At 48.8% G+C, this 144,179-nt stretch overlaps 1 protein-coding gene across 5 annotated transcripts; it reads right to left on the reverse strand.

Annotated features, from left to right (window-relative positions):
- Positions 1-402: 402 nt before the first annotated feature.
- Positions 403-121,570, reverse strand: TMCC1 (transmembrane and coiled-coil domain family 1). 5 transcript variants are annotated; one of them, XM_088450239.1, is made up of 6 exons: positions 121,444-121,570; positions 92,584-93,336; positions 13,149-13,409; positions 8,205-8,890; positions 2,918-3,053; positions 403-2,121 (listed from the first exon to the last, which is right to left on the reverse strand). In XM_088450239.1, exons 2-6 carry the CDS (start codon positions 93,103-93,105, stop codon positions 1,813-1,815), a joined length of 1,914 nt encoding a protein of 637 aa, XP_088306365.1. In that variant the 5' UTR covers positions 93,106-93,336; positions 121,444-121,570; the 3' UTR covers positions 403-1,812. The 5 variants fall into 5 exon arrangements, with proteins under 5 accessions (XP_088306365.1, XP_088306366.1, XP_088306367.1 ...); XM_088450240.1 differs by lacking the exon at positions 121,444-121,570 and adding an exon at positions 118,280-118,367; XM_088450241.1 differs by lacking the exons at positions 92,584-93,336; positions 121,444-121,570 and adding an exon at positions 116,731-116,799.
- Between the last annotated feature and the right edge of the window lie 22,609 nt (positions 121,571-144,179).

Genomic DNA, 144,179 nt, shown 5'->3' on the forward strand with positions numbered 1-144,179 from the left:
TAGGCACCACAGGAGAGAGGTTAGGGTTAGGCACTAAGGGGGGAGGGTTAGGTTTAGGCACTTATCAGGAGGATTAGGGTGCAGGGTAGGGAGGATATCATACCAATTCAGTCTAATGTGTATCCAGCTTTACCCCCTATCTCCCCCTTATGACTCCGCCTTCTCTAAGAATGGAAGCTCCTCCTTCTTCTTGCTTCATCCCTCCCCCTAGGATCTGTAACTCAGCCAATAGGTATGTACAGTAACTATGCCTACACTTGTAATTATGTTGATTTACCCTGTCTGTATCTTATACTACGTACAGCACTGCAGAAGCCTGGGGCACCTTATAAATAAATACTAATAGAAGTAGTAATAATAATATTGTGTAAGACACAGGGGTCTAAAAATAAGCAAACACTATTTTCCTTTAAAAACATTACTTTTATTCAATGAGTCCTCCCTCCTCTCGCTCCAAATAATATTAATTAAAATATTAAACAATTTATAACAAAGCCTCCGTACAGGACAGGAGGGGAATACTTACAGCGACGACACTGTACCATATGAGTGCTGCTTTCACACCCACCCCACCTCCCCCTACGCCCCCCTGGCGGCAGCAGCACGAGCATGTCTTGTAAAAGTGCGTCCAACTGTTATTCACGCATTTCTCTGACAGAGGGAGCTGGAAGGTGCGGTAGGACCCTCTGGCAAACAATGGCTGAACTGTAACCGCAGCAAAAAAAAAAAAAAAAAAAAATCATAATAATTCAAGAAACCACAAAAAAACTCCAATACTGCTCTCACATTTGTTTTGTTTTATACAAGGGATGAGGAAGGCAGATGTCACGTTAGAGAAGTGACATCCCGAGCAGCAAAGAGGTTGACTTGAATAATTTTCGGAGTCACTCGTTCTCCCCCAATACCCATGGTTCCCCACATCAGTCACCCCTCTCCTCACTCCTCCGTGGAGTTATATATAAAAAAGAAAGACCACCTACTGTATCAAGGAATGTGCGGCTGGAGGGGGCCTGCAACGCATTAAATAGCAGATTGATGCGCAACAGGCTCTGCTCCAGCAAAAGACAAGGGGTAGAAGGGAGAGGCGACGGAGAGAGTGTGGGGGGGCTGACGCCCACAGATTCAGTGTAAAGGCAGTTTGGATTCCCCTTTAACCCATTTGCCACCTATTGACCTCTTAAGCATCTGTAATGCAAGGTGCTGAAATGCCCCCTTCCCCGAGGAACAGAAGCAATAAGGCACTTGGTTGATGTTTTCTGGGTCAGGAGGGTGGCTGAAGCAGGTCGGAGTGCCTTACGCTACAACGCATAGTCCAGGCTCCAGGTAACTCCCAGCATGCCTTGCTGCACAGAGCTGTCCCTTGATACAGGCCCTGAAGGCACAGAGACTGGGGATATAGGGAACGGGCGTAGGGAAAAGAACGTATTGCAGCAGTTGTCCTTCAGGGAGAATCCCAAAATAAACACGAAAAAAAAAAAAGTCCAAAATTCTTTCATACAATGTAAACCGTACACTCTCGCATCCCCCCGCCATGCACCCCAGTAACTGCAAGTTCCAATGGGGGCAACTTACTCATATTGGGGGTGGGGTGGTGCAAAATGCCCAGCGTGACCCTCCTGGATTTTAAGGCGTCAGGAGGGTAGGGCACCGTGAATTGGCAGTTACCTAACTGAAACATGGCCTCAAACAGGAACTGTTTCGTACCTGTCCCCAGAAACGGCAATACCCCCCCCCCCCCCCCCACGGCACGAGCCTGATGGGCTCTCCCGTTGTCTCAATCCGTACCCCTGACTAAGGTAAGAGGGAGTCCAGTTATCTTGGGGGTGAGAGCAGTCGCTCCAGGTATCCAGAGAAAGAATCAGAGTGTTTATAGAGAAGTGCGACCACCAGGACTAGGAGCAGCGTCCCCAACGTCCGGCCGCGGGTCTTCAGTAAGGGGACCACGCAGTTAGCCACGGTGGACACAAACACCAGCACCACCGCCATGACAGCCAGCAGGATGTTGATGAGTTTGCCCAGCAGGTTTCTGGCCGTTGCGTTTTCCAGACCCTCCAGCTGCACCACCTGCTGTTGCTGGAGTTCCATTTTGGAGATCCTGGTCTGACAGGCCTCTAGCGCCTCCTGCAGGAGAGACACGGGACAATGGTCAAAGACAGGTTACATTTCACACATATTACTCATGTATGACCTACACTCGCTACAAAGTGACCAACAAAGTTTTTTTTTTTGTTTTCCATTTTCTTTTAAAAAGGCGCTTATTTAATCCGCCTGGAATTTCAACCAATATCGATTTTATAAAAAAATATGATCAGCCACTTCCCCCATGCCTGGTGATGGCAACATAAAAATATGTGGTTACGCAATTCTATAGGACATAAACAAGGAGGTAACTAGTATTCATTCTAGCACCTTGCACTTGTCACAACCCGTGCAGTTCCTCTTTCCTGCCTGGGGGTGTCTGCTCTGGTGCTTCTAGCACTCTCAGCTGATGCAACAAAACTGGTGAGATGCAGACCAGAGTGCGCTAGAAGCAGCAGAGCAGAGAGCGGCACCCCAGGTAGGAAAGAGGAAATGCAGGGGGTTGTGGAAGGTGCAGGGTGCTAGAATGAACACTAGGGTGGTAAATTTACTAAGATGGGAGTTCTATTACAGAGTGATGTTGCCCATAGCAAACCAATCAGATTCCAGGTATTATCTTCTAGAAGGTGCTAGATAAATGAGAAGTAGAATCTGATCAGTTGCTATGGGCAACATCACTTCTTAAACAGAATTCCCATCTTAGTAAATTTACCCCTAGGTACTGTTTATTCCCAGCTAATGGGCAGGGGGAACACACACAATCAGCAGTTCCTTTTACACGTAGTATTGGTTTTATTAATGTCTTGCGCCAGTCTAGCGGTTCCCCGCGTGCTCTCACCTGGATATCCCGCGCTCTCTCGTAGGACTGATACGCGATCTTCTCCTCCATACTGGCCAGCTCCTGCTTTAGGTTAAGGATCTCATTCTGATGAAGCTCTGTCAGATCATTAAGTTGCTCCTCCAGTCTCTCGCACCTGAGGGGGGTGGGGAGAGCAAATGTTATTACAGAACAGGAGACGTTTGCAGGCTTTAGACTCAGAACTCTCAGTGAGGGGCACGTATGGTGTACTATAGACAAAAGGTGCTGTAACTCCTAGCAACCGGATACTTGCTTCATGTTGTGAACGCTGCTAGAAAAGCACCAGAACACGATGGCTTGTTCTGGGTGACAGCAGGGCACCAGTACTGAATAGCTGGGAGAAAAAGCTGTAATCGTGTGGAGGGGGATTTTGTACTATGCACAGCAGACTTCCTGCCAGTAATCCCACAGGACGACACTGCAGCCTAATTACTGCTCTATATATTCATTCCCAGATTGTCTCCTTCAGTTCATTCTCCCTCCAAACCTTGATGCAACAATGCAAATTTAGCCCACACTGTTATGCCCCATTTGACCAGCAGGTGGCGCTCCATAACCACATGCCTGCAGCAGAGACCATTAAAAATAAATGCTGATCACACTGATGGATCCGGCTATTGATCATGCTCAGTTCTGGGCTAGGGGTCTACATTGGAAATGCAAAGTGTATTATTACAGAAATGAATGCGCCTTTTAGTTTTCTAGGAGTAGCTTGAAAAAGTTTACGCCGATTAGGGATTCTGCCATTACCTTTACATAGCAAACATTTACCATGACACACAGACACAAATAAGGTGACACCTGGCTCTGTACACAGAGCAGCCAGTACAGGGGATTTCCACGTTACCGAATACATGGACCAGAGTGTGACTACGCGTCTCGCTGTGCGGCACCTGCACGCGCCAGGCAGTATAGTTACACAGTCTGACCGATCCCGGCATTAAGGCCGGGCAGAGAACAGCTGCACGGTCTACACCAGGGCTTGACAAATTTTTCTAAAATCTAGGAGCCAGGATGAAGTGTAGGAGCCAGATCACTGTCCCCCCCAAAAAAATTACAGGAGTGAGTGAGGAGCACAGCTCTGTGTTATACACACTATACTAGCCCACAAAATGGTCACAGTTGAATGGATACAGTAACATGGAGGCCCCCTCACTGCTCTGCACAGCTCCCCTGCTCCACCCCCCACCCTCCAGTAATAACGGACCACATTTCACATAAATAATGGTGCCAGAAAGTACAACAGAACCCCCCCTCCCCTCGTGGTCACACCACTATCCCTCTGATGCCGCTCCACAATCCCTGGCCACGCATAGACCCTATTACCGGGGAGCTCTGTGCTGCCGGAGATAGGAGACAGACAGCCGGGACGTACAGGAGGATCAGCGTAGAGTGGGACAGACAGCAGGGATCAGAGCAGGCCAGGATGGAGAGGAGTCGTCAGTGCAGGCCGGGACGGACACAGGCGCAGCAGTCACCGCAGGCGACACTCAGCACATGCACTCCTTCCTGTGCATGATATGAAAGCCGCAATACTATAGGCACGAATCTCCGCGGGGGCTGATGAGGATCTGCTTCCTCCCTCACTGCAAAATATAGTAGCCATGGCGACCTGGCCCCTGGGACTTGTCAAGCCCTGGTCTACACAATATTTTTCTTGGGGGGGGGGGACAAAAAATATGTAATTACAGCAGCATTAACACACATGGGGGCATATGTATCAAAGCTTGATGTGAGATATATATCACCAACCAATCAGCTCCAAACTACCATTTCTTAAACACAGCCTGCAAAATGTAAGTTAGAAGCTGATTGGTTGGTGATATATATCTCACAATTTTCACTCACATCAAGCTCTGATACATATGCCCCATAGTGTGCGGCCACCAGCGGAGGTAACCAGTGGGGGGGAAGAGAGAGAGAAAAGAAGTCGCACACAAAAACACACCCAAAAAGCCAGACAACACCGGGTGCAACTGCTAGTGTTCAATATAACACTATATTGGGCAGCACAGATGGTGTAATGGTTAGCATTACTGCCTCACAGCACTGAGGTCGTGGGTTCGATACCCACTACGGCCCTAACTGTGTGGAGTTTATATATTCTCCCTGTGCTTGCGTGTGTTTCCTCTGGGTGATCCGGGTTTCCTCCCACACTCCAAAAATATACTTGTGGGTTAATTGACTCCCACGCAGTGAGGATGGGGGGGGGGGGGGTTGAAAGTGTTGAAGCTGGAGTCCGTTTTGAATTTAGCGAGTGGGGACCCCCTGTGGTCTACAGAGGAAGCGACGTATTAGAAGAGGACAAATGGTAGATAGGTGGAACAGTCTCCCGGCAGGCACCGAGGATCAAACAGGGTCTGAGGTTCTTAGTAATAAATATCTGAACAGGAGACGGGTGTGTGACAAGAGACAGAAATTATGGAACAGTAACAATGGGATTAATCACAACTACGGAGCAGACTATACAGCCTAATGACACACATACACTATACAGCCCAATGACACACATACACTATACAGCCCAATGACACACATACACTATACAGCCCAATGACACACATACACTATACAGCCCAATGACACACATACACTATACAGCCCAATGACACACATACACTATACAGCCCAATGACACACATACACTATACAGCCCAATGACACACATACACTATACAGCCCAATGACACACATACACTATACAGCCCAATGACACACATACACTATACACCCAATGACACACATACACTATACAGCCCAATGACACACATACACTATACAGCCCAATGACACACATACACTATACAGCCCAATGACACACATACACTATACAGCCCAATGACACAAATACACTATACAGCCCAATGACACAAATACACTATACAGCCCAATGACACAAATACACTATACAGCCCAATGACACACACACACTATACAGCCCAATGACACACACACACTATACAGCCCAATGACACACACACACTATACAGCCCAATGACACACATACACTATACAGCCCAATGACACACATACACTATACAGCCCAATGACACACATACACTATACACCCAATGACACACATACACTATACAGCCCAATGACACACATACACTATACAGCCCAATGACACAAATACACTATACAGCCCAATGACACAAATACACTATACAGCCCAATGACACAAATACACTATACAGCCCAATGACACACACACACACTATACAGCCCAATGACACACACACACTATACAGCCCAATGACACACACACACTATACAGCCCAATGACACACATACACTATACAGCCTAATGACACACATACACTATACACCCTAATGACACACACACACTATACAGCCTAATGACACACACACACTATACAGCCTAATGACACAAATACACTATACAGCCTAATGACACACATACACTATACAGCCTAATGCCACACATACACTATACAGCCCAATGACACACATACACTATACAGCCTAATGACACAAATACACTATACAGCCTAATGACACAAATCCACGCAGTCTGTGGCATCAGCTGAGTGTGCTAGAAGTACCAGAGCAGAGAGCGACACACCAGGCAGGAAAGAGGAACTGCACGGGTTGGGACCGGTGCAGGGTGCTAGAATGAACACTATAGACGCATAGACTTCGTGCACATTACATGTAGAGCGGTCACTTACATGCAGCGCAAGCAGCCATTTGCAGGCTGAACGATAATCGGGACTCCGTGGCATCACTGCGACACCGGGAGATTTGTCAGAATACAAATAAAGTTGGCTATATGGTCTATCTATATATAGGGGTGCACCTGGCTATCATATAGGGGTGTACCAGGCACCATGATCGTCCAGCATCAAACGTCTTACATGGCCGTGCCGATAACATTTGTATTAGCGGGATCACGCTAACGCACAGCTACGCTCACACCAACCTGTTTAACCTCAGAACTTTTGATTCGTGTTTGTTACTATCTCATGTACGCTTCTCAATGCATCGAGGCTCCGCAAGCGCACGGAAACGCTCCTATATGCAATATAAGTAATAACGCAAATGGGTGAACAATGATCTGGTGTCAGATAATCAACATATGTTTTGCAAGCAATAAAAACACCAGTGGTGTAGTGGTTAGTATTACTACCTCCCTGAAGTCAGGAGTTCAATTCCCAACCAGAGCCCTATCTGTGTAGAGTTTGTATGTTCTGTCTGTGCTTGAATGTATTCCTTTGGGTGTTCCAATTTGCCCCCACACTCCAAAAACATACTGGTAGGTTACCTGGATCGTGATAAATGTAATCCTTGTGTATTGTATGTTATGGAATGTAGACCGTAAGCTCCAGTGGGGGCAGGGACTGAGATCAATGGCAAATATTCTCTGAACAGCAAAGCGTAATATGTAAGTGCTATATAAATAATAATTCCCCTCTTCGCATCATGTCACTGCCCCTGTCACCAGCCCTGTCTCACTAACACATCACTCATACCCTGATATACTCTGTGCTGCTGGGGGACCCTGCTCCTCCCACTATATAACTCTGTGACTTCCTGCTGCCTCCATTCCCCTCCTCACATCATGTCACTGCCCCTGTCACATGCAGCCCTGTCCTCACTAACACATCACTCATCTCCTGATATACTCTGTGCTGCTGGGGGACCCTGCTCCTTCCTCTGTATAACCCTCAGTATGTGACTTCCTGCTGCCTCCATTCCCCTCCTCACATCATGTCACTGCCCCTGTCACATACAGCCCTGTCCTAATACATCACTCATCCCCTGATATACTCTGTGCTGCTGGGGGGACCCTGCTCCTCCCACTATATAACTCTCAGCCTGTGGCTTCCTGCTGCCTCCATTCCCCTCCTCACATCATGACACTGCCTCTGTCACATGCAGCCCTGTCCTCACTAACACATTACTCATCTCCTGATATACTCTGTGCTGCTGGGGATCCTGCTCCTCCCACTATATAACTCTCAGCCTGTGGCTTCCTGCTGCCTCCATTCCCCTCCTCACATCATGTCACTGTCTGTCACATGCACCATTATTGCCACCAATATAATCATACAAATGGACAGGTCACTGCTACCAGAAAGATCAGAACTGACCTGATGCTGTGACTTTCTGATGATCTGATTGGCTACAGGTTGTTCCATCCCCGACAGACACCCCAAGCCTCATGCTGTGACTTTCTGATGATCTGATTGGCTACAGGTTGTTCCATCCCCGACAGACACCCCCAGGCTGCATCATATCTCACCTGTACCTCTCCTCCTGCAGTGACTGGAGAATGAAGGAATAGTCACTCTGATACCGAGTCCTCAGTCCTTCTAATGAGTCTTCCAGTTGATTCTGGGCGTCCCGCATTTCCTGGAGCTCATGAATCACCATTTCGAACCCCATCAGTCCTTGCATGTCCAAGGTATTTGTTCTTGAGCTTCCACCCCCACCGCCGGCTGGCCCCCCACTGGTGCTATTCGCTCCCAGTGACCCAGATGTCGCGCTGGAACAGTCTTCCTCACTTCCATATCTAGGACTGGCCTGGAGCATATTGAGGAGACCCTTCCCATGTGTTCCATCCTCTCCTTGTGTGGAAGACAGACCTGAGGGATCATCCAGGGATGAAATATTGTCACTGCTACCAAAGCGGTTCCGTAACAAGGACGCAATCTCCCGGGGCTTGGACACTACTGCCCCCGCTGCCGAGTGAGTGGCCTGGGAGAAACTGGACAACCCTCCCCTAACGCTGCCCACCACCCCCTCGCTGAAACCAGTCACTCGAGCCCCAACGTCCTTCAGGCCCTGGTGCATGTCCCGTAAGACATCCTTGGGTTGTCGTGCGATTCCGTTCTGTTCCACTTCGCGCAGCTTGCGGTGATAGTGCTCCAACTTCTTCTGCAGCTGAAGGATGTTCTGCGAAGACTTCTGGTTCTTCTTTTCAAACACCTGAAGAACAGAGGAAGGCAATGTGGTTAGTGCTAGGAGCTACGCAGGCCGCCGTCCCCCGTGCTAGGAGCTACGCAGGCCGCCGTCCCCCGTGTGCTAGGAGCTACGCAGGTCGCCGTCCCCCGTGCTAGGAGCTACGCAGGCCGCCGTCCCCCGTGTGCTAGGAGCTACGCAGGCCGCCAACCCGTGTGCTAGAAAAACGAAGGCCGCCGTCCCCCGTGCTAGGAGCTACGCAGGCCGCCGTCCCCCGTGCTAGGAGCTACGCAGGCCGCCGTCCCCCGTGCTAGGAGCTACGCAGGCCGCCGTCCCCCGTGCTAGGAGCTACGCAGGCCGCCGTCCCCCGTGTGCTAGGAGCTACGCAGGCCGCCGTCCCCCGTGTGCTAGGAGCTACGCAGGTCGCCGTCCCCCGTGTGCTAGGAGCTACGCAGGCCGCCGTCCCCCGTGCTAGGAGCTACGCAGGCCGCCGTCCCCCGTGCTAGGAGCTACGCAGGCCGCCGTCCCCCGTGCTAGGAGCTACGCAGGCCGCCGTCCCCCGTGCTAGGAGCTACGCAGGCCGCCGTCCCCCGTGTGCTAGGAGCTACGCAGGCCGCCGTCCCCCGTGCTAGGAGCTACGCAGGCCGCCGTCCCCCGTGCTAGGAGCTACGCAGGCCGCCGTCCCCCGTGCTAGGAGCTACGCAGGCCGCCGTCCCCCGTGCTAGAAGCTACGCAGGCCGCCGTCCCCCGTGCTAGGAGCTACGCAGGCCACCAACCCGTGTGCTAGAAAAACGAAGGCCGCCGTCCCCCGTGTGCTAGGAGCTACGCAGGCCGCCAACCCGTGTGCTAGAAAAACGAAGGCCGCCGTCCCCCGTGCTAGGAGCTACGCAGGCCGCCGTCCCCCGTGCTAGGAGCTACGCAGGCCGCCGTCCCCCGTGCTAGAAGCTACGCAGGCCGCCGTCCCCCGTGCTAGAAGCTACGCAGGCCGCCGTCCCCCGTGCTAGGAGCTACGCAGGCCACCAACCCGTGTGCTAGAAAAACGAAGGCCGCCGTCCCCCGTGTGCTAGGAGCTACGCAGGCCGCCAACCCGTGTGCTAGAAAAACGAAGGCCGCCATCCCCCGTGCTAGGAGCTACGCAGGCAGCCGTCCCCCGTGCTAGGAGCTACGCAGGCCGCCGTCCCCCGTGCTAGGAGCTACGCAGGCCGCCGTCCCCCGTGTGCTAGGAGCTACGCAGGCCGCCAACCCGTGTGCTAGAAAAACGAAGGCCGCCGTCCCCCGTGCTAGGAGCTACGCAGGCCGCCGTCCCCCGTGCTAGGAGCTACGCAGGCCGCCGTCCCCCGTGCTAGGAGCTACGCAGGCCGCCGTCCCCCGTGTGCTAGGAGCTACGCAGGCCGCCGTCCCCCGTGTGCTAGGAGCTACGCAGGCCGCCGTCCCCCGTGTGCTAGGAGCTACGCAGGCCGCCGTCCCCCGTGTGCTAGGAGCTACGCAGGCCGCCGTCCCCCGTGCTAGGAGCTACGCAGGCCGCCGTCCCCCGTGCTAGGAGCTATGCAGGCCGCCGTCCCCCGTGCTAGGAGCTATGCAGGCCGCCGTCCCCCGTGCTAGGAGTCTACGCAGGCCGCCAACCCGTGTGCTAGAAAAACGAAGGCCGCCATCCCCCGTGCTAGGAGCTACGCAGGCCGCCGCCCCCCGTGTGCTAGAAAAACGCAGGCCGCCGTCCCCCGTGCTAGGAGCTACGCAGTCCGCCGCCCCCCGTGCTAGGAGCTACGTAGTCCGCCAACCTGTGTGCTAGAAAAACGCAAGGTGCCACCACCCGTGCTAGGAGCTACGCAGAACACCAGGACCCGTGCTTGGAGATACGCAGTGTGCCACGCAGAACGATAACCATGCCTAAAGCTATGCAGTCTGCCATCTCCCGTGCTAGGAACTACGCAGTCCGCCATAACCCGTGCTAGGAGCTACGCAGTCCACCATCGGAATCGGTATGATTTACCGCCGGACCCCTGGCCAGCGGTTCAAATCCCGACAGCAGCAGCCCCGATCTTCCCTACGTAAGTATTCACTTACCGATTCTACCCCCTAACCCTCCCTTAGGGTGCCTAAACCTAACCCTCCCCCCCAGTGCCTAACTCTAATCCCCTCTTCCCCACCATCTAAACCTAAGTCCCCCAGGGGGTGCCTAACCCACCCTCCCTCCCGATAGCCTAACCATAAGTCCCCCCCGGGTGCCCTAAACCTCCCCCCCCCCCCAGCGGCTGTCCACGCTCAGCATCACTTCGATCGGGATGTCGGGCGTCGGTCTCCCGGCGTCAGTAAAATGACAGGAGTCTAGATTTAGACGCCTGTCATTTAACCCTCACCGGGATTAAGCAGTCGGGAAGCCGGCTGTCGGGATTAGGTCTGCCGGCTTCCCGGCTGCATACCCCGCCATCACCCGTGCTAGGAGCTACGCAGTCCGCCATCACCCGTGCTAGAGCCACGCAGTCTAATTTTCATGGGATAGACGAGGACCATATCCGTCTTGCAAGTAAACAATTTTTATTACCACATTCAGCATCAGACATATGACGTCGGTGTACTCTTACTGCAAACATTTGCTGAGGATTTAGTTTTAGGGGTTGGGTATAGGATGCCAGCGCTTGTGATCCAGACGGTCAGAGTCCCGACTCCGGCATCGAGACAGGGTTAGGATACTGACACCTGTCGGTAGGTATCATTAACCTTCCTCCCCGCACCCTATACCTAGCCCCTCCACCCCCTAGTGCCTAAGCCTAACCCTCCCACTAACCCGAATACTTACTGCCGGGATGTCGGCGTCGGGATTCGGGCTGGTTTCGGGAATCCAGCGCCAGCATTGTGAGCACCTGCATCCCGGCTGTCTGTATTTCAACTACCTCCCATTTTTAGGGGCAGAAAAACTAACTCAGCTCCGACCGACCAAACCAAGAATCGAGCCCCCACCAGAAAAAGAGTAAGCTGTCTCACAGCCGTTGGGGCTTTTTAAGTCTGTCTCACAGCCGTTGGGGCTTTTTAAGTCTGTCTCACAGCCGTTGGGGCTTTTTAAGTCTGTCTCACAGCCGTTGGGGCTTTTTAAGTCTGTCTCACAGCCGTTGGGGCTTTTTAAGTCTGTCTCACAGCCGTTGGGGCTTTTTAAGTCTGTCTCACAGCCGTTGGGGCTTTTTAAGTCTGTCTCACAGCCGTTGGGGCTTTTTAAGTCTGTCTCACAACTGTTGGGCTTTTTCTGTCTGTCTCACAGCCGTTGGGGCTTTTTAAGTCTGTCTCACAGCCGTTGGGGCTTTTTAAGTCTGTCTCACAGCCGTTGGGGCTTTTTAAGTCTGTACCACAGCCGTTGGGGCTTTTTCTGTCTGTACCACAGCCGTTGGGGCTTTTTCTGTCTGTACCACAGCCGTTGGGGCTTTTTAAGTCTGTACCACAGCCGTTGGGGCTTTTTAAGTCTATACCACAGCCGTTGGGGCTTTTTAAGTCTGTACCACAGCCGTTGGGGCTTTTTAAGTCTGTACCACAGCCGTTGGGGCTTTTTAAGTCTGTACCACAGCCGTTGGGGCTTTTTAAGTCTGTACCACAGCCGTTGGGGCTTTTTAAGTCTGTACCACAGCCGTTGGGGCTTTTTAAGTCTGTACCACAGCCGTTGGGGCTTTTTAAGTCTGTACCACAGCCGTTGGGGCTTTTTAAGTCTGTACCACAGCCGTTGGGGCTTTTCTGTCTGTACCACAGCCGTTGGGGCTTTTTCTGTCTGTACCACAGCCGTTGGGGCTTTTTCTGTCTGTACCACAGCCGTTGGGGCTTTTTCTGTCTGTACCACAGCCGTTGGGGCTTTTTCTATTCTGTCCCACAGCCGTTGGGGCTTTTCTGTCTGTACCACAGCCGTTGGGGCTTTTTCTATTCTGTCCCACAGCCGTTGGGGTTTTCTGTCTGTCCCCCCAGAGGTTGGGGCTTTTTCTGTCTGTCCCACATCATTTGGGCCACTATAGGGGGGTCACAGGATCACAGGGAATTAGCACAAGCACTGTGTCCCAAAAAAATAACATTCAGGCATAATTAATTCCGTCACGAGTCCCCGGACGCTCAGCTCCTTCTCCCACTGTCCTACACTGCACTACAGTTTATCACACGCCTGCCACATATATGTTGGTGCAGCATTTCCGAGTGGTATATGTCAGCGCAGTTTGTTTGGAAAACACAAGTTACAGGGTGAAACGAATCACAGAATCACCTGTGACTGGTGACACCTGAACAGGCTGCAGCTTCCCCCCATCAGACCTCTCACCTGCTTGATACGAGCCCCCTGCTGCCTGTCCGCGTTGTTCGCCAGCTTCAGATATTCGGCCACGTTGTCGTCCCTGGCTGTTTGCTCGATCTTTATTTGCTCGGTCAGCTTGAGAATCTTCTGTTGCAGATGCAGGATGGCCGCCTTGGTTCTCTGCGGGTCAAGCGTTCCCTCCCCTGTGTCTGCGGCCAGCATGCCGTCTGCCCCCGAGGACACCATGCTGGATGCCTGAGAGAGACTGCCCCCTTCCAACCGATCGATCTGTAAGAGACCAAGCAAAATCGCCGTACATTACACACGTGGAACACTGGAGTCTGCTCATTAATGTTTACATGGTAAGAGCTGGGCTCATTTCTGGTGTGTAAAGCCCAGCGCGCAATATTAACAGCACCGCCGATATGCACAAATGCAAGCTTCCCATGCGAATAGAACTACAAGCCCCAGCAAACGCTGCCAGCTTGGGGCAGCAAGGCCATGCTGGGGCTTGTAGTTACACAGCTTGTTCCCTACCTCTGCCGGAGATCATGAGGTTCTTAGAATCTCCGGATACTTCAGCTCTAGTAAAGCTTAGAGAATGAATACTGTAATTAGCAGAGGAAAATTAGCTATTTAAAGCCATCGTCCCCTCCCTCCTGTACATGCAGCTGTCAGTCATTTGGGAACCAAGGGAGATTCCATGGCAGAGACAAGTCACCGGCCCCATTCACAGTGCTCCAGGAGAGACAGGGTTAATTGTCCTTAAAACAGCACAGTAATTGCATTAGGGAAGGGTGGGATTTTCTTGTCACAGCTGCCCCCTCCCCTCCACCCATCAGAGAGTAATCCCTAAATCCTTGCAGTGGTCAGTGGTCAGGAGGTTGCGGAATGGATTAGAGGTACCAGGCCTCCCGTCCCTGCCAAACAATGAGCCATTCTTTATGTTCAGAAGAGGCCCTGTGTGAGCCCCCAAAACAGCGGGCCCCGAGAGAGAAGGGGGCTCGCTGTACTTCCAATTAGCTGTTCACCTGCTGCTCATCTGACACTTTGGCCCGTATTCAATTGCCGGTGAAAAGTCCCGGACTTTTCGCATGCTGGAGTTTTTGCCGTCATTGCCACTTTTGCCTCCGGAAAAGTATCACGCTCGCCTCTGCGATTCGCCCTATTCAATTGCAAAGAACGCGTCCCGGCGAAACGGAGATTGGCGAAAAGTACTGTCAGATTTGGGGAAATCAGCCTGATACCCCCCAAAAGATGCACTGACATGGGGGATCACTATGGGTACCCCCGAATAGCCCTGCTGGAGATATTTGGGTTGCTTAAATACTCTCAATTGGTGCTATTTAGCGCCTTTGCACAAGTGGAGAAGAATCGCATTTAGCAGTTTTTACGGCAAAAATAACTAGTCCCAGAAATTTGGGGTACATGAAAATGGGTGCAAGCATAGTTGAAAATCGCTAAAGTGCGTTTAAAAGGAAAAAAAAAGCACCTTCAGCAAACACCTGATATCAAGTAAACACCGGCGGCATACTTGGGGGACCCCCTGGAGTTGATTTTGCTAGTTTTTAAGTTTGTACCCCAACTTTGGTCTTTTCGCCCCCAAAACAAAGGTACTTTTTTGGGGTAATAAAAGAAATACTTTACAACTTTTGACGCAGTTTACCTTTGGGGGACTGTCCCAAGGCTGCAGGGATGTTCCTGTAACTTTGCACCCCAAACCCCCAATTCTGCACTTTTTCCTGCCTCCTTTCAGAGGGGAATCTTGTCCGCTGGTTTCAAGGCGCAGATTATTCGCACCTATGGAAACCGTTTGCAATTGAATGTGGGGGAAAGTTCTCGCCCGGTGAATCAATATGTCCCATTGTCCCTGCCCTAGCTGTAACCACAGCAATCACACACATATTATATATATATATATATATATATATATACACACACACACACTATTACAGTATCTCCTGTTAGTGTCCACGTCTCCGCACTGCAGACTGTCTCCCATGGCAATGGTCCATTACAGACAGCAGATAGGATATCGGTGGCTCCAGCATCATTTCATGCTGTAGAGGATGTAACCTGTCCCCGAGCCAGGGTATTAGTGCAGACACAGCCAACATCCAGGTAAGGTCTGGGTCAAAGGTTTAGTTCTGGCAGTACACAGGGGGCTGTCTCAGGTCACCGGATGCTTTCTGTTCTGCTTCACACGGAACAGTACAACTCTCTGTATCAGCAAATTGTACATTTCAAAATTCCCTAAACATTGCAAAATTGTATCCTGAGATGGTGCATAGTACAAACATTAGTGCAACCATAAAGCACAGATAGCCATCCACAGTGTGCAACCCCAGCACACCGCATACAGGCTCACTGCATACAGACTACAATCCATGGGGGTACAATCACTGCATACAGCCTACAGTCCATGGGGGTACAATCACTGCATACAGCCTACAGTCCATGGGGGTACAATCACTGCATACAGCCTACAGTCCATGGGGGTACAATCACTGCATACAGACTACAATCCATGGGGGTACAATCACTGCATACAACCTACAGTCCATGGGGGTACAATCACTGCATACAGACTACAATCCATGGGGGTACAATCACTGCATACAGCCTACAGTCCATGGGGGTACAATCACTGCATTCACTGTAGTCCATGGGGTTACAATCACAGCATACAGACTACAGTCCATGGGGGTACAATCACTGCATACAGACTACAATCCATATGGGTACAATCACTGCATACAGACTACAGTCCATATGGGTACAATCACTGCATTCACACTGTAGTCCATGGGGGTACAATCACTGCATACAGACTATAGTCCATGGGGGTGCAATCACTGCATACAGCCTACAGTCCATGGGGGTACAATCACTGCATTCACACTGTAGTCCATGGGGGTACAATCACTGCATACAGCCTACAATCCATGGGGGTACAATCACTGCATACAGCCTACATTCCATGGGGGTACAATCACTGCATACAGACTACAATCCATGGGGGTACAATCACTGCATACAGCCTACAGTCCATGGGGGTACAATCACTGCATACAGACTACAGTCCATGGGGGTACAATCACTGCATACAGACTACAGTCCATGGGGGTACAATCACTGCATACAAAGCAGTGTCCCTGGGCACATTTGCCACATACAGACCAGTGTCCCTGGGCACATTTGCCACATACAGATCACTGTCCCTGGGCACAATTGCAGCAAACAGATACTAGTCCACGGGTACAATAACAGCATACAGACCACAGTCCCTGGGTACAATAAAAGCATACAGACCCAAGTCCCTGGGTACAACAACAGCATACAGACCACAGTCCCTGGGCACAATAACAGCATACAGACCACAGTCCCTGGGTACAACAACAGCATACAGACCACAGTCCCTGGGTACAACAACAGCATACAGACCACAGTCCCTGGGCACAATAACAGCACACAGACCACAGTCCCTGGGTACAATAACAGCATACAGACCACAGTCCCTGGGTACAATAACAGCATACAGACCACAGTCCCTGGGCACAACAACAGCATACAGACCACAGTCCCTGGGTACAATAACAGCATACAGACCACAGTTCCTGGGTACAATCACTGCATAGAGCCCACAGTCCCTGGGTACAATAACAGCATACAGACCACAGTCCCTGGGTACAATAACAGCATACAGACAATAGTCCCTGGGTACGATAACAGCATACAGACCACAGTCCCTGGGTACAATAACAGCATACAGACAATAGTCCCTGGGTACAATAACAGCATACAGACCACAGTCCCTGGGTACAATAACAGCATACAGACCACAGTCCCTGGGTACAATCACTGCATACAGACCACAGTCCCTGGGTACAATCACTGCATAGAGCCCACAGTCCCTGGGTACAATAACAGCATACAGACCACAGTTCCTGGGTACAATCACTGCATAGAGCCTACAGTCCCTGGGCACAACCACAGCATACAGACCACAGTCCCTGGGTACAATAACAGCATACAGACCACAGTCCCTGGGTACAACAACAGCATACAGACCACAGTCCCTGGGCACAACCACAGCAAACATAATACAGCCTCTGGTGTCCAATCAACCAAGGTGTCTACTTCTTGCCCATCCCCTGGCCCTTCTCTCACCTCCTGCTTGTGCAGTCTCAGTATTTTCTCCCAGTGCATCCCTCCCCTCTCCCGACTGCTACATGCCTGGGCACCCAGCTGCTTCTGAGCCTGGGAGAGGTGTCTCACCACCTGAAACTGTCAATCAGGGGATGAGCTCCCAGCCCCTCCCCAGTAGGCAGAACAGCCCAGGGGAGGAGGACGACTAACCCTTCCCTCGCCAGGGACAGAGACACAGTCCTACATAAACCAATTCAAGAACTTTAATAAAGCTGTTAATCGTGTATGTGCATCTTCTATTTACACAGGAGTCACGTTATCCAACAATAATAAAATGTAACCAGTGAGCATGTGGTGTGTGTCACGAATGCCGGTCACACTTCTCTCATGTATACATCGGGTTTAAGAGCTTGCACTCAGACTACTTGTGTAAAGCACGCATTCAGTTACCTAGAATTATCATCATAAAAGGCTTTGATGCATAATGAGCATAAATGACAAAAATAAAAGTTCATTCAAAAATAACGTGTTTCCACACGTGTGCCCGGTGTACAAGTCATCATCGTGTAGAGTACGCGCACCCTCCACTCTCACAGGCATAAGTACACACAATTGCTTTTCTGCACGTGCCGCATTTGCGTGAACGCCTTTATTTGAACATTGCCAAAGTGAGAAAGCACCTTCCAGTCCCTGTACCACCCCTCTGGTCCTAAGGTATGACAGGTGCAAAATATATGTGCTGGTCTGCGTAGCCGCATACGCGTGCAATCGCTTTATGATATTGCGCTGAACGGAATTGTGCAAAATTATGCTACGTCCACTGGCGTAATAGACGCTGTGCATTAGCCGCAAAGTCCCATGTGCTTAACCCAGTTACACAATGTATACGTGTTCCCGGTATACAGCATAACATGACTATAACCCAGTTACAAAATGTATACGTGTTCCCGGTATACAGCATAACATGACCATAACCCAGTTACACAATGTATACGTGTTCCCGGTATACAGCATAACATGACTATAACCCAGTTATACAATGTATACGTGTTCCCGGTATACCGCATAACATGACCATAACCCAGTTATACAATGTATACGTGTTCCCGGTATACAGCGTAACATGACCATAACCCAGTTACACAATGTATACGTGTTCCCGGTATACAGCGTAACATGACTATAACCCAGTTATACAATGTATACGTGTTCCCGGTATACAGCATAACATGACTATAACCCAGTTATACAATGTATACGTGTTCCCGGTATACAGCATAACATGACCATAACCCAGTTATACAATGTATACGTGTTCCCGGTATACCGCATAACATGAGTATAACCCAGTTACACAATGTATACGTGTTCCCGGTATACAGCATAACATGACCATAACCCAGTTATACAATGTATACGTGTTCCCGGTATACCGCATAACATGACTATAACCCAGTTATATACAATGTATACGTGTTCCCGGTATACAGCATAACATGACCATAACCCAGTTATACAATGTATACGTGTTCCCGGTATACCGCATAACATGACTATAACCCAGTTATATACAATGTATACGTGTTCCCGGTATACAGCATAACATGACTATAACCCAGTTACACAATGTATACGTGTTCCCGGTATACAGCATAACATGACTATAACCCAGTTATACAATGTATACGTGTTCCCGGTATACAGCATAACATGACTATAACCCAGTTATACAATGTATACGTGTTCCCGGTATACAGCATAACATGACTATAACACAGTTATACAATGTATACGTGTTCCCGGTATACAGCATAACATGACTATAACCCAGTTATACAATGTATACGTGTTCCCGGTATACAGCGTAACATGACTATAACCCAGTTATATACAATGTATACGTGTTCCCGGTATACAGCATAACATGACTATAACCCAGTTATACAATGTATACGTGTTCCCGGTATACAGCATAACATGACTATAACCCAGTTATACAATGCATACGTGTTCCCGGTATACAGCGTAACATGACTATAACCCAGTTATATACAATGTATACGTGTTCCCGGTATACAGCGTAACATGACTATAACCCAGTTATATACAATGTATACGTGTTCCCGGTATACAGCATAACATGACTATAACCCAGTTATACAATGTATACGTGTTCCCGGTATACAGCATAACACGAATATAACCCAGTTACACAATGTATCAGGGGGTGATGGGTGAGCAGTGGGATTACAGTGTTAGACTGGGCAGGAACAATGCCTTCTCCTGTTATAAGGTAACATCCCATCCCCTCCAATGTATAATCCAGGCACACAATGCATAGGAGGAGCCTGTTTGTGGGGTGGGGGGAATAATTCCTGGGTGGGGGGGGGGGGGGGTAAATCCTATTATATAATGTGCACAGAGGTTGTGTTACATCTCAGGTTTGGGTTAGCACCAGGCTCAGGCCCCTCATGTGGCTGAAGTGGGTCAGAGGTTAGTGCGTCCTCTCCCCATTATCTGTAATAAAGAGTTTATTTTCATGTCTGCATAGCGAGATACATTCTTGTGCGTCTGCCAGCCCGCGGTCCGTCTTGTGTAACAGGCTTCGACGGACATCGCCAATTGTGTCCCTAACAAGAAAAAAACCCCTCTGTTTCCAAAAGCAGGCTGATCGCTGCTGCAATCGCATTCCAACCAGAATGCCTTGCAAGAATAACCAGCGTGACCGATGGGCAGCTAATTACATGCCAATCCTGACTCAGAGACGGAAAGACCAAGTTTTGGCTGGAAGAAACCCCCTCTCCTCCCCTTTCCGAGAACAGCTGGTGACAGTGAGACCACAGCTGCCGGGTACCACTTGGGCGACAGCCGCGGGGGTATCAGTGAGTGACGGCCCTGCCTCACGCTGCGGGCATCTTCCCGGGGCCCCCCTGAAAGGAGGATTGTGAAGGTCATGAGATTTCAAAATCGGGATGAAGTTGCTCATACTTAATACAGCCCTCAGTCAGCGTACGTGACTATTCATTCCAGGCGTTCCATTAAATCCCAGACACATTACTCCCAACCTCATTATAATCCTGGAATTTAAAGCGTCTATAGGGACAATTTTACTGGAATAACTGTACGAGGCCCCATAAACAGCTAAATTACGTATTCACCGACAAAACACACACATGCAAATGAGCCCAATATGCCTTCCAAGGAAGTTTGGTAAATAGAATAAATAAAAAGTGCTCTTCACCACCGTTTTCACAATCCTTCGTTATTTTAGCCATGTTTCTGTATATAAATGGAAGATTCACAGGATAGCACAGGGCAATTAAAAGCAATGTGAATTCTGTAGCATATTTTAGGCAGTTTCCCTACTTTTTAATCTAATCTGGATGCTGGGAAATAGAAGCTAAATGCGGCCCCCCATGCGATTACAACTTGGGCTCGGGGAACCCGATCCTCTCTACAGCTGCTGAGGATACTTTGCGGCAGATGTACTAAGCTCTGGAAAGTGATGAACTACCAGCCAATCAGCTCCTAATTGTCATGTTACAGGCTGTGTTTGATCAACTGCCAGCCATTCAGCTCCTAACTGTCATTTTTCACTCTCCAGCTTACCTCTCTCCAGAGCATAGTACATCTACCCCTATAGATCTTTGCAGGTTTTAGCTGATGCTGAGACTTGTAGTCCCACAGCTGGGGGGGGGCAGGGGGCACCCCTACTTCACTACCCCCAATTGCCTGGGCAGCACAGATTTACACTGCAGCACTAGTCCGCAAATACTTCATTACGAGGAACCATCTGTGAAATAATAATTTCTCATCTGCCGAAGAGGCGAAGGGTTAAGATCTGGCCCGAGATGAGAGGGTTACAGAAACTCTCATGACATCAGCCTGAGAGTGATAGAGACAGCTCATGTTTATGGCATGAAACTCTGGGAGGGACTATGGGTCACAGCTGACACAGACAAGGAAGTGACTGTATCCTCCCCCGAATGATGCTTGTGAGCCCCAGGCAGTCCCAGGTGTAAACATCCTGGAAGAAAGCCATTCATCCAATGCCTCCTAATACACCTGCACAGACACCAACCCCCCTCTCCCATAATACACCTGTGCAGCTCACCTGCAGACATCTCACCCCAATACACAGGCACCAACCCCCCTCTCCTATAATACACCTGTACAACTCACCTGCAGACATTTCACCCCAATACACAGACACCAACCCCCCTCTCCCATAATACACCTGTACAGCTCACCTGCAGACATTTCACCCCAATACACAGGCACCAACCCCTCTCTCCCATAATACACCTGTACAACTCACCTGCAGACATCTCACCCCAATACACAGGCACCAACCCCCCTCTCCCATAATACACCTGTACAGCTCACCTGCAGACATTTCACCCCAATACACAGGCACCAACCCCTCTCTCCCATAATACACCTGTACAACTCACCTGCAGACATTTCACCCCAATACACAGACACCAACCTCCCTCTCCCATAATACACCTGTACAGCTCACCTGCAGACATCTCACCCCAATACACAGGCACCAACCCCCCTCTCCCATAATACACCTGTACAGCTCACCTGCAGACATCTCACCCCAATACACAGACACCAACCCCCCTCTCCCATAATACACCTGTACAGCTCACCTGCAGACATCTCACCCCAATACACAGGCACCAACCCCCCTCTCCCATAATACACCTGTACAGCTCACCTGCAGACATCTCACCCCAATACACAGGCACCAACCCCCCTCTCCCATAATACACCTGTACAGCTCACCTGCAGACATCTCTCCCCCAATACACAGGCACCAACCCCCCTCTCCCATAATACACCTGTACAGCTCACCTGCAGACATCTCAGACAGTATTACAGCTCACCTGCAGACATCTCAGACAGTATTACAGCTCACCTGCAGACATCTCAGACAGTATTACAGCTCACCTGCAGACATCTCAGACAGTATTACAGCTCACCTGCAGACATCTCAGACAGTATTACAGCTCACCTGCAGACATCTCAGACAGTATTACAGCTCACCTGCAGACATCTCAGACAGTATTACAGCTCACCTGCAGACATCTCAGACAGTATTACAGCTCACCTGCAGACATCTCAGACAGTATTACAGCTCACCTGCAGACATCTCAGACAGTATTACAGCTCACCTGCAGACATCTCAGACAGTATTACAGCTCACCTGCAGACATCTCAGACAGTATTACAGCTCACCTGCAGACATCTCAGACAGTATTAGAGCTTACCTGCAGACATCTCAGACAGTATTAGAGCTTACCTGCAGACATCTCAGACAGTATTACAGCTCACCTGCAGACATCTCAGACAGTATTACAGCTCACCTGCAGACATCTCAGACAGTATTACAGCTCACCTGCAGACATCTCAGACAGTATTACAGCTCACCTGCAGACATCTCAGACAGTATTACAGCTCACCTGCAGATGTCAGCCCTGAATACACAGATATTATCTCACACCTCGTCCCTCCCCCCAATAACAGCACAAGGACCTCTGCTAATGCCCAGACCTCAAACATAAATGTCTTTTGCTTTTAAATCACAGATATGAAGAAGCTTCATATAACACACATACAGCTGTGAAACTGCACCCAGCACGGAGCTCTGCACAACCACATGTCCCAGCAAGCTCCGCTGTAGTTCTTATGCAAAGTACAGAATATGCTGGAACCTGTTGCTCAGCTAGTAAGTAGACTTACCGAGTAGTAGCTGTGTTCCAAACTAGTTACTGGGATTATCTGCTTCTTATGGTATTTAAGAGTGACTGACAGTAATGAATAAAAAAATATTATATATATATATATATATATATATATATATACATACATACATACATACACACACACACACACACACACGTTAAAAATATAATTTCTGTGCTTGGGCTTTTCGCCTTGCGCTGGACTCGGTGGGGGCAGCTACAATGATATTACAAATTGGAGGAGTATATTTATTCCAAAAGGCCCACAGTGAGATCCCATTAATTCCTAATCACCTCGTCTTACATCAGCCATAAATCACTGCACACAATAGGAGTAAATATCAGGTTACCGGCCAGGTGCAGATATCGGAGAGCTGCAGGGACATTGAAAACATGTTGTGGCCCTTTTACAGAGGTGACATCATCTAGACCTCCTTACAGAGGTATAGGATCCCTGGTTACTTTACATGGACCTGTACAGGGGTATAGGATCCCTGGTTACTTTACATGGACCTGTACAGGGGTTTAGGATCCCTGGTTACTTTACATGGACCTGTACAGGGGTATAGGGTCCCTGGTTACATTACATGGACCTGTACAGGGGTATAGGATCCCTGGTTACTTCACATGGACCTGTACAGGGGTATAGAATCCCTGGTTACTTCACATGGACCTGTACAGGGGTATAGAATCCCTGGTTACTTCACATGGACCTGTACAGGGATATAGGGTCCCCGGTTACATTACATGGACCTGTACAGGGGTATAGGATCCCTGGTTACTTTACATGGACCTGTACAGGGGTATAGGATCCCTGGTTACTTCACATGGACCTGTACAGAGGTATAGGATCCCTGGTTACTTTACATGGACCTGTACAGGGATATAGGGTCCCCGGTTACATTACATGGACCTGTACAGGGGTATAGGGTGCCCAGTTACATTACATGGACCTGTACAGGGTCCCCGGTAACATTACATGGACCTGTACATGGATATAGGGTCCCCGGTTACATTAAATGGACCTGTAGTACATGGATATAGGGTCCCCGGTTACATTACATGGACCTGTACATGGATATAGGGTCCCCGGTAACATTACATGGACCTGTACATGGATATAGGGTCCCTGGTTACATTACATGGACCTGTACATGGATATAGGGTCCCTGGTTACATTACATGGACCTGTACAGGGGTATAGGATTCCCTGTTACATTACATGGATCTGTACAGAGGTATAGGATCCCTGGTTACATTACATGGACCTGTACAGGGGTATAGGATCCCTGGTTACTTTACATGGACCTGTACAGGGGTATAGGATCCCTGGTTACATTACATGGACCTGTAGTACATGGATATAGGGTCCCCGGTAACATTACATGGACCTGTACATGGATATATGGTCCCCAGTAACATTACATGGACCTGTACATGGATATAGGGTCCCTGGTTACATTACATGGACCTGTACAGGGATATAGGATTCCCTGTTACATTACATGGACCTGTACAGAGGTATAGGACCCCCGGTTACATTACATGAAGCTTTATACAGCCAGATATGAATAAGCTACAAGCGCCATCACCAGCGACCTCTACGCTGTGAGAAAGGCTTATTGTGGGCTGATTAATATTCATGAGGATGTAGCCTGGCTGACTGGGATCAGGTGACATCACTGAGTCATGATGTCATACCTGCCTACTTTTGAAAAAGCATTTCACGGAGATGGTGAAAGCAGCACCTATAAGCGCGGCGGTAAGATCTATTTGTTGATGAAAACACACCGATACGTTTCAGGGCTTGCTCATATATTGTGTGTTACAAGGGGATCTATATAAGTGGCCAGCCGAAATCTTATATGAAAATGTACGTAGCCATGGGGATCATTGTGCCTTATAACCAATGCATGGAAATGCCACTGATAATCCTATTTGAATGTATATATCTCTGATTTCTAATTTTTCCAAGTATATAACAGCTTCATAATGGCAGTAAGCTGCAATCAGGAAGATTGCTGCTACTTCAGGGAGTCAGGGAGATTGCTGCTATTTCAGGGAGTCTCCTTGACATTCAAGGAGAGTCGGCAAACATGCATGATGTGCCTCATGCCTCAGTGAGGACGATACTTACCAGTGAACGGGTAGGTAGTCTATGGGACTGGCCCTTATATGGCTGCCTCTCCTGTGTGTCAGCGACATGTGGGCTTTGATAAAATGAGAGAGTAAAAAGTCTCTCTCTAAACCAAAGTGGAAACCGAAAGGTTAATGAGATGCACACGCATGTAATCTCATGCATGACAAGCACGGGAATGTAAACACGGGGAGGAGAGATGGATGCGCACTCGCTGACAAGATAGACCTCTGGGACTCTGTGTAGGGCGAGTGGATTTCGAATGGTGAAAAAAATTAAATCCAAAAAACATTTAAAGAAACAGCCAAATCATGTGACATTTACATGGATGTCAGTCTCTGCAGTTACATAGGAGGCGACGTCTCACACATGCCTGGTTTGTATTACCTTCATGGTAAAATATCGGCAATAGCGGTCAGTTCTCATCCACTCGGGGTCTACCAGCACATTTAGTGTCTGCGTCCTCTCCCGGCTCCCACTCCATTCTATTCTCACTCCTTTCCTGACCGGGCCACGCGCCCAGTGGCATCACACATACCCCTTACCACTAGGCCATGCCCTCTAGATATTGTATCGTGAGATGATTATCATGTTCCATATAAAAGGCAGCAGGGAGTCATAAGGGGGTTTTGGAGAAGAGAAGTGAAACAAATGCATCTCTACTGAATGACAAGCAAACTTGCCAGCACTGTCAGTCCTGTTATAGGTTTATACCTAGACTAAAAAAGTAATGTCCTATAACAGGATAAGATAACTGCAAGAATAAAACAGCAAATACAGGGTTGGAGCCTTCGTAAAATGGGCACTGTAACAGGTTCTTAAAAAAATCCATCGTGGATAGACTCAATTCAAATCGATGAGCGCAAAGTGCTAGAAACGCCACCAACATCGCACATTTTACCTTGCACCCCACATAGGTGCCGGAAAAATGTGCGATTTTGTCGTTAATTTCGGAAATATGGCAGACGCACATCCCCGAGAACTGGATCTGGAGGCTGTCAGGTATGATAGGACCGACGACCCCTATGTCAGACAGACAACCAGTCTAAGAGTATCTGAGAAACTTTGCCCCTGGCACAGGAAATCCTGCATCAGTTTCAGATGCATTCAAGCACTGAAACCAGGATACATTCACTACCTCAGGCTGGGTCTCTAGCACACGCACTGTAAGGGAACCAGGAGAACATATACCCGCTACCTCAGGCTGGGTCACTGTAAGGGAACCAGGATAACATATACCCGCTACCTCAGGCTGGGTCTCTAGCACACGCACTGTAAGGGAACCAGGAGAACATATACCCGCTACCTCAGGCTGGGTCTCTAGCACACGCACTGTAAGGGAACCAGGAGAACATATACCCGCTACCTCAGGCTGGGTCTCTAGCACACGCACTGTAAGGGAACCAGGAGAACATATACCCGCTACCTCAGGCTGGGTCACTGTAAGGGAACCAGGATAACATATACCCGCTACCTCAGGCTGGGTCTCTAGCACACGCACTGTAAGGGAACCAGGAGAACATATACCCGCTACCTCAGGCTGGGTCTCTAGCACACGCACTGTAAGGGAACCAGGAGAACATATACCCGCTACCTCAGGCTGGGTCTCTAGCACACGCACTGTAAGGGAACCAGGAGAAAATATACCCGATACCTCAGGCTGGGTCTCTAGCACACGCACTGTAAGGGAACCAGGAGAAAATATACCCGATACCTCAGGCTGGGTCTCTAGCACACGCACTGTAATGGAACCAGGATAACATATACCCGCTACCTCAGGCTGGGTCTCTAGCACACGCACTGTAAGGGAACCAGGATAACATATACCCGCTACCTCAGGCTGGGTCACTGTAAGGGAACCAGGATAACATATACCCGCTACCTCAGGCTGGGTCTCTAGCACACCCGCTGTAAGGGAACCAGAATAACATATACCCGCTACCTCAGGCTGGGTCTCTAGCACACGCACTGTAAGGGAACCAGGATAACATATACCCGCTACCTCAGGCTGGGTCTCTAGCACACGAACTGTAAGGGAACCAGGAGAACATATACCCGCTACCTCAGGCTAGGTCTCTAGCACACACACTGTAAGGGAACCAGGAGAACATATACCCGCTACCTCAGGCTGGGTCTCTAGCACACGTACTGTAAGGGAACCAGGAGAACATATACCGGCTACCTCAGGCTGGGTCTCTAGCACACGTACTGTAAGGGAACCAGGATAACATATACCCGCTACCTCAGGCTGGGTCTCTAGCACACGCACTGTAAGGGAACCAGGATAACATATACCCGCTACCTCAGGCTGGGTCACTGTAAGGGAACCAGGATAACATATACCCGCTACCTCAGGCTGGGTCTCTAGCACACCCGCTGTAAGGGAACCAGAATAACATATACCCGCTACCTCAGGCTGGGTCTCTAGCACACGCACTGTAAGGGAACCAGGATAACATATACCCGCTACCTCAGGCTGGGTCTCTAGCACACGAACTGTAAGGGAACCAGGAGAACATATACCCGCTACCTCAGGCTAGGTCTCTAGCACACACACTGTAAGGGAACCAGGAGAACATATACCCGCTACCTCAGGCTGGGTCTCTAGCACACGTACTGTAAGGGAACCAGGAGAACATATACCGGCTACCTCAGGCTGGGTCTCTAGCACACGTACTGTAAGGGAACCAGGATAACATATACCCGCTACCTCAGGCTGGGTCTCTACCACACGCGCTGTAAGGGAACCAGGAGAACATATACCCGCTACCTCAGGCTAGGTCTCTACCACACGCGCTGTAAGGGAACCAGGAGAACATATACCCGCTACCTCAGGCTGGGTCTCTAGCACACGCACTGTAAGGGAACCAGGATAATATATACCCGCTACCTCAGGCTGGGTCTCTAGCACACGCACTGTAAGGGAACCAGGATAACATATACCCGCTACCTCAGGCTGGTCTCTAGCACACGCACTGTAAGGGAACCAGGAGAACATATACCCGCTACCTCAGGCTGGGTCTCTAGCACACGCACTGTAAGGGAACCAGGATACACTCACTACCTCAGGCTGGGTCTCTAGCACACGCACTGTAAGGGAACCAGGATAACATATACCCGCTACCTCAGGCTGGGTCTCTAGCACACGCGCTGTAAGGGAACCAGGATAACATATACCCGCTACCTCAGGCTGGGTCTCTAGCACACGCACTGTAAGGGAACCAGGATGACATATACCCGCTACCTCAGGCTGCGTCTCTAGCACACGCACTGTAAGGGAACCAGGATAACATATACCCGCTACCTCAGGCTGGGTCTCTAGCACACGCGCTGTAAGGGAACCAGGATAACATATACCCGCTACCTCAGGCTGGGTCTCTAGCACACCCACTGTAAGGGAACCAGGATAACATATATCCGCTACCTCAGGCTGGGTCTCTAGCACACGTGCTGTAAGGGAACCAGGATAACATATACCCGCTACCTCAGGCTGGGTCTCTAGCACACGCACTGTAAGGGAACCAGGATAACATATACCCGCTACCTCAGGCTGGGTCTCTAGCACACGCGCTGTAAGGGAACCGGATAACATATACCCGCTACCTCAGGCTGGGTCTCTAGCACACGCACTGTAAGGGAACCAGGATGACATATACCCGCTACCTCAGGCTGGGTCTCTAGCACACGCACTGTAAGGGAACCAGGATAACATATACCCGCTACCTCAGGCTGGGTCTCTAGCACACCCGCTGTAAGGAAACCAGGATAACATATACCCGCTACCTCAGGCTGGGTCTCTAGCACACCCGCTGTAAGGGAACCAGGATAACATATACCCGCTACCTCAGGCTGGGTCCCTAGCACACCCGCTGTAAGGGAACCAGGATAACATATACCCGCTACCTCAGGCTGGGTCTCTAGCACACGCACTGTAAGGGAACCAGGATAACATATACCCGCTACCTCAGGCTGGGTCTCTAGCACACGCACTGTAAGGGAACCAGGATAACATATACCCGCTACCTCAGGCTGGGTCTCTAGCACACCCGCTGTAAGGGAACCAGGATAACATATACCCGCTACCTCAGGCTGGGTCTCTAGCACACGCGCTGTAAGGGAACCAGGATAACATATACCCGCTACCTCAGGCTGGGTCTCTAGCACACGTACTGTAAGGGAACCAGGATAACATATACCGGCTACCTCAGGCTGGGTCTGTAGCACACGCACTGTAAGTGAACCAGGATAACATATACCCGCTACCTCAGGCTGGGTCTCTAGCACACACACTGTAAGGGAACCAGGAGAACATATACCCGCTACCTCAGGCTGGGTCTCTAGCACACGCACTGTAAGGGAACCAGGAAAACATATACCCGCTACCTCAGGCTGGGGTCTCTAGTACACGCACTGTAAGGGAACCAGGATAACATATACCCGCTACCTCAGGCTGGGTCTCTAGCACACGCACTGTAAGGGAACCAGGATAACATATACCCGCTACCTCAGGCTGGGTCACTGTAAGGGAACCAGGATAACATATACCCGCTACCTCAGGCTGGGTCTCTAGCACACCCGCTGTAAGGGAACCAGGATAACATATACCCGCTACCTCAGGCTGGGTCTCTAGCACACGCACTGTAAGGGAACCAGGATAACATATACCCGCTACCTCAGGCTGGGTCTCTAGCACACACACTGTAAGGGAACCAGGAGAACATATACCCGCTACCTCAGGCTGGGTCTCTAGCACACGCACTGTAAGGGAACCAGGAGAACATATACCCGCTACCTCAGGCTGGGTCTCTAGCACACGTACTGTAAGGGAACCAGGAGAACATATACCGGCTACCTCAGGCTGGGTCTCTAGCACACGTACTGTAAGGGAACCAGGATAACATATACCCGCTACCTCAGGCTGGGTCTCTACCACAAGCGCTGTAAGGGAACCAGGAGAACATATACCCGCTACCTCAGGCTGGGTCTCTTCCACACGCGCTGTAAGGGAACCAGGAGAACATATACCCGCTACCTCAGGCTGGGTCTCTAGCACACGCACTGTAAGGGAACCAGGATACACTCACTACCTCAGGCTGGGTCTCTAGCACACGCACTGTAAGGGAACCAGGATACACTCACTACCTCAGGCTGGGTCTCTAGCACACGCACTGTAAGGGAACCGGGATAACATATACCCGCTACTTCAGGCTGGGTCTCTAGCACACACACTGTAAAGGAACCAGGATAACATATACCCGCTACCTCAGGCTGGGTCTCTAGCACACGCACTGTAAGGGAACCAGGATAACATATACCCGCTACCTCAGGCTGGGTCTCTAGCACACGCGCTGTAAGGGAACCAGGATAACATATACCCGCTACCTCAGGCTGGGTCTCTAGCACACCCGCTGTAAGGGAACCAGGATAACACATATCTGCTACCTCAGGCTGGGTCTCTAGCACACGCACTGTAAGGGAACCAGGATGACATATACCCGCTACCTCAGGCTGCGTCTCTAGCACACGCACTGTAAGGGAACCAGGATAACATATACCCACTACCTCAGGCTGGGTCTCTAGCACACACACTGTAAGGGAACCAGGATAACATATACCCGCTACCTCAGGCTGGGTCTCTAGCACACGCACTGTAAGGGAACCAGGATAACATATACCCGCTACCTCAGGCTGGGTCTCTAGCACACGCACTGTAAGGGAACCAGGATAACATATACCCGCTACCTCAGGCTGGGTCTCTAGCACACGCGCTGTAAGGGAACCAGATAACATATACCCGCTACCTCAGGCTGGGTCTCTAGCACACGCACTGTAAGGGAACCAGGATGACATATACCCGCTACCTCAGGCTGGGTCTCTAGCACACCCGCTGTAAGGAAACCAGGATAACATATACCCGCTACCTCAGGCTGGGTCTCTAGCACACCCGCTGTAAGGGAACCAGGATAACATATACCCGCTACCTCAGGCTGGGTCCCTAGCACACCCGCTGTAAGGGAACCAGGATAACATATACCCGCTACCTCAGGCTGGGTCTCTAGCACACGCACTGTAAGGGAACCAGGATAACATATACCCGCTACCTCAGGCTGGGTCACTGTAAGGGAACCAGGATAACATATACCCGCTACCTCAGGCTGGGTCTCTAGCACACCCGCTGTAAGGGAACCAGAATAACATATACCCGCTACCTCAGGCTGGGTCTCTAGCACACGCACTGTAAGGGAACCAGGATAACATATACCCGCTACCTCAGGCTGGGTCTCTAGCACACGAACTGTAAGGGAACCAGGAGAACATATACCCGCTACCTCAGGCTAGGTCTCTAGCACACACACTGTAAGGGAACCAGGAGAACATATACCCGCTACCTCAGGCTGGGTCTCTAGCACACGTACTGTAAGGGAACCAGGAGAACATATACCGGCTACCTCAGGCTGGGTCTCTAGCACACGTACTGTAAGGGAACCAGGATAACATATACCCGCTACCTCAGGCTGGGTCTCTAGCACACGCACTGTAAGGGAACCAGGATAACATATACCCGCTACCTCAGGCTGGGTCACTGTAAGGGAACCAGGATAACATATACCCGCTACCTCAGGCTGGGTCTCTAGCACACCCGCTGTAAGGGAACCAGAATAACATATACCCGCTACCTCAGGCTGGGTCTCTAGCACACGCACTGTAAGGGAACCAGGATAACATATACCCGCTACCTCAGGCTGGGTCTCTAGCACACGAACTGTAAGGGAACCAGGAGAACATATACCCGCTACCTCAGGCTAGGTCTCTAGCACACACACTGTAAGGGAACCAGGAGAACATATACCCGCTACCTCAGGCTGGGTCTCTAGCACACGTACTGTAAGGGAACCAGGAGAACATATACCGGCTACCTCAGGCTGGGTCTCTAGCACACGTACTGTAAGGGAACCAGGATAACATATACCCGCTACCTCAGGCTGGGTCTCTACCACACGCGCTGTAAGGGAACCAGGAGAACATATACCCGCTACCTCAGGCTAGGTCTCTACCACACGCGCTGTAAGGGAACCAGGAGAACATATACCCGCTACCTCAGGCTGGGTCTCTAGCACACGCACTGTAAGGGAACCAGGATAATATATACCCGCTACCTCAGGCTGGGTCTCTAGCACACGCACTGTAAGGGAACCAGGATAACATATACCCGCTACCTCAGGCTGGTCTCTAGCACACGCACTGTAAGGGAACCAGGAGAACATATACCCGCTACCTCAGGCTGGGTCTCTAGCACACGCACTGTAAGGGAACCAGGATACACTCACTACCTCAGGCTGGGTCTCTAGCACACGCACTGTAAGGGAACCAGGATACACTCACTACCTCAGGCTGGGTCTCTAGCACACGCACTGTAAGGGAACCAGGATAACATATACCCGCTACCTCAGGCTGGGTCTCTAGCACACGCACTGTAAGGGAACCAGGATAACATATACCCGCTACCTCAGGCTGGGTCTCTAGCACACGCGCTGTAAGGGAACCAGGATAACATATACCCGCTACCTCAGGCTGGGTCTCTAGCACACCCACTGTAAGGGAACCAGGATAACATATATCCGCTACCTCAGGCTGGGTCTCTAGCACACGTGCTGTAAGGGAACCAGGATAACATATACCCGCTACCTCAGGCTGGGTCTCTAGCACACGCACTGTAAGGGAACCAGGATAACATATACCCGCTACCTCAGGCTGGGTCTCTAGCACACGCGCTGTAAGGGAACCGGATAACATATACCCGCTACCTCAGGCTGGGTCTCTAGCACACGCACTGTAAGGGAACCAGGATGACATATACCCGCTACCTCAGGCTGGGTCTCTAGCACACGCACTGTAAGGGAACCAGGATAACATATACCCGCTACCTCAGGCTGGGTCTCTAGCACACCCGCTGTAAGGGAACCAGGATAACATATACCCGCTACCTCAGGCTGGGTCTCTAGCACACGCGCTGTAAGGGAACCAGGATAACATATACCCGCTACCTCAGGCTGGGTCTCTAGCACACGTACTGTAAGGGAACCAGGATAACATATACCGGCTACCTCAGGCTGGGTCTCTAGCACACGCACTGTAAGGGAACCAGGATAACATATACCCGCTACCTCAGGCTGGGTCTCTAGCACACACACTGTAAGGGAACCAGGAGAACATATACCCGCTACCTCAGGCTGGGTCTCTAGCACACGCACTGTAAGGGAACCAGGAAAACATATACCCGCTACCTCAGGCTGGGGTCTCTAGTACACGCGCTGTAAGGGAACCAGGATAACATATACCCGCTACCTCAGGCTGGGTCTCTAGCACACGCACTGTAAGGGAACCAGGATAACATATACCCGCTACCTCAGGCTGGGTCACTGTAAGGGAACCAGGATAACATATACCCGCTACCTCAGGCTGGGTCTCTAGCACACCCGCTGTAAGGGAACCAGGATAACATATACCCGCTACCTCAGGCTGGGTCTCTAGCACACGCACTGTAAGGGAACCAGGATAACATATACCCGCTACCTCAGGCTGGGTCTCTAGCACACACACTGTAAGGGAACCAGGAGAACATATACCCGCTACCTCAGGCTGGGTCTCTAGCACACGCACTGTAAGGGAACCAGGAGAACATATACCCGCTACCTCAGGCTGGGTCTCTAGCACACGTACTGTAAGGGAACCAGGAGAACATATACCGGCTACCTCAGGCTGGGTCTCTAGCACACGTACTGTAAGGGAACCAGGATAACATATACCCGCTACCTCAGGCTGGGTCTCTACCACAAGCGCTGTAAGGGAACCAGGAGAACATATACCCGCTACCTCAGGCTGGGTCTCTTCCACACGCGCTGTAAGGGAACCAGGAGAACATATACCCGCTACCTCAGGCTGGGTCTCTAGCACACGCACTGTAAGGGAACCAGGATAATATATACCCGCTACTTCAGGCTGGGTCTCTAGCACACACACTGTAAGGGAACCAGGATAACATATACCCGCTACCTCAGGCTGGGTCTCTAGCACACGCACTGTAAGGGAACCAGGATACACTCACTACCTCAGGCTGGGTCTCTAGCACACGCACTGTAAGGGAACCAGGATACACTCACTACCTCAGGCTGGGTCTCTAGCACACGCACTGTAAGGGAACCGGGATAACATATACCCGCTACTTCAGGCTGGGTCTCTAGCACACACACTGTAAAGGAACCAGGATAACATATACCCGCTACCTCAGGCTGGGTCTCTAGCACACGCACTGTAAGGGAACCAGGATAACATATACCCGCTACCTCAGGCTGGGTCTCTAGCACACGCGCTGTAAGGGAACCAGGATAACATATACCCGCTACCTCAGGCTGGGTCTCTAGCACACCCGCTGTAAGGGAACCAGGATAACACATATCTGCTACCTCAGGCTGGGTCTCTAGCACACGCACTGTAAGGGAACCAGGATGACATATACCCGCTACCTCAGGCTGCGTCTCTAGCACACGCACTGTAAGGGAACCAGGATAACATATACCCACTACCTCAGGCTGGGTCTCTAGCACACACACTGTAAGGGAACCAGGATAACATATACCCGCTACCTCAGGCTGGGTCTCTAGCACACGCACTGTAAGGGAACCAGGATAACATATACCCGCTACCTCAGGCTGGGTCTCTAGCACACGCACTGTAAGGGAACCAGGATAACATATACCCGCTACCTCAGGCTGGGTCTCTAGCACACGCGCTGTAAGGGAACCAGGATAACATATACCCGCTACCTCAGGCTGGGTCTCTAGCACACACACTGTAAGGGAACCAGGATAACATATACCGGCTACCTCAGGCTGGGTCTCTAGCACACGCGCTGTAAGGGAACCAGATAACATATACCCGCTACCTCAGGCTGGGTCTCTAGCACACGCACTGTAAGGGAACCAGGATGACATATACCCGCTACCTCAGGCTGGGTCTCTAGCACACCCGCTGTAAGGAAACCAGGATAACATATACCCGCTACCTCAGGCTGGGTCTCTAGCACACCCGCTGTAAGGGAACCAGGATAACATATACCCGCTACCTCAGGCTGGGTCCCTAGCACACCCGCTGTAAGGGAACCAGGATAACATATACCCGCTACCTCAGGCTGGGACTCTAGCACACACACTGTAAGGGAACCAGGATAACATATACCCGCTACCTCAGGCTGGGTCTCTAGCACACGCGCTGTAAGGGAACCAGGATAACATATACCCGCTACCTCAGGCTGGGTCTCTAGCACACGCGCTGTAAGGGAACCAGGATAACATATACCGGCTACCTCAGGCTGGGTCTCTAGCACACGCGCTGTAAGGGAACCAGGATAACATATACCCGCTACCTCAGGCTGGGTCTCTAGCACACGTACTGTAAGGGAACCAGGATAACATATACCGGCTACCTCAGGCTGGGTCTCTAGCACACGCACTGTAAGGGAACCAGGATAACATATACCCGCTACCTCAGGCTGGGGCTCTAGCACACGTATTGTAAGGGAACCAGGAGAACATATACCCGCTACCTCAGGCTGGGGCTCTAGCACACACCCTGTAAGGGAACCAGGATACTCCCTACCTAAGGCCGAGTCTCTAGCACAATTACTGACAGCGGACAGTACGAGCGGTCTGAGAGCGGCGACAGAGACCGGACCCCACACCTGGCCAATGTATGAGGGGCCGCAGACCGTACACCCAGCTGCACTACTAAGAGAAATCTACAGCAATACAGATCTTATTAGTATAGAATAAAAGTCCCTGGTCTGTGATATAGAGAAGTTATTATCACTTGTAGAAACGCGAGATGGGATGAGCAGGAGCCTGCGGCTACACAAAGCCCCAATATACTCTATACATCCGCCCAGGACAATGGGTGGAATGGAGGAGCCTAAAAATATAAACCGGAGACATGGTCCCTGGGGAGAAAACATGACATCTACAGCTGTAATGGGCATATTCATCTCTCACACCCACCAGGGACAGTCACAAATAAGTGTTATGCAAAACCATCAACACTTGTCTCCTATCCTGATCACAGGGAGATGGTCTGGGGCTCTGCAAAGAAAGAGTATACAGCAGCCTCTAAACCAGACACCTCTATATAATTATACCCTATATATTGCTGGGCCATACCAGCCTCATAGAGGTACGAGGCTGCTGCTGAGTTCCCAAAGTCTACCATACTATAATGAATGGCTCCTAACGATTATTCTGCATGCTCTTTAATTATTTGTTGAGCGAAAAAGCTCTTCTTCCCCGATACCGTCACGGGCTGCGGCCGGTTACCTGCAGACGTCACAACCTGTAAATGCGGCTGACACGTTATGTGACGGAATGTGCGCTGCAAGGTGACGATTACTAGACTGGCAGCTATAAATAAATAGTATTTTAGGAATACTCCTGTATAACACGCTCTCCCCGGAATATTTATGTGGCGAGATGACGCTGAATGAGAGCGGGTGCGGCCTCTACTAACCATAACATACAGACAGGTCTGACGAGACTGATCAGTAATACTCAGCGCCTACTGTACATGATAATACAGAGCCGCTGTATAAACAGACAGCCCTCCCTGCCGATTACTTTCTGCTTCACATTTTAATATCTCCCTCCCCCCCCCCACACATAAAAATGTTACCATAGAAACATTAATGAAAGACATTGTCTAGAATCACAATACTCTGTTGTAGGGGAAAGCAAACTGTTCAGTGTCTCCTTCAATGTCGGTATGGCTTGGATTACTCAGATGTTGCTCCCTGTTATTGCCATATTACTGTGAAAGCCCATTCCACAATCCGATTCACTGAGTAAACGGTGTGCAGCCATGCATGCTATACCAGACATACCCGATCCAGTGCCAGTACACTCATTACATCAGACTCCTAATTGCAATAAAACATCATGTATATTATTATTCCAGCACGGTACTGCAGGCTAACAGAGATTATGGCAGCTGGCGTTCAGCAAAGGGCAAGTTTATATAAAACCCCCAAAATGTACCTGTTCTGGACACACATAGAAGGATCCACACACGAAAACGGTCAAACCAAAAGGATATCCAGCCGTAAGCTCTGGAGGCGACCAGCCAGATCTCATCTACCAACAAGCGCCTTTGACCTAAATCATCATCAGGCAGGTGGTAAGCTTTGGGACCACAGGTCGCGATATTGGGCTAATCGCTGGTACTGCCGGGTTTGGGCAGCATTTTGCATATATCAACCAATACTTCTTATTTGGTATTTTAAAATATAGGTTAATTTTTAACTCTCCAGATCCACCGTGATGACAGCCGAACGCCCTCTGATGTGACCCGCTGCGGACAATACAAATAGTGTTAATTCAAGCACCTTGCACCTGTCACACCCCCTGCAGTTCTTCTTTCCTGCCTGGGGTGGTCTGCTCTGGTGCTTCTAGCACCCTCTGGTCTGTATCTCAGCAATTTGTTGCGTCAGCTGAGTGCGCTAGAAGCACCAGAGAGCGAAACCTCAGGTAGGAAAGAGGAACTGCACGGGTTGGGACAGGTGCAGGGTGCTACAATGAACACTAACAAACTAGACTAACACAGACCTCTGGTAAATACCTGCCCTATAAATGTATAAACCCGGCAGGCAGAGTCACGGAGAATGTAATGCACCACTGTTAGCTATAGGGTCAGATGCCCAATCCAAATGACGCTACAGCCTGAAAGATGCCTTATTACAGCTGTATACCCAGATGACCTGCCTAAGTACGGTGGCTCCAGCATTCAGTGTTTGCATATATAAGAACGTTGGTGCTTAGGCAAAAACATCCTGACACTTTTAAATGATGAAACATTGCAGTAAATTAGATGATCAGCGCTGCTAACGTACAACCTTGTGCCAAGCAGAAGCCATTAGGTTTCTAATCAAAATCACTAAGAACTAGCGACATCACTGAGGCATGAGGCACTAGGTGTCTCTCTCAGTGAATTGGTAGGCTACACGGTCATGGATATTGTGCCTGTCTGTAGGGGATGGGGACACTCTGTAAATGCATGATGGATGTGAGCAAACATGGACTGGCCAGTAACAAAGCAATCTTTGTGACCTTGGGGAAACACAGACCTAGGCTGCACTTTCATTATCAATGTGAGACTCCATGACTGTATCTGGTCATTCATCAGGGAGAGATTAGCGATGAGGATGGGGCTGTTTAGGGGCAGGGGCGGCCATCTGAATGGCCACTTTTGGATAACCCCCTTTTCTCTCAACCGATTCACCACCCAAAGGTGCCGACATTTACAATAATAAACCCAACGCTGCGTGTATCGGCGGTCGCCATCTGTGACTTTATGCAAATGTTGCTACAAAGCTCTTCCCTGGTGCACATCCGAGGAGCGAGACGCCCACTTTCAGCGCAGATGATGACATACGCACCAGCCCTATTCGCAGTTTCTCTGTCTGTGTATGGCCTCCGATGTGAGCTGGGAACCTATATACGCAGCGAGTTTCACCGACACGCCTGCGGCATTCCCATAACACATCCATAAGATGGACAGTCTGCGTGCGTGCGCTGAGACATCTCCCTGTCACCGCAGCACCAAACATGACCTCCGGCTCCCCTGGGACACTCAGCTCCCCGTTTCCATCAGCTGATGTTGGAGCCCTGCACACGGCGCAGATCTGTAGAGAAGGTAACACAGAACGGAGCCAGCACCCGGCTGGACAGTCCCAGAGCTGAAAAGTAGCGTCTGTAACCCTGAACGAGCAAACAGAACAAGGCCTGCGCCACTGATCCATGTTGTATGGTAGAAATAGATTTACCAGAAACCACTTGTCTGAAAATTGAATTATCCCTTGATTTACTATTGCCATTAACTGGGCTAAATCAACTGATGTTAAGGGCGTTTTAAAAACATTGATCCAGCGCAATACGCTAATATTACATTTAGTGCGAAGCTCGACAGAGTCATGTACGAGGGTCAGGGTGTCATTAATGCCTAGTAATAAGGATATATGACCACAAGTCATCTTGTCCTTTGTTTCCCAACTGCAATCTCCCGGCCCCAGTTTATTATTTGACGATAAAGGTATTTTTATGTCCATTAAAAAAAAAAAAAAACACACCACAACTAGGTTACTGCAACTGGAAAACTAGTGCGAAAAGCAGAAACCATTAAATTCACTGAGAAAAGGAGCCAAGTATGGAGCTATACATTGATCGACTCCACAAATGGCGGCCTCCTCTGTGCGCGACATGTACGCTGCACTCTACCCCCTGCTAAGGCACCATGTATTATTCATGGACATTATAGTGTTCATTCTAGCACCCTGCGCCTGTCACAACCTGTGCAGTTCCTCTACCCTGCCTGTGGATCGCTCTCTGCTCTGGTGCTTCTAGCACTCTGGTCTGTATCTCGGCACTTTGTTGCACCAGCTGTGTGCTAGAAGCACCAGAGCAGAGAGCGATCCATAGGCAGGTAAAGAGGAACTGCACAGGTTGGGACAGGTGCAGGGTGCGAGAATGAACGCCAGACACATATATAACTCCGATCCCAGCGAGTCTAACCTGAGTGTAATGTGACGTGGGGGATGCAGGAGGCGGATAGTCCTGGGGGAATTCTGCCTATAATGAGAATAATGTCTCAGTCACACAATGTAGGGGGTCACAGCTGGTTCCTGCAGCAATGTCCTGGCTGGAACTCCCAGTATATCCTTTACATTCTGGGAGTCAGGTTACAGACACCAGCCTGGCGTAATGACCCCCATCATAAATCTGTAAAGTTGTGTAAAGGTTTTAGGGTCAGCTATTGTGTAACGACCAAGCCCCAGCACGCCTTCACAGCCTTTCACTGCCAGGGCTTGCTGAGACTTGTAGTTTCATTCAGAGACGCAGGCTACTGCCCTTGGTCTGCATGGCAACAACAGCAATTTATTACTCCAGTGACCTGTTCCAACCTCAACACTCGACGCTTCCTTACAGACGCCGTACTGCGCCTATTGGAAGTCATACCGCGTGGAACCGAATGGTTTACTTGCACTGGAAACATGAATAACCAAATCACCAAAAGTACTTCTGTACATGTCACACAATCCTAGCCGTCTGTGCGCGCCTCTGTATAGACAGCTTTACAGCACGTGTTATGCTGAATATATACTGTGCATAATAATACCAGAATAATATAACACACTAACACACATCAGTTATTCTCACACCCCAGGAAATCACAAGTTTTCACAAACAAGACAGACCCCAAGAATAAAATTCACTGGCTTACCATACCGAGGCCCGTATTCAATTAACGTTGAAAAGTCGGTATCTGCAAAATCGCGGATGACGTTTCTGCCTGGCGAAATGACTTTTTGCCCTATTCAATAGCAAAGACTTTTCGCATACGCGGAGAGTCCATGCAATGTAATAGGCGAAAAAGTTTTGCCTCTGAATAGCTGGCGGAAAAAAAGTGCAGAATTGCGGTTTTGGGGTGCAAAGGTGCGGAACCCAATGTGCACACTTGGGACAGGCCCCCAAAGGATAACTACATAAAATATGAATAAAAACACCCCAAAAAATTATTTATAAATGGGGGCGAAAAAGTACAAAGTGGGGGTACACACATAAAAAGTAGCAAAATAGGCTTTTGGGGGGTCTGCAAGTATGGGTGTGGTGTTTTTTTTGTTTGCAGGTGCTTGGTGAAGGTGTGTTTTTGCAATACTTAAAACTTGACTTTAGCGAATTTAAACCATGCTTGTACCCATTTTCAAGTACCCCAAATGTGACAGGAATACTTATTTTCTCGCAAAAATACTGCTTTATGCCATTCTTCACAACTTGTGCAAAGACGCCAATTAGAAGCAATTAAGTACCCCAAAATAGCTTCTGTAGGGCTAGTCGGGAACAACTACATTGATCCCCAATGTTAGTGCATCTGTTGGGGGATGTCAGGCTGATTTACCCATCTTTAACAGCACTTTTCGCCTGTTTGAGTTTAGCCGGGACGCGTTTTCGCGTCCTTTGGAATTGGATACGGCGAATAGCGGGGGGCGCGCAGGATAACTTTCCGCGGCCAAAACACGTAATGTAGGCGAAAAGTCAGGCATGCGGAAAAGTATCGCGGGTGCGAAACGAATTAAATACGGGCCTGAGTGACACACACACACACACAATTAGGCTCAGCCAGTGGTTATGATGATGCAGTTACAGCATAGTGCCAGAAGATGGCACCACAGAGCTATGATACGACAACATTTCTCATTGGGATCCAGTAGCGACTGGGTTAACTCATTATTCCCCCCTTGAAGCTTCGACCTTTCTTGTAAGGAATTAGTGTGCTATAACTCAATAAATGAACTACTGTACAACGGATCACACCACATCTCTTACAAGCTGCAGGTGCAGAGGCAAGCAAATTAGAAATAAAATGCAAATATTCTTCACAACTACACATAACACACTGGTGCTGTTGGGGTGCCGGGGAAGATTCTCCATGCGATCTCTGCCATGCTCTGTATGAGACCCCCACTGCCCGCTGCAGGAAGAATGTGACAAACAACATGGCAGAATGAGGATTTATATCTTCATGGAATAAAATTGGAATAAAGCGTCATTTATATGGCAGTTTCCTCTATCATATATACTTTATACACACAGAAATAACGGACTCTCCAATGTGGATGTTACCTGGAGTACGTTCATATGCTGAAAATCTCTTCTACAACCGAACCGGTCACCTAAATCGGAGGGAGGGCAGCCATCTTGCAGGCTAAAGGTCAATATCAGTGGTTGAATGTACTGGCCGCACTCGCAATGGTCACATACGTGGGATCTTCTGGGATTTTGGCACTGTATTACGTTAGGGGTACACAGGCGAGTCTCAGTCTTTACAATAGAAAAAAAAAATCAGATTAATAGTTACTAATAGATGACACAATGGGTTTGATTTTGTGAGGAAAACCCCCTTCATCTGTAGGTTACAGTTTTCAGTCAGCCATCTCCGCCCCGAATGGGCCATTATTCGCTCAGCCAATGAAACTCCACAGAGAACTGCACCAAATCAGACAAGGTGATTCAAGGAGAACTCGTGACAGATTAAAAACAATGGAAACATTGGGTTATAGACCCCATACACCAGCGACGGATTGCCGCCATGCCGCGATCCCCCACATGCCGGGGTCGTCGGATCGGTGAAATCCAACATGTTTGCAAATCTGTGAAATTTAACATGGATAATTTCACTGATCCTCTGATCGGAGAACATCAATGGGCGCCGGTCGGCATTTCTGACCAGCGTTTACGATCCCATTGCAGGATCGGATAACACATCCGTGGCGTATATATGGGCCTTTACACAATGAACAATCTCTTTTTACAGAGATGAATCACTTGATAGAGCAATAATAACAATCACCTGTGTGACGGAGACCTTATAGCTGCTGGCCCAGAGCCAGGGATTGGAGGACGGATTTATCAGCGTGTGTCCCCACTGCTCAGATCCGTGAACGCAGACACGGGAGTGGCCACGCCAAGGTGGGGGGTGTAAACCACGTACCTGGGAGCAGGTCTACTGCTTGTCAAATGGGACTGCAGCGAGTGGAGGCGGGGTCTGTTGGGAGACAGTTGGGATGTATGTAACAGTAATTGATAACGACCAATGTGGGGGTGGGGCTTACCACAGCAGGTAATTAATTATTCAGGACTGATCACAGTAATTCAGTCCGGTTAATTACTTTTAAGCGAATCGCGGTGTCTGTACGGCAAGTGTAAGACACTTCCAACATTTCTAGGTAACAGCTTCCCAAGTAAGAATATATTGGTTCAGCCCACAAAATGGCCGCCTCAACTGAGGGGCTCAGATGTACACACGCGTGAGGTCACTGGCCCCTGGTGGAGGCATTGGCTGGCTGCAGATACTGGTACCTCAGGGAGTACCTCTGTGAGGTCATTACCCTAATGAATATTCACAGGGCTCCCTCCTGAAGACTTCTGACCGGTTCCCCTATAGTTTGCTGTGACCCATCTCCACTATGGGGGAGATGTATCAAATAAACGATAGTTAGAAGCTTGATTGCTATGTGCTACTTGTCCACTCTATAGTCGCTATGATACATCTCCCACACTGTAAAATACCTCCCAAATTTTGGGATCTTCAAAGCAAAGCAAGACCCCTGTACATGCCAAAGATGCACGCTCCCAAAAAGGAGGAGGTGTGGCTTAGTTCCCACTTGAGCTCCTTTCATGATGTCATTTCAGGGAGGTGATCACATGTCACGCTGCCGTTTTACATACGCTGGGATCCATTCTACGGCACCGTAAACAGAGTAAAACAGCGGCGGTGACAGTGTGTTCCCCAACCTCCTGCTAGTGGGATAGTCCATGAAAAGAGGGCCCGGTACAACAGTTTCATAAGCAGGTGTAATGCGGAGCCCTCTGCACCACAGACATCAGTAAGCACCACAGACGGCACATGGATCACAGTGTAATGCGGAGCCCTCTGCACCACAGACATCAGTAAGCACCACAGACGGCACATGGAACACAGTGTAATGCGGAGCCCTCTGCACCACAATCATCAGTAAGCACCACAGACGGCACATGGATCACAGTGTAATGCGGAGCCCTATGCACCACAGACATCAGTAAGCACCACAGACGGCACATGGATCACAGTGTAATGCGGAGCCCTCTGCACCACAGACGGCACATGGATCAGTGTAATGCGGAGCCCTCTGCACCACATTCATCAGTAAGCACCACAGACGGCACATGGATCACAGTGTAATGCGGAGCCCTCTGCACCACAATCATCAGTAAGCACCACAGACGGCACATGGATCACAGTGTAATGCGGAGCCCTCTGCACCACAGACATCAGTAAGCACCACAGACGGCACATGGATCACAGTGTAATGCGGAGCCCTCTGCACCACAGACATCAGTAAGCACCACAGACGGCACATGGAACACAGTGTAATGCGGAGCCCTCTGCACCACAATCATCAGTAAGCACCACAGACGGCACATGGATCACAGTGTAATGCGGAGCCCTATGCACCACAGACGGCACATGGATCAGTGTAATGCGGAGCCCTCTGCACCACATTCATCAGTAAGCACCACAGACGGCACATGGATCACAGTGTAATGCGGAGCCCTCTGCACCACAATCATCAGTAAGCACCACAGACGGCACATGGATCACAGTGTAATGCGGAGCCCTCTGCACCACAGACATCAGTAAGCACCACAGACGGCACATGGATCACAGTGTAATGCGGAGCCCTCTGCACCACAGACATCAGTAAGCACCACAGACGGCACATGGAACACAGTGTAATGCGGAGCCCTCTGCACCACAATCATCAGTAAGCACCACAGACGGCACATGGATCACAGTGTAATGCGGAGCCCTATGCACCACAGACATCAGTAAGCACCACAGATGGCACATGGATCACAGTGTAATGCGGAGCCCTCTGCACCACAGACATCAGTAAGCACCACAGACGGCACATGGATCAGTGTAATGCGGAGCCCTCTGCACCACATTCATCAGTAAGAACCACAGACGGCACATGGATCACAGTGTAATGCGGAGCCCTCTGCACCACAATCATCAGTAAGCACCACAGACGGCACATGGATCACAGTGTAATGCGGAGCCCTCTGCACCACAGACATCAGTAAGCACCACAGACGGCACATGGATCACAGTGTAATGCGGAGCCCTCTGCACCACAGACATCAGTAAGCACCACAGACGGCACATGGATCACAGTGTAATGCGGAGCCCTCTGCACCACAGACATCAGTAAGCACCACAGACGGCACATGGATCACAGTGTAATGCGGAGCCCTCTGCACCACAGACATCAGTAAGCACCACAGACGGCACATGGATCAGTGTAATGCGGAGCCCTCTGCACCACAATCATCAGTAAGCACCACAGACGGCACATGGATCACAGTGTAATGCGGAGCCCTGTGCACCACAGACATCAGTAAGCACCACAGACGGCACATGGATCACAGTGTAATGCGGAGCCCTGTGCGCCACAATCATCAGTAAGCACCACAGACGGCACATGGATCACAGTGTAATGCGGAGCCCTGTGCACCCCACACGGCACATGGATCACAGTGTAATGCGGAGCCCTGTGCACCCCAGACGGCACATGGATCACAGTGTAATGCGGAGCCCTGTGCACCCCAGACGGCACATGGATCACAGTGTAATGCGGAGCCCTGTGCACCACAGACGGCACATGGATCACAGTGTAATGCGGAGCCCTCTGCACCCCAGACATCAGTAAGCACCACAGACGGCACATGGAACACAGTGTAATGCGGAGCCCTGTGCACCACAGACATCAGTAAGCACCACAGACGGCACATGGATCACAGTGTAATGCGGAGCCCTGTGCGCCACAATCATCAGTAAGCACCACAGACGGCACATGGATCACAGTGTAATGCGGAGCCCTGTGCACCCCAGACGGCACATGGATCACAGTGTAATGCGGAGCCCTCTGCACCCCAGACGGCACATGGATCACAGTGTAATGCGGAGCCCTGTGCACCACAGACGGCACATGGATCACAGTGTAATGCGGAGCCCTGTGCGCCACAATCATCAGTAAGCACCACAGACGGCACATGGATCACAGTGTAATGCGGAGCCCTGTGCACCCCACACGGCACATGGATCACAGTGTAATGCGGAGCCCTGTGCACCCCAGACGGCACATGGATCACAGTGTAATGCGGAGCCCTGTGCACCCCAGACGGCACATGGATCACAGTGTAATGCGGAGCCCTGTGCACCACAGACGGCACATGGATCACAGTGTAATGCGGAGCCCTCTGCACCCCAGACATCAGTAAGCACCACAGACGGCACATGGAACACAGTGTAATGCGGAGCCCTGTGCACCACAGACATCAGTAAGCACCACAGACGGCACATGGATCACAGTGTAATGCGGAGCCCTGTGCGCCACAATCATCAGTAAGCACCACAGACGGCACATGGAACACAGTGTAATGCGGAGCCCTGTGCACCACAGACATCAGTAAGCACCACAGACGGCACATGGATCACAGTGTAATGCGGAGCCCTCTGCACCCCAGACGGCACATGGATCACAGTGTAATGCGGAGCCCTGTGCACCACAGACGGCACATGGATCACAGTGTAATGCGGAGCCCTGTGCACCCCAGACGGCACATGGATCACAGTGTAATGCGGAGCCCTCTGCACCCCAGACGGCACATGGATCACAGTGTAATGCGGAGCCCTGTGCACCACAGACGGCACATGGATCACAGTGTAATATACTGCGCCTGCCCTTCCTGTCACTTCCGTGGCTCATTTAACCTCAGTAGGAAGTGAGCGGCTTGTGGCAGGAAACTGCTCTGTATACATGTCAGCTCAGCAGTATACATACAATAAGTAGCGCTGCTGTATATACACGTTTCATTGATGGGCGTGTAGGCTAGCCCGCCTGGTCCTATGCCACAAAGCAGCTTCTCTAGCACAAATTGCCGGAAGTGTTAATGCTGAGCGCAGAGCTGCTGGCATGGAGAGTTGTGACCCCAACACAATATTATCTGCAATAAAATGGGAAACCCCTGAGACTCGGGAAGGTGCCTCCTGGCGTATCCTTCTCCCCGGCTACCACAGGCCACAGCACATAAAGCCGATTTACATTTAATAATCATTCTTTTTATTATGTCATTCAATAAAGGAGATTAGATAACTCCTGACTAGGGAGTGTAGGGACGTCACAGTGCTACGAGAGACATTGGTGGTTTATGCTTATTCCACACGATGGAAAAACCCATCTAACCCAGACCCAACGCTCGTACTGCCCAATCCACTGTCATGGGACAATGAGACGATGCTCACTGATTGGGCCTGTTCGCTGGCAAATGAGGAGTCGCCACGGCTGGCGGAATTAGGGTGTGTGCCAACATTCACCAATTACCAGGCCTCTGTCACCAAGGAAACTACAGTCTATCACTTCAGCGCCTCATGAATATTGGGCACCTCTAATATGGTCACTAGATCCTAAAGCAGGGACACCAGGGGGTATATATTGGCTTCACAGCAATTTATAGGCGCCAGGGGTAAATGCTTAACATACATCTATTAGGTATGCCATGGGAATTACATATGAACCATTTATATACTAAGTGTAAACTAAATACATTAGCCCTAATACAATGCACTCTTTTTAGGCATAATCTCCTACAACTTCTTAACATTAGTGTATCATGAAAAATAGTGACATAGATCAGGGCTCGACAAATCCCGGGCGCCAGGACGCCATGGCGACTAAGATTTTAGTCCTGGCGACCGGGAATTCCAAGCCACCGGGAAGCTCCTACCAGTTGACCGCTGAAATGTTAACGGCGAACGCCCAACTCCCCGCCGTGGCAGCTGGAGCTCACTCCTGAGCTCCGACGTATGGCTCCCTCCACGGGCATTATGGGAGAGACGTCATGACGTCACTCCTATAGTTCCGAAGAGCGGCAGGCGGCACTATTGCAGGGAGCTTACTACTGGGGGCACTATTACAGGGGGCTTACTACTGGGGGCACTATTACAGGGGGCACTATTACAGGGGGCTTACTATTGGGGGCACTATTACAGGGGGCACTATTACAGGGGGCCTACTACTGGGGGCACTATTACAGGGAGCTTACTACTGGGGGCACTATTACAGGGAGCTTACTACTGGGGGCTCTATTACAGGGGGCTTACTACTGGGGGAACTATTACAAGGGGCTTACTACTGGGGGCACTATTACAAGGGGCTTACTACTGGGGGCACTATTACAGGGGGCTTACTACTGGGGGAGCTATTACAGAGGGCCTTCTACTGGGGGCTTACTACTGGGGGCACTATTACAGGGGGCTTACTACTTTGGGCACTATTACAGGGGGCTTACTACTGGGGGCACTATTACAGGGGGCTCACTACTGGGGCACTATTACATGGGGCTCACTACCGGGGGCACTATTACAAGGGGCTCACTACTGGGGGCACTATTACAGGGGGCTCACTACTGGGGGCACTATTACAGGGGGCTCACTACTGGGGGCACTATTACAGGGGGCTCACTACTGGGGGCACTATTACAAGGGGCTTACTACTGGGGGCACTATTACAGGGGGCTTACTACTGGGGGCACTATTACAGGGGGGCTTACTACTGGGGGCACTATTACAGGGGGGCTTACTACTGGGGGCACTATTAGAGGGGGGCTTACTACTGGGGGCACTATTAGAGGGGGCACTATTACAAGGGGCTTACTACTGGGGGCACTATTACAGAGGCTCACTACCGGGGGCAGTATTACAAGGGGCTTACTACTGGGGGCACTATTACAGGGGGCTCACTACCGGGGGCACTATTACAAGGGGCTTACTACTGGGGGCACTATTACAAGGGGCTTACTACTGGGGGCGCTATTACAGGGGGCTTACTATTGGGGGCACTTTTACAAGGGGTTTACCACTGGGGGCGCTATTACAGGGGGCTTACTACTAGGTTGAGGGGCACTGAAAGAGCATGTACGGTGGCCTATACAAGCTTTCATATATTTTGGTAATGGACGATGGTCTGGATCCTAAACTTTTAAGATGGCTCCTAGATTGTACAAAAATTTGTCGAGCCCTGATATAGATGTGTCCGCACACATTAATGGTGCAGCCCCTCCCGGCACGCCAGGTCCCGTGTGACTCTGCTTGCACCGTATGTCTTTTTCGTTTCTTACAGACACCTCCGGCTGTATTTGAATTTTCGATGGACGGAATTGCAGAACGGCTTGTGTGCGGCTCTGCAATTCTGTCCACCTCTGAATAAAACCCTGAGACGCACCACGAGACTGCGCAGATTAATATGATACGAGACACTTGTATATCGGTTTACGACTGAGCCTGAATCTGTCTAAGTGCTACGATGCAACGGCCACGGCTTTTTTACCACGCCAAGTTCCGGTGTGCTATATTTACAGACTCAGTCGCACACAGGTATACAAGTGTCACATATCACATTAATCAGCGCAGTCTCCTGAAGAAGAAGTTTGTCGCAACAGATTGCAACTTCTAGACGCATTTTCCGGGGACTTGCACAGGACCCGGCGGCTCTCCCACGCGGCATGGCTTACGAGGACCCATCTGCAGGTTATAAAGGTTGGGTAGCGCAGTCCTATTAAAGAGATCGGTCAAACTCTCTGGCGGAGAGGAGTTAGCAGCAAAGTGACTGTACAAGGTTAGTACATACAGAACAGCTGTTGGTGTTATCATCCCATCTGAATGGAAACATCCTGTGAGGTCCATGCCCCCAGCTTCACAAGCAATAACCCCGTCCTCCCTACAGCCCCTGTATATGGAATTATAACACAGACAGACACTTGTGCTCCTGCCCGGCAGCGGTGGTGTCTGTTCCTGCATAAAACAAGCAGCTTCTAACCATCGTGAAGAGTCCGGTTACAGCGGATTGCGATGATTCATGGGAAGCGCATTTAATAATAACAGAAGCTGGATACGGCACAGATCTCCTCTGACCGCTTAAACGTTTTCTGAGCAGTTACAGAATATTTCTGGAAAAGTATCAGCCCGGTGCTGATATACGGAGCAGACTGGCCGATAAATGGGTAATATATAACATATCACAGTGATGGTCACCACTGCCAGTTACCTCGGCTCAGAGGAGAGAAGCCGGTCAACGATGACCGTGCATGTTCCAGCCACAGGCAGAGAATGCATGCCGGCTGACGCTTACAAGAACTACAAGTCCCAGAACTACAAGTACAAGACTGACAGCCTATGGAGCGCAATGCAGCCAGGATAGGCTCCCTGCAGTCTATTAATAGGCTTAACGATAAGAAGTTTGCAAAAACGTGAAGAAAAAACTCCCCCCCACAGAGAGAAACTAATCTCCGCTATAATAGAAGTTCCTATAACTTCTATAGTTCTGTAGAAGTTCCTATAACTTCTACAGAACTATTGTGACAAATATCTGTTCTATGAAACAAATAAAAAGCTGAACTGCGCCGGACACCAGTGTTGTGGGCACGGTTATTCACAACAGCAGAAAAAGTAATAAACAATTGTGCTGCTGACGTAGAGCTGGACGTATTTTACACCACAAACGCAGAGGTAAAAAAAAAAAAAAGACAAAATTTGCACAGCAAGAAACATTCAGCTGCTCTGCAAGGGTCATATGTACGTCACTCATACACCAGGAGAGAGCAGTAGTATATGCGCCTGGGTTACACCAGGAGAGAACAGTAGTATATGTGCCTGGGTTACACCAGGAGAGAGCAGTAGTATATGTGCCTGGGTTACACCAGTAGAGAACAGTAGTATATGTGCCTGGGTTACACCAGGAGAGAACAGTAGTATATGTGCCTGGGTTACACCAGGAGAGAACAGTAGTATATGTGCCTGGGTTACACCAGGAGAGAACAGTAGTATATGTGCCTGGGTTACACCAGGAGAGAACAGTAGTGTATGTGCCTGGGTTACACCAGGAGAGAACAGTAGTATATGTGCCTGGGTTACTCCAGGAGAGAACAGTACTATATGCGCCTGGGTTACACCGGGAGAGAACAGTAGAACATGCAGCTATACACCCATGTCCGTGAGATTCTGTGATTTCTCTTTACGTGACCCTTTGCATGTCATGTCAAAACTAAATCTTTTTGTGTTGAGTCAGGAGAGAAAACTACTAATGTCGTCTACAAGGCGATCTTATAAGACCTTGGTTAAAAATGACTATCGCCTCAAAATCAAAATTGCTCCCGTGAGAAGCCGGGACGAGTCGCTAGAATTGAATAAGCCCCATGTGACAATTGTCAAACAAGGGGCATAATAATGGCATCGGTTGGAGCCTGCAAAATGTTTTGAAGCTTCCTAATAACTTCTGTATGACAGCGGCAGTTGAGGGGGCAGAGGTGGCATAACACCCAGACGTTACATTCTCTGCACTCACTAATTGCAGAATATTTCACATCCAACACCCACGTGCGATATCTCCCAGCAACAAAATATGTTGTGGCCTGAAAATTGCTGAGCTTCCAAAATGAAATTACTCTGCAGTCACCGGGCAGGCGTTTACACATCCCAGTACAGCTATACCAGTCACACTGCCATTATACACATCCCAGTACAGCTATACCAGTCACACTGCCATTATACACATCCCAGTACAGCTACACCAGTCACACTGCCATTATACACATCCCAGTACAGCTACACCAGTCACACTGACATTATACACATCCCAGTACAGCTATACCAGTCACACTGACATTATACACATCCCAGTACAGCTATACCAGTCACACTGACATTATACACATCCCAGTACAGCTATACCAGTCACACTGACATTATACACATCCCAGTACAGCTACACCAGTCACACTGACATTATACACATCCCAGTACAGCTATACCAGTCACACTGACATTATACACATCCCAGTACAGCTATACCAGTCACACTGACATTGGGCCTGATTCAGAGCCGGACGCAATTAGCGCTCGCTCGTCCAGAAAATAGGGGTGGCTATTCAAATGAACCTTTCGCTCCTTGCGGTCTGTTCACGCCTCTAGGTCTGAACGAGCGAACAAAACTTGCGGTCGCTTTTTGAAAAAAAATACGCCCCCTGGCCGCTCGCATCCTACGTCATGTCCACTAATTATTAGATTAATCGAGTACATCGACCAGGGTATGAACTGCTCGCTATTCTTGTGGTTGGTTTTTGCTACCACAATTTTGCGAGCAGTTCTGGCTATAAAATAACCCAGTGACGTGGTCAATGACGCTGCTGTTTTAATTATGCACACCCTTAAAACGCCCGTTTTGACCTTTAAGCACGCCTGCGTTCTGATCTCCACTCCCCGTTTTCAAGCACCTTCCCCTGTTACCACCCACATACGCCTCCTCCTGTCACTCAAATTATCAGGCATTCGCTATTTTGCGAGCACATGAATTTCGACCGCACTGACTGGTTCGAACATGCGTATAACGATCCGTATGCATGCGCAGTAGGGCAAACATCGCTCGGAGCGAACGAGCAGTCGCTTACGAGCGGCTCTGAATCAGGCCCATTATACACATCCCAGTACAGCTATACCAGTCACACTGCCATTATACGCATCCCAGTACAGCTATACCAGTCACACTGACATTATACACATCCCAGTACAGCTACACCAGTCACACTGACATTATACACATCCCAGTACAGCTACACCAGTCACACTGACATTATACACATCCCAGTACAGCTACACCAGTCACACTGACATTATACACATCCCAGTACAGCTACACCAGTCACACTGACATTATACACATCCCAGTACAGCTATACCAGTGAACCACCCCCACTACATTATGAATAAATAGAATGAATACAAATGTTCATGCATTACATATTTGCCGATCATTAATAACTGGTTTTCCCCTAGTATTCTTTTTAATACAATTACATATTTATTGCATGGAAAACACCTTCATGTTACTACGAAGTCCATAAAGAATCCTGTTCTTTGTATTTTTAACACACAGAAAGAACTTATCAGGTAAACAATAAATAATACATAAATACAAATGACCTTAAAGTAAAGTTACACTGAAGTCAAGATCTATAAAAATGGCAGAACTGCAGAGATCTGGGATAACAGATGTGACGGTGGTGAGGGGGGGGGGGGGGGGGGGCAGATTTTCATGAAGCAGTGCAGACATCCTGTCACCGTTATCCCACCTCAGGCTGCTCCTGAAACATCAGCTGTGGTTAGCATAGTGGTCAGCATTGCCACTTCACAGCACTGAGGTCATCAGTTCACATCCCAGTCTTGGCCAATTTTGGGTTTGAGTTTGTATGTTCTCTCCATTGTTGGCAAGGGTCACTCCCCACACCTCAAACAACATTCTGTTCAGTTGATTAGCTTCTGCGAAAATGTGTGGCAGGGAATATAGATCGTAAGCTCTGCTGGTTGCAGGGACTGATGTGGATGACTGAAATAAGTGCTGGGTAATATGTGCAGCTACACTATATAAATAACATAATAATTACATTTAGTTTTCTCTCAATTGTACATAAAAGAAACACAATAATAAATGTTATTTCAATTTTATGGAAACTTTTCCCTATACAACTGTGTGTGTGTTATTACAGTAAGCCAGGGGTGCTCAACATACGGTCCTCCAGCTGTCGTGGAACTACACATCCCAGGATGCCCTACTACAATTGTAGCATTACCTAATAGCAAAAAATTTGGCAGGGCATGCTGGAATGTGTAGTTCCACAACAGCTGGAGGGCCGCAAGTTGAGCACCCCTGCAGTAAGCCATCTTGTGTTGTTAATGTACTTAGCACGTACTAGGTTAGGAAACTAACACACCGGCTCCGCTAGAGCTGCAACTTCTAACAGTAGCCGGCAGATCATGCTGGGATTTGTAGTTCGACGATAGATAGCAACAGATTGTAAACCCAGGGCCTGATTCAGACCCGGACGCTATTTGCGGCCGCTCGCTCTCAAAAAGGGGCGGGATATTTAAATTGAGCGCTCGCTCTTTGCGGTGTGATGACGCCTCTATGTCTGTGCGAGCGTCCACTAAATGCGCTCGCTATTTTTTCAAGACGCCCCTTTGCCGTTCGCAAATCACGTCATCTCCTGTTTTTATTAGATTAATCGGGAACATCGAACGGCATCTGAACTGCTCGCAGCGCTTGAGGTAGGAATTACTTCCCGTAATCACTGCGAGCAGTTCAGGCTAAAAGACAACCAAGTGACGTGATCGATGACGCTCCGCTGCTAATTATGCACTCCCATTAAACGCCGTTTTGACCGTTGGGCACGCCTGCGTTCGGATCTCCACTACCACGTTTTCAAGCACCTTCCCCTGTTACCACCCACAAACGGCACATTCGGCCACTCAAAATAGCAGCCCCTCTGTTTTTTTACGAGCGCACGATTTCCGACCGCAATGACTGGTTTGCGCACGCGCATTGCGATCCTTACGCATGCGCAGTTGTGCGACCATCGCTCAGAGCGAGCGTGCGGACGCTTACGAACGGGTCTGAATCAGGCCCCCAGTGTGTACCATACTGCAATTCTAAAAGATTAGTATGTTGGAGAAATTCATTATTTCAGAATACTGCATTTTGCCTCCATGTCCTCTAGAAGAGCAGGACAGCCCAGACTGTGTGTAAAGGTAATAATTATTCTAGCAGGATATAGTAAGTAGCAGCAGGATATCCAGGCTAGTAATCTCATTTCCCCCCATGTGCAGACAGCTCTGCATTGTCCTCTGCCCCTGTGCTCCCGTAAATGGGGTCACATACGGTTTCTGCTGAGAACGTGAGTGCGTGGCCGGTGTACAGGCGAGCGCGCTGCGGATCATGCATTCTGGAACGTGTTATGAAATCACCCCAGGAGGGAGCAGCTGACCAGTCACATGAGCTCAGAGCCGGCTCTATAAACACTGCTGTGCCCGCTGCTGCCTCTGCGAGAACACAAGGGGTCACTTCCCCAAAATCTGCTTTCCTGTCACAGGTCAGCTCAATCTCCTCAGGCTCCTGCAAACCACAGATGTCTGGGGGGCACTGACTGCCTCCAACCTCCCTAAGGGGCATATTGCCCAGCCGAGTCCTTTGCATGCCCAGAGACGGCAGTTTTCATTCGCAGCCTCCATCTTTGGGGCATCGCCAATACAAATATAAAAGTTTTGCCCGTTGGAAATAAATCGGAGGCAGCTTTTTTCCCTCATTCCCTGCAGTGTGTTCATCGCCGGGCATGTCCCCCTCTCCTGACACCCATGTGCCCATGAATCAGCGGACTGAATCCTAATATGAATACAACAGAGCGCTAAGATAAACACTGTGCGTTCTGGGACAAAGCTGGAAAAGTCTGACCCAGTGAATAATTTCTCAGCCCGCTCATCACTTATATAATATAATTAGTCAGCAAACAACAACACATGGCGATTACAGCGGTAAAAGTAGGATTTTGACCTGTTCTATACGCTCATAAACCTGCCTTTATCTTAATTGCTTACATAAAAATCACAGATAAGCAGGAGACGGCTACTTGCCATTCCCTGCTGGAATCATCCCGGCTTACATAGGTTTTGGAACTTTAGCTTAGTCCAGGAAGACTCAGCTTTTGTGCCAGAGGCGCTTTGGTGATGGGGGGGGGGGGGGTTTACAGTGACTCCAAAATATCCTCTTCAAGGAGGGAACAGGTGTACCACAGGAGGATTTAGTGATAAGAACCTGCAGGTGTGGGGACCTGGAGATAAGGCCGCTGGGGGAGGGATGGGCGTCTGTGCTCCTCACCAGACACAACGCTCCAATATTGGGACTCTTGGCTGTTCTGTTCCTGTGTTTGCACAGCTGGTCCCCAAACCGGTTTTTACTCTCCAACATATTACTGCTATATACAGGGTGTGGGTGCACAAAATGCTTGTGTCAAGTTAGACAATTACTGTTTTAGCCTGAACCATCATTGGCCAAAACCACAAGGGCACAAACATTCCAGAACACTGACCGCTGGGCACTACCTGAAGTCAAAGTCGCAGGAGAGTAAAAATAACAAGCAGCAACTTTAGTCATGTCCGGCAGCCTGTGGTGCAATGGGGTTGGGTACGGAATGCCGGCAGTCAGAATCCTGACAGGCTTAGGATACCAACACCTGTCAGTCAGTATCCAAACCCTCCCCCTCCCTGCTGCTTACACCTTAGCCTCCCCCCCAGTGCCTAAAGCTAACTTGATTCCTAGTGCCTATCCCTAGTACTTACCGGCACTGTGATCCCGATAGTCGGGACCGTTAGGGTGCCTTAAGGACCGAGGTTGGGAACCTATGCCCTTTTGCAGACCTGGCCAACCTGTGGCTGTCATGCCCTCCCACTGATCAGCTGATAAAGTATGATGGGACTTGTAGTTTCACAACAGCTGGAGAGCCACAGGTTGGCCAGGCCTGCCCTATTGTATGACTAGATATAAACAATTAATAGGGGTACCCCCTGACTACTGCAGAATGAATGCACTTTCCCCAGTCCTGGTGGAAAGCTGTTGGTTGGAGGAGTTCCCTCACTCCAGGTGTTCCCGAAATAGAAAGAGTGCATCATCTCCTAGGCATGGTCATTACAGTCACTGCGAGGAGCACAGAGAGTGCGTCATCTCATAGGCATGGTCATTACAGTCACTGCGAGGAGCACAGAGAGTGCGTCATCTCATAGGCATGGTCATTACAGTCACTGCGAGGATCACAGAGAGAGTGCGTCTTCTCATGGGCAAGGTCATTACAGTTACTGCGAGGAGCACAGAGAGAGTGCGTCATCTCGTAGGCATGGTCATTACAGTCACTGCGAGGATCACAGAGAGAGTGCGTCATCTCGTAGGCATGGTCATTACAGTCACTGCGAGGAGCACAGAGAGAGTGCGTCATCTCATAGGCATGTCATTACAGTCACTGCGAGGAGCACAGAGAGTGCGTCTTCTCATAGGCATGGTCATTACAGTCACTGCGAGGAGCACAGAGAGAGTGCGTCATCTCATAGGCATGGTCATAACAGTCACTGCGAGGAGCACAGAGTGTGCATCATCTCGTAGGCATGGTCATTACAGTCACTGCGAGGAGCACAGAGAGTGCGTCATCTCATAGGTATGGTCATTACAGTCACTGCGAGGAGCAATGAGAGAGTGCGTCATCTCGTAGGCATGGTCATTACAGTCACTGCGAGGAGCACAGAGAGAGTGCACCATCTCATAGGCATGGTCATAACAGTCACTGAGAGGAGCACAGAGAGAGTGCATCATCTCGTAGGCATGGTCATTACAGTCACTGCGAGAAGCACAGAGAGAGTGCATCATCTCGTAGGCATGGTCATTACAGTCACTGCGAGAAGCGCAGAGAGAGTGCATCATCTCGTGGGCATGGTCATTACAGTCACTGCGAGGAGCACAGAGAGTGCATCATCTCGTAGGCATGGTCATTACAGTCACTGCGAGGAGCACAGAGAGAGTGCATCATCTCGTAGGCATGGTCATTACATTCACTGCGAGGAGCACAGAGAGTGCGTCATCTCGTAGGCATGGTCATTACAGTCACTGCGAGGAGCACAGAGAGAGTGCATCATCTCGTAGGCATGGTCATTACAGTCACTGCGAGGAGCACAGAGAGAGTGCACCATCTCATGGGCATGGTCATTACAGTCACTGCGAGGAGCACAAAGAGAGTGCACCATCTCATAGGCATGGTCATTACAGTCACTGCGAGGAGCACAGAGAGAGTGCGTCTTCTTATAGGCATGGTCATTACAGTCACTGCGAGGAGCACAGAGAGAGTGCTTCATCTCATAGGCATGGTCATTACAGTCACTGCGAGGAGCACAGAGAGAGTGCGTCATCTCGTAGGCATGGTCATTACAGTCACTTCGAGGAGCACAGAGAGAGTGCGTCATCTCGTAGGCATGGTCATTACAGTCACTTCGAGGAGCACAGAGAGAGTGCGTCTTCTCATAGGCATGGTCATTACAGTCACTGCGAGGAGCACAGAGAGAGTGCGTCATCTCGTAGTCATGGTCATTACATTCACTGCGAGGAGCACAGAGAGAGTGCGTCATCTCGTAGGCATGGTCATTACAGTCACTGCGAGGAGCACAGAGAGAGTGCGTCATCTCGTAGTCATGGTCATTACATTCACTGCAAGGAGCACAGAGAGAGTGCGTCATCTCATAGGCATGGTCATTACAGTCACTGCGAGGAGCACAGAGAGAGTGCATCATCTCATAGGCATGGTCATTACAGTCACTGCGAGGAGCACAGAGAGTGCGTCATCTCATAGGCATGGTCATTACAGTCACTGCGAGGAGCACAGAGAGAGTGCATCATCTCATAGGCATGGTCATTACAGTCACTGCGAGGAGCACAGAGAGTGCGTCATCTCGTAGTCATGGTCATTACAGTCACTGCGAGGAGCACAGAGAGAGTGTACCATCTCGTAGGCATGGTCATTACAGTCACTGCGAGGAGCATAGAGAGAGTGCACCATCTCATAGGCATGGTCATTACAGTCACTGCGAGGAGCACAGAGAGAGAGTGCACCATCTCGTAGGCATGGTCATTACAGTCACTGCGAGGAGCACAGAGAGAGTGCATCATCTCGTGGGCATGGTCATTACAGTCACTGCGAGGAGCACAGAGAGAGTGCACCATCTCGTAGGCATGGTCATTACATTCACTGCGAGGAGCACAGAGAGAGTGCGTCATCTCATAGGCATGGTCATTACAGTCACTGCGAGGAGCACAGAGAGAGTGCATCATCTCATAGGCATGGTCATTACAGTCACTGCGAGGAGCACAGAGAGTGCGTCATCTCGTAGTCATGGTCATTACAGTCACTGCGAGGAGCACAGAGAGAGTGTACCATCTCGTAGGCATGGTCATTACAGTCACTGCGAGGAGCATAGAGAGAGTGCACCATCTCATAGGCATGGTCATTACAGTCACTGCGAGGAGCACAGAGAGAGAGTGCACCATCTCGTAGGCATGGTCATTACAGTCACTGCGAGGAGCACAGAGAGAGTGCATCATCTCGTGGGCATGGTCATTACAGTCACTGCGAGGAGCACAGAGAGAGTGCACCATCTCATAGGCATGGTCATTACAGTCACTGCGAGGAGCAATGAGAGAGTGCGTCATCTCGTAGGTATGGTCATTACAGTCACTGCGAGGAGCAATGAGAGAGTGCGTCATCTCGTAGGCATGGTCATTACAGTCACTGCGAGGAGCACAGAGAGAGTGCACCATCTCGTAGGCATGGTCAGTACAGTCACTGCGAGGAGCACAGAGAGAGTGCACCATCTCGTAGGCATGGTCATTACAGTCACTGTGAGGAGCACAGAGAGTGCGTCATCTCATAGGCATGGTCATTACAGTCACTGCGAGGAGCACAGAGAGAGTGCGTCATCTCGTAGGCATGATCATTACAGTCACTGTGAGGAGCACAGAGAGTGCGTCATCTCATAGGCATGGTCATTACAGTCACTGCGAGGAGCACAGAGAGAGTGTACCATCTCGTAGGCATGGTCATTACAGTCACTGTGAGGAGCACAGAGAGTGCGTCATCTCATAGGCATGGTCATTACAGTCACTGCGAGGAGCACAGAGAGAGTGCATCATCTCATAGGCATGGTCATTACAGTCACTGCGAGGAGCACAGAGAGAGTGCATCATCTCGTAGGCATGGTCATTACAGTCACTGCGAGGAGCACAGAGAGAGTGCGTCATCTCGTAGGCATGGTCATTACAGTCACTGTGAGGAGCACAGAGAGTGCGTCATCTCGTAGGCATGGTCATTACAGTCACTGCGAGGAGCACTGCTGAGCAATGTAACAGGCAGGGTGGGCATTTTAAAAGTGCTTAAGTATAAAACCTTTATCCGGAAAAAAATCCCCAAAGTCCCAACAATTCCAAGTGAGGGATCTGACACCTGTGTAACGAAATACCCCAGACACTAATAAGGACAGAAGATATAGAAGATGATTTGATTTTGGGGGAGACATTTCCTTGCGCACATTAGACTTCCTACCAGTATGCCTAAATACACTGCAGGGTACTCACAGAAGCCTTACCAGGTGGATAACAGAGGACAATAGCTTGTGGTGAGGTGACGTCTGTCATAATATTGGTGCTCTTATATATAATATTACATGATGCCATTCACATGGGACTGAGATTTCAGTTAATCTCTTCTACACTTTGCGGCACATTACTTCGCAGCAGGGACCCTTTGGCACGGCTCTCAGCGGGGGCGCGGCCAGCTTGTTGCATTGCTTCTCTGTGCCACAGACACACACCAGGACTAATATTTATTCTGAAGCCCTGCCAGCGTATAAACCTCAGGCACGCCAGCCTCGTAAATCCATAGCATAACAATGACTGCCATCCTGTTACTGCAGATAAGGATCGGGCGGCCGTCCATGCCCTGGCCCCGAGCAGGCATCACATGCAAATCACTTGCTTCTGGCAGTTTAGCTTACGGAGATACAGATCAATCCAGACCCGTCAGATGCCCACGGACGAGGCGGGTATTCTGTGGTCTGAAGCAATGTCCGTGAGATTGCAGCAAATGAGCAGAAACTAAAGGACATCTCTAAAGCAGAAGGCACCAACTCTCTGCACGCTGTCCCTTCCAACCAATCACAACCTACACTAGCAGCTTCTACGCAGCCACCCCACGCGCACGGTAATAATCTGAGGATGCCCCACGCTGGCATTTCATGTACTTACTGTATGTACGAGAGTCCGTCGCTAATCTGTATGCGGCTAAAATGCAAAAAAAGATGCAAATTTAGGAAAGCAGAAATCGCTTCTCGTGGCGGAGTGACCGAGTCATGTCTAGCATCTCACGCCGTAAGGAGCGAAACCGCCAGGTGAATGGCGACGCATCTGTAGGCTTAGCTTGTGCCATCCATTCTCAGAACTAGTATTATCGTGTAGGGTTGAAAATTCAAGCAGGTATCAGAATTGGGTTTTAGCAGGAGCTGTGCTGGACTATTATCCCCACCTTACTATACTATTCCCATAAGAACTTCCAAATAATTGTTTGCACAGTTTAAATATGAAAAGTTGTATTTGCATTACAAGGCACCGTAGTCTGATTTATACAGTCACTTTACCACTGGTGCATTCTAAGAAGAGATAATTGGTGCCTAATACAGGCTGGAACAAGGTGCGCTGAAGCACTGTCCTTCCAGTAAAAGATTTGTACAAGTAGACACTTCCCCTGTGCCCCTGGTACCTTCCTGTGGGCTGTGCGGACCACTTGGTGACCTCGGCGCCACATGACATTGCAACTGTGGTTCACTGAATGGTCTGAAGGTGGCGCTGGCAGAGGTTCTGGCCCTATTAGTCTGCTCATGCACCTTTTCCATAGGGGATGTAGTCAAAGGGTACACAATGTGGCCCAGTTACAATGTCGACAAATACAGTGCCGACATTGTCAGAATGTCGACATGTGAAATAGTGTTCATCATAGCACGCTGCACCTGTCACAGCCCATGCAGTGCCTCTATTCCTGCCTGGGGTCTTGCTCTCTACTCTGGTGCTTCTAGCACACTCAGCTAATGCAACAAAGTGCTGAGATACAGACCAGAGTGTGCTAGAGGCACCAGAGCACAGAGCGACACTCCAGGCAGGAAAGAGGAACTGCAGGGGGGTGACAGGTGCAGGGTGCTAGAAATGAAGACTATGATATGTCGGCATTGCCAGAATGTCGACATTAGGGTTAGGCTGCGGGGAAGGGTGTTTGTGCTAGGCACTAGGGGGAGAGTTAGCAGGGTCGGAGGTCTGACCCAGAAGTCACAGTCAAATGTCTGCTGGGATCCGGATGACGCTGCTGCAGCCATCAGAAGCAGGTAAGTCACCGCTGGGCCGCCAGGGACGATATGTCAACAGTCTAACAAGTCAACAACTTAGCACTTTCTTCATGATTTATGTCGACATTCCCAACCCTTCCATAGGGATCAATGGGCCTGATTCAGAGCCAAACGCTCTGACCAGAGCGCTCGCTCTGAATCAGTGCCCTCCTCCATGAAAATGGAGCGGCCTCCTGGCCGCTCGCATAGCTGTGGGTGACCACCCACAGCATATGTAAGCGTCCATGATGCATCGGGCTTGCGACGGAGACCCTGCGGTAGGGTCTCGCTGCCGCACGCCCTGGAGTGGTTTTGGCTCAATCAGAGCCAAAATCACTCCCACTGACATCACTAGTGATATCAGTGGGGCCGGCTTCAGACGGTAGGCGCTCCCATGGGAACGCCTCCGTCTGGCAGGCACGCCCCCGGCACGCCCACCAAAGGGGGCGTGCTGTCAATCAACATCGACAGCACGCCCCCTTTGGTGCGAGACCCGGAGCGATGGAGAGCCCGTCGCTCGCCGGGTCTCGCGCATGCGCACGACGGAACTCCCTCCGTCGTGCGCATGCGCAGTGGGGGAACATCGACCCGCTTGCGAGCGTCCTGCTCTTGCGAGCGGGTCTGAATGACCCCCAATGTTCCCTATCTGCAACCTTTACTTGAACACAACTCGCACAAAGCATACTAGGCACACAAGGAGGGCACTCCAGGGTACGAGTCTCCACCTGCAGATCGTTTAAATCCATTGGCTAGTATACGCACTCTGCAAGTTACTATGCTTTGCTTTATCATCTATTCTTCCTTTAGCTCCTTGCAGCAAGCAGCTCACATCAAACATCAAGGATACCCAAACAACTTCATCAATAGGCTATAGATACCTTGCTGAAGAGCACAGAAACCAGACAGATGAAAGAGCGGCTTCATCAGGGCACGTAATCATTTTATGCTACAACTAACAAACGTGTTATAACTTGCCCTTTCCGGCAGCATCCTATAGACCAGTGGTTCTCAAACTCCATCCTCAGGACCCCAAACAGTGCATGTTTTCCAGGTCTCCTCACAGAATCACAAGTGAAATAATTAGCTCCACCTGCGGACCTTATAAAATGTGTCATTGAGTAATGAATACACCTGTGCACCTGCTGGGTAACCTGGAAAATGTGACCTGTGTGGGGTCCTGAGGACCGAGTTTGAGAACCACTGATATAGACAGACTGCGGATTTTGAGCAACTTGCAAACGCTACTATATAACAATGTGACTTACTACTTGCATACAGGGTTTTATTTATTCAGTGGCTGATACATCTTACCCTAACTGGACTGTGCACCTAGCGTCTCCTGTTATTCCTACTGATCCTCTGCATTTCATACTCTTGGGATGAGGCCTTATAACAGATTGCCCCATAAGATGTGCACATTTAGCAGGCTTATAACACAAGTGGAGAGTAACCCGGGCCTTGGACAAAGGATTTAACATGATTTAGATCGGTGAGCTGGGCGCGGAGAAGTACTCTCTCTCCATCTTGTTTTCTACACCCAATGTGGGGAGGAAGATTGAGTGGCACCACAATAACGTACAACGCAGGAAACGCAAAACGCTGGAGATACAGCCGTGAGGCCCGAAGTTCTGCAAAACACCATAAAGTCATCAGACGGGGGTTTTACATCCAGCCCTCTGCACAGTAGAAGTGTTCCTTTACCAGACACAAGGTACAAGACGTGAACAGTGAAAACATATATATATTTCGGACAATGTAACACTTGCAAAGCTTTTATGTCCCGGCTACTTATATGAACGTTTGAGAAAACGAACTAAAAAAAAAAAAGGGACAACCGTCAGGATGCAATTATGTAACGCTGCCTAATCTGAACTGTAATTCAGCAAGGTCGCCCAGACGAGGCGGGCAGCGTACCTACCAACACCTCTCGGTCTGTGATAAGAATTGGGTGCAGAGAGGGGGCTGAGCGTCCACAGATAGGAAAGGGTAATAGGTATTGGCGCTCTGAGAGTCGTCTTCAGGGGCGTCTCATGTAAGAGCTAAATAAGCAGAACCCAGCGCTCACACTAACTGCTATATCTGAAGTGTGATTATCGAGCAGGACACGGGCAGCTGAGAGCGTTGTCGGCATTATCACAGCTAAACTCTCACCCAGCACTTCCTGCAATAACATCTTTATCTGCTGTAACACTCGCTGCATAAGACGCTCGGCACTCAGCTATGTATAGCACATTGTTCCCGGCCTACATAACCAGAAGTAACAGGATGGATGATCTGTGCATTCAGTACCTGCACTTATACCCAGGCAGGCGTCCTATATAGTCTATGATATACTCCGGAGAGCTGTGTATTCCATGGTGGCAGCTTATCGGTACCTGAAGGTACTAATTCTTAAATCATTCGTCCTATATAAAAGATACTGACCACATAGTCAAAAACATATGTAACAACCGTCCATATCGTTCCAGAACCAGAGATATTTGCCATTATATCTAGATTGTTATGCAGCGGCTATAAAATACCGCACTACATAAGATGAATATATTGGAGATAATTTCTATTTCCCACTATTGAGTTGATCTGGTCACAAAGAGATATTATATGCCTAGGGGCCATTTATGATGCTCTGAGGATAGGTTTAGGCTGCTGGGGTGAAGCTTATTTTTAGGCTGCAGGGAGGGAGGGTTAGGATTAGGCTGGGGGGGGGGGTAGTAGGTTTAGGCTGCAGGGAGGGAGGGTTAGGATTAGGCTGGGGGGGGGGGGGGGGAGTAGGTTTAGGCTGCAGGGAGGGAGGGTTAGGATTAGGCTGGGGGGGGGGGGGGGGAGTAGGTTTAGGCTGCAGGGAGGGAGGGTTAGGATTAGGCTGGGGGGGGGGGGGGAGTAGGTTTAGGCTGCAGGGAGGAAGGGTTATGTTTAGGCTGCTGGGGAGGGTTAGGTTTAGGCTGCAGGGGAGGGTTAGGTTTAGGCTGCGGGGGAGGGTTAGGTTTAGGCTGTGGGGAGGGGCATGTTTAGGTTGCAGGGAGGGAGGGTGGGTTAGGTTTAGGCTGCAGGGAGGGAGGGTTAGGTTTAGGCTTTGGGGGAAGGAGGGTTAGGATTAGGCTGGGGGTAGGGTTATGCTTAGGTTGCAGGGAGGGAGGGTTAGGCTGCAGGGAGGGTGGGTTAGGTTTAGGCTGCAGGGGGGCGGGGATGGGTTAGGCTGTGGGGAGGGGCATGTTTAGGTTGCAGGGAAGGAGGGTGGGTTAAATTTTGGCTGCGGGGGAAGGGGGGGATTATGTTTAGGTTGCCGGGAGGGAGGGTTAGGTTTGGACTGCCTTAGGTTTAGGCTGCAGCTGGGGGGTGGGGGGGGGAGGGTTAGGTTTAGGCTGCGGGGAGGGTTAGGTTTAGGCTGCGGGGAGGGTTAGGATTAGGCTGTGGGGAGGGTTAGGATTAGGCTGCGGGGAGGGTTAGGATTAGGCTGCGGGGAGGGTTAGGATTAGGCTGTGGGGAGGGTTAGGATTAGGGGGCGGGGAGGGTTAGGATTAGGCGGCGGGGAGGGTGGGGTAGGATTAGGTGGCGGGGAGGGTGGGGTAGGATTAGGCTGCGAAGGAAGGAGGGTTAGGATTAGGCTGTGGGGAGGGGTATGTTTAGGTTGCAGGGATGGAGGGTGGGTTAGGTTTAGGCTGCAGGGAGGAAGGGTTAGGTTTAGGCTGCTCGGGAAGGAGGGTTAGGATTAGGCTGGGGGTAGGGTTATGCTTAGGTTGCAGGGAGGGAGGGTGGGTTAGGCTTAGATTGCTTTAGGTTTAGGCTGCAGGGAGGGTGGGTTAGGTTTAGGCTGCAGGGGGGCGGGGATGGGTTAGGCTGTGGGGAGGGGCATGTTTAGGTTGCAGGGAGGGAGGGTGGGTTAAATTTTGGCTGCGGGTGAAGGGGGGGATTATGTTTAGGTTGCCGGGAGGGAGGGTTAGGTTTGGTCTGCCTTAGGTTTAGGCTGCAGCTGGGGGGTGGGGGGAAGGGGGGGGTGTTAGGATTAGGCTGTAGGGAGGGGTATATTTAGGTTGCATGGAGGGAGGGTTAGGTTTAGGCTGTGGGGAGGGTTAGGATTAGGCTGCGGGGAGGGTGGGGTAGGATTAGGCTGCAGGGAGCAAGGGTTAGGTTTAGGCTGCGAGGGAAGGAGGGTTAGGATTAGGCTGTGGGGAGAGGCATGTTTAGGTTGCAGGGAGGGAGGGGGGGTTAGGTTTAGGCTGCAGGGAGGGAGGGTTAGGTTTAGGCTGCGGGGGAAGGAGGGTTAGGATTAGGCTGGGGGTAGGGTTATGCATAGGTTGCAGGGAGGGTGGGTTAGGTTTAGGCTGCAGGGGTGCGGGGATGGGTTAGGTTTAGGCTGCGGGGGAAGGGTTAGGATTAGGCTGTGGGGAGGGGCATGTTTAGGTTGCAGGGAAGGAGGGTGGGTTAAGTTTTGGCTGCGGGGGAAGGGGGGGGGATTATGTTTAGGTTGCCGGGATGGAGGGTTAGGTTTGGACTGCCTTAGGTTTAGGCTGCAGCTGGGGGGTGGGGGGGAAGGGTTAGGTTTAGGCTGCGGGGGAAGGGGGGGTGTTAGGATTAGGCTGTGGGGAGGGGTATATTTAGGTTGCAGGGAGGGAGGGTTAGGTTTAGGCTGTGGAGAGGGATGGTTAAGGGTTGCCTGCGTCGGGATTCTGACCGCCGGCATCCTGTACCCAAACCCCTTATCTCATGCAGAGACTTATGCTATGCTATGTGCTATTCATGGGAGGAAGGCATGCTGGGACAGCGGCTGAGCTCATGCTGAACACGAGTTATTTCTAGCGCTGAAGACCGATACAGAAGGGAAGAGCACTGTGTAAGTTGTAAATAATACAACGTGCGGTGAGATGACAGAACAAAGGACAAACAATAATTCACTAAAGAAAGGTAAAAAAAAAAAAAAAAAGAACCAGGGACCATCTGCCTATAATGCGGTTAAAAATAGAAAACCAAAATGTCCCCTTAGGGAAGAGCTAAAACCAACTCGTGCCCATTAAGAGGCGAGCAGGCCCAGAACGCCGCTAAGCACGCGCTACGTATTCCTCCATCACCGGTTCTATAAACCCAGCAGCTTTACACACTCTGGGGAGCATTTAAAGATGGCCGCCTTGCCCGTCAGTTTGACATTCGCAATAACGCAGCCAAAAATACACTGAGGTCACAAGCCCTCCGCTCTCACCTCCGTGGCCGGCTCAATGCTGGAGAAATCCGCTTAAACCGGCCTCCCTCCGAACAGCATTACCCCAGCTGCTGAAACGCGAGGCCTGGGAAATGCAGCAGGAAGAAAGGGTTAAACCTATATGTACAGAAGCATTAAACACCTGGGGGGTGTAAGTCAGGGGCACCGGGAACATAAAAAGGTCCCTCACACAGGTGCGACTCGTCAGCTAATAAGCGAACACCGCGGCATAATCTAGGTCATGTATACAAATGATGGGGTGTCTTTCCCGCTCATAATTATGGCTGCAAGATGAGAGCTCAGTGACTTTGTAATAGGGGTGATTGTTGGGGGGGGGGCTTTTGACAGCAACGTCAGTGACCGCCCCAGGTTAATTTGTATAGGTTTCATAAGAACGGTGGAGTGTGGATATTACCCAGGACATGAATATCTATGCTTTAATCCAAAATGCCAAGGCCAAAGCGGGTGCAACTGGGGAGGAGGGGGGATGGGGGGGTTAGACTGACTGTAAAATGTCCATATGGGGTGAGAGTTGCCAGTTCCATCAAAAACAGTCCAATGAGGCCTAACAGAGCAGGATAGAGTCAGATCGCGCGTAATCACCCGTCACACCTGGCAATGTACGATTGTGAGCTCAGTGACACAAAGACCACCGGAAATGCCCTACTGAGTAATGGTGGCGAGTGATCTGGGGTAATCCGTTACCATGTTATCGGCAGCCAGTGCACATATGGCGCCAGCCTATTGGGCTCTATAGCTGAGCGTTTGTTTCCAACAATCTGTAACTTGGTGGGTGCATTTCCATGCTGTGGGTATGGATGCAGCCATTCCGTTACACACACACCCCTCCCCCCCCAAATGCGTGCGAATTACAGATTGTGCGGTATCGCTGCTGCCAAGTACAGGCTTACTCCTCTAATGAAAACTCATTTATCCTTACTGGTTAGTCCCATTGTAATTGAAGTAGATGCTGGTCAGGAAATTAACAGGAAGTCAGTGTAAAGCTTCGTAATAACCTCTTGTGTGTTACCACAGTAAGGTACAACTCACTACAGCGCTCTGCCTGGCCCCATGAACCCGACGCGGAAAGTGAGAGTTTGTCCGATGACATAACTATATTATGTCCAGTGCATTAAATCACATCGGTGTCATATTCCGCAGCTATAAAGACATAAAATCAACTCTGCCAGATGTAAGTACTTGGCTGAAAAGCACAGAACGGAGGGCAGATATATAGAACAATGCATTTGTAAAAGCTGCAGCAGTTAAAACAAAGTCATCTGAAAGTAGACGGCAGCTGTACAATACTCGGGTGCATGGGCACGGCTGCCCAGAGGGGTATAGAACCGATTCACCGTACAAGAGCCACGAGAACAGGACGCGACATTCCCAAATCACTCATCCTCACAAAAGGTGACTAGGACAGTGCAATGCACACCCCGCACTTCAGCAATGACCAATAGCACATATCAGGCAGGAAAGAAAACCAATACTTCAGATCTGAATAAATATAAAACAGGAACATTATACATTTTATATCATTTTTCATGTTTTGTAGTTATGGTTCTGGAAAAAAAAATTGCATAAAAAAAAAACCCACAAATTTTTTAAGTGCTGAAGGGGTTAAATTCGAATGATAGGTGGGTGCACAGAGCTTGCAATCTAATGTGAGCGGACGCAAGAACACACAGGGCACCGTGCGAGAGAGAGATCTCTAGGCAGCCTGGAAAAGTGCTCGGATGCAGTGTACGGAGGAGCTGGCATAAGGATGGTAAATCTAGTGCCACCTTCCCTTGTACCCACCTTGGACAGCTGGCGTCTCAGGCTGAACCGCTGGACCATGGTCAGAGCCTCGCTGCCTCCTCACACAAAGAAATAGGTGGGTGTGGTGGCCGGTAACTGCCACGGCATCTCCCGGGCACAAGGGTGCAAAACAAAAGGGATCCCCTGAAGAGGAGGAGGCGGCGACGAGGAGGGGTATTAGCCGAGCAGATGAGCGTGAACTTGGCTGCACCTCATTGTTCCTGTACTACACGGCTACTGAGAGGGAGAGAGAGAGAGAGAGAGAGAGAGAGAGAGCAGGGAGGGGCTGGGAGCTCCTCTCTACACTTCCTGTGAGAGTCAGCTGTGAGGGGGTCCAGACAAATGGACCAGGGAGACCATTCCCCTCCAATGCAGGACGCTGCCTTCCCTCCACCTGACATCTGTATCATTAGCAGCAAAATTGACTGAAACCACAATTGGCTTACAGAGCCCTGGCAGCATCAAAGCCACAGCCTCTGACACAGAGCGCCAACGTTTACCACGGATCTCACCGTCAGCAGCGCAGGTTACCGCACACGTGACCGCAACTGGAATTTCTAAAAAAATAAATAAATTAATAAATACATATATCTTCGTTTCAGGTATCCGATAACATGGCCGCCAAATTTCACAGCTGCGACCAGAAATAAGCCACGAGCAAATCAACGGGATTAAACTAACGCTCCACATGAGACGCTTGAAACATTAAAAAAGGAATTTTATATATATAATTTTTTTTTTTTTTTTCAATAATTTTCCAGTACAGATTCATATCAGACGATCGGCACTAACTCCGTACTGAGAGCAAAATGCTAAATTTAAAAAAAAATATATATATATATAAAATATAGATTTCCATTTATCTTGGAAAATAAACATTTTGTTTGACCCCTGTTATCTGTGGCACATACACGCACACACGGCTTCTTTGTCTGTAATCGCTGAGCACACAGAGAGTCCTATCTAGCACCTCTCCCTGTCTGAGGCGCTCCTCGGGACTTGGAACCGACGGACAATAGTGTCTGGTACAACGCTGGGAGAGCCGCTTCTGCTGCTTATGGAGGAGAGGACAGAAAACAGACTTAGAGCCTTTACAATCAGCCGCAAGGTTCCGCAGCAGCCTCGCGGGTTACGTTTCTGCGTGAGGTGCAGGAAACGATTGTCACCTTATAGGGGTTTGTGCAAAAATGAGCAACGTTATCGTTACTGCGATTCCCTTTTTTTTTGAGCATAAACCAAAGCTACTGAGAAACCTTGCACCTAATTAAATTGCTCCTTCTGTGGCAGTGAAATTTGAGAGGTACACCATCCGGCAGAGAGGGGAGGGGGCAACTCATAGCCACAGAGTGAGCCAGCTTGAGTTATAGGGCTCAATCCAATTACACGCAAAGGGTGCGAGTTGCCGTTGCAACGGTGTTAAAACGCCAACAAGGCACCGCATCTCACACCCCTCGCGGCCGGCTCAGAGCTCGCATTTGCATAATTTTCTTGGGCGCACTATTGGGCTGCGAGCACTTTCATGCAAATTCAGGCTACTGTCAAGTGCGCCCTTTGTCGCGATGACTCGCACCCGCGAATACATTGCGTGCAATTGGATTGACCCTTTAGTCGGGGTGTGTGTAGTGGGTGCCAGTCGGGGCTGGTCTTGTGTATAGGAGTCAGAATGTATGAGAGACCCCTCGCGGGACTCCACGAGGACCCTAAACCAGTTACAGGACCCTAAACCAGGCTTACTATGGGGATCGGGCCACATCCTCTCAAAAATCTTAGACGTAAAACACAAATGGACTGAAAATAAGTCTCTAAACAGACGCGCTGACCGATACGACGACAACATAAATACATAGGGGTCAATCCTATTATGTATGAAGGGGCAAGTCGCTGTTGCAATGGCGTTAAAACGCCAGCAACGGACCGGCACCTCGCGCCCTTTGCCGCCGCACCGAGCCAAAATTTGCTGAATTTTGCTCTGAGCCCCATGAGGCTGCGAGCAAAATTCAGCGAATCTGGGCTGCCGTAATGTGCGCCCATTGCCGCGATGACTCGTACCGGCGAGATCATTGCGGCTACTGGGACTGACCCCATAGACACATGTAAAAATAAAAATCCTGTAAGTTCTTTCACGGCCTATTGCCGTATACACTGGCCTTACTGGAGCCGCAGATAGCAGCTGCCAATTTTAACACCTCGCACTCGCTCAGTAAAATATTGTGGAAAGGGACGAAATAAAACAAACAGCGTCTTCCCCACCAGCTCAGGAAAAGTAAAAAACTTTCTGAAGCTCTGTGAGCAGCAACGCACTGTAATAACCCAGCTGTGACCGCAACTTCCCCCCTGCAAATTCCAATAAACAATCAGCTGTTATAAATGGAAAAACTCCAGCTACACAAACGCGGCATCAATACACCCCACGGCAATACACAGTGCCGCACCCTTCCGACAATACACAGTCCTGGCCGACCACCCCCCACACGGCAATAATACACAGCAACCCCACAATAATACACAGCATGGTAACTGAGGAGCAGAGACTGTACGGAATCAAACTGGAGGCACAAGTGTCTACAGAAAGAGACGGTAACATTATATAACGCTATTACTGATTTTGATATCAACATTATAAAGCACGGCAGAAAATGAGGACTGAAGACAGCTGCGAGTCTGTGTCGTATGTACATTATCTGCTCAGGAAGAATACTTTATAATACACATCTCTATATAATAAGCGAGGAAGTGTTTCTGCCTGTCTGTCCGTTCAGCACGGGAAGAGTTTTGGACCTAGCTCCACCAAATCTGGCACGGTGGTGTAAGGAGCTCCCGAAGCTATTCAATTCAGCGGGCTGTTATGTCGGAGAAAGTCCGTTCTCACGCCTGAAACAGAGGGCCTCATTCAGAGGCGGTCGTAGGATGCAAGCGGTCGCTCAGAAACAGGGCGGCCGCTTGCACCCTGAACAGCCGCCTCCATGTCGGGATTAATAGTGGGTTAATAGTGTTCACTCTAGCTCCGGCGCGAGGCAGGGCGCCGGAGCTAGAGAGGGCACGTTCGTGAAGGGGGCGTGTCTATAAGACGCGTCCCCTCTTCGTCACTCTTGGGGGCGTGCCCGGCACTGACGGACACGCCGGGCAGCCCCCAAGCCCTGCAGGCAGGGAAAATAGATGCTATTCTCCAGCGGTGACCGGGTCACCGCACATTTCTTCACCCGCGGGACACTGCGACCCGCAGGTGAAGACAGTTCCCGCAGGCTGTTAGGGCCGGGCGCTTTTTGCCCTCCTTCTGGAGAGCAGGGCGCTTTTTGCCTTCCAGAAAGAGGGCAGGGTACCGTGCCCCGCTAAAACAGCCTAGCGGGAACGCTAGGTTAACACCCACAGCTCTAAAGACCGCTAAGGGAGATGGTCGCGATAATCAAGACCATCGCGACCATCGGGGCTTACTACCCCTAGGGTAGGGTCTCGTCAACCTTAAGCCCCAGGGAGCTTCCTGCTCTGTTTGAGCAGGAAGCTCCCCACTGACATCACTGATGATGTCAGTGGGGACGCCCACAAAACGGCAAGCGTTCCGAAAGGAACGCCTCCGTTTGGCCGCACAGCGAACGGAGCGAGCTGTCAATCAACATCGACAGCTCGCTCCGTCTGCTTCGAGCCCGCTAACGACGCGTGATCCGTCGTGCGCATGCCCTGTGGACCAACATCGAGTCGGTTGCGAGTGCTCAGCGGTCGCGACCGACTCTGAATAAGGTCCATAGTGTTTAGTCGCGAGAACCGGCATTCTCCTACATAAGTGCTGTTTCCGCTAGCGCCAAGGCCAGAAAACGGCGTTACTTCATCAGTTTTGTCGGATTTCTGCTTGCACCCCAGAAGGGGTGAGAAAGGAATCCTTCAGTCGGGCTTATCAGCGCGCTGAGTTGAACGGCTGCGGGAGCTCCCTCCCAGCGCTATTCAACTTGCGTTTAAATGAGTTGAGCCAAATATCATACAATCTCTAAAAATGGGTACGCTCTTAAATTACACCGGTTCCGGGGCTGGCGCAAGTGGAAATTGGCAGTCTGGCAAACACCTGTGTGAACAGATATCATTTTACCCTCAGTCTGAGCAAGTGTCAAACTTTATTACTCATGCAAGTTCATATTAAATCCAGAGTTACGCTAGGTACACACTACACGACTTGCAAACGATGCAATGTAGTCAACAATTTCACTTGAACTCCCGGACAAACGATCTAGTGCGTATACACTGTGCGATCTAACAAACGACCGATCGTTATCTATATAATGTAACCATACACAGCCTGGTCATTCAGTAGAGCGCACACACTGTACGATCAGCGGGGAATCGTTAACGAGACTGACAGATTGAGCTGCATGTAGAAACGATCTGAAGATGCGACGGGCGATGAGTTGGAATCGGCCATATCATTCAAAAAAAATTGTCTAGTGTGTAGGGCCCATTAGTCCTTTTTAAAGTGAACAACATTATGCCACACAGTACTGTTTCTTTCCCCCCCAGCAACTCACCTCCCCGTGTCCCTCCAGCAGCCTCACCTCCCCATGTCCCTCCAGCAGCCTCTCACCTCCCCGTGTTCCTCCAGCAGCCTCTCACCTCCCCGTGTCCCTCCAGCAGCCTCTCACCTCCCCGTGTCCCTCCAGCAGCCTCTCACCTCCCCGTGTCCCTCCAGCAGCCTCTCACCTCCCCGTGTCCCTCCAGCAGCCTCACACCTCCCCGTATCCCTCCAGCAGCCTCACCTCCCCGTGTCCCTCCAGCAGTCTCTCACCTCCCCATGTGCCATCAGCAGGTGTGGATTTGGTGCCGGGACGCCAGCTAATTACAGCTGGCGCACAGGCAGGCAGTGGCAGACATGGACAGACAACACTGGCACAATTTGAATCTGGTGCTGGTCGCGAGTCAAATCGCAGCTCGTGGACTGGCAGCCAATCAGGAGCAGCCACTGCTAATTGGCTGCTGACCCGCGAGCTGCTGTTGTCTTGCAACTGGCGGCACCGTCTCTCAATATCTGCCTGCCGGTGCGCCAGCTGCGTGGCACGGTGCAGGGAGAGCATCGGGGCCACAGAGGCAGCTCAGGCACCATAGCAGCCGCACCCCTCGCACCCTCGGTAGGGAATCAGTATGAACGACCGCCGGCTGTAAGGCAGCAGTGGAAATCCCAACAGGGGATTTCGGTAAGTATCACTAACCATACCCCCCCTCCCCCTAGTGCCTAACCATAACCCCCCGTTCCCCGCAGCCTAAACCTAAGTCTCCCGGGAAGGAAGCCTAACCCTAACCTCCCCCCGGGGTGCCTAATCACCCCCTTCCCCTAGCCTAGCCCTAACCCTCCCGGGGGAGGCCTAACCCCAAAACCCACCCCGGGAGCCCCTAACCCGACCCTCGCCCCCGCGGCTGCCGCCCGGCTTCCCTTTGATCGGTATGCCAGGTTCCCGGCGTAGGTATGACAGGCATCGGGATTTCGACGCCTGTCGTCAGTAACTTTCCCGGGATTTGACAGTTGGGAAGCCGGCAGTCGGCATTTCGACTGTCGGCTTCTTGAATGCATCCCCGCTGTAGTTATGCCACTGTTTGCATGCATGTTAGCAAACAGTGGGGTCCTTTCAGGATGAATGGAATGGGGTTATAGGCGAGGACAATACACAAACAAAGGCAGCAGGTGTACCCTGAGGTCCAGTCTTCAACCCGGGCATCGCCAGGTATCCCAGCTAGTAGACCATACATGTGAATGTTCGGTCTTTAATTACAGCAGGCTTATAATGCAGTTATGCTTTAATATTTTATTATAATTTGTAGACACCTGGAAGTTTTAACAGTGCAGAAACAAAATGAGAAATAACACAAACAGGCAAAGTGCGCAGAAGGCGCGCACGCTATTACGGTCACATAATCATGTTTTATCGGAATTCATTGATGACCAGAAGCTAAAACACCACATAAAACTTACGGCATCATCGCTGCCTCAACAGAACGATCCTTAAGTCAATAAGTGAGAGTCGGCCAGCGCAAGCTCAGAGTCTGTGCCGCGCGACCTTGGTAAGTGTCCAAGGTTAAATAATCAGATAATCAATCGGACAGCTCCCTGCGCTCGATTTTCAGCAAGTCGGGGCAGCAAAGGTTAAGTGTGATGAAGAACCGGTTAAAGAGCCCGGCCGGGAGCGGCAAAAGATTAATTAAGTAAAGCTTATTGTTCTGGGATTCAACAGCAGAGATTCCTGTACAGATAAGGAACATTAACCCTGCGATCACTCAGAGAGTATACACTTCATGCCCAAACAGCCAAGCTCTATGCCTATGTGCCCGATTCAGCATTGTACGCTAAGGCCGCCACGCGAAAATATGCAAATGTCGCAGGCGCCAGGGGATGTAATGAGACGCCCACTTGCAGCTTTACAAATCCAAGCATCAGCGTAAAATGTTGCAGTATCTGCGTACAAAGACGCGGCATCGATAGCAGATCATTCGATTATCGCAGTTATGAGTGAGTCTATGGTCTCTCAGAAAGACCGCGGAACTGAGACGCTGCAGCCATATTACCTGCGTATGGGATCGCAGACGTTGGGGCGGACACGCCCCCATAATGGTGGCGAAACCCGCGTTCATTGCCGCCACTCCCCCATTACCAACCCCAAATGCTCCGTCATGACGTATGCGCAGAGCGACTTGGATTCATTCGCGGTTTAGCGATAATCACTCAACTCCATAAACATGTGAATAGCGTACATCTCTGAATAAGCCCCTATATTGGCAATCATTGCTTTGTAGCTTATTATACTTTATGTAACTCTACAACCTCACGCAGCGCTGTACCGAGACATTTTAATCACATCAGTCCCTTTTTCCCAGTGGAGCTTGCAATCTAACATTTCCATATCGGTCGGGACGGGGCCCACAGCACCAGCGCAGTTAGGCAGCCGCCCTGGTGATGTAACCAGTTTACGCAGTAGGCACCAAAGGAGGAAACAAACCGTCTAAAAGTGCACAAAGAAAATTGGCTTTCCAGGGTACGGTTTAAAGAATTGGATTTTTATCGGCAGCATTTACCACGGAGAGCTCTGCGACACGCCACGTCAGTATATAAGCACACCGGATGTGCACACGTAGAAATGAAAGGTAAATATTTGTTTAACAGCTCCAACTGCAAACAAATTCAAAACGACTCTGAACCCCCGGACACGCGTGGTCAGCCCTGTCTAGGAACAACACCTTGTGGGTTCTCACTTTGGGGAGAGCATATAGGCCCACACAAGTACTCGTTAGCTGCATCATCTTTGAGTCACCGTGATAGCATTTGGCTGGATAATTAAGCTGGAATGTTACATTTCCTGTGGGCTGTGCTACGGTCTTGTTAATAGGCAGATTCCTGACTTCTGGCTGATAATGTCCGGGCGCATACAGAACGGGAGCAGGGGGCGAGTTACAGTACCATGGGGATGGAGGGACAAAGGAATGGGTGGGTGGATGGGAGAACCGCTTAAAGATAACCAGTCACCTGCTCACAGTGACTGCTACCATTTTTGGGGAATACTTTGCATTAATTCGCTCGCATCTAGTGACATCACCACGCCTCTTCTGAATAATCATTTTTAGGGTACAGGACAATACTCACGAGAACACAAAGACAATTTGCTAGGAACTAGTGACATCACTGAGAACACAGACTGACAATTTGCTAGGAACTAGTGACATCACTGAGAGCACAGACTGACAATTTGCTAGGAACTAGTGACATCACAGAGCACAGACTGACAATTTGCTAGGAACTAGTGACATCACAGAGCACAGACTGACAATTTGCTAGGAACTAGTGACATCACTGAGAGCACAGACTGACAATTTGCTAGGAACTAGTGACATCACTGAGAGCACAGACTGACAATTTGCTAGGAACTAGTGACATCACTGAGAGCACAGACTGACAATTTGCTAGGAACTAGTGACATCACTGAGAACACAGAATGACAATTTGCTAGGAACTAGTGACATCACTGACATCTAGTCACACGGATGACAAGTATGCAAAAGCTTTGAATGAATCTGTGCCTGAATATTGGTTCAGCAGATAAGATGGCCACTTGCGTTTTGCGTATGGGATGGTTCAACGTTAAAGGGCTGGCTGAAGCGAGCATTTTGTAATAGCAACGGTTTGGATGTGCTGGGAAACATGAAATAACTGTATAGTGTATATACTGAGCACAATACACCACTGTGCTCTCACTCCGCGGCACTTGGCTGTCACCTTAGGAAGAAGGCTCTATATTAAGTGAACATGGAAACAGTGACTGACAGCTTGTCAGAAATTTACCAAACTGATTGGCTGGTTCATGCACAGGGGCAGGGCGAGCGATGTCACAGCAGCTCAAGTGACTGCAATTTCAGCTTTTGGGAACCTGTATTCAGACCCCATGAGGTAGGACCATGTTCTAAACATGAGAACGGGGCTTCAGCAGGCTGAGATTACAGAACCTTTGAGTCCAGCCTTTGTATATGAATTCCTGTTTATCTATCCTCCGGCATGGAAAGCCTGGTACACACTATACGATTTCTCGGCTGATATACCAGATTCTGACGGATCGGAACGACCTATTGTTGAAGTCGGCTAGTGTGTACCCACTATGTATCGGGCGGTCGGGCACCTGATCGTCTAATGTATACCGGCCGCCCGATATGTTGGCTCGTCGGCGGGGAAAGGGGAGGGGTGTCGCCCGTCTGATCGCTGGGTACACATATCATCTAGTGTGTATCCAGCTTAAGCCTAGGAGCTGGGCGAGGAACAGCCGAGTGACATGACGTTCGAATTACAGATGGCGGAAATGTCAGTGGCATGTCTGGATTTTATAAGTGCTGGTTTCTCCCATTTGAGATCATTTGTACTAAATACATTTCCTTAGGTGGAAGCTCCCACCCCAGAGATATTATTATAATCTGTATTTGGTGTGGTGCCAGCCATAACTGATGCCGCTGATGTACTCTCCATAGGAAGAGAGATCCATCACCGCAGCTCCAGACTAAGGGGTCTAGTTACTAAGCAGCGTTAGGAGACAGAGTGAAAAGTGATAAGGTACCAGCCAATCAGCTCCCAACTGTCATCTCACAGGCTGCATTTGAAAAATGACAGTTGGGAGCTGATTGGCTGGCACCTTATCACTTTTCACTCTGTCTCCTAACGCTGCTTAGTAAATAGACCCCTGAATCCCGCCGGGTCTCCTCTCCCCGGTCTACGGCGGACACACGCGGAGCCGAGTGCTCAGCTGTGCACGTTCATGGAAGCGATGAGACTGCAGTAACGATTCAGAGTAAAACGTAGCACGTTTCCGGTGGCTGACAACCGTGAGACCCCGCGGGCATCCTACAATATATATACGGCGACTCAATACACGCACGACCCCCGTCAAGCCGCACACAGCACTCAGACATACAGGCAGGAGGCAGCAGATCTGCCTAATCTGGGACAAATAGCCAGGATTCTTGGCATGTCTTGGGTATTAAAAAGACGCCCCATTTAATCAGCCAGGATAAGGGGTATTAAACGATTTGGCTTCATTTCGTTCCCTCTGACTGACATCTGGAACAGATTAAAGTTTTGGGCGCATCAGGTCATCCCCTCCCCCCCCCCCCCCTCACCAGGCTGGAAGCGCGTCCGTATTCCCAGCAGTCAGACAGACTGCGCAATGCTTCCTGATGTACAAACAGACTTTAAATTTATTAAACAAACATATCATCTGCATCAGGAACACAAACTGGAGGCTTCTAAAAAAAATAAAACATAAAAAAAAAAAAGGGTGTCCAAAATACAGTCCTGCTTGAGCCGGCCACATGGGCCCATCCGCCTGCTCTGCCCAATTCCAAATGAGTTTAAAAGGAGAAACCCCGATTTTTGTACGATCAACCCCGTCCCCTTCTTCCTTAGTCCAGTAGCCCTCCTGCTACCCAGATTTTCAGCTGCCCCCATTAGCCCAGGAAGCGCAGAGCAGCCTTGCCCGAATGGTCCGTAAACCTGGCACACACCCATTCAGCATAGCCCCACTGGGAGGAACGGTTAATGTTTAGCTTCTGTCTGAATACTTCTCACCTCTAATAACCCCGGTATCAGTGTAAGCTTATAACCAACATATTTCAGAAGGGTAACTCTGGTTTCCACAGAGAGGGACGTAACCGTATCCTTACAGCCCGCTCTGCGCCTCTCCTATAAATCATCTGGCATCTCAGCGAAGCCTCGGCATTTGGATTAGAGGCATGACACTTCTGCAGACACCTCAGGAACAGGGATGGGAGCCCTGCCAGGGTAAGGGGAGACGTCGCACTGTGTTGTGCAACTGAGAATCCCTCAGGCTGGAGAATCACTGGACAGAGTGCAGCAATCACAGAGCCGCTTGTCTGAGATGACACCTGAAATCTGCATCAGCGAAATGCAAAAATAAATGTTACTGGTCTGCACCTTGGGAGGACTGGTCCAATGGAAACATCACTGGTAGCTTCTAGCAAATATGGGACATCACACACAGCTTATACCCAGGTAGAATGTGACTCCGGAATAGATACGTATAATTATATATCCCGCAGAAAGCAATAACTTCACATAGCTTACGTAGGGCGTTTATAGCTATAACATTCCACCTTTTACTTAACTACGACTCTCAGCGTGCTCCCGTCACTGGGTGGATGAGCGTTGTAGGAAAATCATTTCATCCAGCAGATTTAGGGGTCTAGTTACTAAGCAGTGTTAGGAGGCAGAGTGAAAAGTGATAAGGTGCCAGCCAATCAGCTCCCAACTGTCATCTTTCAAACACAGCCTGTGAGATGACAGTTAGGAGCTGATTGGCTGGTACCTCAGCTCATGTCACTTTAGCAGCCCATACACTATTTTACACACGATATGAACGATTTCCATCGATCGCAATGATCAATCGTGCATATCGTGTGTGTTTTGGCATGCTGTACGATGGCGATGCGCGTCCCCGCCGTCGTGCATCGGCATCGTAGATCTTATGGTAAAAACCATAAGATCTGCGATCCGTCATGCTGTTAAATAGGTAACCGAAGCATCTTCTAAGATGCATCGTTTACCATTCACAGCGGCATGCGATGCATCGGGGTGAATTAGAAAATGTACCGAGGTGTCGTACGTTTTCAAATCGCGCAGTGTATGGTCGCTTTAGTCTCCTAACACTGCTTAGTAAATAGACCCCTTAGGGTGTTGCTTGGGCACCCATGTAACTTATTTGGGGAGACACAAGCTAAGTGCCTAATGCCACGATACTACCCCCATGTGTGTTTGGGCAAGGGACTGGCCTCATTGCTGCCAATTTGGACACCCACTGACCACAGTATAGTCCCACTTTAGAAGAGGTACCCTATTATGTCCACTCTCTGCAAGCACATGTCGACTACTCCGCTACACACAACCATAACCACCACCAGTACCAGAGGGCACGGATGCCCATGTCATCTCCCATGGCGATGCCCGGTTATCAGACTGTTGCGGGTGTATCTGCATGCGAAATGCTACGTTACAGTGTCACAGCCGCTGACAACGTAACGTAGCATTTTGCAGTTACACCGCGCAGTCGCACACTGGCTATAGACATGCTGCATATCATTATAATCGAGAAGCTGCTTGTACGTCCCACAGACATCGCTTTGCGAATAAGACGCATTTAAAATTAAAAAGTCAAACGAAAAGACGCTCAGCGCTACTGAGATGCACGCCCCTTACGCGTTGTGTAACGCGACTTGTAGCGCACGGAGGTAAGATGTAGGTCGACACATCCGTAGGTCATTTTCCTCTGTGCTCTATTTGGCCATCTGTATAGTGTGTAGGGTTATGTCGTTTGTGTATTATACAGACAAATCCGATAATTTTCAGTGCTATATAGTGGTTCAAAAGTTGTTACCTCCTGCTGCAGGCGGCTACCAGCGGCTGGGTCTGGCCACTCATAGGAATGGTCTTCTATTCTTGGTGGACAATTATTGAAAAGGGAGGTCATCGGTAAAGATGAAACATGACCTTGGGTATCTCCCGGAGTGTAATGTATAGCTGCGCGGGACCTGACGCACGTCTGTCAGACTCAGTGTAACCTAGATCCAATAGTGCCGGGCAGGTCAGCTATTGTGAGAATAGGCAATCCATGTTGGTAGCTGCTCAGTCACTTCAGTAATATCACTCAGGTGCATGTAAGGGAGGGGTTATTCTATACTAGAAACAACAAAAAGTTGTGGTTTTGCACCCAAGTGATAGTGACCTCCAGTATCAGAGACGCCGTGACGCGGCCCGGAGGCTCAGCCATATTTTTGCAAATATATGCAACTGAGATCTCTGAACTATCTGCCACCATGTAGTTTTTCAAATCTTATTGCGGATTTCATTCTGAGCGCTGGGGGATTACTTTTTATTGTGAGAATACACAAGTTCCATGAAACTTAAATCTAACAAGACACAGACCTTTCAAGCATAGAAAATGTGTGCATGTATGTAATCTATTACATACATGAACGGCATCATATCTTATAGAAGATGCTTTTTAGAAATGTTATACTTCGGAAAATAAGCTTGCAGGGGTCACCCCAAGAGTGCAAAATGTAATTTCTTGCTTTTTGCTTATGTTTCTCCACCTGTATAATGAACTTAAATAAAACCATTGCCATATGCCACAAAACCAGTATGAAACAGTTTTTATGTACAGTTTTTAAACATAATCAAAAGTTGCATAAAGCTCTTTGCTTTTCATTAACAGTTGCTACCATGGCAACCACAGTAGCATAACCACGTAGCGGGCACCCTTGTCAGCAGGCCTGATCACAGCTCAATCCTCCTACCCCCTCCTCCCTTTGCCATCATGCACATGGTGGGAAAGGCTCGGGCTCCAACCCGGTGATCCACTCCTCGGGAATAAGTTTAAGTGCTGAGGGGCAGATATGTTCCAACTGAGCCCCCAAACCTTGCAGCAACAGCCACAACAGTTCCCCTTGCCCCCCACCAACAAGTTTTGCCAAAGGAACACAGAGTTGTTGGAGGACATCTTAGTAAAATGACGATCTGCTTCAAATTAGATGTAAAACGTGCTGTTTAAAGAAACCCCAAAGACTGTGGCAAGGCCATTAAATAATATTCTATTCAGCAAACTCAAAGCAATAATTTAAAATGGGATATTGTTGCAATAGTGTAAACTATGGCCCTCATTCAGAGCCGCTCGTTAGCGGCAGTACGCTCGTTCCGAGCGATGTTAGCACATCTGCGCATGCGTACGGTTTTTAGTACGCATGCGCGAACCAGTCAGTGCGGCCGAAAATCGTTTGTACGCAATATAGCGAGTGCCTGCTATTTTGAGTGACAGAATGAGGCGTATGTGGGTGGTAACAGGGGAAGGTGCTTGAAAACGGGGAGTGGAGATCAGAACGCAGGCGTGCTTAAAGGTCAAAGCGGGCGTTTTATGGGTGTGCATAACTAAAACAGCAGCGTCATCGACCACGTCAGTTGGGTGTCTTTTAGCCAGAACTGCTCACAATATAGCGGTTGAAAAAACCAACCCCAAGAATAGCGAGCAGTTCATACGCTGTTCGATGTACTCGATTAATCTAATAAATAGCGGACATGACGTATGATGCGAGCGGCCAGGGGGCGTTTTTAACAAATAAACGAGCATATGTTTTGCTCGCTCGTTCAGACTTAGAGGTGTGAACAGACCACAATGTGCGTACGGATCATTTGAATAGCCACCCCTTGTTTTTGAACGAACGACCGCAAATAGCGAACGGCTCTGAATCAGGGCCTATGTTCGAAAGTAAAGGTCTGAAGAAACACACTCACCACAATGGGGGTCACTGAACTTTAAGACTTGGCCTTGTTTCAATGTGGTTAACTGGGTGTAGTAAGGAACAGTAGATGTAGTTTAAGGGTAAAGCGCTGCGTGATGGACATCTAGTGGTGGAAATGTAGGATGACACCTGGTTTTGGAAAGGTTACGTTGGTGTGTTGTCCTGGTGTAACACTGTATTATCTACCATCTTTAAACCAACCCATAGACAGCATTCCTCGCTGCAGCTCCTAACCACTACATTCGCTGTAAGCACAGCCGAATAACTCGCTGCATTGATGCAAATTGGTGGAGTGTAAACAGATTTATAATTACTGTATTTTTCAATGTAGAGGACACAATGACACCTACACATGAGTAACCGTCCCAGACGCCAGGGGAAAGTGGCGACAAGGTTATTTGTGCAGGAGAGCTAGACTGAGGGCCCTGAGTAAAGCGGGGGATCAGGGTTTGGAGCTGTAAAGTTGCTAGTACCAGGCACGGCTCTCCCATGAACTTTGTACAGACTGTCTCGGAAACCCTTTATCAGATCTGACAATGTAACTGCAATTAAAAAGATACACAAGGTCCAGGAAAACACAAACAGTGCAAGACCAGCTCGCCACAAAGAGACAAAAGAAGAACCTAAAACATTTCTGAAATAAGAGTATAGATTGAGTCTCCCATACCTAGCACCACACCCTGCCTGATTTTTAATGGGCAGAATGTGCCCTGGCCCTTAGTAGCGCCCCGCTAAAACAGCCTGCCAAATGCTGTCCCCACCCGCAGGTCGCAGTGTTCCGCGGGTGGGGAAAACAGCAGCGCAACGGTCACCGCCGGTGGCATTTTCTCATGGCCACGCCCCCTTTCCGGGCGCGTGCGCGCCGGAGTGCCTTTATTTAAGGGGTCTATTATTAAGCAGTGTTAGGAGACAGAGTGAAGAGTGATAAGAAAGTGATAAGGTGCCAGCCAATCAGCTCCCAACTGTCATCTCACAGGCTGTGTTTGAAAAATGACAGTTGGGAGCTGATTGGCTGGCACCTTATCACTTTTCACTCTGTCTCCTAACACTGCTTAGTAAATAGACCCCTCAGTCCGGCGCCGGATCTAAAATGAATACTACATACCCGATACACGGAAGTCTTGGAGCGCGACTGAGATAGTGACACCTTTGCTTTCTGATGGTTCAATGTACACAAACTTTGTTTAATACACAAAATGATTACAAATATTGTGTACATTTATCTTCGGGCTGTGTGTATAAGGTATATATGAAACATGAAAGGTATCCTGCATTCCTGTGATCTCTCATTACGTTACGCAAAAGTTCCAACATACAGAAAAATCTGCAATCCAAAATACTTCTGGTCCCAAACATTTTGGATATGGGAGACTCAACCTGTATATGATTAATACGTAGCGCCATTCATAATATATACTGTACAGAGAGCGTACCTGCCCTGCGGGTTATTGGCTCTCTCAGGCTGCAGGACATTTCTGCATTAAGAAGGTGCACATTACAGTGTAGTCATACGGTAGATTTCATTTCAGAGCAGATCGAGTTAATCGAAACCATGTTCGTACTTCGAGGAAAACTGTACAGCAATTACGTCAATCTGCAAATCGAAGTTTATTGTTGGTTTGTAAAAGATTAACGCACATGGGGGGGAGTTCAAGAGCCTTAAGTGAAAGAGAACAGCTAGTAAAAAGGGAATGAATTCCGCTCTCTAGGATAAACAATAGCCAGGAGACTATTACTGGCGTGAGGGGAGTTATCAGAAGAGTCCTGCAAATCATATCTCTTACGCATTCCAACGCACAGCGACATTTCATAACATTCCAGAGAGAGAAACTAAACCAGTCATCGGACACAGGTACAGGCGCAGAGATTGAAAGATAATTATTGTACTCAAGCCAATAAATTAAAATTAATGCATATCATTTATTTATAAAAAAAAAAGGAGGTCACACATGTGATCTGATTCAGAGGCGCTCGCAAAAAGCGAGCGCTCGCTCTGAATCAGGGCGGGCGCATGTTTTTTTAGTTGTGGCCTCTTGGCCGCTCGCGTAGCTGTGGGTTACCACCCACAGCTATTGCGAGCGGCCCATGATGATGGTCGCGATGGTCAAGACCATCGCGACCATCGGGCTTGCGACGAGACCCTTGTGGTAGGGTCTCGTGGCCGCTAGCCCCAGAGAGCTTCTGGTTCAAATAGAGCCGGAAGCTCTCTCACTGACATCACTGGTGATGTCAGTGGGGCCGCCCACAAACGGCAGGCGTTCCCATGGGAATGCCTCCGTTTGTGAAGCCACCCCCCCTCCGCCACGCCTACAAAATGGGGCCTGACAAATATACGTGAGAGCTGGAAGGGACCATGGTTAGGAAACCGCAGAGAAAGAAGCGATTATTTAGTACCGGAAATCCACATGGTTGCCGGTTATTGCAATGCGAGATTCGCCACAGTAGCTGCGTAATGACGCGGAAGGAGGCGAGTCCACCAGACTCCAGAGCTGCCTACGTGAAGACCAGGCCTTATGAACAATTTAATCAGTAGGTCTGTGGCGCCGAGGAAGGAAGTTAGATTTGATCTGATTTACCAACACAATCTGCTTGTGTGTGGTCATCTCTATTAGGCCCAAAATCACATTGTGTGTGGCCCAAAGCGACTGAAGTGCCAGATAACTATCCTATAGAAATTGACGTAACCATTAAGGAGCATGGCGGAAGCACAGTCTGAAGGGGAGCGTGGCCGGCCGACGTGGAGTCAGCTCTCCGCACAAACCGACGGCACTGAAGTCCGCAGTGATCTGCCAACCAGTTCCGACCGGTCGCATCTCATCCAATGTGGCCACTTAAGAATGCTGCCATACTGAACGCTGAACGTGTCTCCCTACACCCAGGCCGAGCTGCAGGACCCAACCCCCGTGTGGCCACTTCTATTCATGCAAATAAAAACAGACCCTTAACCCCTCTACAACGGAGCAGATTTATGTCAGTCTCCAGGAGTGCGGTATGTGGACAGTGTGTTAATCCGGCGGCACCTGCTCACTAACCAGCCCTCCCACTCCCCACAATAAAATCACTGCTCCTGGTCTATGCAGGTGTTTTACAACCTGTTCCATCCCCACGGTAAATACAGCTCACAGCCCTGCACTAAATACACATTGAAAACATCCTACAGGAGCGGGTGTGATAGAAGAGATAGACAGTAATTAGTTAGACAATGTCTAGATAGACACCAGATGTTAGACAGTTAATAGTTAGACAAGAATAAAAGTTCAACACAGACAAAAGTCAGACACACTAAAGTTAGACATGTAAAAAGTTTGACAGGTACAAAAGTTCGACACGTAAATGATCGACACAAAAATGGTCGACAAAGTTTTTTTATTATTATTATTTAGCCATAATCTTCACCCTAACCCTCCCCTTGGTGCCTAACCATAACCCTCCCTCCTGGTGCCTGACACTAACCGTGGGGGTAAGTGCCTAATCCTAATCCTCCAATAAGTGCCTAACCCTAACACTAAAAAAATATAAAGAAAAAAAATAAAGAAAAAAATGTGTCGTACATTTTTGTGTCGATCATCTTCATGTCGAACTTTTGACCCTGTCGACCTTTTGAATGTGTCGACCTTTTATCCTTGTCTAACTATTAACTGTCCAACATCTGGTGTCTATCTAGACATTGTCTAACTAATTACTGTCTGTCTGTAGTCCGGAACCCTACAGGAGCTCAGTGTATGATAACAGGGATGTGGAACGTTTACCCAGCCGGGGTCAGCAGACAGCTGAAATATCTGCCCAATGATATATTCAATCAACTGACATATGAGATGTAAGGGGAGTACAGTCCTAAAAACCTCAACCCCAAATAGCGATCCTGGTAATATTGCAATGCATGTAATGCATGCTCTGTTGCATATGCCCTTCAGACTGTGTCAAAGGTCATTAGGTCCCCACCCCACTGACCGCCGCATCTCCTGCGGGTCTGACGCAGACGATCACCGCGTAACTGAGGACATTGTTCCCTGATCGATCAGTTCTTTCACCGCTGTGGCGAGAAGTAGCTGTAATTACTCGTATGCTTATGATACATCAATACAATACAAGTGTATAACCTTCCTTGATTAAACCTTTTTGTTCTTCCAACGACACTTGATCTATGCGGATGCTTAATTTTACACCCGAACACCAATCCCCGTATCGCAAGGGTCTGACCGCGCTGAGAGGCAGAAGAGGATACTATTTATACACTGACAATTCCCCCGTAATGAGCGGAATTTTATTTCTACTTGATAATTTGGGATTTCCCATTTCTATCCCCATCCAGAACTTCCCATTTTGATTTGACTCTCTAAGAACCAGAGGTCAGTGTATCAGAACTACCCAAAGACTGCGTAAAGGGGCTTATTACATCTCAGTGTTCTCCCCAGAAAATTTTTCCAGCCGGGTGGCATCAAGAAGTAGCTGGGTGGGGGCCTTCGCAATAATAAAATTTTTAAAATCCTGACCTTATAATGATTTAAACTTGGGCACTCTCCCCGGCCCCTATACGCTGCAATGCCAAATGATGGGCACTCGCGCCCTGCGGCACAAACAATTGAATCATTCCCGGCTACTTTAGACTAATTGAATTCCCCCTAAAATCGTTTTTTTTAGTAGAGTATCTAAACGATTTGATTGTCCTTTGAGGGGTGGAGAAAGAACTGGCTCAGTACCTGTTAATGAACCAATGCAACTCCCTCCCGCCCCAATGTGCTGCGTCCCGTCGACCAGGACCCTCGCTAACGTGTCCTTATTGCCGGAGGACACAGATACCAGACAGACAGACATGACATTGGCGCAGCTCAGCGTCACATCCAACATCCGTGTCTGTGGCAACAAGGACACGTTGAGGGTGACCGGGCCACAGGGAATGCGGCACATTGGGGCGGGAGGCAGTGCCGGGCGGCAAGTTGTACGGGGACGTGGCGCATTGGGGGCGGGGAAAAGTGCAGGGCGGTAGGCTGTTACTGCCGGGCGAAGCGGAGAACACGGCATCTCATGCCCACTCACTTGGACTGATTCTTTAGTTACATTACACCATAATTGCTTGGATTAGATTTTATTTCTTAACTGTGGAACTACACATACCAGCATGCCCTGCCACAATTTTGCTGTGAGGGCATGCTAAATCTGTGGTAGGACATGCTGAGATATGTAGTTCCACACTTTCACAACACTCAGTAACTCAAACATCCTAAGGCTTTAATAAGAAACCAGCAACTATTGTGCTGTAAGGTATCGTTCCATGGCGTGAGAGGGGGTGAGAGGGGGTGAGGGGGGTATACTGGTCAGCTGTCTGAGTAAAGCGTTGTGTTAATAATACTAGAAAACTGTACATAATAAACCGGTGTCCAAACACAATCGGATTGTACACGTATATAAATATCCAGGAGAATAGCAGGTGTTTCATTCGAAGTGGAGGCTACATGGACTAATGTATCTGAGAGTCCAGTCTGTCCCACAAACTGCGCGCCGCAGGCAATGGGTCATCACAAGTTCCGTACAGCCACATGAAATCCAGCTCAGAAGAGCCATAAGAAAGATAAATATATAATGTGCATTGTACAGATTAACGGGACCAATGTGTTGGAAAGTACACTCACCTAGGTCAGGTGTCTTCAAAGTATCTCATACTTTACTGCCATGTTTTTTTGTATGGGGTCGTGGGGAGGGGGAATCATTTTTATCTGTACATGTAAAATTAAATATGGAAAAAACCTGCACCACTATGTTCCTTGTATATAAAATAAAGCAGCTGTGAATAACACGAACTGCTGCTGTTCTACGCGTTTCACAACATTGCTTCTTACTTCCTGGGGACACTTGTGAAACGCGTAAGGTAAGTTTATGAAGCAGTGATCGCTTTCAAATACGTCATCATGATATATTTGTGAGACCAAGTGCGTTTCCCCCTGTTCAGTCATTTTTCGTACGGATGGTGACGTACGGTGAATTTCTTTTTTTTTTAAAATAACTATTAGTTTATCATGGAGGTCTGAGGCTGAATCAATGACAACGCCTCCATCTGCTGTAATATGTGATCACAGATTGAACTATGAAATGAATATTTTTGCTTCAATAACCACCATAAAGAGCCACAGATGTCACAACCCAGAAAAGATGAGCAGCTTGTGATACTCACAGCCCACTAACCGCAAACACTCTATTGTACTCATCTCCTTATTATGGTACATGCAGACGTGGAACCGATGTTACAACATGGCAGAAAAGCTATATATACTGTAAGCAAAAAGTGTTAATCACATGTGATCTAGGTGATTATCTCTCACACACTATTGGACTGATGCACTGAGCGCAAGACGCATCTCGTTTTGTTTTTACACTGTGCACGCTCCGCAGCCAACGTGTGCAAGTATGGATGATGCACGTCCACCCATAAGCCGGTAGCATCTCCGCCTGAAGGGCGAAGGCAAAGTTCAGTGACGCAACTGAAGATTTGTGCGTACATGTACATAAGCCAGCTTTCATACTTGGGGCCAGGATTCAAATAGGCGCGTTTTGACGAAAAAGCGTTCGCAGGTGCAAACTTTTCACACATAAATGTGTATTGCACTATCCAATTCCCGGAGTGTTCGCACTTGCAAAAACTCCATAGACAGAAACCGGCGAAGAGTTTTCACCATCTCAGAGCAGGTGAAAAAAAAAAAAAAAAATGCGCGAGACCCGGATAGCGACGGGCAATCCGTCGCTCCGGGTCTCGTACCAAAGGGGGCGTGCTGTCGATGTTGAGTGACAGCACGCCCCCTTTGGTGGGTGGGCCGGGGGAGTGGCTGCCCAAACGGCCCCACTGAAATCACTCGTGACCATCGCGACCATCTTCCAGGCCGCTCGCTATAGCTGTGGGTGGTCTCCCACAGCTATGCGAGCGGCCAGGAGGCCGTTCTAAAAAATAAAAAATAGGCCGACCCTGATTCCGAGCGAGCGCTCTGTCAGAGTGTCCAGCTCTGAATCAGGGCCTTGGTTCAGAATCCTTTGGACATTCCCTCCCCCCTCCCCTAATGACTGATTAGGCAAAAAAAAAAAAAATTCTGGCTGCGATTAAGGAACCATAAAATTCACGTCATTACAGGCGTCACATTAATAGATTAATAAACATTGGCGTCGGTTCTATGCCACTTTCCATTGATTGGCTCTCTAATCCAGCCCTGTGTGTTGGGGTATATGGACATGGCACCTAATGATTTTTCTACTGGCTTCATCCGCTGCGATGACTAAACCGGTGACAGGATCTTGGGTCGTTCTGTGATGCATCTAATTAATCACCGTCAAGCAGACAGGAAATTTACCTCTAATGCAACCACACCACATAGATACCTGAAATTATATCAGTTACGCCACAGAGGAATTCAGCGCGGGACAGCTCCAGTCATTCTGGGCCCTGATAAGTACGACCAATGGCAAACTCGCGGCAAATGCCATTTTGTTTATAGTAAACGACACAAATCCACACGTTTAGGTTTGGACAGTGGAGCCGATTCAGAGCCGCTCGCACGATGTGTATGCAAATTGCGTAGGCAGTGCAATCGCACAGCAATGCATTAGCACGCCCAGTATTTCTTAGAGAGCGATCGCATAGTGTATGCAGACACCCACCAACCTGTCTTAAGACGCCCACTTGTGCACGTCATGTCCAGGAAGTGTATGCAACCATCGGTACATCTGGTAACATCGGATGCTATCGCAACACTTGAACATCGGATGCTATCGCAGCGCTTGAAGTTAACCATACCCTGCCACAAGCACTGCGAGCACTTCAGTGTAAAAACCAGCCAGGTGACGTGTACTATGACGCTGTCTTATAATTATGCGCACCTCTAACATGCCGCTGAGATGCTCAGGCACGCCTGCACTTGCACCTCCACTCCCCCTTTAATGGCCAGCCCCTTACCACCTACATACGGCTTCTCCCGTCACTCACTCTGCTGGGCTGTCTATGTGCAGCGAGCGAACGCATTGTGAACTTTCGCTAAGGGATGCGCGCACTCCATACACACTGCATACCATCGGCAGCAGCGAGCGTTTGCGTCTTAGCGAGCGGATCTGAATAAGCTCCAGTGTCTCCAATAGGCGATCGCTACCGCCCAGGTCAATAATGGCCTTTGGGTTTGTAAAGCTTATTTTTTTTTTTTACATTTATGCAACATGTTCTATTTTCGCGGCCTAGGAAGCAACATGTATAATGTAATGTTTGTGTAACCCATAGGTATTATTGATAACTGAAGTTGTGACAAGGATATCAATTCTACAACTATTATTTACAACATATACTTATATCGTAAATGTCACGAGTATTTGAAATAAACTTTGTTTGAGCGGGTTCACAAAGTACAATATTTATGTTCGGCCAAATGAAAGTACCTGGTAATGGGTTTGTACATTCCATTCTATAGGTTTTAGAATCATTTATTGTCTGGAAAACTCAGTGACCTTGTTAATGGATTTGCATTTCAATAAAGTGCTCGTGTCTGCAGGTCGTAAATAATGTACAAAGGCTGCGGCCAAACCATGACTTGGTATAGGCCGCACATTATGGGGTATATTAATAAACAACCGACCATAACAAATTCAGCACTTTAGGTCACATTATCCAGCAGTATTGCTGGGCCACGGAGATGAGAAGAGCTGCAATTACTGATGTACAATCTCTCCCATGTGAAGAGATAGCTGCCAATTGGTTTAACAAATATAGGGCCTGATTCAGAGCCGCTCGTTCGCTCCGAGCGATGTTCGCACATCTGCGCATGCGTATGGGTCGTAATGCGCATGCGCCAACCAGTCGGTGCGGTCAGAAAACGTGTGTTCGCAAAATTGCGAGCGCCTGCTAATTTGAGTGACAGGATGAGGCGTTTGTGGGTGGTAACAGGGGAAGGTGCTTGAAAACGGGGAGTGGAGATCCGAACGCAGGCGTGCCAAACGGTCAAAACGGGCGTTTTAAGGGTGTGCGTAATTAACAAAACAGCGTCATCGACCACGTCACTTGGTTGTCTTTTAGCCTGAACTGCTCGCATGATTGCGGTAGGAACATGCTACCACAAGCACTGCGAGCAGTTCATACGCCTTTCGATGTACTCGATTAATCAAATAAATAGCGGAGATGACGTAGGATGCGAGCGGCCAGGGGGCGTCTTTACAAAATAGCGAGCACATGTTTCGTTCGCTCGCTCAGACATAGAGGCGTCAACAGACCGCAAAGAGCGAGCGCTCAATTTAAATAGCCGGCCCCTTTTTCTGAACGAGCGAGCGCAAATAGCGTCCGGCTCTGAATCATGCCCATAATTTGGTCATCTCTAAAATTATGGGACTGGGCGTGAGGTTATGCCGGGTATACGCTAGGACGACCGATCAGCAGACCAATCCGCTGCCCTAGGGCTGATTGGTAAGCTATAGACCCTGACCAAACAGGCGCTCATTGTTTCTGGGCTGACATGACAACTGGGCGGGCATTTCAAGTTGCCCGCCCAGTTGAGAGGCCAGAAGCGCAGATATACAGTATCTTACAGATATATATACTGACATCGGATGTACTGCATGGTCTACCTTATACGTCTGTGAACAACGTCGTTCACAGACATATTGGGTGTACACACCCGTCGACGCACTGGCGATATATCGATAGAACGAGCGATCTATATCGCCAAGTGTATACCCAGCCTGTGTGTATGAATGCTTACTACAAATATAGCTTCCTGTACCACAAGACATTTACGCCCACCTTTTGAACCGACTTTTGCCCACATGTGTTATAGGATTATAAAAACAGCTCTAAAATGTTAGTAACCGCCGTGCCCAAGTCCGTGCCCGTTCTAGTCGTGTCTTTTTGTACCTCACGTTGCCATTATACAGTTTTACAAAAATGCCGCAAACAGTCACAGAACTCATATTTCAGCTATAACCTTATATTTCCCGCATTAGAGAAATTGTAAAACGCGTGTTGTGTATGCTCGTCGAGTACAGCAGAGTATCTAGCGTCTGCGGCACTGTACAATAAACCCAAATAAAGAATAATGCAGCAAGATAACAAAACTAAAACTCATTAGCGCTGTGTGAAACCGCAAAACGCCCCCCAACAACCCTTCGGCCTCTTACCTTCTCAGCCGAGTCCTCCCGAGACAAGTAAGAGGCGCTGGATATGTCCAGGATAGCGGAAGCAGCGTGGGCGTCTGTGGTGGAGGAGGATCGCGGACGCGCAGGGTGGGAGAGAACCGCCATTATGTCCTGTGCAGAACGGCGGCCAATCTGCGGACTGCCCCGGGTCTTGCCCTTGCGGTTTTGCTGGAGGCTGCTTCCTCTCTTCACTTTGGGAGGGGCGCGGATTTGCTGCAGGACGCGGTTCAGGGCTGTGGGCTGAGTGGCATCGTCCAATTCCGGTCCCTGGAGGGGATCTAGTTCCGGATCCGGTTCCGGTTGCGCTTGCTGGATGTCGTGGGGGGAGACTGAGGAGCGACGCCTCTGGTGGTGAAACAGATGCTTCAGCCCCTGACCGATCACGTTGATGTTGTCGAAGTGTGAGCCCTTCGGAGTCTTTTGCTCCCCATCCAGCAACCTCTTCCCCTCGGCACCACCTGGGTCTCCATCATCGCAGAGGCTATCATTGCCAATGGCCTCCATCAGAAAACATCAACCATGCCCCCCCCCCCCCCTCCCTCTCAAGGTATTCGATGCGCAGATCTCTGGTCAACCAACTGCGCAGACGCCGTTATTTTATCTTGAAATGAATGGAGTAAACCCGCAAGATGTGTGGACAGAGATATGGCGATGACATAAGAGGAGAGAGGCCGGGCTCATTAACTCAAACGATACGATCCTGGGTTCCCCGTTCTTCTAGGTCCTCACAAAGATCTGGGAAGAGACAAGACAAACGGATGAACATAAATATATTAGCAAAACTGCGAAGAATCTAAAGAACGGCCTGGAACCGTGGTCATGTTGGAGCCGTCACAGACACACAGGTGGCTTTAGCCATTTTGTAGGCCAAATTGATATTCAGCTTCTCGGTACATAAGGAATAATGATATAAATGAGGAAAGAGGCACAAGTTGCCTCATGTCTCGGCAAGGAGACACGTTCCCAATGAATCAATAAGCTGCGCTCTTGTGAAAATCGGTTCAACCCACAAAATAATCGCCCCTGCGCCCCAGCCTCAAACTAACCACAATGACAGATAATGACATTACTTTAAAGCGTTCATTTCATTAGCGGTGGGAAATGCCTCCAGGAGACGACCCCCACCAGCCTGTGTGCGCCCTAATCTTCCTGCCTCAAGTGATCTGACTGCTCGGATGAGAGTCGAAGGGATAGATCTTATCCGGCCACGCGACCAAACCGAGCAATCATCCCGTCGCTCTAATCTTCAGGTTCGGCTACTTATAGATCGTTTTTTAAACATGGTCATTATTTCCCCCTGAACCAATTAGTATAGGGCAACCACACCAAAGACAAGGGGCCTGATTTAGTTGGGCTCAAGTCAAGATACTACACATAAAAAGACATCCTCAGTAACTGCACAATTTGTGGCCGTATTTTCGGTTGAGCAGATCTTATACTTGTGTGACCACCCCCGGCCTTTATATATGCATATCTGTCCTACTGTATAAATCTTTAAGGTGCGCCTTTCAGGACATGTAGCTCAGACATCCCACAGACCTGGCGCACGTCCCTGAGTTGATGGAAGCAATGATCAAATATTTGTGCCGTGTGTGTGTGAGTGTGTGAGTGAGAGTGAGAGTGAGAGAGAGAACCCCGCCACATGTCAAATTATACCCCTTTCAGACATACTGAGATTCCCGGGATTTTGGCCTGCCTCGGCCAAAATTCCCGGGTCTCATGTCTGTGTGAAAGGTACCTACCCGGGAACACGTTCCCGGGTAGCCGCCCCTGCAATCGACCAGGGTTTTTCCCGGGAAATTACCCTGCTTCTGTCTGAATGGCGCTACCCGGGAATTTACTACTCCCGGGCAGCACCAAGCAGCTTTGACATGAAGCTGACAGCGCAGAGCGTCCTATAGGACGCTCAGCGCTGCTGCTCACCACCCCCAGCACCGGCCGGCTGTGCCACAGTGGGCTGCCCGCACTCCCGCTGGACCACCAGGGAATTAAAATAAATGTTAAAAAAATTATAATAAAAAAAAAAAAAAAACTGCATTACGATTGGCCGGATTTTGGCTGGGAGGAGCAGACGGCAGAGAAGAGGCAGGTAAGCAGGAAAACCCTGCTCTTGTCTTAAAGGGGTCTACCTGGGAATTTCCTGGGTAGACACTGTAGTGTGAAAGGGGGGTCTCGACCAAATACCCGGGAATTTGCACAGGAGAAATTCCCGGGTTGTATGTCTGAAAGGGGTATTAAAGAGCGTATGAAAAAAGCGCACTTCCTCCTCCGCAGGGATCCTGACTGGCTGAGAAGAGCTGGGAGCTCTCTGCAAGACAACTCCAGGGGGTATATGAGAGTTTTAGAAATGGAGGTGTTGCCCATAGCAACCAATCAGATTCTACTTCACATTTAACTAGCACCTTCCAGAAGATAATAGATAGAATCTGATTGGTTGCTATGGGCAACATCTCCACTTCTAAAAACTCTCACTTTAGTAAATATAAAGAGAGCCCCCAGTCTACGCTGCACCTCAGTAATGTCACCGGACCCCGATTACGGTGCTGGCTGCATCTTCATGAAGACTGGCTCACACAATATGGCTGGCTCCACCATGTGCTGTACAGAAGACTATTTTATTAAGCCAATCGCTTGAAGGTAAAAATTCAAGCTTAAAAATAAGCTACAAAAAAAATAAATAATAAAAAGGTGGTAAAACAGCACTTTCTCTATATTAAACCAAAAATAGCATGTACGTATAATCTTTTATTACATGCACGGATACAAGGGATCCTAGGCAGATATAAAAAGAAAGGATGTAATTTCATCTAAAGACAACAGCGCCCCCTACTGAGCAAAAAAGGAAAAAAATATCTTAAACCACCTTGTTTCAATATGCAGTTTGAGCCCCTGAAAATGCAGTTTGAGCCCCTGAATATGCAGTTTGAGCCCCTGAATATGCAGTTTGAGCCCCAGAAAAGTGGGAATGAGCACAGTACAGGAGGAAAGAGATCTAAACCAAACCTCACGTATTACCAGACAAAGGGATATAAAGGTTTCTACTTTACGTACATTAAGACTAAGACCCGTATTCAATTAGAGGTGATAAGAAGGAAAGGTTTCGCCTGTCCGACTTTCCGCCTCCTTCGCCTTTCATGCGCATCCCCGCTTTTCACCCTATTTAATGCCTAAACACGCGAAAATGGAAAGCGGTGAATGCTAAACGTACTGTCAGAAGTGGGGAAATCAGTCTGTACCCCAAAAAAAGAAAAGATGCACTTACATAGGGAATCAATGTAGATGTGTACTAAGAGCACTAATATATGTGTTTGGGGTACTTTAAATTGTTTCTTATTGCAGAAGTGGTGAAGAATGGCAGAAAGCTGTATTTTATGGTGAAAATAAGTAGTACAGTCACATTTCGGGTACTTGAAAATGATGCTAGCATATTTTTATGTCTCAACAAACATCAAAAAAAGCACCTGCGGCATGCACCTGCAATCCCAAAAACACCTGACCCATCCTTGCAGACCATTGGGGGTATGGCAGATTTAAAAAAAACAAAACAAAAAAAAAACACAAGGAGCTTTCTTCTAGTAATAGGCACAGAGGACGCTGAGAGTATTTACATAAGAGCGGAAATATCATTCCCAACTATTTATGTCAAAGTCCCCATAAGAGCTTAGTCACACACACACTGATTCAGTGATTAGCACACAGCCTATAGCTAGTGCCAGTTACTCCAAGGGCACTGTAATCTCTCTCCCCCCACCCTGCCATATACATAGAGCTAATAACATGGGACAGAACTAGCACACCTCCAGGCTACACACATACATGCATATTTTATATTTATACACATTATGGGAGAAAAAAAAAAAATCTAGAAACTGCAAGTCGTACATTACTCAAGAGTCATAAATTAGATCTGGTATGTAACCTCCTGCTCCCTATGTACAAAGCCAGCGTACTTACCAATCCCAGCGCAGTCATTGGGGTGCACAGGACAGAGAAGGTAGTAGCAGGGCAAGATACATTCTTATGTTTGGTGTTAATAGGGAAGACTGCAATCCGTCCTGTTCCATGTGTTAGGTGGCATTACATACAGGTATTATATAGCAATACACATAGCGAGCACAATTATCCAACATAAATGGGACGTATTACTGCTCTGTGATTTTGCAGGTTAAAGCTATATCCTCCATCTAATGTTCAGTCTATGGCCTCCTCCTTACCTGTCTCTGCCCCTGTCCTCACTAACACATCACTTTATCTGCTTATATACTCTGTGCTGCAGGGGGACCCTGCTCCTCCCACTGTATAACTCAGTATGTGACTTCCTGCTGCCTCCATTCCACTCCTCACATCATGTCACTGCCTCTGTCACATGCAGCCCTGTCCTCACTAACACATCACTCATCTCCTGATATACTCTGTGCTGCTGGGGGACCCTGCTCCTCCCACTATATAACTCACAGTCTGTGTGACTTACTGCTGCCTCCATTCTCCTCCTCACATCATGTCACTGCCCCTGTCACATGCAGCCCTGTCCTCACTAACACATCACTCATCTCCTGATATACTCTGTGCTGCTGGGGGACCCTGCTCCTCCCACTATATAACTCACAGTCTGTGTGACTTACTGCTGCCTCCATTCTCCTCCTCACATCATGTCACTGCCCCTGTCACATGCAGCCCTGTCCTCACTAACACATCACTCATCTCCTGATATACTCTGTGCTGCTGGGGGACAATGCTCCTCCCACTATATAACGCTCAGTCTGTGGCTTCCTGCTGCCTCCATTCCCCTCCTCACATCCTGTCACTGCCCCTGTCACATGCATCCCTGTCCTCACTAACACATCACTCATCTCCTGATATACTCTGTGCTGCTGGGGGACAATGCTTCTTCCACTGTATAACTATCAGTTTATGATTTCCTGCTGCCTCATGTTCCCTCTACACACCATAGTCAACATTAACCACGAGTGGATAGGTTACGGTGTCCCACAGGCTCAGCACGTGCCTCTCCTTAAATACTCTGTGCTGCTCTGAAAAAAAAATCAGCGCAAATTGGATACAGGTTGCTGTATTCCCATCGATGTCTAGTGTGTACTGACCTCGTGAGCATTGCCAGCATCGGCAAATGCCTACACACTTGCCGATGCCGGGAGTGACGGCGCGAGAGCGGGGGCAATGCTGCATTCAGCAGCATAGTACTCGCTGACTATGTCGCCAGACGATGTGCCCGATATGGCCGGATCGGACAACAGATCATCTAGTGTGTACCTGGCATAAGAGGAAGACCCTCACCTAATATATGGCTGGAGAGAGACGGCAGGGGGGGGCATGTTGGGGGGACTGCTTAGGGCCAGGGGGTATCATTTTAACATGATGCTCATTATTAGTGTTCATTCTAGCACCCTGTACCTGTCACACCAGTGCGGTGCCTCTTTCCTGTCTAAGGTGTCGCTCTCTGCTCTGGTGCTTCTAGTACCTTCAGCTGATGCGACAAACTGCTGAGATACAGACCAGAGTGTGCTAGAAGCACCAGAACACACAGCAACAACAGGTGCAGAGGGCCAGAATGAACATTAAATTATGATAGGCAGAAAGTGACAATAGTAAGTGGCAGCACAAGTTGCTCTAATCACTATAACTATATTGATACGGCTTTCCTGAGAAGGGTGACGCTAAAGACCCTGAATTTCCTAACTTCATTTTATTCCACATTTGCGCTATGTATAACGGACACTCTTAGCTTTTCCTGTGCACCTCTATGGGGGGGGGGGGGATTCGATTCAAAGGAATGTGCTCTTGGGGTTGCATTTATTCCCACCTGTGCACATATTACACATTTACCTGTGTGCTGCAAGGGAGATCTTCCTGGACATTCCATGTAACCGAACTGCCCCCTTAGAACAACTGAAAATTATAGCAGCGCTTCTCAATATAACCGCCACCAACCTTCCCTTAAGGTGCCCATCCACTAGAAGACAGGCAAAGGGCTGCACGATTTCGGACATTGTAATCGTGCAGTCGTTTGTCAGTCTGTGATGAGCCTGCACTGAGTGAGCAGTCGTTCAGTGCAGGCTCATCAATCATCTGCAAACATGCTGAGCCTGACGTTACCGTCAGGTTGACCAGCATGTTTGCACGATGATAGAGGTCTAAAAGACCCATTCTTTAAACAATCTTCAAACGATTATCGAACGATCTCCATAACGTTAAATCGCTCATTTTAATCGTCTAGCGGCTAGGCACCTTTATAACGCTATCCTTACTCATTGACCAGTATATTATAATGTCTAATTCCCAAAAGGATTCACCTTTTTCATAACACCACCCGATACAAAGCTACACTGGGCAGCTGTTCTTAGAAGGTAATAAGCCGATGGTATACAGCGCCGATATAGCGGCATAACGCCTAACGCATTTCCGGCAAATATGTCCACTTCCTGTACAAAGCAACAGAAAGGATACAGTTAAATCTAAATATTAGACAGCTACGGATAGGAAAATTCCTTATTCTACTGGAAAACACAGAAGAATATATGCACATACACTATATACACACAAACACGTACATAGACAAAAAAACACGCATCATGCCTTGGTGCGAGAAAGGTTTCCTACCATGACGCTCCCACAGACGCCGCTGTGCAACAGGATTTACCAGTCAGCGCCTTACACAGAAAGAAACAGGCAATTAGTGAAAAGAAAAGAGGCTTCTCTGCCAGCCGAGTGGGAAGCCAGCGACAGCCGTTCCCCCAGCCATCGGGAGCAGTGAGTAGGAGAGAATCATTACAGGAATGTGGAGGTTGGAGCAGACCGCTGCCGAAGCATCAGAACCGGGGCGGACGTGGGAGAGGAGAGCGAGATGAGGCGTAATATGGAACAGCGAAGAACACAACGGCGTGACTAATAGCTTGCTGCTCCACTACAACTCCCAGCGTGTCCGGAGGCCCGAGGCATCTCAGTGCACCTGCTGCCTGTAGAAGTCAGCGGCTTCACTTGAGGTATGAGGCACGAAGTGTCGCGTTGGCCCATTCTAATGAATGAGTGCCGCTACTGCGTGCAGGCAAGGGGTGTAGTTTAAATAATAACACTGGGAGATAACCGCAGGTTGCCAAGCCTAAAAATAATTCTTACATAATTGTGATTTATGTACATGTCTTATGAGATAATTAACTCCATATTCAAATTTAGATTTGTCAGTCAAAAGGAGTGTTCACTGCACCTCTCATTTTCGGTCCCGGCCCAGATCTAGCTTCTACGCGGAACGCCGACGATTACGCTAAAATGGACATCTCACATTCCCCTGGAGCATTGCCTGCACGTCAAGCACCTCCCCCGAACAGACCCCCTTCGCAGTGTGTGGCAGATGGGGGTGAATTCGTGTAGGGGGGGGGGGGGGGAATTAAACCGTAAAAGCTTTCAAACCATACAGAATAAATCAATAAAATATATACATCTGCTGATTCACATAAATACACCAGCTGCAGATAAACAGAAATGAGGGTAAAGTCCCTGTACGATCTCTTCCCCCACCAGACGCATTTAACAATAGACATGAAATATGACAAAAAAAAAAAAAAAAAATCTAAGGATTAACCACTTCTACCAAATAAAACCCAAAACTCTTAAAAGCCGATCGTCACAAGGACCTAACCGGAAGTGCTTGCTCTCAGGAGACACAGACATTCCCTCCTCATTTTATGCCAAAACTGGTTTTCCTGCAAAGCTCTAGGATACATTATATGCTTCATATAACAATTAGCAGGCGACAAATCCACAGCTCCACATAGCAGAGGGAATATATATACATACACACACACACACACACACACACAGATATATATATATATAGCGTTCCCGCTAGGCTGTTTTAGCGGGGCGCGGCGCCCTGCCCTCCTTCTGGAAGGCAAAAAGCGCCCTGCCCTAACAGCCTGCGGGAGCCGTCTTCACCTGCGACCCGCGGGTGAAGAAATGTGCAGTGACCCTGGTCACCCGAGGAGAATAGACACCAGGCGCATGCGACGAAAAGGGGACGCTTCTTACAGACACGCCCCTTTTCAATGACCACGCCCCCTTCCCGGTCGCAGGCGCGCGCAATGACGTGCCCTCTCTAGCTCCGGCGCCCTGCCTCGCGCTGGAGCTAGAGTGAACACATTATATATATATATATACACACACACACACATACACACAAACACACACACACATATATATATATATGCACATACATACATATATATATATATATATATATATACATACACACACAGAGATATATATATATATATATATATATATATATATATACACACACACACACACACACATACACACAGATATATATATATATATATTTATATATATACACACACACACACACAGATATATATATATATACACACACATACAGATTTTATATATATATATATATATATATATTTATTTATTACACACACACATACATACACACACAGATATATATATATATAGGCTTCCCACTTCATCCCTTTCATTTGGGACGCATGTGAATGACACAGGTTCTGTGGCTGATTAAAACCAGATGAATATATAGACACAGACATTATTATACACACACATTATATACATACACAAAAAAACCATCTCTCTGTATCACATATACGTGCCCACGATCATCATGTACGTTCCGGTAATACCCCATTAGGAAGCAGTTATGGAGCTTGCACGCAGATCCAGCTGGTATTCTGCACCAAGATGACTGACACTCATTTCCAGAGAGGTCAGTACAGACGTCGGCATTAATGCAGAAGAAGACTGGATCCAAAAATAGCTGGAACGCCGGGGACGAGGCGAATGAGCTATGACAGAGCTCTACTGTATATTCAGCGAGCAGAAACGCAGGAAAGCCTGGGAAAAAAAGACAGATAACTGTGACCGACTTCTGCCCAGCTCTGTGTTTCCATACCGGTCACTGCAAATATACACGTACTTTAGCGCTTGCAGGAACACGAACCCCGAGCATCCCTTCCACTCAACGCAGGACCTGTTCAGAGACTCAGGCGATATATTTAGCAAAACGAGAGTTTTTAGAAATGGCAACCAATCAGATTCTACTTTACATTTGACTAGCACCTTCTAGATAATAGCTAGAATCTGATTGGTTGCTATGGGCAACATCGCTCACTAGTAAATTTACCCCTCATTGGCCCGTATTCAATTTGAGGCGAAAAGTCCGGATCCGCGATCAGTACACTATACACTCAGAATAGGACCAGTACTAGATCAGTACACTATACACTCAGAATAGGACCAATACTAGATCAGTACACTATACACTCAGAATAGGACCAGTACACTATACACTCAGAATAGGACCAGTACACTATACACTCAGAATAGGACCAGTACTAGATCAGTACACTATACACTCAGAATAGGACCAATACTAGATCAGTACACTATACACTCAGAATAGGACCAGTACTAGATCAGTACACTATACACTCAGAATAGGACCAATACTAGATCAGTACACTATACACTCAGAATAGGACCAGTACACTATACACTCAGAATAGGACCAGTACTAGATCAGTACAGAATACACTCAGAATAGGACCAGTACTAGATCAGTGCACTATACACTCAGAATAGGACCAGTACTAGATCAGTGCACTATACACTCAGAATAGGACCAGTACTAGATCAGTACAGAATACACTCAGAATAGGACCAGTACTAGACCAGTACACTATACACTCAGAATAGGACCAGTACTAGATCAGTACACTATACATTCAGAATAGGACCAGTACACTATACACTCAGAATAGGACCAGTACTAGATCAGTACACTATACACTCAGAATAGGACCAGTACTAGATCAGTACACTATACACTCAGAATAGGACCAGTACTAGATCAGTACATTATACACTCAGAATAGGACCAATACTAGATCAGTACACTATACATTCAGAATAGGACCAGTAATAGATCAGTACAGTATACACTCAGAATAGGACCAGTACTAGATCAGTGCACTATACACTCAGAATAGGACCAGTACTAGATCAGTGCACTATACACTCAGAATAGGACCAGGAATAGATCAGTACACTATACACTCAGAATAGGACCAGTACTAGATCAGTACATTATACACTCAGAATAGGACCAGTACTAGATCAGTACACTATACACTCAGAATAGGACCAGTACTAGATCAGTACATTATACACTCAGAATAGGACCAGTACTAGATCAGTACACTATACACTCAGAATAGGACCAGTACTAGATCAGTACACTATACACTCAGAATAGGACCAGTACTAGATCAGTACAGAATACACTCAGAATAGGACCAGTACTAGATCAGTACAGAATACACTCAGAATAGGACCAGTACTAGACCAGTACACTATACACTCAGAATAGGACCAGTGCACTATACACTCAGAATAGGACCAGTGCACTATACACTCAGAATAGGACCAGTACTAGATCAGTACACTATACACTCAGAATAGGACCAGTACTAGATCAGTACAGAATACACTCAGAATAGGACCAGTACTAGACCAGTACACTATACACTCAGAATAGGACCAGTACTAGATCAGTGCACTATACACTCAGAATAGGACCAGTACACTATACACTCAGAATAGGACCAGTACTAGATCAGTGCACTATACACTCAGAATAGGACCAGTACTAGATCAGTGCACTATACACTCAGAATAGGACCAGTACTAGATCAGTGCACTATACGCTCAGAATAGGACCAGTACTAGATCAGTGCACTATATGCTCAGAATAGGATCAGTACACTATACACTCAGAATAGGACAAGGAATAGATCAGTACACTATACACTCAGAATAGGACCAGTACTAGACCAGTACACTATACACTCAGAATAGGACCAGTGCACTATACACTCAGAATAGGACCAGTACTAGATCAGTACACTATACACTCAGAATAGGACCAGTACTAGATCAGTACAGAATACACTCAGAATAGGACCAGTACTAGACCAGTACACTATACACTCAGAATAGGACCAGTACTAGATCAGTGCACTATACACTCAGAATAGGACCAGTACACTATACACTCAGAATAGGACCAGTACTAGATCAGTGCACTATACACTCAGAATAGGACCAGTACTAGATCAGTGCACTATACACTCAGAATAGGACCAGTACTAGATCAGTGCACTATACACTCAGAATAGGACCAATACTAGATCAGTGCACTATACACTCAGAATAGGACCAGGAATAGATCAGTACACTATACACTCAGAATAGGACCAGTACTAGATCAGTACATTATACACTCAGAATAGGACCAGTACTAGATCAGTACACTATACACTCAGAATAGGACCAGTACTAGATCAGTACATTATACACTCAGAATAGGACCAGTACTAGATCAGTACACTATACACTCAGAATAGGACCAGTACTAGATCAGTACACTATACACTCAGAATAGGACCAGTACTAGATCAGTACAGAATACACTCAGAATAGGACCAGTACTAGATCAGTACAGAATACACTCAGAATAGGACCAGTACTAGACCAGTACACTATACACTCAGAATAGGACCAGTGCACTATACACTCAGAATAGGACCAGTGCACTATACACTCAGAATAGGACCAGTACTAGATCAGTACACTATACACTCAGAATAGGACCAGTACTAGATCAGTACAGAATACACTCAGAATAGGACCAGTACTAGACCAGTACACTATACACTCAGAATAGGACCAGTACTAGATCAGTGCACTATACACTCAGAATAGGACCAGTACACTATACACTCAGAATAGGACCAGTACTAGATCAGTGCACTATACACTCAGAATAGGACCAGTACTAGATCAGTGCACTATACACTCAGAATAGGACCAGTACTAGATCAGTGCACTATACGCTCAGAATAGGACCAGTACTAGATCAGTGCACTATATGCTCAGAATAGGATCAGTACACTATACACTCAGAATAGGACAAGGAATAGATCAGTACACTATACACTCAGAATAGGACCAGTACTAGACCAGTACACTATACACTCAGAATAGGACCAGTGCACTATACACTCAGAATAGGACCAGTACTAGATCAGTACACTATACACTCAGAATAGGACCAGTACTAGATCAGTACAGAATACACTCAGAATAGGACCAGTACTAGACCAGTACACTATACACTCAGAATAGGACCAGTACTAGATCAGTGCACTATACACTCAGAATAGGACCAGTACACTATACACTCAGAATAGGACCAGTACTAGATCAGTGCACTATACACTCAGAATAGGACCAGTACTAGATCAGTGCACTATACGCTCAGAATAGGACCAGTACTAGATCAGTGCACTATATGCTCAGAATAGGATCAGTACACTATACACTCAGAATAGGACAAGGAATAGATCAGTACACTATACACTCAGAATAGGACAAGGAATAGATCAGTACACTATACACTCAGAATAGGACCAGTACTAGATCAGTGCACTATACACTCAGAATAGGACCAGTACTAGATCAGTGCACTATACACTCAGAAGAGGACCAGTACTAGATCAGTACATTATACACTCAGAATAGGACCAGTACTAGATCAGTACACTATACACTCAGAATAGGACCAGTACTAGATCAGTACATTATACACTCAGAATAGGACCAGTACACTATACACTCAGAATAGGACCAGTACTAGATCAGTGCACTATACACTCAGAATAGGACCAGTACTAGATCAGTGCACTATACACTCAGAATAGGACCAGTACACTATACACTCAGAATAGGACCAGTACTAGATCAGTGCACTATACAATCAGAATAGGACCAGTACTAGATCAGTACACTATACACTCAGAATAGGACCAGTACTAGATCAGTGCACTATACACTCAGAATAGGACCAGTACTAGATCAGTACACTATACACTCAGAATAGGACCAGTACACTATACACTCAGAATAGGACCAGTACTAGATCAGTGCACTATACACTCAGAATAGGACCAGTACTAGATCAGCACACTATACACTCAGAATAGGACCAGTACACTATACACTCAGAATAGGACCAGTACTAGATCAGTGCACTATACACTCAGAATAGGACCAGTACACTATACACTCAGAATAGGACCAGTACTAGATCAGTGCACTATACACTCAGAATAGGACCAGTACTAGATCAGTACACTATACACTCAGAATAGGACCAATACTAGATCAGTACACTATACACTCAGAATAGGACCAGTACTAGATCAGTACACTATACACTCAGAATAGGACCAGAACTAGATCAGTACACTATACACTCAGAATAGGACCAGTACTAGATCAGTACACTATACACTCAGAATAGGACCAGTACTAGATCAGTACACTATACACTCAGAATAGGACCAGTACTAGATCAGTACACTATACACTCAGAATAGGACCAGTACTAGATCAGTACACTATACACTCAGAATAGGACCAGTGCTAGATCAGTGCACTATGCACTCAGAATAGGACCAGTACTAGATCAGTACACTATACACTCAGAATAGGACCAGTACTAGATCAGTGCACTATACACTCAGAATAGGACCAGTACTAGATCAGTACACTATACACTCAGAATAGGACCAGTACACTATACACTCAGAATAGGACCAGTACTAGATCAGTACACTATACACTCAGAATAGGACCAGTACACTATACACTCAGAATAGGACCAGTACTAGATCAGTACACTATACACTCAGAATAGGACCAGTACACTATACACTCAGAATAGGACCAGTACTAGATCAGTACACTATACACTCAGAATAGGACCAGTACTAGTTCAGTACACTATACACTGAGAATAGGACCAGTGCACTATACACTCAGAATAGGACCAGTGCACTATACACTCAGAATAGGACCAGTACACTATACACTCAGAATAGGACCAGTACTAGATCAGTGCACTATACAATCAGAATAGGACCAGTACTAGATCAGTACACTATACACTCAGAATAGGACCAGTACTAGATCAGTGCACTATACACTCAGAATAGGACCAATACTAGATCAGTACACTATACACTCAGAATAGGACCAGTACACTATACACTCAGAATAGGACCAGTACTAGATCAGTGCACTATACACTCAGAATAGGACCAGTACTAGATCAGTGCACTATACACTCAGAATAGGACCAGTACTAGATCAGTACACTATACACTCAGAATAGGACCAATACTAGATCAGTACACTATACACTCAGAATAGGACCAATACTAGATCAGTACACTATACACTCAGAATAGGACCAGTACTAGATCAGTACACTATACACTCAGAATAGGACCAGTACTAGATCAGTACACTATACACTCAGAATAGGACCAGTACTAGATCAGTACACTATACACTCAGAATAGGACCAGTACTAGATCAGTACACTATACACTCAGAATAGGACCAGTACTAGATCAGTACACTATACACTCAGAATAGGACCAGTACTAGATCAGTACACTATACACTCAGAATAGGACCAGTACACTATACACTCAGAATAGGACCAGTACTAGATCAGTACACTATACACTCAGAATAGGACCAGTACACTATACACTCAGAATAGGACCAGTACTAGTTCAGTACACTATACACTCAGAATAGGACCAGTGCACTATACACTCAGAATAGGACCAGTACACTATACACTCAGAATAGGACCAGTACTAGATCAGTACACTATACCCTCAGAATAGGACCAGTACTAGATCAGTACACTATACACTCAGAATAGGACCAGTACTAGATCAGTGCACTATACACTCAGAATAGGACCAGTACTAGATCAGTGCACTATACACTCAGAATAGGACCAGTACTAGATCAGTACACTATACACTCAGAATAGGACCAGTACTAGATCAGTACACTATACACTCAGAATAGGACCAGTACTAGATCAGTGCACTATACACTCAGAATAGGACCAGTACTAGATCAGTACACTATACACTCAGAATAGGACCAGTACTAGATCAGTACACTATACACTCAGAATAGGACCAGGAATAGATCAGTACACTATACACTCAGAATAGGACCAGTACACTATACAATCAGAATAGGACCAGTACACTATACACTCAGAATAGGACCAGTACACTATACACTCAGAATAGGACCAGTACTAGATCAGTACACTATACACTCAGAATAGGACCAGTACTAGATCAGTACACTATACACTCAGAATAGGACCAGTACTAGATCAGTACACTATACACTCAGAATAGGACCAGTACTAGATCAGTGCACTATACACTCAGAATAGGACCAGTACTAGATCAGTGCACTATACACTCAGAATAGGACCAGTACTAGATCAGTACACTATACACTCAGAATAGGACCAGTACTAGATCAGTACACTATACACTCAGAATAGGACCAGTACTAGATCAGTACACTATACACTCAGAATAGGACCAGTACTAGATCAGTACACTATACACTCAGAATAGGACCAGTACTAGATCAGTACACTATACACTCAGAATAGGACCAGTACTAGATCAGTACACTATACCCTCAGAATAGGACCAGTACTAGATCAGTGCACTATACACTCAGAATAGGACCAGTACTAGATCAGTACACTATACACTCAGAATAGGACCAGTACTAGATCAGTGCACTATACACTCAGAATAGGACCAGTACTAGATCAGTACACTATACACTCAGAATAGGACCAGTACACTATACACTCAGAACAGGACCAGTACTAGATCAGTGCACTATACACTCAGAATAGGACCAGTACTAGATCAGTACACTATACACTCAGAATAGGACCAATACTAGATCAGTACACTATACACTCAGAATAGGACCAGTACACTATACACTCAGAATAGGACCAGTACTAGATCAGTGCACTATACACTCAGAATAGGACCAGTACTAGATCAGTGCACTATACACTCAGAATAGGACCAGTACTAGATCAGTGCACTATACACTCAGAATAGGACCAGTACTAGATCAGTACACTATACACTCAGAATAGGACCAGTACTAGATCAGTACACTATACACTCAGAATAGGACCAGTACTAGATCAGTACACTATACACTCAGAATAGGACCAGTACTAGATCAGTACACTATACACTCAGAATAGGACCAGTACTAGATCAGTACACTATACACTCAGAATAGGACCAGTACTAGATCAGTGCACTATACACTCAGAATAGGACCAGTACTAGATCAGTACACTATACACTCAGAATAGGACCAGTACTAGATCAGTGCACTATACACTCAGAATAGGACCAGTACTAGATCAGTGCACTATACACTCAGAATAGGACCAGTACTAGATCAGTACACTATACACTCAGAATAGGACCAGTACTCGATCAGTGCACTATACACTCAGAATAGGACCAGTACTAGATCAGTACACTATACACTCAGAATAGGACCAGTACACTATACGCTCAGAATAGGACCAGTAATAGATCAGTACACTATACACTCAGAATAGGACCAGTACTAGATCAGTACACTATACACTCAGAAAAGGACCAGTACTAGATCAGTACACTATACACTCAGAATAGGACCAGTACACTATACACTCAGAATAGGACCAGTACTAGATCAGTGCACTATACACTCAGAATAGGACCAGTACTAGATCAGTACACTATACACTCAGAATAGGACCAATACTAGATCAGTGCACTATACACTCAGAATAGGACCAGTAGTAGATCAGTGCACTATACACTCAGAAAAGGAGGCGAATGCTCAATGTCATGAAATAAACATTGCCCTCTACCATCCCGTACTACAGCCATAAATCATCATCATCTGGCCCAACCTGTGTTCCATTATATAAATTGGAAAGTGTCATAAGAAGATTACACTTTAACCCATCGATGAATGCAGGCAGGGACGAGGGGGGCGATCTGCCAGCTCCACAGACTTTTGCTGTAAATGCCAGATCAACAGGCACAATATGCCCAGGAGCGGGTACACGCCATGTGCAGTGATGGTACGCTGTCACTGAATCCCACGCTCTTCCCCAGGAGCCGTATGCTCTTGGCATGTCCTAACCAGGCAGACGCTGAGAGGACGCTGCTACTCAACGATGCTCCCAAGTTCTGCAATCTATGGCAAATGGAAGGACAAGTGCTTGGCTGCAGCTGTACACTTCCCGGATCAGACATCCGGCCTACTTAGTGCTCACTGAGTAACTGGCTTCCAAAGCGGAACTTTCCATCTCCCAACTGCAATAACCATCACTTTGTACAACACTATATTATATGCTAGTTTTCCACTTTCACAAACTTTTAATGGTGCAATTACCGCAATTAGCAGTTACCGAAGTCACCTGGACTCAGCTGTGCATACAATTATGTTCTTATTTACCAGACTTGCAAATCAACTATACAGCAATCAGATCGTACAACTTATCTGCATTTCTAGGCGACCACTAAACCTCAAATCCAGCGCACGCCCTGCAAGGCAGGCGATCACACGGCAAGGCATTAGCACGCCCACTATGTTTTAGCATGCGATCACTTAGTGTATGCAGACGCCCCCCAGCCATTCTTAAGACGCCCCCTTCCGCACGTCATCTCCTGAAAGTGCGTGAAAACATTGGTACATCGAGCACCATCGGATGCGATCGCAGTACTTAAGGTTGACTATACCACTGCGAGCACTTCAGAGTGAAAACCCACCAAGTGACGTGTACTATGATGCTGCCTTTTAATCATGCACGCCTCTGAAATGGCGTTGAGGCACTCAGGCACGCCTGCGTTCGCACCTCCACTCCCCCGTTTCCAGTGGCCAGCCCCTGTCACCACCCACAAACGGCCTCTCCTGTCACTCACTCTACTGGTTTGTCTATGCGCAGTGAGCGAACGCATCCCGGCCTCTCGCACGGCCTCTCGCATTGGTTCGCGCACTGCGATGTATACGCTTGCGCAGATAGCGGCTATCAGCCAGCTACGAGCGTTCTCATCATAGCGAACGGGTCTGAATCAGCTCCTTAGTTTATAGGACACATGAAGCCCCACCATGCATGATTAATCTACTGCCTGGAGCCACACTGGCGCATAACGTGAAGAAGGAATACATTAGGTTGCACGCTATATTCTAGCAAAATCCTACATAATGATATAGGACTCCTACTAAAACACATTCATAAAAGGTACTTCCACTATCTATATGCTGAACAACAAATCTTGTACATCTCTGGAATTCAGGCAGAGAGCCTCGGACGTAAGGCGCAACCAAAGACCTTCTCACAAGCCAACGCGCCGATTCCTAATCTGTCCAATTAGAATGCCACGACCGTTAAGGGCTTCTGTTGTGTGACCTTGACAATAAACTGGCCCAGTCAGGAGGGTGGAGACAGAGGTTTGGGGGCAGCAGACGAATGAGATTTGCGATACCCGCCCCCTTGATCTAACAATCACATACAACTATAGAATGATTTGCCGCTGATTGCGTAACTAAAAGCGTCAACTGAAGAAGGGGGGCGAGGACCAGCACACTGTATATAGATCAAAAACTACCCCATAGAGCCGCCCCGTAATACAGTAATGGTTGTTAATATGAGCTCTCAGGTTCCACACGGACGACCTTGGTAGATTAGATAATCTGTCACACTCCTGTCTCCCTACCTCTATAGTCTTATTATTCCTCCTTACGCTTTTCTGTTTTCATTTTTAGACCCTAAAGCTGCATACACACACACAACGATTTTGTTATCAACGATTTTCTGAACGATTTTCTGTCAGATTTTTTAAAGTGTAATGAACGATTTTTATGAACTACAAACGATTTTTGCATATTCCCTTAATGAAAATCGTTCAGTTGACAAGTCTGACTGAACTACAAACGTGAACGATTATCGTTCATCGTTTGACTCAGAAAGTGAACGATTTCTTCAAACGATAATCGTTAAATGATATCGTTTAACGATAATCGTTCAAAAAATCGTTGTGTGTGTATGCAGCTTTAGCGGTTCTTTCCTCCAGAACCTACCGACTACGCCATACTCTTCCCCAGCCTTAGCCTTTTACTTTCTCCGTTTCCCCCTCTGCTGAAACCAAATCCACCAGTTTACCTTCATTCTTCCAGGTCTGCTCATATTTCCTGACAGAAACTTTTTTTTTTTTTAGCCTTCACAAAGATTCCGACCTCCGTTGGGAACCAGATTGGCTTTCTACTCCTGCTTCTCCTAACATGCCTGACACAAAGGGCTGTCGCTTTCATTTCTGCTACTCCTCCGTCGCTCTATTCAAACGCCTCCACTCTGCCAGAGAGCCGCTGACATGAAATTCAGGATTAAAATACAAGTAGTATAAAAAAATTAAAATAAATGAGCGTTGGCCTGTTGTAAGTATTCTCTGATATTGTAACTGCTAAACTGCCTCCCGTCCAGCATGTGGCCATGACCGGCGCTCGGGTCCAATAAGAAAGGTATCAGGGATAAAAGACGTCTGGCACATCCTGATGCTGTGGAACTACACATCCCAGCATGCCCTAAGCAAAACTAGGGCAGGCATGCTGGGATTTGTAGTTCCACAGCAGCTGGAGCACCACACAATACGCTGGAGATTGCTCCGCCTGGCAAGGCTAAGAAATAAACCAGCTTATAAGAGTTTTGATGGGCACAGCTGGGTTACAGGGCACAAGGGTCCCACTAGCCACATAAGCACTATGCATGCCACTGAGGCTCACACGTCACATTTTAAGGCTCTGAGCGGACAACATCGGTCGGTCTGTGATGAACGCCAACAGGCTGTTGGTGATCGAGAGAGCAGGGAGGTTGGTGGAGACCAAACTCTTCTTAACCGCAGTGCCAGCAGCTAACAGCCCGCAATGGAGCCATAGTGCCAACCCAAGGTTTTACCGGGGACACACCAGAACACAATTGGGTTCAGCATGTTTGTCGACATCATGTCAACATCACAATGTCGACATTGCTCTAATGTCGACATGCTGAGAATGTCGTCAAAACTGTGGGTCCTGGCGTTGCGGTGATCACTTCCCTCTGTCCAGCAGTGTCTGCCAAGTACAGCAGGGCTTCCAGTAGAAAACCCCTATCCCTAATCCTACCCCCACAACCTAACCCTCATGTCGGCATTCTGCAGAATGTCAGCATTTCACATTTTCAGTGTTAACGTGTTCATGTTCCATGTCGATATTTCAATGTCGACATCAACTCTGGCGAAATTATGACTGTCAACATGGTGTCTGCGTCCCCCATGATTCAGGACGGCTCATATATCAATATCTAGACTACTTTTGCTTTGCAGGGGGGTATCCATTTAGCGACATTTGCACGATAGCGACGTCGTTATCGTGCAATTGCTTGCAAATCGCGCATGTATCAGGTACATTTAGGTCGGAAATGACCAGCCATGCGCGCCCCCGATGGTCGTTTCCGGCATCTATCATCGCCCGTAAATGCTGGTCAACCTGACGATCATGTCAGGTTCAGCATGTACGGGGATGATGAATGTGCGCTACACTGCTCGCAGCTTACAGTGTCGTAATCGTGCTGTCGTTTCGATGTCTGTTAATGGATACGCACCTTTACAACAATTTGCAATCCAACCCTGACTCAGAAGTGACCCTGCCATGTCACAGATTACCAAACTATTGTCAAACAGGAAAATCTGCTTTGAAATTACCCGGAAAAGTAAAGAAACCAAAAAAAAAAGGAAGATCTGAGGAGAGTAATTACGCAGGTAGAGAACGCAAGTTCAAAATGGATAACGGGCGGGATGGAGGCGTCAGCCACTTGTGCGCAGATGGGACAATTATGGCTTGACAATACACATTTCCTTTTGTATGGTAGTTAAGACAATTGTTTCTGCACAACAAACAAAAAAATTATATAATTTAAAAAGGAAATTACAAATATCTGCGGCCACAGAACTGTCGCAACACCAGAGCCTAAAAACATACTCAGTTTAACTAATCTTCCGTAGTACTGGGGGACATGACCCTAAAGTACAAGGATGAAAAGATATTAATAAAATGGTAGAGAGGGGCTTTCCAGGTACAGGAAGATTGTGTCATGGCCGGTGGATGACCAGTACATATATATAACGCTGCTACTGTAATAACAGGACTGGCTGCAGCAGAGCCACCTAAAACCAGAGTTTTGAAAGGTGTGATAATTCCTTTAAATACCGAAAAATAAAAATGAATACATCGCTTGAATGGCCGCCTACGAATTGTCACTGTGTTTGGGTCAGTGTGTGCCATGTTAAGAGGATTATCAAAGCATTTTTAAAACAGATCAAAGCCACTTCTGTACCTTAAGCCGGCAACAGACAGACCAATAATGACAGATTAAATCCGATACTGCCGAGTCTGACCCTAAAAACAGACGGTACGCTATAACACGATCCGCACTGACAGGCTCCCATATGAGCGGCTGGATTTGGCAGCTGGTGTTTCGGGCCAAAATGGGAAGTGATTCTGCCTAGCAAGCTGAATGGCAGGATCGTCTTGGGTGTGGCAATCAGAACGGATTACGTGGCACCTGGAAAGGGAAGTATTTACACACACACACTAATAAATACAGATCCTTTACAGAGGAATGTAGATTTGGGTGGAAATAGGTTATGTACAGATGAAAGATCACAGAGGAGTAAAAAAATAAATAAAAAGATATATATGTGTATTCTCCTTTAGGTAGCACCATTCCATCCAAACACGAACGCTTCTGGCTGGAATTGGTCATTAATAGGAGCTGTTCTGGATGGCGTTACAAAGACAAGTAACATTGACAGAAGCGTCCGCTGCCGATCTCCGGCGTCAGACGATAAAGCCCCCGGTGGTCTAGTGAGGATGCGGACGCTCCGGGCCCTGACTGCAGCGGCTTCCGGTGCGCCTCCTGCGCTGGAAGCAAAGCCTGCTACGCGCCATTTCCCATAAGACAGAATCGCCTTACCGGACGTCTCTGTGCATCCGGTTGCAGTCCGGGTCCCAGCATCGTTGCTAGCAAGCTCAGCCGAGACCCGCCGAAATCACCAGCCGTTACTGGTGTTGCGGCCCGACGGAGGTTAAAGGAGTCGCAGTACTTGCGTCTTAATTCAGACACTCAGTGCTGCCAACCTGAAAACATAGAAAGTAAAACATAAAAAAGCAGCTTAGGACCGCCTGAGCAGTCCAGGTACAAAAGGTGCGTCTGAATCCTGCAGCACCAAATGAACAACTGAAGGCCTGTGGCTGGGTATATATGGAGGAGGACCAGAGGCATCCTGGGAGCTGAAAACTTTAACTGTTTGGTGCCTGGATCTCTCCAACCACATTACCCTTATGGTATCCCTGTGGATCCCTGTGGACCCTGAAGAAGAAAAACCCCTCTCTGTGCTCCAGGTCCTGTGAGAATCTGGCAGTGCCGTGCGTCTGTTTTTGCCAAAAATGCGTCTAAGACGCACCAGATATGCAAGTGCCGCATATCAAATTAATCAGCAGTGTCTCCTGGTGCGTCTCATTGCAACGTAGAAGCATTTTCAGCAAAAAAGACGCCCAACGCTAGCAGAGAAGCACGGGACCCGGCGGCTCACTCACGCCAGGCAAGTCGCGCTGCGCGGTGTATTGAGGCTAGATGTATGAGGGCACTTCTGTATTCTATATTTGGATACACAGACTACTCCCTATATGCATGTCCTGTGGGTCGGGATACAATCCAGGTGCCCGTTACATGGGGGGCTCTCATGAGATACAAAACCCCCCACTGTACACTCATCATGTAAGGTAATAGATAATGGGGAAAAATGTAAGAAAAGTGAAAGTGTAAGTGAAAGTGGGGGGAGGGCGCAGGCTGATTTTGGGGTCAGCTTTTGCAGTGACTGTAAAGGAGACACACTTTCTAAGGTATGATAAATAGTATAAAAGATCACCGGTAACTTGGTCAGTGATGTTTCAGGAGAGCGAACTAAGGACCTGATTCAGACCCGCTCGCTAGATGCGGCCGCTCGCTCCCAGCGTATGGAAATTCAGCTAAGTGACGTCAAGGCAGCCGCTCGTACGGCAAGGCATAAGCACGCCCACTATGTCTTGGCGAGCGATCACTTTGTGTTTATAGATGCAAAACATCGGTACATCGGGTTGCATCGGATCTGACGGAAGCGCTTGCGGTTGACTGTACCCTGCTGCGGGCACTGCGAGCACTTCAGTGTAATATTCAACCAGGTGATGTGCACTATGACGCTGTCTGTTAATTATGCACGCCCCAGAAACGCCATGAAAACATTGACACGCCTGCGTCCGCAACTCCACTCCCCCGTTACTACTGCCCTGCCTGTTTCCACCCATAAACGGCTTCTCCTGTCACTCATTCAACTGGGCTGCCTTTGCAGCGCGAGCGAGCACATTCCGATCGCTCCTACTAGTTTGCGCACACGCACTGCAAACTACACGCATGCGCACATTAGCGAACATCGTCTGCAACGAGCGGCCGCTTGCTAGCGAGCGGGTCTGAATCAGGTCCTAAGCGCAATCACTAGGATGAAAACATTTACTGGTCATTTCCTATGGCCCCCAGCTGGGTTGTAGGGCTCTCTGCTGCATCGCATAGGCAGGTGGGATCACATCTGCTACACAACTAGTGGCACATGATACCATTTGGTGACCGGGGACCCCTCTACTGAGCTTCACTCCTCCTGTGCTACAGCGCGCTCCAGAGAGAACTAAACACACTGGAAATTCTAAATCTTCCAAACATACATAACAAGTACAGCTCAATTGAAACGGCCAAAGTTTCTGCCGCAAAAAGGGTCTCCTTTATTACCCCCACCCCTGTACTACCTGTTTTAATACCCACACCTGCGGAGACGGAGAGTGGCAAGTTCTCCTCTCCCAGGGACGGTGACCTCCACTTAAACGTTATACGTCAGCCTTTCCTAATTCACTAACCAGTAATACGCCTGGATTGGACTTGAATATAGTCCATCGACCCTCAGAGCCGCCTATAGAATTTAGAACTGTTTTGGGCGGTTAAGCAAGTTCCACCGGTCACCGCCTCACCTGGAGGACAGAGGCGGTCAGCATCCCGGAGGTCGCCACAACTGAAGAATCCATATGATTTTAATAGGACTTTGCGTCATTGCTGCTAAAAGCTGGAACGCATCTTCTGGCTTTAAAATAATCCTGTTTACCCAGCAACCTGTTTATCTTCCCGGACACAAGTAACAGATTTAGACAAATCGATTCCTAACAGGCCCATTGCCAGCAAAGGACAATTAGAGATGGTTTGGTCAAAAATAAAAAAAATGGAACCGTCAGCTGGAAGCAAGATGTCCTTAGCAATGTGAATAGAGGCGCAGGTGCAGCGACTGGTTGAGAAGCGCATATTAGTAGAGTACGCGCAGGTTAAGGCAGCAGTGATAGGGTTAACAAGCCTGGATTTCTGCAGACTGGGGAGGCGGATAAATACTTCAGCATTCTCATTTGCCATAGCCTAAATGTGGTCACGGCAAAGGAGAAACCGGTTTGTGTGCACGGAAATTGACCATCACCTTAATCCCACGCTCTCACTTTCCTATACCCCTCCAACATAAACAATTTTATATGAAAGGGAATGGAGCTGTCTCTCCCACACACTATAGGACTGTACATTGCGCACGATTAATGGACTGTAAGTGTAGAGCGACTCTGCCTGTGTCTGCACTTTGCTCTGACGATGAATGCGGCTTCAGTGGCTCTGACTGCAAGACGGGAGATGTATAAAAATAGCACAGTGCCAGCGTCCTTCACGCTGGATGCCAGGCAATGCTGAAGATGAGAAATGCAGAGAGGCGGACGCTGTGGGGTGACCCCCAACGCCGTAAATCTGGAGCTGGGGGTCAAGGCAAAGGAAACACAATCCAAGGTTGCAGCTAATCACCCTACACTCCCTGCAGAACCTGACTTTCCATCACTGTAAACAGTAATCAGAGTGCATGACATTAACCCCTGCACTGCTCGCACTAGCAGCCAAATTTGCTCAGGCAAAATAATGTTTCTTCTCCCAATAATCCTCCTGGAAAGTTCTTCATTGTTACTTGTCCTATCGGCTTTGCTTTGACCTCAGTCCAAGTACAGCAATTGCAGCTGGACGCCTGGAAGGCCGGGATACTACATGATCACAGTATTTGACACATTGGATTACTGTATCAAAGTCAAACTATTGTACAAAGAATGGAGTTGTAGAACTCTTGGGACCCGGGTGCAAGTTTGTGTTTTGTGAAAGGGTACTCTTCAAATTTAGGAACTTGTCCTCTAGAGGTGCGGTTACATAATGGTGCATATGATGGAGATATGCCTTATATATATATATATATCTGTTCTGTTAAGCTACAGCGACAAAGCAAGCCCCAGCATAAACAAGTATTACTAACAGGTACAAGGAAGACCACGGACAGCCATCACGTAAGGTAAACTCAAATTTCCAGACCCCCAGCCGTCCGGATTACTGGGACCCAATGGTAGTAAGGCGCGGTCATTCGGTCTTGGCGAATTTGACAGGCTGCGGCATTATTGAGATCAGTTCACCCGACTAAAACAAGGGAAGGAAGTAGAATTGCACATGAATTACCTTCAGGCGATTTGCCCCCTAGGGTCGAACGATCCGGAGTACAGCTACCGCGTGCCACATATGCCCAATCACGCGACTGGTCGAGATAACCGAAGCCGGTGACCCGTACACGTTCTTTGATAAGCATGGCACAAAAAGCACTTCCAGTGCCAGCATGCCACAATGACGCTGCCAGTCTCTGGAGAGAGGCAGCTAACGTGTTCCTAAGATACAGAGGCTGGCACTGGCCCAAAGCACTGTTTGTCATCTGTGCGGAGTTTGGTGAGAGAGGGCATAAAAATCCTACATAGTATGAGAAGGGGGCGGACGTACGACAGCAAGGAAAAAAATAAATAAATCTGAAAGCTGAAGGGGTTAACAAAATCCAACATTAAGAGAATCAGTAATAATTATATCGTTATTGCAGGAAAAACAGATGACAGTTGGTTGCCGGAGGAAACGTCCAAAGCCATTTATTTAATTACTATACAGCCATACCAAGGGATGCAAGATTAACTCCTTATTTACCAATGGTAAGCCGCATTGTCCATAGGAATGATCTGCTTTTCCAGCTTTTGTCATAGTGTGGTTAAACGCTGCACCTAGCAACGTTATAATTCTGAAATGATAGCATGTCTCGCAACACAGGGATATTTATTAGCTCTACCCAGTTCTTACTGTAAGCACCTGCCGCTCCCACACAGGCATGCACGGATCTGTTTCCGACCAGGGCACCAATCCCTGCCCGATGACACAGCGCCCTGCCAACAACTCACTTCCCACAGCCAAGGTAACAAATAGCTGGCATAGCAGATTCCATGGTGATGACCCTCGTAACGGTAGGATGGCACAAAGCAACGATGCAGCCTTCAACACGGGACCATCCCCACCGAAAACCAGCGTACAAACGGTACAGAAGAGAGGGACACTAAAATGTCTAATATACAGCAGGCGAAGAAAATATGTTCACAGCTACCGAATCTCCAGAACAAGTAATAGAGACGTGAATACAAACACCACGTAAAACCTCTCTGCCATCTGAGATAGTGATATAAAATCATCACTTCACTGCATCATAACCCTCACCTACATCCTTCCCATATATCCCTAATGTCCACCAAACTCTATAGTGACAGTGTCCATATTTCCTGAACACCACCCAGCCTCTATAGTGTAGCTATACCCCCACTGTGCCCATCTCTCTCCTAAAGTCACCCATTCTCTATAGTTAGTCTACTGTGCCAGTCTCTTGCCGTCACGCAACTTCTATAGTTAAACCCCCATTGTGCCCATCTCCCTAAAGTGACTAGTTACATTCCACTGTGCCCATCTCTTCCTATCATCCAACCTCTATAGTTATACTCCCACTGTGCCCATCTCTCCCTAAAATCACCCATTCTCTATAGTTACAGTCCACTGTGCCCATCTCTCCCCATCATGCAACTTCTATAGCTGTACCCCCACTGTGTCCGTCTCTCCCTAATGTCACCCTACTGTGTCTCCCTAACGTCACCTAACCTATAGTTACAGCCCACTGGGACTGTCTCTCCCTAAAGTCACCCAACCTCAATAGTTCAGTCCACTATGCCCATCTCTCCCTTATGTCACCTAACCTCTAGTTACCGTCCACCATGCCCATCTCTCTCCAACGTCTCCCAACCTCTACAGTTTCAGTCCACTGTGCCATTTTCTCCCTAACATCATCCAACATCTATAATTAATTACAGTCCACTGTGCCCATCTCTCCTTAACATCAAACATCTATAGTTATACTCCCACTGTGCCCGTCTCTCCCTAACGTTACCACACCTGTATGGTTACAGTCCACTGTGCGCCTCTCTCCCTAACGTCACCACACCTGTATGGTTACAGTCCACTGTGCCCATCTCTCCTTAACATCAAACATCTATAGTTATACTCCCACTGTGCCGTTATACTCCCACTGTGCCCGTCTCTCCCTAACGTCACCACACCTGTATGGTTACAGTCCACTGTGCCCCTCTCTCCCTAACATCACCACACCTGTATGGTTACAGTCCACTGTGCCCCTCTCTCCCTAACATCACCACACCTGTATGGTTACAGTCCACTGTGCCCATCTCTCCCTAACGTCACCACACCTGTATGGTTACAGTCCACTGTGCCCCTCTCTCCCTAACATCACCACACCTGTATGGTTACAGTCCACTGTGCCCCTCTCTCCCTAACATCACCACACCTGTATGGTTACAGTCCACTGTGCCCCTCTCTCCCTAACATCACCATACCTGTATGGTTACAGTCCACTGTGCCCATCTCTCCCTAACGTCACCATACCTGTATGGTTACAGTCCACTGTGCCTGTCTCTCCCTAACATAACCCATCTTTATAGGTACACCCCACTGTGCCCGTCTCTTCCCAACGTCACCACACCTGTATGGTTACAGTGCAATGTGCCCGTCTTTCCCTAACGTCACCACACCTGTATGGTTACACCCCACGGTGCCCGTCTCTCCTTAACGTCACCCATCTTTATAGGTACACCCCACTGTGCCCATCTCTCACTAACATCACCCATCTTTATAGCTACACCCCACTGTGCCCATCTCTCCCTAACGTCACCCATCTTTATAGGTACACCTCACTGTGCAAACGTCACCCATCTTTATATGTACACCCCACTGTGCCCGTCTCTCCCTATCACCCATCTTTATAGCTACACCCCACTGTGCCTGTCTCTCCCCAACATCACCCATCTTTATGGGTACACCCCACTGTGCCCATCTCTCCCTAACATCACCCATCTTTATGGGTACACCCCACTGTGCCCATCTCTCCCTAACATCACCCATCTTTATGGGTACACCCCACTGGACAAACATTGCAGTATCACAGCGCTGTACTGTAATCATATGCTGCCTTCTTATACAGACATGCCAAGGAACATATGCATCACAACATACACACACACACACACACACACACAGTCTCTGTACACAGCTATATCATGTGGTGTAATTTATAGTACTATATATATATGTGGCTGACAGCAGGCTGGATACACAGAGCGCGGACACCGGATAACACGGGGTGACAGGAGGAACCACCAGTATGTGAAGCACTACAAGCCCCAGAATGCCTCGCCTGCCGCTAGATGATGAGACATTTAGTTCCCAGGAGAGCCCTCCTCACACGGGGACATTACCTATCCAGCATCCCGCACACCGGTCTCACAGCCCCGGCACCCGGCGGCTCCCAGCACTGACTCCGGCACCGGCTGCTGCTTCGTTCTCCTCCTCCGGCAGCTGCTGCTGCTGCTGGTACTGCTACGTCATTACGTCATAGCGTGACTCTGCCCCTAGCACACCAGCCACGCCCAGCTGGCCCATAACCCCGCCCTCTGTGTGTATTACACTGTGTAATGTCCTGGAATATTATATGATCTGTATTACACCTGTACAGTGTCCCAGATCTCCCATGTCTCTACAATGGAGTTCCAGAGAAGCACGTCTGTTCAGCTGTATGGGCCGGATTCAGAGATGTACACTGATGCCATTGCAGCCGCCATCCCGTACGCAGATGTTGTGCGAAAATGTCGTAGGCGCTGAAGATTGTAATGAGACGCCCACCTGTGGCTTTGCCGATCCAAGCATCTGCGTACATAAGTCGCTGATCATCCTTTGTCTCAGCATGGCTACTCAGAATGACCAAAGAAAGAATGACGTAACCCTATGGCGGCTCAGAATGGCCAAAGACAGAATGACGAAACCCTATGTCTACTCAGAATGGCAAAGACAGAATGACGTAACCCTATGGCGGCTCAGAATGGCAAAGACAGAATGACGTAACCCTATGGCGGCTCAGAATGGCAAAGACAGAATGACGTAACCCTATGGCGGCTCAGAATGGATAAAGACAGAATGATGTAACCCTATGGCGGCTCAGAATGGATAAAGATAGAATGGCGTAACCCTATGGCGGCTCAGAATGGCCAAAGACAGAATGACGAAACCCTATGGCGGCTCAGAATGGACAAAGACAGAATGATGTAACCCTATGGTGGCTCAGAATGGATAAAGACAGAATGACGTAACCCTATGGCGGCTCAGAATGGCCAAAGACAGAATGACGAAACCCTATGTCTACTCAGAATGGCAAAGACAGAATGACGTAACCCTATGGCGGCTCAGAATGGCAAAGACAGAATGACGTAACCCTATGGCGGCTCAGAATGGATAAAGACAGAATGATGTAACCCTATGGCGGCTCAGAATGGATAAAGATAGAATGGCGTAACCCTATGGCGGCTCAGAATGGCCAAAGACAGAATGACGAAACCCTATGGCTGCTCAGAATGGATAAAGACAGAATGATGTATCCCTATGGCGGCTCAGAATGGATAAAGACAGAATGATGTAACCCTATGGTGGCTCAGAATGGATAAAGACAGAATGACGTAACCCTATGGCGGCTCAGAATGGCCAAAGACAGAATGACGTAACCCTATGGCGGCTCAGAATGGCCAAAGAAAGAATGATGTAACCCTATGGCGGCTCAGAATGGCCAAAGACAGAATGATGTAACCCTATGGCGGCTCAGAATGGATAGAGACAGAATGACGTAACCCTATGGCGGCTCAGAATGGCCAAAGATAGAATGGCGTAACCCTATGGCGGCTCAGAATGGATAGAGACAGAATGATGTAACACTATGGCGGCTCAGAATGGCCAAAGACAGAATGATGTAACCCTCTGGCGGCTCAGAATGGATAAAGAAAGAATGATGTAACCCTCTGGCGGCTCAGAATGGATAAAGACAGAATGACGTAACCCTATGGCGGCTCAGAATGGCCAAAGACAGAATGACGTAACCCTATGGCGGCTCAGAATGGCCAAAGACAGAATGACGTAACCCTATGGCGGCTCAGAATGGCCAAAGACAAAATTACGTAACCCTATGGCGGCTCAGAATAGCCAAAGACAGAATGATGTAACCCTATGGCTGCTCAGAATGGATAAAGAAAGAATGACGTAACCCTATGGCTGCTCAGAATGGCCAAAGATAGAATGGCGAAACCCTATGGCGGCTCAGAATGGCCAAAGATAGAATGACGTAACCCTCTGGCGGCTCAGAATGGCCAAAGATAGAATGGCGTAACCCTATGGCGGCTCAGAATGGCCAAAGATAGAATGATGTAACCCTATGGCGGCTCAGAATGGCCAAAGACAGAATGACGTAACCCTCTGGCGGCTCAGAATGGCCATAGACAGAATGACGAAACCCTATGGTGGCTCAGAATGGCCAAAGACAGAATGATGTAACCCTATGGCGGCTCAGAATGGCCAAAGACAGAATGACGAAACCCTATGGTGGCTCAGAATGGCCAAAGACAGAATGATGTAACCCTCTGGCTACTCAGAATGGATAAAGACAGAATGACGTGACCCTCTGGCGGCTCAGAATGGCCAAAGACAGAATGACGTAACCCTATGGCGGCTCAGAATGGCCAAAGACAGAATGACGTAACCCTATGGCGGCTCAGAATGGCCAAAGACAGAATGACGTAACCCTATGGCGGCTCAGAATGGATAGAGACAGAATGATGTAACCCTATGGCGTGACAGCAGGCTGGATACACAGAGCGCAGACACCAGATAACATGATGTGAGATGAGGAACCACCAGTCTGTGAAGCACTACAAGCCATGGCATTACCATAAAGATGCGCTGCAGCAGAAGATGCCGTCGCAGCTGCATTACGGTGCACCTCTGAATCAGGCCCATAAGGAGGTGTGTAATACTATGCCGGCACAGGTTAGGGTCAGAGGGTATTCAGATAGAAGATTGATAATGTAAAGGTTCACAGTTAATCGGTCAACACCAAATGGTCAACAGGGACAAAAAGTCATTAGTGCAGAAGGTCGACATGGTTAAAAGGTCGACAGGCGCACAGTGGTGTCCCTCCCCGTGGTGACACCCGCTGCAGATAGGATTGTAGTGCGCATGGCAAAACAAAAAGGGGGCATGGCCTCACAGGTAGGGGGCCTGGTCTCCCGCCCCCAACCTCCAGTTTAGTAACTTCGGGGGTCCTAGAGATGCGGACTGCCCCCGGGGACCACTCTGTGTGCAGTGCCGGCTCCCTCACTGTGTCAAGAGCCAAGTTCTGCACATAGTGCAACAGTGCTGCAGCACCCGGCTCCTGTCACTGAGGAGGAGTCGGCACTTCGGTGTCACCCCTCAGCGGGTGACACCTGGGTGCGGCCTGGACCCACCTTGTGATGCCACTGCAGGTTCAAAAGGTCAACACTTTTTTAGGATAAGGATGAGGTTTAGGGTTGGGCACTTGGTGGGGGGTTGGCGTTAGGCTGCCGAAGGGGACGGTTAGGGATAGGCACTAGGGGGAGGGTTAGGTTTAGGCACCAGGGGGAGAGATGGGATTAAATAACAAAAAAAAGTGCTGACCATTTGTGTGCTAACCTTTTGTACCTGTCATGTCGACTATTTGGGGTCGACCCATTGACTGTCGACTTTTACATGGTCGACCATTTATACCACACTTGTGTCATGGCATGCAATTCCTGGTAACTATGTGTAGGCAAATGCACAGTACCACTGGATGTAATTCTAAGTATCTGCTCACATTATGGGACTGGGGGTCTGATTCAGACCCGCTCACTAACCCGCGATCGCTCGCTATGGGCGATTGTCGCCCATCTGCGCATGCGTCGCAGTGCACGTGCGTGAACCAGTCTGTGCGATTGGGAAGTGATCACTTGTGGCCTGCAGACGGAGCACTACTTTGAGTGACAGATAGCGCCGTTTGTGGGTGACAACAGGGGAAGGTCCTTGAAAACGGGGGAGTGCATGTGTGAACGCAGGCGTGTCTGAGCATCGAAATGCCGTTCTTTGGGCGTACATAATTAGCATGGAAGCGTCATAGTAAACGTCACCTGGTTGTATTTCAGCCTGCGGTGATCGCAGTGCTTGCTGCGTTGTAGGGTCTACCTCAAGCGCTGCGTGCTGCTCCGATGGCTCTTGATGTTACTGATTAATCATACACTTCCTGGAGATGACGAGTGCTTAGAACGAAAAGTGGGCGTCATTACACCGGCGTGCGATCACTCTGCCATCTCTCTCTAAGACATAGCGGGCGTCCTTAAGGCTGGCCGTAATTTGTGGAATTTGCATATCCACCATTTGATGGCTGCGAGAGAGCGCAGCATAGCGAACGGGTCTGAATGAGCTCCTGAGTCAGCACAAAGCAGCGGTGTTTGCATGATGCGGTGGAAGCCTGATTTACTATCTTATGCTCATGTGAGTTTCCATAGGTCTAATGGCTCAGTCGCTGCGCCTTTGTTTTCTGGAACGCTGACCGTCACCGCCCCATCGCTCATGTCAATCACGCTACGGCTTATGGGGCACTGCGAGCGACATTGCACAGCTCGGAAGAGCACAGAACTCTAGCTGCCCGCCCATTACACGCCCACGGCACACCCACAAGACAGAACAGTTCTGTGCGATCACATTGTCATCGCCAAGTTACCGCCCCAAAACTCCCATTTCAAGGACAGATCAGCCCAAGATATGCAAAAAATGCCTAAATTCGCTTCTGCGCATGTGCTATACACTAAAACTCGCTATTCACGTTAGTGAAAGATCCCTCCCTTATGTATTGTAGACAGACTGCATAATACTCCTTCTCTTGTTCCGTTCTCAATCCTAGCAACCGCGCAGTCATGTTATGTACTGTGCATGTCAGGTAGCTAAGCGCATATTTGCAGGGGCCACAGACAAATCTATACATTTATTTCTATATGTTGGGGCCTGATTCAGACCCGGACGCTATTTGCGTCCACTCGCTGGCTAAAAGGGGCCGGCTATTTAAATCATGCACTCGCACTGTGTCGCGTAAAGCCGCCCACCAAGTAATAGCGAGCGGCCGCACTATGCGCTCGCACCTGTATAAAGACGCCCCCCTTTGCCGCTCGCAACAACACGTCATCTCCGGCAGTTGTAGGATTAATCGGGAACATCGAGAGACATCGGAGCTGCTCGCAGCGCTTGTGGTAGCCTTTTCCCACCACAACATTGCGAGCAGTTCTGGCTAAAATACAACCCAGTCACGTGTGTAATGATGCTACTTTGCTAATTATGCACACCCATTAAACGCCGTTCTGACGGTCGGGCACGCCTGCGTTCGCACATCCACACCCCCGTTTTCAAGCACCTTCCCCTGTTACCACCCACAAACGGCACTATCTGTCACTCAAAATAGCGGCCCGACTGCTGGCTATGGGCGAGCACTTTCCCATCGCAATGACTGGTTCGCGCACGTGCATTGCGACACATACGCATGCGCAGATTCCGAAAAATCGCTCAATGCGAGCGAGCGCAGCATAGCGTCCGGTTCTGAATCAGGCCCTTAGTGCGCTCCAGCTTCACATTAAACAGGCTGATTGATACATAAGGAGAAAGGACACTGCACAAAACCACCAATATTACAATGGCATAAGCTAAATAGCCCCCTCCCCCGCACTAAGCATGGTCATGTGCATAGGTCCGTGCCTGGCAGGACCCTCACCCTTACTGTCGGATAGATGGGCGAGCTAGCACTGCCTAGTCATCTGACCCCCACCCCTATGTCCGCATATTTTTCCACTAGGACACATTCCAGAACACAAGGGCCAGCTTTGTCTGCCGGGTGATAAAACATGCAGATTCAACCATGCAGCCCAAACAATGCCGTGGCCGTCCTACTGCCAGTGTGCCAGGGCCTGATACACAGACAATCTGTGTGCTAAATATAGGGGGTCACCATTGTTCTACGTTCAGGAACTCTCTCTCTCTCTCTCTCTCTGTCTCTCGGTCACGTACCAATCCCCTCGTCCTTCTTTTGTGTGTTGTTGCGGCTCTTTATGGTCTCTGGTACAGACAATTTATAATGGAAATAATTTAGTGGCTCCCAAAGTATCTGTTTGCACTGTCAATTTTACAGTCATGGGGTAAATCTATTATCCTGTCACTTTATTCAGGGCTAGGAAACATTTTGTATTGCCGCTAATCGCAGCGTTGCCGGGTGTCTTAGCGCTGAAATGTATTAATAAGAGAGTCACCAGAGAGGTGCTACGATAACTCGCCCTTACAGTGATATCTGCCCCGACTGTATCACATCAGCCTAATGATGGAGCAAACCGGAATGACTCTCGGTGGTGCAGCAAGACCTCATTGCATGCGCAAAGATGTCGGGAGGCTTACGCATCAATGGGGGGAGTAAGTGAAGTTGGGGGACTGTGTATTGGGCGGAGTGATGATGGGGCTGTGTATTGGGGTAAGTGAGTGAAGATGGGGCTGTGTATTGGGGCAGTGAGTGAAGATGGGGCTGTGCATTGGGGGGAGTGAGTGAAGATGGGGCTGTGCATTGGGGGAGTGAGGGAAGATGGGGTTGTCTATTGGGGTAGTGAGTGAAGATGGGTCTGTGTATTGGGGGGAGTGAGTGAAGATGGGGCTGTGTATTGGGGCAGTGAGTGAAGATGGAGCTGTGTATTGGGGGGAGTGAGTGAAGATGGGGCTGTGTATTGGGGTAGTGACTGAAGATGGGGCTGTGTATAGGGGGGAGTGAGTGAAGATGGGGCTGTGTATTGGGGGAGTGAGTGAAGATGGGGCTGTGCATTGGGGGGAGTGAGTGAAGATGGGGTTGTGTATTGGGGTAGTGAGTGAAGAAGGGGCTGTGTATTGGGGCAGTGAGTGAAGATGGGGTTGTGTATTGGGGCAGTGAGTGAAGATGGGGCTGTGCATTGGGGCAGTGAGTGAAGATGGAGCTGTGTATTGGGATAAGTCAGTGAAGATGGGGCTGTGTATTGGGGTAAGTGAGTGAAGATGGGGCAGTGAGTGAAGATGGGGCGGTGTATTGAAGTAGTGAGTGAAGATGAGGCTGTGTATTGGGGCAGTGAGTGAAGATGGGGCTGTGTATTGGGGTAGTGAGTGAAGATGGGGCTGTGTATTGGGATAGTGAGTGAAGATGGGGCTGTGTATTGGGGCAGTGAGTGAAGATGGGGCTGTGTATTGGGGCAGTGAGTGAAGATGGGGCTGTGTATTGGGGGAGTGAGTGAAGATGGGGCTGTGTATTGGGGGGAGCGAGTGAAGATGGGGCTGTGTATTGGGGTAGTGACTAAAGGTGGGGCTGTGTATAGGGGGGAGTTAGTGAAGATGGGGCTGTGTATTGGGGTAGTGACTGAAGATGGGGCTGTGTATAGGGGGGAGTGAGTGAAGATGGGGCTGTATATTGGGGGAGTGAGTGAAGATGGGGCTGTGCATTGGCGGGAGTGAGTGAAGATGGGGTTGTCTATTGGGGTAGTGAGTGAAGATGGGTCTGTGTATTGGGGGGAGTGAGTGAAGATGGGGCTGTGTATTGGGGCAGTGAGTGAAGATGGGGCTGTGTATTGGGGCAGTGAGTGAAGATGGGGCTGTGTATTGGGGGGAGTGAGTGAAGATGGGGCTGTGTATTGGGGTAGTGAGTGAAGATGGGGCTGTGTATAGGGGGGAGTGAGTGAAGATGGGGCTGTGTATTGGGGGAGTGAGTGAAGATGGGGCTGTGCATTGGGGGGAGTGAGTGAAGATGGGGCTGTGTATTGGGGCAGTGAGTGAAGATGGGGTTGTGTATTGGGGCAGTGAGTGAAGATGGGGCTGTGCATTGGGGCAGTGAGTGAAGATGGAGCTGTGTATTGGGATAAGTCAGTGAAGATGGGGCTGTGTATTGGGGTAAGTGAGTGAAGATGGGGCTGTGTATTGGTTCAGTGAGTGAAGATGGGGCGGTGTATTGAAGTAGTGAGTGAAGATGAGGCTGTGTATTGGGGCAGTGAGTGAAGATGGGGCTGTGTATTGGGGTAGTGAGTGAAGATGGGGCTGTGTATTGGGATAGTGAGTGAAGATGGGGCTGTGTATTGGGGAAGTGAGTGAAGATGGGGCTATGTATTGGGGCAGTGAGTGAAGATGGGGCTGTGCATTGGGGTAGTGAGTGAAGATGGGGCTGTGCATTGGGGGGAGTGAGTGAAGTTGGGGCTGTGTATTGGGGCAGTGAGTGAAGATGGGGCTGTGTATTGGGGCAGTGAGTGAAGATGGGGCTGTGTATTGGGGTAAGTCAGTGAAGATGGGGCTGTGTATTGGGGTAAGTGAGTGAAGATGGGGCTGTGTATTGGGGCAGTGAGTGAAGATGGGGCTGTGTATTGGGGCAGTGAGTGAATATCGGGCTGTGTATTGGGCTGTGAGTGAAGATGGGGCTGTGTATTGGGGTAGTGAGTGAAGATGGGGCTGTGTATTGGGATAGTGAGTGAAGATGGGGCTGTGTATTGGGGCAGTGAGTGAAGATGGGGCTGTGTATTGGGGTAGTGAGTGAAGATGGGGCTGTGTATTGGGGTAGTGAGTGAAGATGGGGCTGTGTATTGGGGCAGTGAGTGAAGATGGGGCTGTGTATTGGGGCAGTGAGTGAAGATGGGGCTGTGTATTGGGGCAGTGAGTGAAGATGGGGCTGTGTATTGGGGCAGTGAGTGAAGATGGGGCTGTGTATTGGTGTAAGTGAGTGAAGATGGGGCTGTGTATTGGGGCAGTGAGTGAAGATGGGGCGGTGTATTGAAGTAGTGAGTGAAGATGAGGCTGTGTATTGGGGCAGTGAGTGAAGATGGGGCTGTGTATTGGGGTAGTGAGTGAAGATGGGGCTGTGTATTGGGGTAGTGAGTGAAGATGGGGCTGTGTATTGGGATAGTGAGTGAAGATGGGGCTGTGTATTGGGGTAGTGAGTGAAGATGGGGCTGTGTATTGGGGCAGTGAGTGAAGATGGGGCTGTGTATTGGGGCAGTGAGTGAAGATGGGGCTGTGTATTGGGGGAGTGAGTGAAGATGGGGCTGTGCATTGGCGGGAGTGAGTGAAGATGGGGTTGTCTATTGGGGTAGTGAGTGAAGATGGGTCTGTGTATTGGGGGGAGTGAGTGAAGATGGGGCTGTGTATTGGGGCAGTGAGTGAAGATGGGGCTGTGTATTGGGGCAGTGAGTGAAGATGGGGCTGTGTATTGGGGGAGTGAGTGAAGATGGGGCTGTGCATTGGCGGGCGTGAGTGAAGATGGGGTTGTCTATTGGGGTAGTGAGTGAAGATGGGTCTGTGTATTGGGGGGAGTGAGTGAAGATGGGGCTGTGTATTGGGGCAGTGAGTGAAGATGGGGCTGTGTATTGGGGCAGTGAGTGAAGATGGGGCTGTGTATTGGGGGGAGTGAGTGAAGAATGGGCTGTGTATTGGGGTAGACTGAAGATGGGGCTGTGTATAGGGGGGAGTGAGTGAAGATGGGGCTGTGCATTGGGGGGAGTGAGTGAAGATGGGGCTGTGTATTGGGGGAGTGAGTGAAGATGGGGTTGTCTATTGGGGTAGTGAGTGAAGATGGGTCTGTGTATTGGGGGGAGTGAATGAAGATGGCCCTGTCTATTGGGGTAGTGAGAGAAGATGGGGCTGTGTATTGGGGCAGTGAGTGAAGATGGGGCTGTGTATTGGGGCAGTGAGTGAAGATGGGGCTGTGTATTGGGGTAGTGAGTGAAGATGGGGCTGTGTATTGGGGTAGTGAGTGAAGATGGGGCTGTGCATGGGGGGCAGTGAGTGAAGATGGGGCTGTGTATTGGGGAAGTGAGTGAAGATGGGGCTATGTATTGGAGCAGTGAGTGAAGATGGGGCTGTGCATTGGGGTAGAGAGTGAAGATGGGGCTGTGCATTGGGGGGAGTGAGTGAAGTTGGGGCTGTGTATTGGGGCAGTGAGTGAAGATGGGGCTGTGTATTGGGGCAGTGAGTGAAGATGGGGCTGTGTATTGGGGTAAGTCAGTGAAGATGGGGCTGTGTATTGGGGTAAGTGAGTGAAGATGGGGCTGTGTATTGGGGCAGTGAGTGAAGATGGGGCTGTGTATTGGGGCATTGAGTGAATATCAGGCTGTGTATTGGGCTGTGAGTGAAGATGGGGCTGTGTATTGAAGTAGTGAGTGAAGATGGGGCTGTGTATTGGGACAGTGAGTGAAGATGGGGCTGTGTATTGGTGGAGTGAGTGAAGATGGGGCTGTGTATTGGTGGAGTGAGTGAAGATGGGGCTGTGTATTGGGGCAGTGAGTGAAGATGGGGTTGTGTATTGGGGCAGTGAGTGCAGATGGGGCTGTGCATTGGGGCAGTGAGTGAAGATGGAGCTGTGTATTGGGATAAGTCAGTGAAGATGGGGCTGTGTATTGGGGTAAGTGAGTGAAGATGGGGCTGTGTATTGGGGCAGTGAGTGAAGATGGGGCGGTGTATTGAAGTAGTGAGTGAAGATGAGGCTGTGTATTGGGGCAGTGAGTGAAGATGGGGCTGTGTATTGGGGTAGTGAGTGAAGATGGGGCTGTGTATTGGGATAGTGAGTGAAGATGGGGCTGTGTATTGGGGCAGTGAGTGAAGATGGGGCTGTGTATTGGGGCAGTGAGTGAAGAAGGGGCTGTGTATTGGGGTAGTGAGTGAAGATGGGGCTGTGTATTGGGGTAGTGAGTGAAGATGGGGCTGTGCATGGGGGGCAGTGAGTGAAGATGGGGCTGTGTATTGGGGAAGTGAGTGAAGATGGGGCTGTGTATTGGGGCAGTGAGTGAAGATGGGGCTGTGTATTGGGGTAGTGAGTGAAGATGGGGCTGTGTATTGGGGCAGTGAGTGAAGATAGGGCTGTGTATTGGGGCAGTGAGTGAAGATAGGGCTGTGTATTGGGGTAAGTAAGTGAAGATGGGGCTGTGTATTGGTGTAAGTGAGTGAAGATGGGGCTGTGTATTGGGGTAAGTCAGTGAAGATGGGGCTGTGTATTGGGGCAGTGAGTGAAGATGGGGCTGTGTATTGGGGCAGTGAGTGAAGATCGGGCTGCGTATTGGGCTGTGAGTGAAGATGGGGCTGTGTATTGAAGTAGTGAGTGAAGATGGGGCTGTGTATTGGGACAGTGAGTGAAGATGGGGCTGTGTATTGGGGCAGTGAGTGAAGATGGGGCTGTGTATTGGGATAGTGAGTGAAGATGGGGCTGTGTATTGGGGCAGTGAGTGAAGATGGGGCTGTGTATTGGTGGAGTGAGTGAAGATGGGGCTGTGTATTGGTGGAGTGAGTGAAGATGGGGCTGTGTGTTGGGGCAGTGAGTGAAGATGGGGTTGTGTGTTGGGGCAGTGAGTGAAGATGGGGCTGTGCATTGGGGCAGTGAGTGAAGATGGAGCTGTGTATTGGGATAAGTCAGTGAAGATGGGGCTGTGTATTGGGGTAAGTGAGTGAAGATGGGGCTGTGTATTGGGGAAGTGAGTGAAGATGGGGCTGTGTATTGGGGCAGTGAGTGAAGATGGGGCTGTGTATTGGGGTAGTGAGTGAAGATGGGGCTGTGCATTGGGGGGAGTGAGTGAAGTTGGGGCTGTGTATTGGGGCAGTGAGTGAAGATGGGGCTGTGTATTGGGGCAGTGAGTGATGATGGGGCTGTGTATTGGGGTAAGTCAGTGAAGATGGGGCTGTGTATTGGTGTAAGTGAGTGAAGATGGGGCTGTGTATTGGGGTAAGTCAGTGAAGATGGGGCTGTGTATTGGGGCAGTGAGTGAAGATGGGGCTGTGTATTGGGGCAGTGAGTGAAGATCGGGCTGCGTATTGGGCTGTGAGTGAAGATGGGGCTGTGTATTGAAGTAGTGAGTGAAGATGGGGCTGTGTATTGGGACAGTGAGTGAAGATGGGGCTGTGTATTGGGGCAGTGAGTGAAGATGGGGCTGTGTATTGGGATAGTGAGTGAAGATGGGGCTGTGTATTGGGGCAGTGAGTGAAGATGGGGCTGTGTATTGGTGGAGTGAGTGAAGATGGGGCTGTGTATTGGTGGAGTGAGTGAAGATGGGGCTGTGTATTGGGGCAGTGAGTGAAGATGGGGTTGTGTATTGGGGCAGTGAGTGAAGATGGGGCTGTGCATTGGGGCAGTGAGTGAAGATGGAGCTGTGTATTGGGATAAGTCAGTGAAGATGGGGCTGTGTATTGGGGTAAGTGAGTGAAGATGGGGCTGTGTATTGGTTCAGTGAGTGAAGATGGGGCAGTGTATTGAAGTAGTGAGTGAAGATGAGGCTGTGTATTGGGGCAGTGAGTGAAGATGGGGCTGTGTATTGGGGTAGTGAGTGAAGATGGGGCTGTGTATTGGGATAGTGAGTGAAGATGGGGCTGTGTATTGGGGCAGTGAGTGAAGATGGGGATGTGTATTGGGGCAGTGAGTGAAGATGGGGCTGTGTATTGGGGGAGTGAGTGAAGATGGGGCTGTGTATTGGGGGAGTGAGTGAAGATGGGGCTGTGTATTGGGGTAGTGACTAAAGATGGGGCTGTGTATAGGGGGGAGTTAGTGAAGATGGGGCTGTGTATTGGGGTAGTGACTGAAGATGGGGCTGTGTATAGGGGGGAGTGAGTGAAGATGGGGCTGTGTATTGGGGGAGTGAGTGAAGATGGGGCTGTGCATTGGCGGGAGTGAGTGAAGATGGGGTTGTCTATTGGGGCAGTGAGTGAAGATGGGGCTGTGTATTGGGGCAGTGAGTGAAGATGGGGCTGTGTATTGGGGTAGTGACCGAAGATGGGGCTGTGTATAGGGGGGAGTGAGTGAAGATGGGGTTGTGTATTGGGGGAGTGAGTGAAGATGGGGCTGTGCATTGGGGGGAGTGAGTGAAGATGGGGCTGTGCATTGGGGGAGTGAGTGAAGATGGGGCTGTGTATTGGGGGAGTGAGTGAAGATGGGGTTGTCTATTGGGGTAGTGAGTGAAGATGGGTCTGTGTATTGGGGGGAGTGAATGAAGATGGCCCTGTCTATTGGGGTAGTGAGTGAAGATGGGGCTGTGTATTGGGGCAGTGAGTGAAGATGGGGCTGTGTATTGGGGCAGTGAGTGAAGATGGGGCTGTGTATTGGGGTAGTGAGTGAAGATGGGGCTGTGTATTGGGGTAGTGAGTGGAGATGGGGCTGTGTATTGGGCTGTGAGTGAAGATGGGGCTGTGTATTGGGGCAGTGAGTGAAGATGGGGCTGTGTATTGGGGTAGTGAGTGAAGATGGGGCTGTGCATGGGGGGCAGTGAGTGAAGATGGGGCTGTGTATTGGGGAAGTGAGTGAAGATGGGGCTATGTATTGGGGCAGTGAGTGAAGATGGGGCTGTGTATTGGGGTAGTGAGTGAAGATGGGGCTGTGCATTGGGGGGAGTGAGTGAAGTTGGGGCTGTGCATTGGGGCAGTGAGTGAAGATGGGGCTGTGTATTGGGGCAGTGAGTGAAGATGGGGCTGTGTATTGGGGTAAGTCAGTGAAGATGGGGCTGTGTATTGGGGTAAGTGAGTGAAGATGGGACTGTGTATTGGGGTAAGTGAGTGAAGATGGGGCTGTGTATTGGGGCAGTGAGTGAAGATGGGGCTGTGTATTGGGGCAGTGAGTGAAGATCGGGCTGTGTATTGGGCTGTGAGTGAAGATGGGGCTGTGTATTGAAGTAGTGAGTGAAGATGGGGCTGTGTATTGGGACAGTGAGTGAAGATGGGGCTGTGTATTGGGGCAGTGAGTGAAGATGGGGCTGTGTATTGGGATAGTGAGTGAAGATGGGGCTGTGTATTGGGGCAGTGAGTGAAGATGGGGCTGTGTATTGGTGGAGTGAGTGAAGATGGGGCTGTGTATTGGGGTAGTGACTGAAGATGGGGCTGTGTATAGGGGGGAGTTAGTGAAGATGGGGCTGTTTATTGGGGTAGTGACTGAAGATGGGGCTGTGTATAGGGGGGAGTGAGTGAAGATGGGGCTGTGTATTGGGGGAGTGAGTGAAGATGGGGCTGTGCATTGGGGGGAGTGAGTGAAGATGGGGCTGTGTATTGGGGGAGTGAGTGAAGATGGGGCTGTGCATTGGGAGGAGTGAGTGAAGATGGGGCTGTGTATTGGGGGAGTGAGTGAAGATGGGGTTGTCTATTGGGGTAGTGAGTGAAGATGGGTCTGTGTATTGGGGGGAGTGAATGAAGATGGGGCTGTGTATTGGGGGGAGTGAATGAAGATGGCCCTGTCTATTGGGGTAGTGAGTGAAGATGGGGCCTGTGTATTGGGGCAGTGAGTGAAGATGGGGCTGTGTATTGGAGTAGTGAGTGAAGATGTGGGGCTGTGTATTGGGGCAGTGTGAAGATGGGGCTGTGTATTGGGGTAGTGAGTGAAGATGGGGCTGTGTATTGGGGTAGTGAGTCAAGATGGGGCTGTGTATTGGGGTATGTAGGGCTGTTGAGAGCTGAACAGGGCCCGGGTACTGGGGGCGTGGCCAAATCTGGGAGATGTGGGCACACCCACTCCAGACAATTGAAAAAAATACTATGTGCGGCGCCACACACTACAAAGGGGGACATTTGTCCCCCTCAACAGCTGACCTTCACCGGGCCCCTCCAACACCCCCGGGCACTTAGGGTTAGGATGCACTTAGGGTTAGGATGCACTTAGGGTTAGGCTGCAGTTTAGGGTTAGGATGTACTTAGGGCTGCACTAGTGTAAAATAGGAGTGTTGACATTTCATACCACACCCAGAATGAACCACAGTGTGTGACCCGTCATGGATGCTCTCTCTTTGCTTTTCTTACCTTCATTGGAAATGGCTGTTTTGTGGGCTGAAATCAAACATCTCCCGACATTAATGATTGAAACAATTGGGATAAATCTGACCTGACCTAGTCCTCTTATAGCCAGGGTAATGTATGGCCACCCTGCTATACAGAGCCGGCCCTAGGCATAGGCATTCTAAGCAAATGCCTAGGGCAACTGGAATGCCTAGGGGCATTCCAGAGCTCTGAAGCTGCCCCCCCCACTCTCTGCGATGCTGCCCCCCCTCTCCGCGACGCTGCCCCCCCTCTCTGCAACACTGCCCCCCTCGACGCTACTTTCCCCCTCTCTAGTTACTCCTGTGATCGGAGCTCAGCTCCTATCGGGCAGCGCAGCAGTCAGGTGGTCACTGACTGACTGTGAGCTAAGTCAGAATAAGCTTCTGCACGGAGGATCATTCTGACTACAGTAGGAGTCAAGATGGCCGTGCGCATGCCCAGCCACGGCCACTCCTCCCGTGGATCTTTGCAGAGCCGAGCCGTGACTGAAGTCAGTCGCGGCTCTGCTTCCAGATTAGCCGCTGGCCCGCCGCCCGCCACTGTCCAGCGCTCAGCCCCCAGCGGACCAGGCATTCAAGAGCAGCATTAGCTGCTCAAGCAGGTAGCCACTGTGGGCAGAAAGGGGGCTGCACCTGCATTTAACTTATAGGAGCTGTGTCATGTGTATAAATATATATATGTATGTGTATATATTAGGGGTGAGCGGGTTCGGATTTCTGAAATCCGAACCCCCCCGAGCCCCCCCGATCCGAGTCCGATCCGAATCAGGCTCGACTTTTCCCGCCTGACTCGGATCTGAAATCGAGGCAAAACGTCATCATCCCGCCTTCCGAGTCTCGCGGGTTTTGGATCCTATATAAGGTACCCACGTCGGCGCCATTTTCTCACTCGGCTGTGGACAGTGAAGAGGGAGGGTGGGAGTTAGGGCTGTGTAGTGTAGTGTAGTGTAGTGCTGCTGTTGTCCACTACTTCAAAGTCCATAGGGGCTGGCTGTGTTGTGCTGTGCTGCTGTTGTTAATAGGGGCTGTGTCCACTACTTCAAAGTCCATAGGGGCTGGCTGGACTGTGTTGTGCAGTCAGTTCTCCATAGGGGCTGTGTCCACTCCAAAGTCCTGTGCAGTGTCCCAGTCCTAAAGGAGTGCTGCAGTGTTCTCCAGGGGGTGCTCTGTCCATCAGGGGTGCTCCCCCCAAGTGCTAAAAAAATAATATATTTTCTGTGTTTGTGAATTGTGTGCGCAGTAGCCGCTCGTGCATCAACAAAGTAGTGCCAAGCGTGCGCCTGTGTCATAAGTAAAGGGTCAGCTGGCTTGACCGTTAAAGGGTGCTGTAACCCCCGAAAGTACACTCCAGTCCAAACCAAAAAAAAAATTATTTTCTGTGTTTGTGAATTGTGTGCGCAGTAGCCGCACGTGCATCAACAAAGTAGTGCCAAGCGTGCGCCTGTGTCATAAGTAAAGGGCCGGCTGGCTTGACCGTTAAGGGTGCTGTAACCCCCGAAAGTACACTCCAGTCCAAACCAAAAAAAAAATTATTTTCTGTGTTTGTGAATTGTGTGCGCAGTAGCCGCACGTGCATCAACAAAGTAGTGCCAAGCGTGCGCCTGTGTCATAAGTAAAGGGCCGGCTGGCTTGACCGTTAAGGGTGCTGTAACCCCCGAAAGTACACTCCAGTCCAAACCAAAAAAAAAATTATTTTCTGTGTTTGTGAATTGTGTGCGCAGTAGCCGCACGTGCATCAACAAAGTAGTGCCAAGCGTGCGCCTGTGTCATAAGTAAAGGGCCGGCTGGCTTGACCGTTAAGGGTGCTGTAACCCCCGAAAGTACACTCCAGTCCAAACCAAAAAAAAAATTATTTTCTGTGTTTGTGAATTGTGTGCGCAGTAGCCGCACGTGCATCAACAAAGTAGTGCCAAGCGTGCGCCTGTGTCATAAGTAAAGGGCCGGCTGGCTTGACCGTTAAGGGTGCTGTAACCCCCGAAAGTACACTCCAGTCCAAACCAAAAAAAAAATTATTTTCTGTGTTTGTGAATTGTGTGCGCAGTAGCCGCACGTGCATCAACAAAGTAGTGCCAAGCGTGCGCCTGTGTCATAAGTAAAGGGCCGGCTGGCTTGACCGTTAAGGGTGCTGTAACCCCCGAAAGTACACTCCAGTCCAAACCAAAAAAAAAAATATTTTCTGTGTTTGTGAATTGTGTGCGCAGTAGCCGCACGTGCATCAACAAAGTAGTGCCAAGCGTGCGCCTGTGTCATAAGTAAAGGGCCGGCTGGCTTGACCGTTAAAGGGTGCTGTAACCCCCAAAGTACACTCCAGTCCAAACCAAAAAAAAAATTATTTTCTGTGTTTGTGAATTGTGTGCGCAGTAGCCGCACGTGCATCAACAAAGTAGTGCCAAGCGTGCGCCTGTGTCATAAGTAAAGGGCCGGCTGGCTTGACCGTTAAGGGTGCTGTAACCCCCGAAAGTACACTCCAGTCCAAACCAAAAAAAAAATTATTTTCTGTGTTTGTGAATTGTGTGCGCAGTAGCCGCACGTGCATCAACAGAGTAGTGCCAAGAGTGCGCCTGTGTCATAAGTAAAGGGCCGGCTGGCTTGACCGTTAAAGGGTGCTGTAACCCCCAAAGTACACTCCAGTCCAAACCAAAAAAAAAATTATTTTCTGTGTTTGTGAATTGTGTGCGCAGTAGCCGCACGTGCATCAACAAAGTAGTGCCAAGCGTGCGCCTGTGTCATAAGTAAAGGGCCGGCTGGCTTGACCGTTAAAGGGTGCTGTAACCCCCGAAAGTACACTCCAGTCCAAACCAAAAACAAATTATTTTCTGTGTTTGTGAATTGTGTGCGCAGTAGCCGCACGTGCATCAACAAAGTAGTGCCAAGCGTGCGCCTGTGTCATAAGTAAAGGGCCGGCTGGCTTGACCGTTAAAGGGTGCTGTAACCCCCAAAGTACACTCCAGTCCAAACCAAAAAAAAAATTATTTTCTGTGTTTGTGAATTGTGTGCGCAGTAGCCGCACGTGCATCAACAAAGTAGTGCCAAGCGTGCGCCTGTGTCATAAGTAAAGGGCCGGCTGGCTTGACCGTTAAGGGTGCTGTAACCCCCGAAAGTACACTCCAGTCCAAACCAAAAAAAAAATTATTTTCTGTGTTTGTGAATTGTGTGCGCAGTAGCCGCACGTGCATCAACAAAGTAGTGCCAAGCGTGCGCCTGTGTCATAAGTAAAGGGCCGGCTGGCTTGACCGTTAAGGGTGCTGTAACCCCCGAAAGTACACTCCAGTCCAAACCAAAAAAAAAATTATTTTCTGTGTTTGTGAATTGTGTGCGCAGTAGCCGCACGTGCATCAACAAAGTAGTGCCAAGCGTGCGCCTGTGTCATAAGTAAAGGGCCGGCTGGCTTGACCGTTAAAGGGTGCTGTAACCCCCAAAGTACACTCCAGTCCAAACCAAAAAAAAAATTATTTTCTGTGTTTGTGAATTGTGTGCGCAGTAGCCGCACGTGCATCAACAAAGTAGTGCCAAGCGTGCGCCTGTGTCATAAGTAAAGGGCCGGCTGGCTTGACCGTTAAGGGTGCTGTAACCCCCAAAGTACACTCCAGTCCAAACCAAAAAAAAAATTATTTTCTGTGTTTGTGAATTGTGTGCGCAGTAGCCGCACGTGCATCAACAAAGTAGTGCCAAGCGTGCGCCTGTGTCATAAGTAAAGGGCCGGCTGGCTTGACCGTTAAAGGGTGCTGTAACCCCCGAAAGTACACTCCAGTCCAAACCAAAAACAAATTATTTTCTGTGTTTGTGAATTGTGTGCGCAGTAGCCGCACGTGCATCAACAAAGTAGTGCCAAGCGTGCGCCTGTGTCATAAGTAAAGGGCCGGCTGGCTTGACCGTTAAAGGGTGCTGTAACCCCCAAAGTACACTCCAGTCCAAACCAAAAAAAAAATTATTTTCTGTGTTTGTGAATTGTGTGCGCAGTAGCCGCACGTGCATCAACAAAGTAGTGCCAAGCGTGCGCCTGTGTCATAAGTAAAGGGCCGGCTGGCTTGACCGTTAAGGGTGCTGTAACCCCCAAAAGTACACTCCAGTCCAAACCAAAAAAAAAATTATTTTCTGTGTTTGTGAATTGTGTGCGCAGTAGCCGCACGTGCATCAACAAAGTAGTGCCAAGAGTGCGCCTGTGTCATAAGTAAAGGGCCGGCTGGCTTGACCGTTAAAGGGTGCTGTAACCCCCAAAGTACACTCCAGTCCAAACCAAAAAAAAAATTATTTTCTGGGTTTAGCCGCACGTATATATCAAATCGATATAACATAAATGGAGGACCAAACTTTCTCCGATAAAAATAAAATAGAGAAAGATCAAGAACCACTTCCTCCTAGTGCTGAAGCTGCTGCCACTAGTCATGACATAGACGATAACATGCCATCAACGTCGTCTGCCAAGGCCGATGCCCAATGTCATAGTAGAGGGCACATACAATCCCAAATGGCAAAGTTCAGGAAAATGACCTTGAAAAAGACATTTAAATCAGCTGAAGAGAAACGTAAACTTGCCAATATGCCATTTACGACACGGAGTGGCAAGGAACGGCTAAGGTCGATCCCTAGTATGTTCATGACTAGTGGTTCAGCTTCACATGACGATGGAAGCCCTCCTCCCACTAAAAAAATCAAAAGAGTTAAGCTGGCAAAAGCACAGCGAAGAACTGTGCTTTCTAAGAAGATATCACAAATCCCCAAGGAGAGTCCAAGTGTGGTGGTGGTTGCGATGCCTGACCTTCCCAGCACTGGACGGGAAGAGGTGGCTCTTTCCACCATTTGCACGCCCCCTGCAAGTGCTGAAAGGAGCACCCACAGTCCACTTGCTGATATGCAAATTGAAGATGTCACTGTTGAAGTACAACAGGATGAGGATACTGGTGTAGCTGGCGCTGAGGAGGAAGTTGGCGAGGAGGATTCTGATGGTGATGTGGTTTGTTTAAATCAGGCTCCGGGGGAGACAGTTGTTGTCCGTGGGATGAAAAAGCCCATCACGGTCATGCCTGGGCAGAAGACCAAACATTCCACCTCTTTGGTCTGGCAATATTTCTATCCAAATCCGGACAACAACTGTCTTGCCATATGTACCATATGTAAAGGTGAAATAAGTAGGGGTAGGGACGTCAACCACCTAGGAACATCCTCCCTTATACGGCACCTGCAGCGCGTTCATAAAAAGTTACTGTCAAGTTCAGAAACTTTGGCTAAGACCGTCAGCAGTCCAGGGACACCTAAATCCCGTTGTCCTGTTGTATCCAAGCGCCTGCAAACCACACCGTCAACTCCCTCCTCGTCAATTTCCTCCTTAGTCAGGATCGGAAGTAGTCCTGCAGGCCATGTCACTGGCATGACTGACTCTCCTATCCGGGATTCCTCTGGAGGATCCTGCATTGCTACGCCTACTGCTGCCGCTGCTGCTGTTGCTGCTGCTGGGAGTCGTTCATCATCCCAGAGAGGAAGTAGGAACACCACTACTTTTACTAAACAATTGACCCTCCAACAGTCCTTAGCGAGGAGGATGAAGTACGACAGCAGTCATCCTGAAGCAAAACGTATAACTGAGGCCTTGACTGCTATGTTGGTGTTAGACGTGCGTCCGGTATCCGCCATTAGTGCAGTGGGATTTAGACAATTGATGGAGGTAGTGTGTCCCCGGTTCCAAATCCCGTCTAGATTCCACTTCACTAGGCAGGCGATACCGAGACTGTACAGAAACGTCAGAAAAAGTGTCCTCAGTGTCCTGAAAAATGCCGTTGTACACAATGTCCACTTAACCACGGACATGTGGACAAGTGGAACAGGGCAGACTAAGGACTATATGACTGTGACAGCCCACTGGGTAGATGTATCACCTTACGCAGCAACAGCAGCAGTGTCACCAGTAGCAGCATCTCAGAAACGCCAGCTCGTTACAAGGCAGGCTACGCTGTGTATCACCGGTTTCAGTAAGAGGCACACCGCCGACAACCTCTTAGAGAAACTGAGGGAAATCATCGCCCAGTGGCTTACCCCACTTAGACTCTCCTGGGGATTTGTGATATCTGACAACGCCACCAATATTGTGCGGGCATTACATCTGGGCAAATTCCAGCACGTCCCATGTTTTGCTCACACAATAAACTTGGTGGTGCAGAATTTTCTGAAAAGCGACAGGGGCGTGCAGGAGACGCTTTGGGTGGCCCGAAAAATTTCTGGCCACTTTCGCCATTCAGCGACTGCGTGCCGAAGACTGGAGCGCCAGCAAACACTCTTGAACCTGCCCCGCCATCACCTGAAGCAAGAGGTTGTGACGCGGTGGAACTCAACCCTCTATATGCTTCAGAGGATGGAGGAGCAGCAAAAGGCCATACAAGCCTATACATCCACCTATGACATAGGCAAAGGAGGGGGTATGCACCTGACTCAAGCGCAGTGGAGAATGATTTCCGTGTTGTGCAAGGTTCTCCAGCCCTTCGAACTTGCCACACGTGAAGTCAGTTCAGACACAGCCAGCTTGAGTCAGGTCATTCCCCTCATCAGGCTTTTGCAGAAGCAGCTGGAGAAAGTGAAGGAGGAGCTAAGACGGAGCGATTCCGCTCGGCATGTGGGACTTGTGGATGAAGCCCTTCATTCGCTTTGCCAGGATTCCAGGGTGGTCAATCTGTTGAAATCAGACCACTACATTTTGGCCACCGTGCTTGATCCTAGGTTTAAAGCCTATGTGGTGTCTCTCTTTCCGGCCGACACAAGCCTGCAGAGGTGCAAAGACCTGCTGGTGAACACACTGTCAGCTGAAGCGGAACGTGACACGTCAACGGCTCCTTCTTCATTTTCTCCCGCAACTGGGGCTGCCAGGAAAAAACTTAGGTATCCTAAGCAACCCGCTGGCGGTGATGCAGGGCAGGCAGGACCAAGTTTGGACATCTGGTCCGGACTGAAGGACCTGGCAACAATTTCTGACATGTCTACTGTCACTGCATATGATACTGTCACCATTGACAGAATGGTGGAGGATTACATCGGTGACAGCATCCAAGTAGGCATGTCAGACAGTCCATACCTGTACTGGCAGGAAAAAGAGGCAATTTGGAGGCCCCTGTACAAGCTGGCTCTATTTTACCTGAGTTGCCCCCCCTCCAGTGTGTACTCCGAAAGAGTGTTTAGTGCAGCCGGGAACCTTGTCAGCGAAAGGCGTAGGAGGTTGCTTCCACAGAATGTGGAGAAGATGATGTTCATCAAAATGAATTATCAGCTCTTCCAGGGAGACCAGCCTCCAGAAGGTACAGAGGGACCTGTGGTGGTGGATTCAAGTGGGGACGAGTTAATACTTTGTGAGGATGAGGATGTACACACTGAAGAGGGTGAGGAATCGGTGGATGAGGAGGATGAGGATGACATCTTGCCTCCGTAGAGCCAGTTTGTGCAGGGACACATTAATTGCCAGCTTGTTTTGTGGGGGCCCAAACGAACCAATCATTTCAGCCACAGTTGTGTGGCAGACCCTGGCGCTGAAATGATTGATTTGTTAAAGTGTGCATGTCCTGTTTATACAACATAAGGGTGGGTGGGAGGGCCCAAGGACAATTCCATCTTGCACCTCTTTTTTTTCTTTGCATTATGTACAGTTTGGGGCCTAGTTTTTCTAACTGCCATCCTGTCTGCCACTGCAGTGTCACTCCTAGATGGGTCACGTGTTTGTGCCGCCCACTCGTGTCGCTTAGCATAGTCATCCAGCTACCTCGGTGCAACCTTTTGGACATGAAAACACTATTGTGAGGTGTGAGGTGTTCAGAATAGACTGGAAATGAGTGGAAATTAAGGTTATTGAGGTTAATAATAGCATAGGAGCAGAGAAACCAACAAATTCTGTGATTTTAGCTGTTTTTATGCTTTTTAAAAAAAAAATACAGATCCAAAACACAAAACCCAGAACCCAAAACACGGAAGGGTGGTTTTGGCAAAACCAATCCAGATCCAAAACACGAAGAAAGATCCAGATCCAAAACCAAAACACAAAACACGAAAAGTGGCCGGTGCACACCCCTAGTATATATATATATATATATATCAAGATATATATATATATATTCTCAACATAGATTTTATATATATATATATATATATACATATATATATATATATATATATATATATACGCACATACACATTACTTGAAATCTGAGGAGTGCCGCCCATGCCATATATATATATATATATATATATATATATAAATCAACCGTAATGCCTAAACGGCAGAACACAACACGGCACTGCAGTATTATGAACAGAAGGGATTTTATTTTTTCAACGTTTCT

This window comes from Taudactylus pleione, unplaced genomic scaffold (genome assembly GCF_031769625.1).
Source record: "Taudactylus pleione unplaced genomic scaffold, aTauple2 ptg000512l, whole genome shotgun sequence".
Lineage (NCBI taxonomy): Eukaryota > Metazoa > Chordata > Amphibia > Anura > Myobatrachidae > Taudactylus > Taudactylus pleione.

Bases quoted from the DNA above. Each gene is read 5' to 3' on its own strand.
- TMCC1 (XM_088450239.1), bottom strand. From the start codon at position 93,105: ATGGAGGCCATTGGCAATGATAGCCTCTGCGATGATGGAGACCCAGGT. The intron at 13,410-92,583 runs GTAAGAGGCCGA...GGTCTCTTACAG, and splicing joins GGGAGGACTCGGCTGAGAAG to ATCGATCGGTTGGAAGGGGG. The intron at 8,891-13,148 runs GTGAGAGGTCTG...TCTGTTCTTCAG, and splicing joins AGGGGGCTCGTATCAAGCAG to GTGTTTGAAAAGAAGAACCA.